At 38.2% G+C, this 121,896-nt stretch overlaps 6 protein-coding genes, 1 long non-coding RNA gene and 2 pseudogenes across 14 annotated transcripts; 6 read left to right on the forward strand and 3 right to left on the reverse strand.

Moving 5' to 3' along the window:
- Positions 1 to 4,949: 4,949 nt before the first annotated feature.
- Positions 4,950 to 8,679, reverse strand: LOC148854032 (protein NRT1/ PTR FAMILY 5.9-like). Its single transcript, XM_088941904.1, has 4 exons — positions 8,125 to 8,679; positions 7,788 to 8,005; positions 7,102 to 7,625; positions 4,950 to 5,888 (listed from the first exon to the last, which is right to left on the reverse strand). The coding sequence occupies exons 1-4, from the start codon at positions 8,177 to 8,179 to the stop codon at positions 5,039 to 5,041; spliced, it is 1,647 nt and encodes a 548-aa protein (XP_088798030.1). The 5' UTR covers positions 8,180 to 8,679; the 3' UTR covers positions 4,950 to 5,038.
- Positions 8,680 to 28,195: 19,516 nt separating this feature from the next.
- Positions 28,196 to 31,572, forward strand: LOC148854033 (zinc transporter-like protein). 2 transcript variants are annotated; one of them, XM_088982589.1, is made up of 2 exons: positions 28,254 to 28,946; positions 29,084 to 31,572. In XM_088982589.1, the coding sequence occupies exons 1-2, from the start codon at positions 28,873 to 28,875 to the stop codon at positions 31,092 to 31,094; spliced, it is 2,085 nt and encodes a 694-aa protein (XP_088838715.1). In that variant the 5' UTR covers positions 28,254 to 28,872; the 3' UTR covers positions 31,095 to 31,572. The 2 variants fall into 2 exon arrangements, with proteins under 2 accessions (XP_088838714.1, XP_088838715.1); XM_088982588.1 differs by having other exon boundaries at positions 28,196 to 31,572.
- Positions 31,573 to 39,445: 7,873 nt separating this feature from the next.
- Positions 39,446 to 56,330, forward strand: LOC148854034 (aminoaldehyde dehydrogenase 2, peroxisomal-like). Its single transcript, XM_088984666.1, has 15 exons — positions 39,446 to 39,676; positions 39,995 to 40,137; positions 41,403 to 41,483; positions 41,566 to 41,714; positions 42,640 to 42,732; positions 42,828 to 42,951; positions 43,095 to 43,160; positions 43,245 to 43,311; positions 43,551 to 43,627; positions 54,267 to 54,380; positions 55,026 to 55,103; positions 55,301 to 55,452; positions 55,553 to 55,613; positions 55,803 to 55,909; positions 55,984 to 56,330. Exons 1-15 carry the CDS (start codon positions 39,568 to 39,570, stop codon positions 56,081 to 56,083), a joined length of 1,521 nt encoding a protein of 506 aa, XP_088840792.1. The 5' UTR covers positions 39,446 to 39,567; the 3' UTR covers positions 56,084 to 56,330.
- LOC148854035 (NADH dehydrogenase [ubiquinone] flavoprotein 1, mitochondrial-like) lies at positions 45,491 to 52,694 on the forward strand (annotated as a pseudogene).
- A 1,871-nt stretch (positions 56,331 to 58,201) lies between the features above and the next one.
- LOC148854036 (protein RADIALIS-like 4 pseudogene) lies at positions 58,202 to 58,585 on the forward strand (annotated as a pseudogene).
- A 1,962-nt stretch (positions 58,586 to 60,547) lies between these two features.
- LOC148854037 (autophagy-related protein 9-like) lies at positions 60,548 to 84,049 on the forward strand. 2 transcript variants are annotated; one of them, XM_088941272.1, is made up of 11 exons: positions 60,548 to 60,947; positions 61,519 to 61,590; positions 63,378 to 64,030; positions 64,189 to 64,509; positions 66,354 to 66,576; positions 76,783 to 76,962; positions 77,059 to 77,265; positions 82,208 to 82,285; positions 82,369 to 82,439; positions 82,588 to 82,698; positions 82,937 to 84,049. In XM_088941272.1, exons 3-11 carry the CDS (start codon positions 63,453 to 63,455, stop codon positions 83,787 to 83,789), a joined length of 2,622 nt encoding a protein of 873 aa, XP_088797398.1. In that variant the 5' UTR covers positions 60,548 to 60,947; positions 61,519 to 61,590; positions 63,378 to 63,452; the 3' UTR covers positions 83,790 to 84,049. The 2 variants fall into 2 exon arrangements, with proteins under 2 accessions (XP_088797398.1, XP_088797399.1); XM_088941273.1 differs by lacking the exon at positions 61,519 to 61,590 and having other exon boundaries at positions 60,648 to 60,947.
- A 1,409-nt stretch (positions 84,050 to 85,458) lies between these two features.
- LOC148854038 (uncharacterized) lies at positions 85,459 to 86,476 on the reverse strand. The gene is made up of 2 exons (XR_016094908.1): positions 86,411 to 86,476; positions 85,459 to 86,113 (listed from the first exon to the last, which is right to left on the reverse strand). It is a non-coding gene; the product is annotated as an uncharacterized LOC148854038 (long non-coding RNA).
- A 283-nt stretch (positions 86,477 to 86,759) lies between these two features.
- On the forward strand, positions 86,760 to 107,909 carry LOC148854039 (uncharacterized). Of its 6 annotated transcripts, none has more exons than XM_088984070.1 (16): positions 86,760 to 87,275; positions 87,400 to 87,604; positions 87,730 to 87,827; positions 87,909 to 88,009; positions 88,135 to 88,213; positions 88,340 to 88,400; positions 88,599 to 88,645; positions 88,883 to 88,975; positions 89,977 to 90,067; positions 91,033 to 91,081; positions 92,529 to 92,645; positions 92,747 to 92,894; positions 106,700 to 106,792; positions 106,880 to 106,948; positions 107,473 to 107,515; positions 107,623 to 107,909. In XM_088984070.1, exons 2-16 carry the CDS (start codon positions 87,547 to 87,549, stop codon positions 107,721 to 107,723), a joined length of 1,248 nt encoding a protein of 415 aa, XP_088840196.1. In that variant the 5' UTR covers positions 86,760 to 87,275; positions 87,400 to 87,546; the 3' UTR covers positions 107,724 to 107,909. The 6 variants fall into 6 exon arrangements, with proteins under 6 accessions (XP_088840196.1, XP_088840197.1, XP_088840195.1 ...); XM_088984071.1 differs by having other exon boundaries at positions 86,887 to 87,275; positions 87,480 to 87,604; XM_088984069.1 differs by having other exon boundaries at positions 87,030 to 87,300.
- Positions 107,910 to 110,231: 2,322 nt separating this feature from the next.
- Positions 110,232 to 121,453, reverse strand: GMII (golgi alpha-mannosidase II). The gene is made up of 4 exons (XM_088940822.1): positions 120,641 to 121,453; positions 119,913 to 120,062; positions 118,165 to 118,197; positions 110,232 to 113,484 (listed from the first exon to the last, which is right to left on the reverse strand). Exons 1-4 carry the CDS (start codon positions 121,196 to 121,198, stop codon positions 110,746 to 110,748), a joined length of 3,480 nt encoding a protein of 1,159 aa, XP_088796948.1. The 5' UTR covers positions 121,199 to 121,453; the 3' UTR covers positions 110,232 to 110,745.
- Between the last annotated feature and the right edge of the window lie 443 nt (positions 121,454 to 121,896).

Here is a 121,896-nt window from a genome sequence, read left to right on the forward strand (position 1 = left end):
AATAGCCAAGGGCCGATCGAGGCCTTCTCGTTCAACAAATTCGTTAATCGCGACTACTCGTTCAACAAATTCATAGCCGAGTTATTTCACTCTTTGGTCAGGAGTCAGGACAGATCGAGGAAGAAAGATATCGTTGTTAGTGCGATTTCTGCAATGGAACGAAGCAACTCGTTAGGGACCTCATGGGCGGATCAGTGGGACTACAGCAATCCAAACCCAGTTCCTCCTCAGCAGCAACATAAGAAGAGCGGAGATGCAGTTGGAAAATACAAGAAGAAGATGGGCGAAGGCTTCGAGAAAAGCAAAGCTGTGGCTTCGACAGGGTTCAAAAAAGTGAAGGAAGGGACCTCTGTAGGCTTCCAATGGATCAAAGACAAGTACCAGAAGAGGACCCGGAAGCATTAAAATCATGGAGAAACGATGGTCTCTCTTCTCTTCTCCAATATGCCTTACTCATGTAATCTAGTTTCTTTGTGGGTTGCTATTCTTTTCCTTTTATTTTTTATTTTTTGGTTGGCTTTCTTCTTCTGATGAGATTCGATATATATATTCACTTCATGTACTGATTCTTTTGTTTATGTAAAAAGAGAATGATGTTCAGTTACATGGGTTGGTAGAAGACTTGATGATCCCTGTTTTCTCCTTATAAGTTCTTTTTCTTGGTATATTCATGAACGATGACGAGCAAATATAAAGAATTAGATATCGCCATTGAAATAACAGCTGGCTCCATGGGCTGAGTTACCCACGTAGAAGCTCCGGTGACGGAGTTGCGCCTAACTTGGGAATTAGGAGGCCGGCGGTCGGCGTGGATGGGGAAAGACAGGAGTTGCTTCCCATTCGCAGTTAGACGAAACCTGAAGGACGGAAATCTTACGAATGTATCTATTAGAATTCTGGTTAAAACCTTGACGACGGAAATCCTTACAAATTCATTAGAAGATCTGTTATTGGGCTTTGAGGCTTAAAACTTGTGCATTTTGATTGAACGTGAACAAAGCATCGTTATCATCTGGTTGAAGAACTTTTCCATTCCATGTAATAAATTAATGCGCGCGGAGTCTTCCTTGTGAGTTGTGGCCTTCCTGGCACCTTCCCCTTTTCAGACATTTGCACCACAAATCTTAGAATAGGAATGATCAGAAAAAATTGTTTCAAGGTATCGGATTTGGAATAGTTGTGTTCACACTAGATAACTTTATGGGAGGTGAACGTGGCCATTTAAATTTAAGCCCCGTTTGGCATCACTCCAGAAGATATCCTCTAGATAAGAAGGGGTGCTCGCGGTTCGGGTAACTGAACCGTGGACCTTTTTTCTGGACCTAACCGGTAACAGGAATCAAACGGAAACCAGTCGGTTAATCGGTTGACCAGTTCGGTTTGTCAGTTTTTCGGTTTTTTGACTTTATAATATTTATTATAAAAGTATATATAAATATAATAAAAAAATTATAAATATATATAAAATATTATATTTTAAATAATAAATAATATATTATAAATATATATTTATATATAATGCGTATTTATTAATTGATAATATATAAAATACATATAATATATATAATATACATAAATATATAAAAAATATATACAAAAACATGTATACCGGTCGGTTCGGTTAACCACTAGTTTTTTAAATTAGTTAACTGAAGCTGAATTGGTACCTTTGGTTTTTTAAAATCACCAAATCAAAATTTGTTGTTAATTAACTAAGGGTATTTGAAGTTATTGTTAATATCTAAAATTTTAATAATTGTATTTTCATTTAATGTTGATCTACAGAAAATAATTATTGTTAATTTAATATGAACAAATATATTTTAATAAATTTAGTTTTATTAATAATTGTTATTATTTTTAAATAAAATTTTGATTAACTTTAAATAAATAAAATAATTACAAAAGCTAACATTTTTATTAATTTAACTAAGAATTAACAATTATATATGAATGACAACGGGGTGGATTCAAGGCGGGGCACCCCATTCCTATCCCTGCCCCATAATCAAGGCACTCTACCCCATCTTCACCCTATCCCTAGTGTCAAGTGGGTTGAAGGCAAGGCAGTCACTCCTCAATGTCGGGTGAGTTCAAGGGCAAGGCACCCCACTCCTCATTAAGGATGGGGAATTTTCGAATTTCCCCATCCCCAGTATTGGGTGGGTTCAAATAAAGGTGTAAATCAGGTCATGTTAGGTTGAACCTTGGGCCAGGTCATGCCAAGCCGTAGACTGAGCCAAGCTATGAGATGTCCATTTTTAAAAAATTAAAAAAGATGTTTAAATTTTTTTTTTCATATATCCAACTGTTTATATATACAATTAAACCTATTCATGGGACAGGAACCCCAAACAGCCCCGGTCTAACCTGTTATTTTCCAAGATTAGAAAATTTTAACTTGGTGGACTCAAACTCGAGTTTTTTCAAATAAGTCCGGCCCGATACTATTACATATATAAAAAAATACTTAATGCTTCTTAAATTATTAATCGAGAACAGGCTCCAACTTCGAACTTTATATAATGGCTGGGCTTGGGTATGTTATCTGTTTTTTGTTAATGGGTTTCAATGAATATGCATCTTGACGTCAAACTCTTCTTCTTCTTCTGTATCTCTACCCAGCCATAGTCCAGAAGCTCATCGGCGACCTCATTGCAAACCGACGTTCGTGAAATTAATCGTAAAATCTATTGGTGACGGTAAGAAATCAATCAGCGTTCGTGAAGTCAGATGTAAAATCTACCAGTAGCATAAAAAAATCAACCAGTAGTCATCTAAAATCATTCAGCAGAACAAGTAATCTGTATCTCGACGTCAAACTCTTCTTCTTTTTCTTCTTATTCTCTTCCTCCTCTCCTTCTTATTTTCCCTTTTTATTTTCTCATTTCTGTCGACTGCTGTGACGAAGCTATTGCCGGCAGATTTCTATCAATATACTTTTCTAGTCTACTCTGTTTTTCTTTAGAAGTTGCTGTATTGCCTGGTGCCGTTGACCATGTCTGAAACTGAAACTCAGGAAGTCGATCCAATCAGGAGAAATATATACTACAAAGAAAGAAGAAAAGAGGAAGAAGAATAGGGAGAGGAGGAGGAAGAGAATAAGAGATAAATTTACCGCTCGCCGCTGGTTGTCGGTCATTGGTTGATTTTTAATGCCAAACATCACTGGTGTTCTGGTCAAGTAACAGAGCAATTTTGTTAGATCTCTGTTAATTCAACGAGGAGACGTGATCAATTCCGGTTGGTGGGTTCACACTTCCCGTGAACCCACGGACTCTAGATGTATTGATGTGGCACCACCGCACCACCTTAAATTGGATGAAATTACGTAAGATGAATCCATAAGGACCATAACAATGCATCCAAGGTCATGATTTCACGGTTTAAGCTCAGCGCTATGCTGGAGTGTTGATCCGCCGACGAATTTGTGCACCATGGTTTAACTGTAATTGAGGGCATTCTTTCATACCCTAAAAGGCCTGGCTTATCTAACTCGGGCTTTTACTAAGGCCCACAATTTTCTAGTCTTCGGTCCAATACTTCTAGGCCTTCGATTGTGGCATACACCATAACTGACACTGGTAAAAAGGATTGCAGAACTCTAGAAACCTGGTAATCGATTCAATTTTTTTGCGGTTCAGCCATGGTTTGACCAAGATCAATGGTTTTATCAACTCCATGTGTCATATTTTGAAATAAAAAAGGGCTGGACCCGGTTCAATAATCCAGTCTAGTCCAGTTCTTAGACCGTTGGGCCTTAGTTTGTGTTCTTTTCCCCTGGTATTGACATAAAAGTCCTTGAGTCATCTGTGGTGGCATAGGGATGGCAACAATATGAGTTTGGGGAGGTTTTTGTAAATTCTAGACCTTATTCATCTCTCTAGACATCCCAACCTGTATTCTCTCCAAAACATGTAGCAGGTTGGATTTTCAACATCCAAACCCTCCCCACATATGTAAAAGCAAAACCCTCCCCGACTCTACAAACCTTCCCACATTTGAGGGTGAGGCAGGTAGGATTGACGAATTGGGTTTAGAATTTGCATCTAATTTTTTATTATTTTCTATTTATAAATCAATAAACAAGTAATGGGAATAAATATCAAAATTTTCAATTATTTGATTAACATATAAAGTATGAATTCCTTTGCATAAATTTAAAATAATATTAAATTCAATGCCTATTTACATGTCTTTCAACAATATGTAGGTTAGGGAGGGTCCGGCTTAGCCTAGTATCATACCCTACCCATACGAGTATGTGTTGTAAAATCCCAAAACAGATCTCCATCTCAAAATTAATCTAATTTTCCAAACAAAAAAAATAAAAATAAAAAAAGCCCTCCCCATTTGAGCAGGTAGAGGCGGATATTATGTTCCAATCTCACTTTAAGAATAAGGACATCCACCCAAAAGATTTGGGATTGCTTTTGTTCTCCCTGGATCAATCCGGTTGCTCACATCTGACCCAGGTCAAGGGTCGAAAGCATCTGGTTGGCTGCCAGTTCTGACTGATATGGTTCCACTCTTCCAGTCTGATCAAAGTTTTTAATACAATTTTTTCAAGTTACTGAAAGCCACGAAACTATTCATTAATACATAATCAGATTTTGTATGATTATACCATCTGGAGCTACTTGCGCAGATGACCAAATTTGTACTTGATTACAACGAGCCGATTTACCGTTTATGTGCTGCGACTGGTTCCTCCTTTAACAAGCTAGGAGTCTGAATGTGTGATTCAAGGAGACAAACCAGTGATGCAGTAAGAATTCAGTGAACTTAATTAGCTATAGAATGATCTATTTCTCTATGACTTGAGCCTCTGCATTATATATATCCAGCTGGTTACATTAGTAGGATTATTAGTTCAGTGGCCTGTTTGATAAATAAGCCTAATGTAGTTAATTAGTAGTTACCCCTCGTTGGTGTCTGGTCTTTAACTCTTTATAGAGGCAAGCATTAAATTATGAGTCTTTTATTTCTTGTACAAAAGCTAAAGAAAGGGTTTCTCCAAGTTAAAACTAGGAGCTGATCATTTACAGTTTTCATTTACAGAGGCATTATCATTCTTATTCCCACTGTCGTAATATTTACTTGAACATGTAAATAGTAGCATACTTATGGTGCCAGAGGAGGCCAGAAGCCAATAGTACTTGTCTAGTCGGGCTTCTCTCATGTCATCTGAGAACCAGCTGTGCCCTCCTCTCGCACTTGTGACTATCTCAATGACGGAGATGAGAAGGGCGCTCAGGAAGCTTCCCACTCCAAAAACACTAAAATACAGACCGACCCCCATGGTTCTGATTCTACTAGGCACTTGGGTGTAAAAGAACTCTTGCATCCCGACCACCGTGAAAACGTCTGAAACGCCCAGGAGTATGTACTGAGGTAGCAACCAGAAGATGCTTAATGGCACTACTACTACTACTGTTTCTGATTCAAGAACCCCCCGCGATCTGCTAATCTCGAGCCTCTTCGCTTCGACAACTGCTGCTGTGACCATTGCGATGACAGAGAGAAACATTCCAATTCCCATCCTTTGCATCACAGTGATGCCTTTGTCATCTCTAGTGACAAACCGCATCATGGGGATGATCATCTTGTCGTATAAAGGCATTAGGAGAATTATAGAGATGGTTATGGCGCTCTGTAGTGTTGCAGGAGGGATTATGAAGCTTTTTCCGATTTTCCTCTTCATTGTCATCCCTTGTTTGGTGAAGAAGGTGGATGGCAGTTGGAATATAACTGCAAACGCTAGGAGCACCACCCATATGGGTAAGAGCCTCACTACTGCTCTTGCATCGTCCATCAAATGCGCCTCTTTTTTATCAAAGCTTCCGGGGCTATCAACCTCTTGGTTGCACAGCGGCTTCCCTTGTAGCCTAAAGACAAGCAAATGTTGGATTAGCTTCCTCCTATAATTTGGAATCTTTTTTATCACTCTACAACTACAAACAGGAGTTAAATGGTGTTAATATAATTAATACACAGTATTGCTCCTAAGAGTGTGGACCGGTTTTGGATTGGACCCCGTCCAGTCCAAAATCAATTTGGACGGATTGGACGGGCCAACAACGCATATTAGATTGGACCAATCCAGCCTAAAATATTTATTAGATTGGATTAGACCCGGTTAGTCCGTAATAAATTTATATTGATTGGATTGGATTAAGCCAATATCTAGTCCATTAATATAAGATAAGAATATAGGTGTCAATGGACTAGGTTTGGATTGAAACCAATCTAAATCAAAACGAATTCCAACAGATTGGATGGTCCAAACATTGAATTGGACCTAATCCATTTATATTGGACTCAAATTGGACTGCATCGGATTGGACCAAATCCAGTCCAATTGACACCCTAATTGATCCTACCTAGCTACATCCCATATGAGTGTATAATATTAGAGACGTGTCCTTCTTTTTTACAATTTTGCTAAAGTTTCTGTATCTTATCTATTTTTATATATTATTATTAAATTAATGATATTATGACTCCTTTGACTTGAACTGTTGAACCTGACTCACCACCTGAATAGGAATGAGGTTTTGTTTAATTCTGGTTGAATAGTACCCACAACCTATCCAAACCCAGCCATTTAACCATATCCAATGGGCCATTCATCCCATCTCCAACGTTAATAGGTCAAGCATGTCATACAAAGCCCTTTTGGATAGGTTGGACACAGACCAATAAAACACATTGAATTGGACCCGTAGAGACTCAATGGTCCTAACTATTTATTTATTTATTTAGATTGGATTGGACCTGGTCCTTCCTTGATGGATTTATATGGGACTGAACCAATCTCCGGTCCATTAATGGAAGATAAGAACGACCAGGTGTAGGTGTGGGTTGGAACCAATCTAAATTAAAACCAATTTGACAGATTAGATTAGATGGATCAGACAATTGGACGGGATTGGATTGGACTCATATCGGAGTGGTCCAGAATATCTGTAATAGACTCATATTGGACGGGATTGGATTGGACCAAATCCGGTCCATAATTGATCACACCCCTACTAGCTAGGTGTACTTGGTGTAGAAAACTGAAAACCTTGATCCAGAAATAGAAGAATTAAAACTTACTCAAGCTCGGCAGAATCAGATTCTTTGCTGGTTAAAGTGATGCTGCCATTCACCATCATTGACACAGTTGCTTTGATGGATTGGATGATAGTTGCAAGTTTGTTCTTGTCTCCGCCATTTGGCTGCTGCTTATATATGTAGAATCGAGTTCCACTAGAGAAACACGCAATGGATAATACCATTGCAACTGTAGGGAGGGCGAATCCCAACCCCCAACCAATTGTGTCCTGAATGTATGACATGAGAGAAACACCCAACATGCTGCCACTACAAATTCCAAAATACCACCATTGGAAGAACGGGCTCTTCTTGCTGTCACAACTCTGGTCGTCGTCGCTTGTACAAGAAAAGTCATCATCATCGTTTTCCGGTTGGTCCGCTGCGAAGGCTTGTAAGCATGGGTTATATCCTCCTTGGCCAACTGAAATCAAATAGAGAGACCAATAGAGCGATGCAGAAGAGCTTGTCTTGCTCCTGGGTATCCATGCTGAAATGAGTGCTGTTGATGTTAAAACCACAAGCCCCTTGATGAGGAAGAGGCAATAAGGAGGGGAAAACATGGTTAATCGGAGCTAGCGATGCAGAAGAGGTCGATCTTGTAGTACTAATTAAATATGGGATTGAGATTACAAAGTAGTACTACTGATCAGTAGATATGAAAAGGGTACAATAATTAAGAAACTCACCACAACATAGAGGAAAGAAGAAACCAGGATGGTGGAATATCGATCCAAATATGAGTCTGCAAGCAGTGCGCCCAAGAGGGGCAGCATGGATGTAACCCCACACCAGCTGTTAATGGTCTTGGCCGCGGACGAGTTGCTCAACTTCACTACTTCTGTTAAGTAAGTTACCAGGTTTGACGCCACCCCCTTGAAGGCGAACCTCTCCAAACCAGCTACCACTGTAATCAATAAAACAATTCTTCAATCCAGCAAAACGAACAGAGTTGTCGACACTGAATATTTATATATATATATATATTAGCAGCAAGAGACTATATAAAATATATATAGTTGTTACCTATGAGAAGAATACACTGTTTTCTGAGTCCTCTGGATCCCACACCTCCGGCCATGAGAAAGAGACCTACGTGCTTAGTTATCGACAAAATTTTTTGGGGGGGACGAAGATCTAAACTAGTATTCAAAATTAAAAGCTAGACACCTCCTTTCATGCTATCGCTATCGCGTCAAGACGATAATTTTCTGAAATTAATCTCTGTCACCTTCATCATGAAAACTCTTTTCTGGGTCTGTGTCTGTCTTTTAAATTAACTGATCGGAAGACACTTTATACCTTTAATTACACCTAGTTAGGAGGGAGGAGACACACATTAAGCTATGTTGATGAGTATGATCACATTATGTGATATGTATATAGTTGCTTGCTCTGATGAACGTGGCAACACAAACCTTTTCCATAATATCTACCCAAAAAAGCCAAAAAGAAGTGGTTTGCTTTATGAGAATATTTGCGATACTTCTGCAAGCAGTGCTCCAAAAAAGATGGGTGCTTCTCTTCAACTGAAACAAATTTGTCATTGGCAACGAAGATTTGCAAAATAGACCGACGTATAATAACTATAGAAAAACTGGATATACATAGACGTAATGAGTGCGGTCTTCTCTTAAATTGACTCTAGTTTTGTCTTAAGTACGTTGAATTTGTAGCGTAGTTATACATAAACAGATAAACTTGACAACATAATGGCATTATCCCAAGTTACTTTTTCCTCTTTTCCTTGATCATTTCATCCACCAGATTGCCAGAAAATGACAAGGGTATCCAGTACTGAAGATTAAATAGTCCTTCCAAGCACGGAAAAAGAAACAGAAAATGTCAGCATATGATCTATGGACCCCGTCTTGATGGTTTGCTGAGGCGGATTTCACTTTGTTTTGCTTTTTTGTTTTCTGATTTTGTTGCTAGCAAAGATGGTTTTGTTGACACGCTAGCAAGGTACACTAAACCAAAACCAGTGCGTTATCTAACTTCTTTTTTATTTTCCAAACGGTGATTCTTGTCTAATTAATTTGTTCTTTCCTTTTTCAAGTAATTGTTTCTAAAAGTGCTTATGGCTTTAAACGGGACTGAGTTGTAAGTGGAGATCTACAGAGCTTAGTGGTTAGTGCGAGATTGTATTTCGTTACAGTTGTACTGCACAGACCTTAGTGCCCAGAAAGCCAGAGCCTCCTGTGTTGAGTGCCTTCCAACCTCGATTCTACGGATTTGCTTTTATAAAGTTTGGATTGTGATTTCAATCGCCCGCCATATTATAATAGAAATTAATACTATAAAGTTACAAGACAAACTCTTGAATTATTTAACAGTTTCATGACCAAGGGTGATGAGGGCGGATTATTCCCTCTAGTTACAGCGCGCCATGTGGCGAATACAGAATTGTTGCATGACACACCGATATCATGTAGACGATGATTTGTTTTAGTCAAAATGATGGAAAATTATTGGAACCAAATTAGATGTGTCTCGCACACGTTGAGAGTGCTTCATCACCACCTCCTCGCCATGGCTGATCTTTAGAGATCTCATCAAGATTGGGATGACCTCCTTAGGACCAAGTTTGAGATCTCGGCATGAAGGGAGACATCCCATTAAAGTCTCACCGACCAGATTGAGGCCCAAGTAGCAACCTGCATGACATGATGGTCAACCTACCTACACCTTTACAGTCGCAACTACCTACACCTATATAAAGGCATCTCCTTCAATCAAAACATGTATGTGTGATTTAGCTCTCATAGTTGTTTAGTTCTCTCAAAACTCTTCGATAACTAAAGCATCGGAATCCCCTCCCAAAGTAAAGCAACCCGAACACTCTGATCTCTTTCTTTACAACTCAATTATGCAACCTACTTAATTCAGCGTCCGAGTTGTCTGTAAATAGGGAACACTAGATCACGCATCATCAAAAGATAAATCTGGAGAGTCATGTACTAACATATCTTTAAAGGAAATTAAAATCAGATAAATCATGCATGTTAGACATACCGAGATTTTAGCCACTAGAATCAAGAATCAGCACTATATAATAAAAATGATTTCAACCAACCATTGTTGGACCTAACTTTATTCTTCTTAATTATCCTACCAAAAGTGAAATTTTACTGATTTGGAGTGTTAAAACTTAAAAGATCTGCCATGCATGTTCCAAAGTAAGGGTCCATTTGGTGTGTCTTTTTTAGAAGATCTTGTGGTAGTTCTGACATGTAAAAGACATATTGAGCTTTTGCATGAAGATCTGAACAGCCCGAAGCATGTTTGGCAGACATGCGTCTTTCCGCATGAGATTAAAACACAAAAGACGCAAGAATCTTCATTTAGAGCTTTCCGAAATCAGTCCAAAATAGACTTCTCACATATTTTTGATATTTTGTCTTTTGACGGCTAGATCTTCCGTGTACCAAATAGAAATAGACCAAAAATCGATTTCCACAACTTGTAAATAATCGAAAAACTGCACGAAAAGACACAGACCCTAAGTCTAGAGATAAAATGGACAAGTCCATAAGCAATGGGTCATGCAGTTTTTTGGTTGTTTGGGAATCTCCTACGATACATAGATTCTGTAATGATTTTAAAACGAAGATACCTGAAAGAAAAGTCCATTGATTGATTAACTACCTCCTCTAGTCGTTGAAACTTAAGCCCAATATTAAGGAGGGAAAGGAATCTCGAATTAATGAATATAGTGTAAGGTCTACGTCGTTGAAAGATGATGGCCAAAAATCTGCAACCACAATAATTAACTAGGAAAACGCTGCTTTATGTTCATAACCTCATATACAAGGAAAGCCAACAGATTCGTGTACTTCCTTTATAGATTCCAAACTTCAACTATTAAAAGAAGGGGGTTCGGGAGGGGCCATCTTGTGTATCTTGCTCCAAATCCATCAATGGTCTAATCCAACTTACTTTGTTTGGGCTGGGTTGAGCATTTGTTAAATTTTCAATGGGCCTAAAACTCTTGTCGAAGCTCCGTGTTTCAAATTAAATTGATGGAACTTTTTCAACACTTGGATTTCTTATTCACTTTCTATCCGGGGTAAATTGGAGTCACATTCATTTTCTATCTGTTGAAAATTGGAGTCATACATCTTTATTATGAATTGAGAGATGTGTAATTGAAATTCACATGGATAGCAGGTAAAGAGTGGATAAGAAAAGTGAATAAAAAATCTGAGCTCCTTCAACCTTAATAAAATTAGTCATAAGTCCTTATTAAAATCAGGACATGAAGACCAAGTAAAACAAGAATGAACAAAACAATTTGGTTGAACAAGAACATGGATCGGGGATTTTGCACTGAAGCCATTCAGCTGCAGTCCACAATGAGAGTGCGGATTCACCAGGAAGGCTCAACACTCAACAGAGCTATTGCTTCAAATCGGACAACCCAGCTTGCAGCAAGTTCTATTATACGGGTGGCATTATCAATTTTCTATCCATTACTTACGACTTCATAACAGACTTCCATGATATATTCAATATGGAAGTTAGCCAGCACAATTAACAGATCTTCAAATCCTTGCCTATGCACTCATTTGTACATTTTTTTTTTTTCACACACTTGCTGTATTTGTATTTGAAGGGCGGGCCTTGGCGCAACAATTGGGTTGCTTCATTGAAATCTATGTGATCAGGTTTAAATCTTGGAAATAGCCTCTCTATATATATGTAGGGGTGAGATTGCATACATCTATCCTTCCTCATATCCCACAGTGTCTAGAGCCACTTACACTGGGCTACCCTTTATTGTATTTGAGATTGTGAATTTCTCGATTCGAACCACTATGGTGATTGACATTGATGATGATTTCATAGAAATCAACGCTACATGGGATCCACATCAGAATTTGAAGGATCAGTGTTTTTTTTTTTCTTGTTTGGTTGTTCGATTATGCCAATTTCTGGGAAATCAGCCAAAAATTGATTATTGAAATCAGCCATTTTTAATGATTTCCTGATTTTAAACTGATTCCGATTTTTTGAGGGTGATATGGCATTGAATAATAACTCTAATACAAAAATAATTGGCCCTTGAAAATCCGTACCAAACAGATTCAAAGTCAATTTCTCAAAAATCAGCTTACATGGCATAAATGATACGAAACAATAACTTTGATGATTTTCTAAAATCACTGATTCTAGAAATTGTCTAAATAATTGGTAAGGAGAAACCATCATCATTGCCAAACATCACCTATGTCTTTTCTAGCTAGGAAAGGATTTATGGATTGGAAATTTATCTCATTGCATGACATATATCATGGTCGCTCACAAAATATCATGGGAAGATGGTGATGATGATAAAATTATGGCTATGCAAATCAAGGTTTTTAAAACCGACCCAGAGAACGAACCAGTCAGGGGTCTAGTTCCCGGGTTGAATGGTCCAACCGTTTGAACTGAATAGTTGGCCCGTTCTGGCAAAAAAAAAAAAAATGGTCAAAACTGTTCGAATGGTTAACCGTCTGGGTCAACGGTTTGCTGACCAAAATCAACGATTTTTGGGAAAAATCCGGCTTTGGGGAAAACGGAACTGGTGACCTGATCGGTTCCCACTTTTTTCAGTCCGGTTTTGAAAACCATGATGCAAATCAACGATTTCAATGGATCTCACTTAATACCATCCAAGAATTAAGGGTTTTATTTGACAGAAAAATATGGTTTATGTGTGGTCTTGTGATATAAGTATGCTTATGAAAGGGTAATTGGAATGAGCCTGAGCCCTGAGGATTACCTTTACCTTGGTATCTTCTTCTCCATCGCCCCGGTATCAGCCCGTCCATCCTTGATTAGCTTAGCTTAGCTATTTTGGATGAAGTCAGATTTCCTACACACAATTCACAGTGGGTAGGAAAAGTGAATAGGAAATTCCGTTTGATTTTGGAAGCCCACTTCCGCATTCAAGGTCATCAAGGATGTCTCCTCCTCCAAGATCCAGCTCTGATAACTAGGAATGGCAACAAGGGGCTTTGTTTTGCATCCCCCAGCCCATCTTTGCCCAAAACCACACTAGGGCTAGAAATCCTAACCTTCCCTATCCCCATGGGGAATGGTGTAATATATATTAGTAGTTATATATATATATATATATATATATATATATATATATATGTGTGTGTGTGTGTGTGTGTGTGTGTGTGTGTGTGTGTGATTGTGATATAATATAGTTGGGATAGATTTTGGGTTGGGATAAGAGTGGGGTGGAAAAATACAATTCTCACCCCGTCCCTAATACCCAAAATCTCAGGTTTTTTCTAAAACCTACCCTTAACCTTGACCAATGGTCCAAAAACCCACCCTGACTATGTGATATCATTAATACAAATCCATTTTTTTTCCTTTTGGTAGACTGGTAATTAAGCACGTGCGTCGCACGTGAGAATTTTTTCTTCATATTAATTACTTGAATTTTAGATATATCATAGTCAAGATATAAATTGAAAATTAACAAAAGTAGCAATATGATTACAAATAAACTTAAATGCTTGTAGCAAACAACAATTATTATTATTATTATTATTATTATTATTATTATTATTATTATTATTATTATTATTATTATTATTATTATTAAATTGTATATTCCATTTATGTCATAAATAAAAATAACTTTTATTTTAACAATTATTTTTATTTAATATAATGAATATATAACATTAGAAATGTTTTCAAATTTTTTTGACAAAATTCTGTACATTTTCATTTTTGGTGTTCTATCTTTTTTTTTTTAATATTTATTATTCAATTATGACATCATGAGTTTCTTTAAAAAGTTGAATCATTGACCTACCATCTAGATAAGAAAACAGTTTTGTTTTTGGATTAGTTTTAAATTAGGGAAATTTATTGTTAAAGCCAATTGAACATTTAAAATTAAGTTACAAGTTGGTCTAGAAACCAACAAAAATCTGAGAACCAGCTCTACATTTCAAATTATAAAAAACCCACCATGTCATTGGAGGCTTATGTGGTTGTTGCCAATATGGGACTCTTAATCCATGTTGTACACAACGAAAAGCTTATACCAAAATTTCCCTTTAATGTTGGGTGATTGAAAAAAAAAAGGTTTTTAGTCTCTCTCTCTCTCTCTCTCTCTCTCTCTCTCACACACACACACACACACACACAAAATCTCCCTTCCACTCTCTCACTCTTACAGTTGTGTTTCTTTGCTCAACAACTGTGTGATTTGAAAATAAATAAAAATGGCTTTTGATTTCCATATTTACATTCTCCATATCAATTTCTCTCATTCTCTCTCTACCTAATGTTCTCCCTCAATTTCTCTCATTCTCTTTCTTGGTCGATTTTTCATTCTCTCTTAGTTTCTCTCCCACTCCCTCTCCGATTCATTTTTTTTCTTACACACTCATGTTGTATTAATCAGATCGCATGATAGAACATGAGACTAACTTGGTATGGTTCAAAAATCATTACACCAATTTGGTAAAATTTTACAAGAAACTCTTGGTTATGATGTTTACACCAACTTGATAGAAACTTATAATTTGATTGTACAAGTGGTTGATCTCTTTATTTCTTTTATATGATTTAATTAATATTGTATAAGTTTGGAAGAAAAATTAAAAAAAAAAAGAACTAGAGAGGGAGTGGGAGAAAGACTAAGAGAGAATGAGATATTGACCAAGAGAGAGAGAGGGAGAAGAATGAGAGAGAGAGAGAGAGAGAGAGAGAGGCTTTGATTTTCAGTATATGCTTTCTGTTGTGTCCAACATGGATTAAGAGTCCCATGTTGGCAACAACCACATAAGCCTCCGATGACATGGCGTGGTTTTTATATAATTTGAAATGTAGAGCCAGTTGTCAAAATTTTGTCGATTTCTAGACCAACCTACAACCTAATTTTAAATGTACAACTGGATTCAACTATAATTTTTCCTTTAAATTATATATTTCGTTTACATTTCATAAAATAATTTTTACTTATCACACTTAATTTTTGTTTGTCTATTGTATCATTTGACCCAAACCACTAGCCAACCATTTAGGAAGAAAAATAGTTTGATTTCTAGGTTGACATTAAATTTTGTATTACATTTTCATCAACGATAAAATTATTTCTTATGTATAATACTTATTTTTACTCAATATAATGAATGCATAATATAAGAGATGTACCCAATATTTTATTTTTAATAAATACATAACATTAGATATGTGCCCAAATTTTTCTCTATCTTTTTTTTCTTTATTTTTGTGATTCGTTGTATTTTCTATTTTTCAAGATTTTAGTATTTAACTATGACATCATTTCATTTCTAGGTAAATTTTAAATTTGGCGTTCCATTTTCATCATCAATAAAAATACTTCTTATATTTCATATTTTTTTATTTTAATTTATTATTATTTAATTATGGCATTATTTATTAATCCATTTAACCCCAAATGGTCAAATTGCTTGCCCACCATTAGAAGAGAAGAAAATGGTTTTGTTTTCAAATTACTTTACAAAATATTTATTTTATAATACTAAAATTAATATTGTGTATTTAACTACAAGAATTTAATGATGAGAAAAATGTATCTTAAATATATAATTTAATGAGAGATGATAGGAAAATATTTTTATTTCCAATTGATTTTAAATTTTACATTAATAAAAACATTTCTTATTTATCATACTTATTATTGTTTAATATGTACGTTAAAATGGTTCCGTTTTATAATTTCTATTTTTTTCATTTTATCTATTTTTGAATTTTATTATTTAATCGTGGCAACACGGATTGACCCATTTGGCCCAAAATGGTTTAATTTCTTACCACCACCTAAATGAAAACACTATGTTTTCTAGGTAGACTTTAAAAGTATAAGCTTTTATGTTATTAGAATTATTAATTTATCAACTATGGATTTAATTAATAGAACTTAATGATGAAAATAAACAAATATCTTAAAATTATCTCTTTTCAGCTCATTTAATATCAATAACGGATTACCGTATTTGCCCTCATTCTTTATCAATAAATTTAAATATAGAGGGGTAAATTTTGTCCTTAGAAAATTCTAGAAATGTTCTTGAGGCCATTCATGCTTTTTAAAGTAGTATAGATTGAAATGTTATATTGTAATTTTCCTATTCTCACTTGTCATCATAATGTTTTGCACATTCAATTGTTTAATTCAAAACCACTCAGGGGGGCATTCTACAACATGAGTGTTTTTTATTTTTCATTTGTTTTTGAAATTGCCAAACTATGTTTTTATTTTCAAAGGAAAAAATAAGTTGGTTTTGTTTCAAAAAACAATTCATGTTTTTGAAACCAACAAAATAATGGTTTTAAAACAAAAAATATTTTTTCTAGTATAGAAATTATATGCTTTATGGAATATATTGTTGAATAATCATATGAAAACATGTTTTTGGTTTCGGTTTTGAAAACAAAAAACATGTTTCACGTGTTTTTTTCTTTAGGCTATGTTTGTTTGAGGTGTAAATTTGGTGTAAAAACAAATTTACATTGAATGTAAAATGAGAACCGATTTGATGAGAGTGTAAAATGGGAACCGGTTGTTGGCCCCATTTACACTCATCATGTTTGGAGGATCAAGTAATTTAATTCACTCCTACCCTGCTTGCCCTTGCATCTTGTCATTGCCTACCCCTGCCTACCTAACTTAAACATTCAGATAGTTTCAAACGTTTGTAATCCAGATAGTTTCAATCTCATTGTAATCCCAGTTTGTAAAAGAACGGTAGGGGAACAGTTGCTTTAAGGATATCTCAGTTTGTAAGAGAACAAACTTATTGGTCTGTATCTTGAGCCCAGTGCCCCTGCCTACCCCTGCCTAGTTAGATGCAGATTAAAAAGTTCCATATCATATCTTGAGCCCATTGCAGAGCTGAGATGGTGGAAACGCCGAATACAAAGCATAGTGATGGTGCAATCCATTCGAGATGGGTAGACATGCTCAGATCTCACAAAGAGCTTGACCCTGCCTACCCCTGCATCTCGTCACTGCGCCGGTGAAGGAGAGAGAAGACAAGAAAAATTAGAGAGACAAAGAAGGGAAGAAAAAGAGCTTGAGCCCAGTGCAAATTTGAGATGGTGGAAACACTGTATACAGAGCATAGTGATGGTGCATTTCGTTCGGGATGGGTAGACATGCTTAGATCCCACAAAGAGCTTGACCCTGCCTACCCCTGCATCTCGTCCTCCGCCATTGATCCTCTGTGCTTTGGGATGGTGGAAACGCCAATGAAACCTAGTTTACCATTATAGTGCTGAGAAGAGATGCGAGCTCCGATTCGTTGTCCTCTGTGCTCTGCAACACCGATGGTGGAGTCTTAACAGAAGTTGAAGACTGATCGGAAGGGGAGAAGGGGGAGGTAGGTATGAACAGAGAGTGAAACCGGGGAGTTTTACATTGATTTTATCGATGGTAACTTTCCACCAATTTTCGATATAAAATTCACTAAAATGGAGTTTTACACTCATCTAAGATGTAAAATAACATCTCATCCAAACGTTAATAAAATTAAACCGAAGTATAAAATTTATCCCAATTCACATTTACACCTTAAACAAACACAGACTTAAGAAATAATCTATTTTTAGACAAGATGGTTTTTATTTATTTTTGAAACCGAAAACAACACGTTGTAGACCACCCTTTTTGGTCCAATGCAACACAACAGAGGTGTTTTTTCAGTCAAAATCAAAGGGAAATTGATTGGCTCAGTGCAAACATAGCAGTGGTGATGTATATACTATTGTATGTCTTAAGCTTTAATAATTCAAGTTATTTATGAAAAACAAATTATAGAAGAAAAATAAAGTTTAATTAAACAAAACAAAAACTATCAAACAGGTAAGAATTAAAATTTGAAGGAAAACATAAAATGACAATGAAAAAAGGTAAAAACATTACCAGTCAAACACGGTAATGATCAGCACATAGCGGAAAAACACCATGGCTAATAATTTCACCATCAATGATGTTTAATATGTAGGTTGTATTCGATACCATGAAACTTTTGTGGTTAATCAATATAAATTGATATTAAAATATGAATTGTTTGTCACATAATCAAAAACGTTTTGACTTGATAAATACAAATTGATGCTGTTGTTAATTGAAACATCAAATTTGATATTGTAATTTTTTACTCTAAACAGCAATGATCAGTCCTTAGAAACATTTTTTCAGTTGGAGTGACACGACAACTCATATTTTTCATCAATTTTTTAATGCGTTTTTTCATGAATAAATTGCAATATTACCAAGCACAACCCTAATCTGAGCCAACTCCATAGTACTCAGCCCAAGTCGGTTGTATGGGTCTCCGATTGTTAATCTTGTCGATGCCAACGATGACGACCTTTATCATTGAAAGCTGCCAACACCGATCCTTCCTTTTACTGCGATGGCCATATTGAAAATCTTTCACGTCTCTCCCAAATTAGATCATCTCTACTGCTTGATCCCCATTTTCTCGCTAGCATAGGAAAGCTGTAGACTGTAGTTCCCTACCAATTTTTGTGCAGTGGGTCAATCGATTCATTTAACTCATCTTCTTCACCCGAAAATTGGTACTAAAAGCAAGCAGAAGCGGAGTTAGGATTTTTTATTGAAGGGGCAGAACCTAGAAAACATAGATTAAAAATGCAAAAGTTAGAAAACATTCATAAGGGGGGAAAAATATAAAAACCTCCCCTGAGTTTTTTTGACAATCATAAAAAAGCAGATAGAAAAGCCAATCTAATGTTTTTGGTTTTTTAAATGTCTATTTTGCCCTTATGTCTGTATATTTAAATACTCTCCAAAATATTGTTTATTTTCTTCCCGATAACTAAGAATCAGAGTCACCGTTTTTCTCTCTCGGATGCATTATATGTGATGAGGGCAGATTTGGCCCTCTAGTGAAATTGCAACACGTGGCACCTCGTGACAACTAGGCAAACACCCAGGCAACAACTTACCAAGTTGGTATCCCACCTGGGCACCGGTTTGGCCGGCCTGGCACGACCTGCACGCGGCCTGCGTGCGACCTGGTGCGACCCGGCGCGGCCTGCACGACCTGGCCGACCTGGATCGGCCTGGCACATGATCCGACCTGGCCGACCTAGCCGCCCATAAGACACCCACCGATAAACTCGGCATGCATACCCCACAAGCTCGATATCTCACCAAGGAGCTCGCCAAGGAGCTCGGTAGCTCACCAAAGAGCTCGCCAAGGAGCCAGGCAGCTCAGTAGAGTTCGCCACAAGCAGCTCGACATAGCTCCCCCGGGAAGCTCGCCACTTGTAGGGTAGCTCGGTACAGAATTAGTTTGGCGTATCGCAAGAAAATCTCATGCCAGACAACCTGGCCTAGACACCGACCCGCCAACTAACACAGGCGTCGACCTGACAACCTAGCCTAGACATCGACCCGCCGACTGACATAGGCGCCGACCTGACAATCTGGCCTAGACACCGACCCGCCGACTGACACAGGCGCCGACCTAACAACCTGACCCAGACACTGACCCGCCAACTGACGCAGGCGCCACCCTGACAACCTGGCCCAAGCGCCGACCTGGTCGCCTGACACAAGCGCCAGCCTGACGACCTCGAGGAGTTCACCACCGCACCCCGGTTCTAACGGGATGTGACGAGTCTTACCGTTTGGAGGCTTTTCACCCACCTAACCCGCGAGGACTCTGGTATATAAAGACCTCACCCCCCAAAGGGGAGGAGGAGGGAAAAAAAGGATGGTAACCCCTGCTCTCTAGCTCTCTCATTTCTCTCCAAGCTCTCTGTAATCAGAATGCTAACTTAGGCATCAGAGAGTCCCCACCGGGAAAATACCCCCGGGTCCTCTGATTCAGTTCTCGCAGGTCCCTCAGCTCCCGCCGCCTACAAAGGAGAGGAAATCACCTCATTCTGAGGGTAGTCGGGTTGCACGACACCAGGGAGCTCCACCATCCTCTGAGTTACAGGCCGCGTAGGAGCAGGTCAAATGACGAGTCCACCAGGTAGTTCGCCACCAGGCAATTCGCCACCAGGGAGCTTGCCACCAGGCAGTTCGCCACCAGGCAGTTCGCCATCAGGCAGTTCATCACCAGGCAGTTCGCCACCAAGTAGCTCTCCACCAGGGAGCTCGCCACTAGGGAGCTCACCACCAAGCAATTTGCCACCGGGCAGCTCTCCACCAGGGAGTTCGCCACCAAGCAGTTCGTCACCAAGTAGCTCTCCACCAGGGAGCTTGCCACCAGGCAGTTCTCCACCAGGGAGTTTGCCACCAAGTAGCTCATCACCGAGGCACGTCATCACCTGGTCAAATAACGAGGTACTTAGACAAAAAAAAATTATACATCACAAAAAATGGTACATGACCAGAAACGGTTACATCAATTGGCACCGTCTGTTCTCATCCTACAAAAGCTAAGTTCTCATCTTGCCAAAGCTAAGTCCTCACTTTTTAGAAATTGAAGCTATCGCTTTATAGTTTAAATTTTTTATGAACTTAAAGACTATGCAGGGAGCTAACAGACTAAGTAGCTCTACCAACCTTACTTTCAATTCAGATAATGCCTCATCAGTCCTCTCCGCAAGGTCCCCCTACCAAGATGAGCTTTTCGTAGCTTTTGCAGGAGTTGGCAGCCAACAGACTACATAGGCGCCCTTACCAGTCGAGCCTTCCAAGGCTCCCGTGTGAGCTAGCGACCTAAAGTTAGTAGTGCTGCCCCCGAAGGTCGAGCTCCTAGTAGCTTCTTGTAGGAGTGGGTGATCGGCATTACGAAGCTGATGCAGCACAATCATAGCTCGACACCTCACAGGCAAGGCCTGCGGGCCACATTACTGCTTAAGACCCGATCGCCTCTCCGACACGGGCAAAGTCAAAAAAGAGTAGACTACGAGTCACTCCCAAAGCCTACGGGCCACATTACTGCTTTAGACCCGGTCGCCTCTCCAGCACGGGCAAAAGTCAAAAAAGAGTAGACTACAAGTCACTCCCAAAGCCTACGGGCCACACTATTGCTAAATATCTAGTCGCTTCCTCAACAGGAGCAAAATCAGCAAAAGTGAACTATAAATCGCCCCAGAGTCCAAGGGCTACACTACTGAACTGGCGGAGACCCCCTCACCTTACTGGCAACTCGCCACATACAGGCAGCTCCCGAAGCCTAAGGAATTGGATCAGCACTTACTATCTCGTCGACTTACGGGCCACAAGAAATCTACTCCCTTCGCTGAGTTACTCTCAGCTCGGGAGTGGGGGGCAATTGATGAGGGCAGATTTGGCCCTCCAGTGAAATTGTGACACGTGGCACCTCGTGACAACTAGGCAAACACCCAGGCAATAACTTACCAAGTTGGTGTCCCACCCGGGCACCGGTCTGGCCGGCCTGGCACGACCTGCACACGGCCTGCGCGCGACCTGGTGCGGCCTGCACGACCTGGCTGACCTGGATCAGCCTGACACATGATCCGACCTGGCCGACCTAGCCGCCCATAAGACGCCCACCAATAAACTCAGCATGCATACCCCACGAGCTCGGTATCTCACCAAGGAGCTCACAAAGGAGCTCGGTAGCTCACCAAAGAGCTCACCAAGGAGCTCGGTAGCTCACCAAAGAGCTCACCAAGGAGCTCGGTAGCTCACCAAAGAGCTCACCAAGGAGCCAGGCAGCTCACAAGAGCTCCCCTGGGCAGCTCGCCACTTGTAGGGTAGCTTGGTACAGGAGTAGTTTGGCGTATCGCAAGAAGATCTCCTGCGTGACAACCTGGCCTAGACACCGACCCGCCGACTGACGCAGGCGCCGACCTGGCCTAGACACCGACCCGCCGACTGACATAGGCACCGACCTGACATCCTAGGCTAGACACCGACCCGCCGACTGACACGGGCGTCAACCTAACAACCTGGCCCAGACACCGACCCGCCGATTGATGCAGGCGCCGCCCTGACAACCCGGCCCAGGCGCCGATCTGGCTGCCTGACACAAGCGCCAACCTAACGACCTCGAGGAGTTCACCACCGTACCCCAGTTCTGACGGGATGTGACGAGTCTTACCGTTTGGAGGCTTTTCACCCACCTAACCCGCGAGGACTCTGGTATATAAAGACCTCACCCCCAAAGGGGAGGAGGAGGGAAAAAAGGATGGTAACCCCTGCTCTCTAGCTCTCTCATTTCTCTCCAAGCTCTCTGTAATCAGAATGCTAACCTAGGCATCGGAGAGTCCCCATCGGGAAAATACCCCCGGGTCCTCTGATTCAGTTCTCACAGGTCCCTCAGCTCTCACCACCTACAAAGGAGAGAAAATCACCTCATTCTGAGGGTGGTCGGGTTGCGCGGCACCAGGGAGCTCCACCATCCTCTGAGTTGCAGTCCGCCTTGGAGCAGGTCAAATGACGAGTCCACCAGGGAGTTCACCACTAGGCAGTTCGCCACCAGGGAGCTCGCCACTAGGCAGTTCACCACCAGGCAGTTTCCACTAGAGAGCTCGCCACCAGGCAGTTCGCCACTAAGTAGCTCTCCACCTGGGAGCTCACCACCAAGCAGTTCGCCACCAGGGAGCTCGCCACCGGGCAGTTCTCCATGAGGGAGTTCGCCACTAAGCAGTTCGTCACCAAGTAGCTATCCACCAGGGACCTCGCCACCAGGGAGTTCGCCACCAAGTAGCTCATCACCAAGGCACGTCATCACCAGGTCAAATAACGAGGTACTTAGCCAAAAAAAATTTATACATCACAAAAAATGGTACGTGACCAGAAATGGTTACATCAATATGAACCCTTCAGTCTACCTACACGCAATCTCCAATAACAATTCACCACGTCATCTTAAAATGTGACTAAAATTTATAGAAAAAAAATTATTTTTTCCTAACATCTTCTTCCACTAATGTGCAAACGGTGGAATAGAGGTTCGAACAAGCACCAAGTGAGATTTTCCATCTCTCAAACATTTTGTTCTCTAAATTTTATCGGTTTTAGCATTTGGATGCAAATGAGGACTAAGGAAAAGCGTTAAGAGAAAAAAGAGATCTCCAATCATGGGTTTCACATACGTACTCCATTGGTCCTGGGTTCCACAAGAAATTCATCGTTGAATATCCTTCAACGTTGAAGAAGAGGAAGAGCTTTTTGCAGCCAAAGCTTGAAGGATTGGCTAAGCAATAGAACTCAATTTCTAAGTCATTTTCTTTACTACACAAAGATTAGTAAGATGATTTCCTCCTGCATGTTTTTGAAATCCACCTTCCGATTCTTCTTCCTTCTGTTTCTCTTTCCATCGTTTCTGGTTTCAGACATCCCTGCTCCCAGTTCCTTCCTTGCTTAAACCTTTTTAGGCAGGTATTGCTCCAATTTTTTACTGTTTTTCTTTTCAGTCTGACCTTTTTCGTGAGAGGTTTGAGCAATTAGATTGAGAGGAGCCACACACTCCTTTTTCTTGAAGGTTTGAGCATGGCTCCTTTTTCGTAAAGCAAGAAACCACCTTCCTTTTTCGTGAGAGGAGGAACCTATATATTTTTTACTCCAATGGGCAATGGCCTTCCTTGTAGTGATCTTTTTCCGCCCTTTTCTTCTGTTGTGACCTGCGAGTGACGACGGTCCTACTTCTTACTATGTTCAATCGTTGGAGTGGAGACAGAGCAAGGTAGATGTGAGGTCAACTGGCTAGTAGCCATCCTACAGAGAGCTTGTAGTTTGGCGGTGAGGCCTCCACCGGCCAACCCATGGAGAGGTTGCAATCTCGTGGGATGATTCCCCTGCTTTCGCTATTCCAGGAGTGATGTGTCATGGATTGACCTTCCCAAATAAATGAGAAGGTTGGTGACTCTAGTTCTTAAGAAAATGAACAGTGTTTTCAAGGATATTTTAATAAATCTATATTTAAACAAATAAATATAAGGGAAAAGAAGGTATTTTGAAAAAACAAATGCATTGGGATGGCTTTTTTGTCTAGAAAGGGAGGTAGTTATATATTTTCTGAAAAATATAGGGGAGGTTTTTGTTAAAGTAAAAATGCAGGGAAGGTTTTTATGATTGTCAGAAAATTCAGGGAAGATTTCTGTATTTTGCCCTAAAATATAAATGAAACTTAAAATAGATTTTATGAGAATTTTAAAGGCATAGGAGGGGCATGGCTTCCCTCCGCCTATTTTTTTGCACCCTATGCCTTCCATGGATACCAGAGATTCCCCAGAACACGTTTTTAGCATAAAAAAGGAAAATCTCTAATATATATGATATGGGCCGTGTGACATGCCTAGAAAACTTGTCATTCCAAAATTTCACCATACTCGACCTATGCCATTCCAGAAGTTCTGCAAGTGCAGCTTCTATCTTAGAATTTCTCCTGCAACTTAATGAAACCTTTTGGAAATGAAATATTCTATATTAATTAGCAACCCTTATGGAATCAAATAAATGAACTCTATTCATTCCCACCTACAAAACATTACCTCCATATATTGGGAACATAATAATATATAAGAAGATGAAATGTTCCTCATATATGGTTGTGATGTCATGCGGATAAGAAATCCGACCCGATTTTGAATTGTTATAGAATGTAAGGCTACTAAATGGGGTGAGAGAGAGATTTTAAAAATGTTTATAGTGAGGAGATGTCTCAATAGGAATGATTTTAGTAAATTTATCACTTATGTTGTTTTTTTATTGGTTTAATAGTCAATTATGTGAAATTAAAAGATAAAAAAATCAAAAATTTATAAAAATAAGAATAGAGATATTGGAGCAAATTTTGAAATGGAGAAATGTGACATGGAATGTAATAATTCACTTTGTATAGATAATATAGATGTCGTTTGTTAGAAGTATCGTGCTATGTATGTTCTTTGTCTTGTTATGAATCATCCTGTTGTTATTTTCCTTCATATAATTTGATTTATAATTCGTGATGATTGATTGAATTAATCTTAAAATTTCCGCTGTATTTGACTAAAGGAAAGTAATGAAAAATAGTACCGTTTTGATTCATAAAAGCTTTTTTCAGATGGCAATTTCATGGACCTCAGGAGAGAATTTCTGGTTTCGCCATTAAGATGAATGTTTGGAATTCCACCGTACACCTTTTTATCGCTTTCCGGTCTATTTGGGATGAATCTGATTGTGTTGAGTCTTTTTTTTCAGTACGGATAGACCTAATGCAGATTTATAATTTTCATGCAAAGCTATAAACAATAAGAAAATCCAAAAGATTTTTCAGCGGCCTAATTAAAATAAGGTGCCGTTTGATAAGTTTTTTTAGAAAGATTTTTCAGCGGCCTTGATGGTCAAAAGATGTATTGAGCTTTTGTCTTTAAAAATAAAGGCTATTTGTCAACTGGCTCAATCTACTTGGCTTTTAAAAACACAATTAGAGGCTATTTATTAGGGTTGTTCACGGGTTGGGTTGGGTCAGTTTATTGAGATTTTTTCAATTGACCTAACCTGGTCGGGTTACCTGAAATTGAAACCGAAATCGACCCCGTGTTAAGCAAAACTGACCTGGTCAGTTTGAGTCGGTTTGGGTCGGTTTCGACTCTAAGTTCAACCATGGTAATAAATTGGTAGATTGGAGAAAGAATATTGAAATTTGATATAAAAAAAAAAAACACTTAGTTCTATTATAGAAAGAAGACTGAAATAGGGGCGGATCAAGTTAGAATAGAAGTTATCAAGAAAATAGAAAGTCAAACTGTATTAGAGAAAGAATATTGAAATTTGTATATTTCAAGAAACCTTCTAATCTAAGTAAAAAAGGACACCTAATTCTAATTGTAATTAGTTGCCTATTTGGTGTAAAAAAACATAAAAACTAGGATCCTTTGATTATTTTCTTTAAACTTTTCCAAAAAAATTCCTTGTTGTCTTACAATACTTGCCATTAATGTCATTCCTAACTAGAAGACTATAAATTAAGTTAGGTTGTACCTAGGATAGAGACAACTTAGTTAAGTAGGAACTAAGTAGGTTGTAAATACTAACTAGGAACTAACTACTAACTACTAAGTCGTTGTGGGTCACCCAAACCATCGGTTTATGATTTTTTACAACCCGAAACCGACCCGTGCTGAAGAAAACCCAGCCGGTTCAGGTTGGTCGGTTTGGTCAGGTTGGGTCTTCTTATGAAAAGCCCTACTATTTATCACACCAAAAACCAGAAAACTTTATTTTACGCTTCCCAAAATTTGACCATTTTTATCTTTTCATGTCTAGACCTGTTCATGGGCCGGGTAGTCCAATGGCCCGACCTGCACCTCGGTCGGGCTTGGTCATGTAATTAGGCCCGCGGGCCTGACCTCGGGCCTAACACAGTAAGTCCGACTATGTTTCGGGCCGGGCTCGGGATTTGTCAAAAAAGCCCGGCCTGGCCTGACTCAATATTATATATTTTATAAAATATATAATATATATTTTATAAAATATATAATATATATTTTATATATTATATAAAATATACAAATAATATAATATTTATTAAAATATATATTTTTAATTTATTATATACATTTTTTACTCTTTTCTTTATATTCCCTCTCTCTCTCTCTCTCTCTCTCTCTCTCTCTCTCTCTCTCTCTCTCTCTATTCAGCCGCTTCAATAGTAGTAATAGTATGGGCTAAATTTTGGGCTTGGGCCCAGGCCCAGGCTTTAGGCTTTTTATGAGGGTCGGGCTCGGGCCCAAGTTGTAGGCCCGATTGTCGGATTGGGCTCGGGCTCGGGCCTTAGAAAAATTTGTTAATACAGAGTGAAAGCCTGGCCCGACCCATGAACAGGTCTATTCATGTCTTTCTATATACATGTCTTCCAATCTTACTAAATTTTAGTTACCAAAGAAGACCGAATTTCTAGACTTGCCAAATGTCACCAACTTTTGGCCATCTAGGTTGTTGGAAAAAATCTTTCAAAAAAATATTTGTCAAACAACACCTAAGATTTTCAGCCGAAACTGAAGGAATAATACCTTAGGTTGTGTTTGTTTTCGGTGTAAATAGGGACAAATGTAAAACTCCACTCTTGATCTGTATTTATCTATATTTGTTTTCAGTGTAAGGTCTGCATCGAACCCATCAGTTGAGTTTCCCCTCGATAGTGGATGTAAATATTATGACAAAAAGTTCTAATGATTCACTAAAATTTTAAATCCACCGACTTTGTACTCCATCCATTGAATTTTACATCGATGGAGTTTACACTAAAAACAAACACAGCCTTATCATTCCCCCCCCCGATCGATGTAAATATTATCACATAAAAAGATATAATTTTTCACTAAAATTTTAAATCCACCAACTTTGTACTCCATCCATTGAATTTTACATCGATGGAGTTTACACTAAAACTAAACACAGCCTTAGCATTCCCCCGAAAGGGTACTCTTACATAACTTGGTTGGATCACTCGGGCAAGAAGGTCCAAACTCATCCTCCCTCCATAAAGCTCCACCACTACCAAACCAAACGGTTTCGCTCATTAAATGTAGGAAAAATTCTCGATTAGTATCCCGTATTTTGGGCCTAATGTCACTTTGGTCCATAAACTTTAAAACACGATAATTTAGTACTGAACTTTTAAAACATATCAATCCATACCTACCGTTAATCAGTCATTAAGTGGCATACAAAAAGGCACAAATACACAAATATCCTTTAGGTGTCATCTAATTTTCTTTATCAATTATCTAAATGCCCAAATCTGATGATGGACGCTAATCTTCCCTTGAACGTCGAGCATTACCAACTTCAAGAGAAAGTTAGGAAGAATTATGTTATTCCTGTAGGTAAGACCACCACCAGACCAATTTTCACCTCTGTTTGATCTTCTTGAGAAAGAAGATGATTAACCGTGATTTATTTTTAAGAGTAATTTTGATATTTTTAAAAATCTTATGTTTCACATGTGTTGAAAGTTTAGATACATAATTTTCATATTTTAAAATTCGGGGATGAAAATAACATTTAGGTCCAAAATACATGTACTAATTGAGAATTAAAGACCCGCCGGGGCCACTTGGCCAGGCCCCCAGCACAATAGACTAGACCCGAAGACGATGTCGCAAAGTCTTCGGCGAGTTCGTCCGCCCCGCAGGCCAAGTCATTTTCTTCTCTTTTTCGAAACGAAAAAATCTAAAATGAGTTGAGGCTAAGCCTAAAACCTTCCCTTCTCTGAAACAGTAAAAACGTAAACTTTCACCCTCCCAGTACCAGATCGCCCCAAACCATGTCGAACTCGGATCACCACCACCGCCATCATCAGATGCATCGACCACAACGTCTCTCACTGCCTTCTCGGATCGCCTCCCCGGTCACCGTTGCCCCCACATCCAGACCTTACCCTCTCTATCCTTATTCTTCCTCCACTCCAACGCCAACCCCATCCAAAAATCGCCTCTCTTCATTCCCTTCCTTCAATAACAGAGCAAATAACAGGAATACTATTTCCTCTCTCTTTCTTCTCCTCTTCTCTCTTCGTTCTCTTTATTCTCTCCTCCCCTTTCTTCGCGCTTCCCCTTCTTTCTCTTTCTTTCCCTTCTCCTTCCTCGTATCTCTCTTGTCTTTTCTTTTCACCTTCGCGTTTTCTCTCCTCTCCCCTTCCGCTAGGGACCCTTTTCAACCACAGCAGAAACAACAACCAATCTTCTCTTTAACCTTAATTACACAATCTCAGCATCGTCTCCTCGTTGCCAAATCCGTTCTTCTGGCTGTCGTCTTCCTCCTCAGATTCCAAGCCCTTCGATATTGCGGTACTGCGGCAACCATTCTTGCTGAATTGTCCGGAAATGTTGCAGCGAGGTTCTTCGCCGGGAGTGGGAATTGGAATTCTGGAGATCGTAATGGCAACTTGGCTTCTAAGGTTCGTGGGTTCTCTACCTTGTTTGCTGGATTGTTTCTTTTGTCGATTAGTTGGGATCGGATTGAGTGTTTTCCTCTGTCTTCTGTGAATATTGGAAATGGGGATTTGTCATTGTTTACTGGTGGCAATTGTGTCAGGGTTTGGCCCATGTTGCTGCCCTTTCTTTCTGGATTTCTGGGCTGTTATGAACGTTTGTCGATGAATTGGGGATCAATCAGGCAGTTGGGTCGGAAACGGGTTCGCTTGATTTCACTGTTTTTCACATCAGTTGTGCTTTTCTTTCCAGCAGCAATTAGCTTTCTTATGTTTGAAGAGGAGGGATATGCTGTTTCTCTTGGAAACCTCGGTTGGCCTCTGGCCAATACCGTTATTTTTGGAGTTCTTTTAAGTGAAAATTATGGTGACGAGAAGTCAACGAATCCCAAAGATTTTCAGAGGGATTTTCTGGTTACGTTCGCTTGCACTCTTGTTTTAGAACTATTCTACTTCCCCGAGCTATCGCTTTGGGGACTGCTGTTTTGTGGCCTTCTGCTGTGGGTCTCGGTTAGGCAGCTAGATCCTGCTGCTTCAAGCTATCCTGAACTAGGTTCAGATTCTTCTGAATCGTTTTCGTCAATGATCACAAAGCCTATTCGCCATATATTGAGTGAGAGGAAATCCCGTAAGATTGCACTTTTCCTTCTTATTAATACGGCCTACATGGTTGTGGAATTCGTTGCTGGGTTCATGAGCAACAGCCTTGGTTTGATATCAGATGCTTGCCACATGCTATTTGATTGTGCTGCTCTAGCAATAGGACTGTATGCTTCGTATATCTCACGGTTGCCTGCAAATAATCAATTCAATTTTGGTCGTGGGAGATTTGAGGTTCTATCTGGTTATGTCAATGCTGTTTTCCTGGTTCTGGTGGGAGCACTAATTGTTTTGGAGTCATTCGAGAGGATTTTGGATCCTCAGGAAATTTCAACTAGTAGTTTGTTAACTGTGTCAATTGGTGGGCTTGTGGTGAATGTAGTGGGTTTGATCTTCTTTCATGAAGAGCACCATCATGCTCATGGTGGAGCTGGATCATGTTCACATTCACACCCACATTCGCACTCCAATCACCATCACCATCATCATTCACATGATCATGTGCTGGAGAATATGTGCCATGATGAGCATCATGAGTGCATCTCAGTCTCCCATGAATCATCTGAAAAATCATCAAGCACTGCCCATAATCACCATGACCATAGCAACAACTGTGGAGACAAAAAAATTGGGAGAAGTACATGCAGCCATGATCACCACTGCTCTGATCATCAACATAATCACCATGACCATGCTTCTGACTACGATCAACACAACCATACTGATCAACATGATCATCATGGCCATCATCATCATTCCGACCATGATCACCACAATGATACTGACAAATTTGATCACTATGGCCATCATCATCATCATGCCAGCCCTCAAGCCTGTGGAAGCAGTACTATAGATTCAAAAAATTTGCAGAATCACTTGCTTTTGGATAATGAACATGGCAAGTCTCAGGTGCACAGAGACAGTTGTAGTCATAGAGAGTGTACATCTTCTCACACGCATGCTCAGAAATCAGACTTTCATAGCCATTCTACATCAGGAAATGATGGGAAGTTAAAGGAATCATCATCCAAGGGAAAAATTGTTGAGGAACCTCAAAAGCACCATCATCACCACATTGACCACAACATGGAAGGAATCTTCCTGCATGTTCTGGCGGACACAATGGGAAGTTTTGGGGTTGTAATCTCAACCCTCTTAATTAAGTACAAGGGATGGCTCATTGCAGACCCTGCTTGCTCAATATTTATTTCACTGATGATTGTATCTTCAGTGGTTCCGTTGCTGAGAAATTCTGCAGAAATTTTGCTTCAAAGAGTTCCAAGGGCTCATGAGCAGGATCTCAAAGTAGCTCTGGACGATATTACAAGGATAAATGGAGTTCAAGGTATCCAGAATTTGCATGTTTGGAGCTTCACAAACACAGATGTTGTAGGAACACTCCATCTCCATATCTCTGCAGAAACTGACAAGGCTTTTACAAAGGCACAGGTGACACACATATTACATGATGCTGGAGTCAAGGACTTGACAATTCAGGTGGAGCATGTTAAGTAAAATTGGTGGAAGCATCATCCATGAAGTTCAATACCAAAATTAGGCCATGTTTTCCAATGGGTGATGGTCTTCATTAATTTTGAGGACTAAAGTCGGTCACTTCATTGAGCTATTAGTGTTACCTCAATTGATGATGCTGTGGATTGTATTCTGTGACTTCTGTCCAGTTCTTTTGTTGCTCTATCATTTCAGTTTTTCAGGGACATATCATTTGAAAGAGGTCAAACTGTCTCCATTGGATATCCTCAGAGGTCTGATGCCTATATTTTGCTGGTTGTAAGATCATCTTGCAGTTCCCACCTTTCGGGGTGACAGTTTTCCCTTGAATTGTTTGGTGACTGTAAAGAAACATGTGGAGGATAGAACCTGCAGGGTTTGCATTGCCCCTGTGCTTACATTTAGTTTAAAGCCATCTTACATTGTCAAGTTTTTAATTTACTGGTTAAATGAAAACAAGAAAATTTCTCTACTTAACTTACAAGCCATGGTTATTCTTTTGCCACCATTACTTTTTCTTGTAGAAAACTTCATCCCACCAGGGAAAGAAGATAGTGGTTTTTTCCCAGTTTCCAAGCTGATCCTGGGGGAGAAGTCATTGTCAATGAGATTGTTTACTGCAGGTACAAGATTTACAAAGAAGTCGAAATTGCTTTCCTCATTTGTTTGTTTTGATGAAGTGAAAAAGTTGTACAAGGACTCAAGGAGAAGAAGGGGTTAAAAAAAAGTCTTGGAAACGATTTCTTCATGTCCGGGCATGATAAGTGAAAAGCCACTGTTGAGTGTCAAGACTAAGGCCATGTTTGGGAATGCTTATGTTAGAAATAAGTGCGTAAAAACAAATGCTTATTCAAATAACACTTATTTGTATTTGGCACCCAGCTTTTTCAAGTGCTTATTTAAAAAAAAAAAACACTTATTTCATATTGGGCGTTTGGTGGTCTTTTTCTCTAGTAAGCACTTAAACAAGCTATTGTGACTCTTGTCCTTCATTTTCTTTCAAATTTTCAAAATATCCAATCCAAAGTGAAAGGATAAAAGTACTTTGATAGAAGTGATTTTATAAAAGTGCTTTTGTAAGTGTTTTTATAAAAGTGTTTTTATAAAAGTATTTATGTAAAAGTGTTTTTATAAATGTACTTTCATAAAAGTGCTTTTGTAAAAGTACTTTATAAGAGTACTCTTATAAAAGTGCTTTTCGTAAAAGTAATTTCATAAAAGTACTTTTATAAAAGTACTTTCGTAAGTGTTTTTATAAAATTACTTTTATAAAAGTGTTATGTAAAAGTATTTTTCTAAAAGTTCTTTTGTAAAAGTACTTTCCTAAAAATTCTTTTGTAAAATTACTTTCTTAAAAGTACTTTTCATAAAATTACTTTTATAAAAGTACTTTTCATAAAATTACTTTTATAAAAGTACTTTTCTAAAAGTTTTTTTGTAAAAGTATTTTTCTAAAAGTTCTTTTGTAAAATTACTTTCATAAAAGTACTTTTCATAAAATTACTTTTATAAAAGTACTTTTGTAAATTTGCTTTTGTAAAAGGATATAATTGGTATTTTAAAAATATCGGGGATAATTTTGAGAGAAAAAAATGATTAAGTGCTTACTATATAAGCACTTAAAAAAACTGGAAATTTGGGTTTAAAAAATAAGCCCTTAGTTTTAAAATAAGCACTTATTTCGAGCTTATATCCCAAACACCAATAAGTGCTTAATGGTGTGGGCTCCCTCCAAATAAGCACTTATTTTTAAGTACTCCCAAAATAACCATGAAACCAATGACTGAAAACATTCCAATCAGCATAAAGGCTTCCAAAACATGTGCTGTCATTTAATCTTTCATCTACATTTACCATCCATAATGAAGCATCAATATTAGTTTAATACCACTACAATCGAATTCAAAATAAGCATACTTTTTTTTTTTTTTTGGGGGGGGGGGGGAGGGGCAACCTGCCACGTCCCCACCCGGGCACCCCTGAGTTCCGTGTAATGTGTAATACATATTAGTGTATTATAATTTTAGGGGTTTTTTTTTTTTTTTTTTGGATTTTGAGAAGGGGGAAGTTGGTCAATGGGATTTTGGTGCCCATTGACCAAAAATCCCATGTTCTTTTTTCAGTTTTATGTGGGGACCAAGGAAAGTTTATTTTCCTGTGTGCTAAACTAGGAAAGTGATACCCACATGGGGGAAAAGTTGCCAACACTTGAATGGGACAAAAATGCCCCTTTCAATAATGAATTTCTATGGCTAAAATGGTCATTGTCTTATTTAACTGAAAAATAAAAAAACATGGGTAAATACACTTAATGTGTTTCCCGGGAAAAACTTACCCAAGTAGTTGCATTTACTTGGGTAAGTAACTTACCGAAAAGTGAATGGGGCCTTAATGTATTATATGTTATTGGTAACAATAGGGGTGGCATGGGTCAATTCAATTTAGTTCCATGGTAGAACCTGAGACCTATCTCGTGGAGGTCTCTTCTAGGGTTAGTTTTGGTCTTGGCAGTTCTAGGGTCGGTTTTGGCCTTGGTAGTTCTAGGGTTGGTTCTAAAGACCTATGAAACCTATTCTTTCTTTATTCTCCCCCTTTCAAAAAAGAAACATGTCCTTTAGAAACTTTGTTTTCAATAATGGTAATTTATAGTTTAAAATTTATATTAGCTTTATTAATTAAATTGAGTAATTTAATATATTTTAAAAATATATTAATATATGGTTCACAATTTGTCATTATAATTTAAATTTTATAAATATTACCTTTAAAATTATTTATTATACACATTCAAATATTAAAACGAAAACAAATTATCAAATCACTTAAGTAATCCAATGGTAAAATGGGACCATGGCTTTTGTAATCATGAGTGTTTGACTTCAAATCTTCACATTCTTAAAAATATTTTGGGATTTATTTTAAGGCATGTTCTTTCAAAACCAGTTCTGCCAAAGCCAATCAAGGTTGGTTTAGGTGGGTAAAGCCCTAGACCTTGGAACTGAGCTGAATGAAGGCCGGTTCTAAGAATTTTGAATCAGACCCTACCTTGTAACAAATTAGATAGGATCAATTCAATTCTGATTGAAGATCGATTCCACTCGATTCCCAGTAAAACCTATCCATTTGGTCACCCCTAATAACATATGATAAATAAATGATCATTCAACTTAATAACATATGATAAATAAATGGTCATTCATAAATTATTTTTATACCAAAAAAAAAAAAAAAGTATAGAATGCAAAAAATGAATTATCAACAGAATGGAGGCTGTGGCTGTGTTCTGTATCATTGAGAACACAATCACAACCATACACAGCAAAATGCCTATCATGGTTCAGTGCACAAGACACAAGAACATCCCCACTTGGATTTCTGCATGCATTGACAAGGATTCAAGGGAAAGATCGTCTCTTTTTTCGTTCTGCCCATCTCTCTGTTATCTCAGAGATAGAGTGACATTTTTCTTTTATACGAATTCGGTGCGAATATAAGCCTCATTTCTATACAGTTCTAACTTTTCAGGTTTCAGCAAAGCATTTCCATCACATTGGTCTCTTGGGAACTCGGCATCCACATTTATCGCCAAATCAAATCTGGTCTCTCCACCGGAAATCTAATGTATGCCGCCGATGATCTTGACTTGCTATTCACCGCCCTTTAATTTCCTCCCCTTCAATTGTCAGAAATCTGACCAATACCACCTCAATCCCCACTTTCAATCACCCCACCGCCTTATCTCTCTGTTTCTCATGGATTCACCATCAATCCCACCTATTGCTGTTGAAGTCAAAGACGCCAAGTGAGAGGACAGAGAAATGGGCAGAGGGGAAGCCCATCACCACCAAACCCGCGACCCACGAGTCCATCACTAGCATCCCACTTCCCACATAGAGTGTTTGATGTGAAGTGAAGTCCATCACTGCCAAGTACCAAACCCGCGACCCACGAGTTGGGAATGGATCTGCTATGAATACATACATCTGTAACCGAATAGCGCGAGTGTTCCGTACACACGGGACTGCACGTGTTCATTCGTGATTGGGTTACATTATACACATATGTATTAAAAGGGAAAAGGGAAGATATGATAATGGAAAGTATTTTGACCTATCAAAATCCAACCATAAATTTTGATAAATGAAATTTGATTCGCTGCCACTTTATGATTCCAATTTATTGGTTAATTGTTTTCCAATATCATAACTTTTTCATACACGTGTATTGCATGAAATATGGAATCGTAGCCCACAAGGCAATTTGTTGCGTTCAAAGATAAATAAGATACCGTCATAACAACGTAAGCTGCCAATTCGCAACTCACACGTGTACCAATCACAAGTTGACACGTATGCCAGTGATATATATATTAGGGAAATTGTCAAAAATTCATCATTAGTTTTCAACATTCTTTTTAAATTCACCACAACTTTTCAAAATATCTAAAATTCACCAAAATTTTTATTTTCCAAAACTCACATTCCATTAATGCACCCATTAAAGCTTTTTAATAGAGGTGTCAGTGTTGGCATAAATAGTAATTTTTATGACCAAATTACCCTTGAATGGTGAGTTAGAGGAAAAATGGTCTTTTCAGTTTTTAATTTTATTGTTTTTTTTTGCATTTTTAGTGCTTTGTTATAATTTTCAAGATTTTTTATAATTTATGTTTTTCTTTACATTTTAAAATTTTCTACAATCTATATTTTTTTTGTATTTTTGTTATTTATTTACAATTTTTATGTTTTTCTATAATTTTTTGTGTTTTTACTACAATTTTATTTTTCATTTTCTATAGTTTCTATAATTTGAAAATACTTTTTTATTTTGTTTGCAATTTCTATAATTTTTTATATTTTTGTAATTTCTGTGTTTTTATGTATTTTATATTTGAAAATATTTTTTGAACTTTTTCCTTTTTTTCATGTCTAAATATTAAAATGATAATATATTAACACCCATTAATCTATTTTATATATATTTTATATTTTTCTATGAAGGTTAAAATGGTAATATACTAACACCCTTAGTATGGTTCACGTCAAGTTAGTGACATAGTGAGTTTTAGACATTTTGAAAATTTGTGGTGAGTTTAAGATAAATACAAAACTCATGGTGAGTTTTAGACAATTTCCCTATATACTAAAACTGGACGTGCTCAGCACATCTCTCCTTTCTCCCCCACTTTCCTCTTCCACAACGTTTATAAGTAAAAACGTTCTAAGTTGAAGATCTGTGCATGAATAGACTACTGGCATTTTCAAAACGTTTTGAAGAGCATTTCCAAGCTTATTCGATCATTGGTCCACTCTGTTCAAAGCATCTCCCGTCTACCAAAAGAGATCTCTGTGCATGAACGAGAGTAGTAGCATTTTCAAAAAGTTGATTTTCTTGGTTGTTTCTCACACTCACTCCAAATTCTAATCTGAGATCGGTGAACACAGAAGAATAAAGCCACATATCAGATTTGTTTTCTTCGCTGGTTTTTTTTTTTTTTTCAAATTCATTTTCGATTTTTGCTTAATGGTTTTCATATGTTGCTTCAGGCATGTTCTCCAGTGAAAATTACAGGGTTCAAGTCTGGAATTAAAGTTACAAGAACAAAGAAAAAAAAAAAAAACAGGTACGATTTCCTCAACCATTAACATTTTGTGTTAAAAAATATATTAAAACTACACATAACATACAAACAGACCCATTACAAGTGAAAGAAATCCGAAAAAAAACGAAAAAAATTGCTATAAAATATTATCCGAGTCGTCGTGGGACTCGTTTTACCGTGTGGGCGGACAAGACAAACTAAGCGGGTCGTCTTCTACCCATTTGCGAAAACACAATTACTCGAACCGTGTAGAACCCGTGTAGAACACGGTTAATCCATGTAGAATACGGTTAGTAATGTATTTTCAAAAAATACAGGATTTTTAAAATAACAATTTTCTAATTAATTAGCAATGTTTACTAAAATATTAATTAATTAATTAATTAATCCGTATTTTTATAATACTGTATTAAGATCACGTTAATATTTTACTGTAATTAACTGAATACAAAAAAACTGCAATTAATTAAATAAATACTGTATTAATTAATACTGTGTTTATTAATTAAATGAAATACAGGATTTTTAAAATGTATACAGCATTAATAAATCCAGTATTTGCAAAAAATACAGGATTTTTAAAATAACAGTTGGTTAATTAATTAATTAATTAATACAGTATTATAAATACGGTTAAAAAAGCATTCTAAGGCAACGGAGCATTAAAATACTGTATTTATTGAGCTTACTGTTAATTAATTTATACTGTATTATTAATTAACAGAATTAACAGTAATGATAATTTCATATAGTATTGAAAAATAATTATTTCATAATTACATTATTATTAATAATTACAGTATTTACTGACAAGCAGTATTAATAAATATATTATTTTTATAAATACTGTATTTATTAATTAGCAGTAACATAATTAACTGCAATTATTTTAAACTGTAATTCACAGTAATTACATTTAACGGTAATTAATAGTAATTAATAATTACATTTAATATATTTTTAATTAACACTAATTATTAATTAACAGTAATATAATTCACAGTATTTATTTACTGAAAAGCAGTATTATTAATTCATAGTATTTTAATAATTACAGTATTTACTGAAAAGCAGTATTAATAAATATATTACAATTTATAAATAATGTACTTATTAATTAACAGTAATATAATTAACTGTAGTTATTTTTAAACTATAATTCACAGTAATTACATTTAACAGTAATTAATGAATACGTTATTTTTTAAAAAGAATATATTTTTAATTAACACTGATTAGTTAATAGTAATTAATAATGTATTTTTTAATTAACAGTAATTAATAGTAATTATTTAATACATTATTTTTTAAAAAATAATATATTTTTAATTAACACTAATTATTTTTAAACTGTAACTAAAATAAACTGCAATTAACAGTATTTTCATAAACTGCAATTAACAAAGTAACAAAAATAAACTGCAATTAACAGTAACGTATTTATTAAATAACAGTATTTAAAAAAAAGAAAGTTAACAGTAATTATTTTTTATAATTAACATTATTCTAAAAAATACTGTATCTATTAATTAACAGTATTGAATACAATATTTAATTTACACTATTTAATTATAATAATGAGTGATTATCACAAAATTAACCGAAATTATTTTGTATAATTAACAATAATTAGTTATTTAATTAAAAAAATCAACATATGGTAATTTAATAATTAACAGTAATTCTAATAAACAGTAATTAGTTTCAAAAAATTACATTTATTTACATATAAATAATTACAGTATTAATAAATACATTGTTTGATTTACACTATTTAATAAACACATTATTTAAAAAAATAGTATATTTTTAATTAAAAATAATTAACAATGATTATTGTAATTAACAGTAGTTATAAGTTAAGCTATAAATTATAATTACCAGAAAATTACATTTAATTAATTAACATTAATTATTATTTAACAGTAGTATAGTTCACAGAATTAAACAGTAATTATAATCTAAGCTATAAATAGCACAAAATTACACATGATTATAGTTGGAAAGATAAGTTCCATTTTTCTTTGTTTTTCGTTTTTGTTTTGAAATGCACCGTTTTTCCATTTTAGGGTGGTTTTTCTTTGTTTTTAGTTTTTCTGTTTTCTTGGATTATGAAATGCAAGTTCGGTATCTCTTCTCCATTTCAGATTGGTTTTCAGGCGTACCACCAAGAAACACTTCGTTCAAATCGGTTATAGCCTTTAAAGCTTAATGTAAAATACATTAGTGATATGTATTATGTTATAAATGGCATAAAATTACAAGTTATAAATGATTTAATTAAAAATATTTACAATTGCATTATTATTCATAATTTTTAATAATTAATATTATTTTAAAAAAGACAGTATTAATTAATTATAATATTTAATTAAAAATATTTATAAATGTATTATTTCACTTTTTTTTACCAAATCTCGTGCATCGAACGGATTCCCGCTAGTAAAGCCAACGGCTACGGCTACGGTGTAATCTTTTATGTACAAAACAGTAGCGTGTTCAATCGTGATTGGTCAGTAGCCAATTCCCTAAAATTGATTTCGCACCAAATCCTGTATGGACTCGTACATCCCTCACAAATTGGAGCTCGGTGAGATGCACAACTCGATTCGGTGAAACTTACTACAGTGTACATTTGAGCTCCCACCCGTAAATCGAGATCTGCACCATTGGAATTGATGCCATCAATTCAAGTATCAATCTAATCTGGATCCGATGAATAAGCTACCTCATGCCGCGCACGCATTAAGATAAAAACGATGCCGATGGTCGGAACTATTGTATATTTTTTTAGTAAAAAGGGGAACTCTTTTATAGTCCTCTCAGTCCTATCATTCTCCACTCATTGTCTCTTTCTTCACTTCTGCAGCAGAAATGGCGATTCATATACCCTCTCGTCAACTTTTCATCAACGGAGAATGGAGGGAACCCATCAAGAAAAAACGATACCCGATCATCAACCCTACCACTGAAGAGATCTTAGGTTCCATGTTCCCTTTGATATTTTATTTTGTTTGATTCTCTTTTGCCATTTCTACCAAATTCTTTTTTTTTCTTTTTTCTGATTGAGTTGACCATGCCAACCAAGAATTTCTGTTAGATTTTTCCGATTTACTTCTTCAGAGTTACTCAATTGCTTACTATGCTGTATTTTTTATGCGGATTCTTATTATTTTTTTTTTCCTTTCCTCGGGCTTCCCTAATTTCTATTATTTTTATTTGTATTATAATAAGTGATCTAAACCGCTAGAAGGTTGGTTTATCACACATCTGATTTTGTTGAGCTTGCGACGTGTTTCAGGGGATATACCTGCGGCGACTGCCGAAGATGTAGAGTTGGCAGTGGATGCTGCTCGGAGGGCCCTCTCCAGGAACGGAGGGAAATATTGGGCATCGGCTTCCGGGGCTTATCGCGCCAAGTATTTACGTGCCATTGCTGCAAAGGTATTTGATGTGTTTGTTTGGCGGATTTTAAAGTTATTGTAGTTCTGCTGCCTTGAATTCGGTGTTTTATCTGTTCCAGAGCTATCCAATTGGCTTGGAATCCCTTTCCGACCATAAGAATACTTAGTTAACTATTAATTATGAATTTATGATCTGCCTTCTGCAATTTTAATTGTATTATTATCTGGGTAAATTATGTTGGAAAATGGGAAATATTTTGCTTGGGAAGACTGTATGGTTGCAGGCTGGATTTCTTTTTGATATGGTACTTGTTGGCTTGCATGCCGAGCATGACAGCTCCTAGAATATAATGGAATAATGTCGAACTAGAATTTTTTTTTTTTTTTTTTTTTGGGTTTTTGGCATCTGCATTGTTCATTGTGATTGATATGTTTAATATTTTTCTCAGGGAGGAGACTAACTTTCAGACTTCATTTTTACAATATAAATGCCTCTTGCATGGAAACTATTACTTTTCCATCTCTTGCATATCTAAATTACAATTAGAACTCATAGTCCCAAAGCTCGGAAGTATCAGGTGCCGCAGTGGCTAAACTGAATGACTCATTGCCTTGTCTTCCGGTGGATAAAATAATTAATTAATAAAACCTTCTAGTTACAGTACTCAACCAAAGCTTCAATTTCAACCATTCGGTTCAGCCATTTTGGCTGTTATCAATAAGCACCTTAATCTACAAATCATTCTAAGGTTCAAAAACACGGAATGTGATGCTTTGTTCTTTAAATTGTTTTTTTTTTCTAATTTACTGCTCACTAGTGTCGGTAGTATAGAACTGTAGATTACAATATTTTTTTCCCTTATCATCCAGATTACACCTTGTATTCCATCCTTAACAAATTTCTGGGTGACCATTAAATAAAACTAGTGTTGTGTACATCAGGTGTGCAAAAGCCTGAAATGGTTTTGGATACAAACTGTGATCCATTTTTTCTTTAGGGACACAGTTTATACTGTAGGAAACCAGTTAGGTAGAGTTCCTTGCAGTTCTCTGCAGAAGTTGTCTTAAAACTTAACACATGCATGCATACGCGCATGCGCGCGCGCACACACACACCCAAAAAAAGAAGCATTCCTCATTAAGGTATAATATAGTGTGAAGTAAATAAGCTGCCTTGTTTTCAAGTGTTTATCGCTGACTTAAGTTTTTCACTTTAGTGAACAGTCTTAAAAAATTATTGTACTTTACTACTTTTCTTTCCTATATTTTGGATATGGAATTTTCAAAATTTTCAATTGCAATCAGATAAAGGACAGAAAGGATGAGCTAGCTAAGCTAGAAACTCTTGATTGTGGAAAGCCACTGGATGAAGCAGCATGGGACATGGTATTTGTTTCTGATGTCTTTTGAAAGTCAAATGCCTTGAATTCCATGCATGTTACCTTATCTGTTCTATCATGCCATGCAGGATGATGTTGCTTCATGTTTTGAGTATTATGCAGAACTTGCAGAAGCTTTAGATACAAAGCAAAAAGCTCCTGTCTCTCTTCCTATGGAGGCATTTAAGTGTCATGTTCTTAAGGAACCCATTGGTGTTGTTGGGTTGATTACTCCTTGGTATCAGATTTCTTCCTCTTCATCATCATTAGTCCTCTCTCTCTTTCTCATTTTTTATTTAACTACCATGTTTTACCTTTTATCTCTTTTTTTCCTTTCCCTATATTTTTGGATTTTCTTTAACATTTAGAAAGATTAACTGTATTCAATTCTATTTATAAGTTTTACAACACAGGATTTGAGGCTAGCCTGTTTTGATGATGATAATATAATGTCATCTATTTGGAAACTCACAGTTATTTGGTACATGTAAACAATGATTTGTATTAGGCACTTGCATCCCCTTTATGTGTTTCAATTAAGTAATCGATTTGGGTATTTGTAACCTTGCAATAGATTTGGCTGTGGGATTTTCTCATTTGATGTTTCTGAGGATATTGATGCGTATTAGCTTGTCTATTACAGTATGGATATCAAATGTTTAAGTATGCAATCGCTTGTTATGACTCACCAAGTTAAGGTTTGAATGATGGATCATGAACTTGGTCCACCATCATCTGCTACTCTGATTCTGTTGGTCTTTGTAGTTCACAGCTTTCCATGGATAACCTGTCATATGAAACAATGCCTTTACAAGCTAGCACTGTGCATTAGAAATTTCATGTATTTAGATGGCAATAGCTGACAAATGGAATGCTACATGCTGGAATGCTTTTTGTGAGCATACAAAGCCCATCCTCTTTCTAAGTTATAAGCTTGCATAAAGCAGTTAGCTTTATGCCTTTATGTATATGCACTCCTACATCTACAAACTACAATGGACACTTATGCTTTTAGAACAACTTCTAGTCCCCAAGTTTTACATTTTTCTTTAAATTCTTTCTTGATCTTAACATAAAGAACTATCATTTTACTCATTATTGGCATCAATGAGCTCAATACTTGATGGCTTTTAACAATCTCTTCTATCCCCTGTTCACTGAAGGAACTATCCTCTTTTGATGGCTACATGGAAGGTTGCTCCTGCCCTTGCTGCTGGTTGTGCAGCTATATTAAAGCCATCTGAGTTGGCATCTGTGTAACTCTCTCTCTCTCTCTCTCACACACACACACACACAAAATCCTTTCATTTACTTGTCCTGAAATGGTATTTTATTATGCTTTCATTTGCAGGACTTGTTTAGAGTTGGGTGAAGTATGTAGAGAAGTAGGCCTTCCTGCTGGTGTGCTAAACATTGTGACTGGATTGGGTGTGGAAGCTGGTGCTCCTTTGGCATCTCATCCTGATGTAAACAAGGTCCAGTGTGTTTTTGGTTGTTTTTATGTTGAGGAAGTAATGTGGAATCTGATCTTATTAGTGTTTCTTTCAATCTGATTATTTTATTATTGTTGTATCTCTTGATACACTATATCATGTATGTTATGCATGGTATATTTCAGGTTGCGTTCACTGGAAGCAGTGCAACTGGAAGCAAGATCATGACTGCTGCTGCTCAAGTTGTTAAGGCATGTTCAAGCCTTATTTTCTAGTTATTCTTCTTGCCAAATCTATTTTCATTTTTTAAGCTGATAATTTGGTTGGCATGGCAGCCTATTACATTGGAACTTGGTGGGAAAAGTCCAATCATTGTCTTTGAAGATGTGGATATTGAGAAAGGTTAGTGCTTGCGAGCAAGTGAGGAGTCTTTTTTAACAGTTTTCCTTGTGGGTGGGGAAATCGTTAATTTGAAATCCCTCTTTAGAGGAAAAGATTGTAACTTATCATGCATGGGGAAAACTGATTGTTGGAGCTTCTTATCTATTATTTTAAGCCTTTAGGCACTCCAACCTGCCACCACATAATTTTACTGCAAAACCTTGTATAGATATTTACTTTTTGTCTATCATTCTGGGCAGCTGTGGAGTGGACCCTTTTTGGTTGTTTTTGGACAAATGGCCAAATCTGCAGTGCCACATCTCGTCTTATTTTGCATGTAAGTATGAGATAAAAACTAGGTAACCACACTACACATAAAAGCATTTTTTCGTGTCTTTGGTAAATCTACATTCTCTCCCAATTTACTCAAGTTTGTCTGCAAAGGAAGCTAGGTATTGAAGAAACTGATAAATAACATGGATTTGCTAAAGTGCTTCAAATTATTGTTGGTTTACCTGTTATCTTTTAGGCAAGTGGACAGTTTCTTACTATCATACATTTTTCTTTCAGTAAAATTACCCAATAATAACCAAATGCTTGGAAAGTAGAACGATATCCATAGTGCAACAAAATATTTGGAGGACTTATTGTAGGTTTTTGTCAAGCAAGGATATCCATTATAAGAAAGCAGCTTTAGACAGGATTCGTTGGCTATGAATTTTCAGGATATTTCCTCTTTCAATTCCTACAAGAGACACAAGAAGAATTGACCAGGGAGTTCCCTGTATCCAAAGACCAAATAGGACTATCCTTCAAGAGATGCTTACATTCACTTGATTAAGTCTTGCTATTAGGCATCTGTTGGTTAAGTTCCCAATTGATGATGCGACTTTTGACTTCCTACTTGTGATTCCACTTCCTCCATCTCTTGTAGCACTTTCCTTCCACTTTTAGCTTCCAAAATGTTGAACAGAAAGCAAAATATAAACATTTAGGCTCATCGCTACACCATTTATCCTGAAATATCCCTCTACCCACTTGAGAAGAATATGAAAATGTTGAGAACTTCTCCCAATGCCTCTGATATTTCCTTTCCACCTGGTAGTTCTCTAACATGGTAATACACCCTTAATCCCAGTCATGTAAATTGAAGCCTGGGGGTGACTGTAGTACTTTATTTTTTGGGACCCAAATCTCCTATGAAACCATTAGGTCCCCAATTAACCTTACGTATGCCAGGAAGGGGAAAGGTCAGCTTTCGGCTAAGGGGGGAAATAATTGAACATGGGGGCAATTATGGCTGGATGGAATAAGGAGAGTCTTGAGGCATTTATAGCTATGTTAGTTAGGAATAAGAAGAGTTTGGGCATTTATAACTTGGCCAGCTGAGCATTTATTGAGGGAGTCAGTTATGCTGTAAGAAGAGTATAAGAAGGGGCTTTGGGGGATGGGGGAGGGAGACTTTTGCTGAGTAAAGAATTCAGTGAATGCTTGGGAGAGCCGGCGGTCTCTCGAAGAACCGACCAACCGTTAATGTTCTTCTTTTCTTCTGAATGAATACCAGTTCCTTTGTTGATGTTCTAGTTGTGTGAATTCTGCTGTGTCTGAGATTTGTGTCAAGTTTTTGGGTCTTATTAGTGGTATCAGAGCGCGCCTTTCCTCGGCCATGGTGACAACTAAGGAAGTGGCATCGCAGGTGGAGGGTTTCGAAGAACGCTTGACTTCTTTGCATTCTGAAGTGGATGGCTTATGTGATGAGATAACAGTTGGACTTTCGAAGATCTCATCTCTGGAAGGAAGCGTTCAAGATCTGGTGAGACGTTTTGATCTGTTGCTTTAGCAACAGGGCTATTCAACTCCTTTGTCTACGACTGACATTGCTTCTCCTTTAGTCGCATCGAGTTGTGCGGCTGACAAAGGGAAGAGTGCGGCATTTTCGACGTCTTCCTCGATGCCGGTGTCGGAACATACTCCTGATTCACTTCCTCGGAAGTTGGAGTTACCTAATTTTGATGGGGAAAATCCAGACGGCTGGCTTTTTCGTGCGGAGCGCTATTTTGAGATTAATGGATTGCTTCCGGCAGAGCATTTGCGAGCTGTAGTTGTCTGTTTAGAGGGTGATGCATTGGCGTGGTATTATTGGGAGGATGGTTGGCGACCTTTTCGTAGTTGGGTAGAATTCAAGGAACTCCTCCTTGAACGTTTTTGATCAACCCAGGAGGGAAACTTGCAGGAGCAACTTCTATCATTACGTCAATCCACTACTGTTAAGGAATATCGTCGCCAATTCAAGGTGCTTTCCGCCCCCTTACGTGACATGCCAGAATCAGTCCTTGAAGCAGCATTTGTTAATGGGTTGCACGACCCTTTCCTGAACGGTGCCATGGAGCGGGATGACCGGTATAGAACCAAAGGCTTGGTAACCAAGGGCTCTGATTGGATTGTCAATGAAATGAAGAAATCTAGTCTTTGAGGCTGTGGTGGAGCTGGTTTTCCATATGGCCTAAAGTGGTCTTTCATGCCAAAAGTATCTAATGGCCGTCCTTATCTTGTTGTCAATGCTGATGAGAGTGAGCCAGGAACATGTAAGGACAGAGAAATTATGCGCCATGACCCACATAAACTACTAGAGGGTTGCCTGATTGCAGGGATTGGTATGCAGACCACTGCTGCTTATATCTACATAAGGGGAGAGTATGTAAATGAGTGGAAAAACCTTGAGAAGGCAAGGAGGGAAGCTTATCAAACTAGACTTTTGGGAAAAAATGCACGTGGAACTGGATATTGTTGACAGATGTATTGTATGTACTGTACACAGGTTTAGTGCACGCAAGGGTATTTTTGTGATTTTGTAGACCTCTTGTGTTGTACGGCCAATATAGTATAAATACAAATGCCTCACTTGCCTGAAGCAATTCTTTTGAGGCCTTAAATCTGTACCCTCTTCTCTTCTCCTTCTTCTTCTTCTTCCTTCCTTTCTTATTCTGCTCAACATGGTATCAGAGTGGAACCGACCAGGCCTGGAAAACCAGCTGAGATCTCTCTCCACTGCTGCTAGAAGCTATAGTCCTGATGCTTGAAGACAAGGAAGAGGAAGCATTCTCTAGTGCTCCGGTTAGTCTCCACTGCTGAGTAGGGTTCTGCTACAAGAAAGCTAGCTGTTCAACTTCCTAGCGCAGAAAAGGGTTCTGCTACAAGTTTTTTCTTCTTTATCCTCCAACCCAAGTGCTGGTGACTGGAGTTGCTCGGTTAAGAAGACTGTAGAAAACCATCCCAGATGTACGACGAAGGGTTCTGGCCTGCAGAGAAGATTGAGTCCATGAGTGTACTACCTATTCACAGTTCAGGTGACCTAGGTACTGAACTGAAGTTTCTCTGTTTATGGTTCTCTTCTTGCACTATTTCGATGGACTGTAAATGTCCTAAAATCTGAGTAGTGACTGTTCGACTGTTTTTTTTCCCTCCTCCGATTGTGTGTTGCTCTATTCAGCTCTCTAAGGGACTGTTGATGAACCCTAAACCCTAAGTGATTGTTCGGCTGCCCTGGAAAGTGGATATCAATCGATTAGGTGTGGTGAACCACCACTTGTATTGCTGTTCCTACTGAGAGAGCTTCATGAAAGTTGTAAAACTGTAGGTCATTCAGACCCGGTTACACTACAAGTGCAGTGTTCGTATATTGTTCTATGGACTCCTACAAAGTGTAGGTCATACAAACTAGTACTGCAGCTACAGTGTTTGTGCTTGGTTCTCTGTGAAATCGAAAATCAGCAAGTGCCTAGTTGTGGACTGTAGCAGCTCTGTAAGGCAGTGTGCCTTTGGTTTTGTGTACTTCTAAACCTAGAATCATGAATAGTGAAGATACAACTACATCCAGAATCTCGACAATGCTGAATGGAATGAGTGGGAGTAGTGACTTATCCTTCCCTATGGCTGTTCTTCCTCTTGATGGGTTAAATTACCTAGAGTGGTCAAGAGGGATCAAGTTATACATAACTGCAAGGGGAAAAATAGGCTACATAAATGGAAAAATCAAAGAACCACCTTCTAAAAATGCAGAACATGATAGATGGGATCAGGAGAATAGTATGGTTATGTCATGGCTTTTGATCTCCATGCAACCGCAAATAAGGAAGAACTTCATGTGGGCTGAAACTGCAAATGAGATCTGGGAACAGGCAAAATCCACATATTCTGAACTTTGACACTATGCCAAGATTTATTAATTGCAAGCAGCCTCATCTACTTGTCAACAGGGGGAGAGAAGTTTATCAATTTATTACTTTGACTTGACCATCGTTTGGAAGGAGTTGGACCATTACCAGAATATTGATTGGAAGTGTGATGAAGATGCAAAGTTGTATAAGAAACTTGTCTCACAACAAAGAGTGTTTGCTTTTTTACATGGTCTCAATCCTATCTATGAATCCATCAGAGTACAAATTTTAAGTTCTAAGGATCTTCCTTCAATTCAGGAGGTCTATGCTCTTGTCCAGTTTGAAGAGAGCAGGAGAAACTTGATGAACAACATCGGAGGAGATGCAATTGTGTTGGCGGCAAAGGGGGGTATCTCTACTAGTGGTGGACCTTCTTCCAAGAGAGGGGATCTCCAGAAGAAAGCAGAAGATAAGGAAAAATTATGGTGCACTAATTGTTAGAAGCCCCGACACACCAAAGATACTTGTTGGGATCTCCATGGGAAACTAAAGTGGGCTCAGGATCTACCTAAGAAGCAAGGCTCAGATGTAATTAGAAGGCTCGGGCAACAAGGTACCAAGAAACACCACATGGCCAACATGGTTACTCGGGAGAATCAACCCTCCACTTCTACTGTGACTCAAACACCACATGGCCAACATAGCTACTCTGGATCTGACCCAAGGGAGGATATTGTAAACTCCGTCCGTGACCATTTGGAGCTTTATGGTAGAGAAATTCGCCAGGTGGATGCTCCTCCCACCACCTCTTTTGCATCCACATCAGGTAATCCTGCCACAACTTTCCATGTTGCTTCTCACATCCTTGACTCTCCATGGATCATTGATTCTGGAGCGTCAAAACACATGACTGGTATGTCCTCTTATTTTCAAACTTATCACCCTCTTTCTGGAAGAGATAAAGTGAGACTAGCTGACTTCCATAGCTGGTCAAGGAACTCTCTCTCTTCCCCTCGGCCTTACTCTTTTTGATGTTCTTCATGTTCCAAAATTCCCTATGAATTTGTTCTTAGTCATTAGTGTTACAAATTCCTTAAATTGTTCTGTGACTTTTTTCCCTTCCTATTGTGTGATTCAGGATTTGGCCTCGGGGAGGACGATTGGTAGGGGACGTATGGTTGATAGACTCTACATGCTGGAGAATACGACTGGCCTTCATGTTACAGAGTGTCAGTTCAGAAAGAGTAAAATATATTTGTGGCATTGTCGTCTGGGTCATTTGTCCTTTGAGTCCTTGAAAGTTGTTTTCCCAGAACTATGTAAGTCAGTGTCTGTTTCTAATTTTTCTTGTCAAGCGTGTCAGTTAAGCAAGCATTGTGGAACTCAATTTCCTCAAAGAAATAGTAAATCAGAGTTTCCTTTTTACATTGTGCATTCTGATGTGTGGGGCCCTGTTACTTTACCTTCTGAGAGTGGCTACAAGTACTTCATTACCTTCATTGACGATTACTCCAAATACACTTGGGTATATCCAATGCGAACCCGTGAGGAAGTACCGAAAATTATCCAAGATTTTCAGCAGATGGTCTTCACCCAATTTCAGACCGAGATTCAAATATTTCAGTCAGACAATGCAAAAGAGTTTTTTCATAGTGACCTCACGGAGTTCTTTGCTTCACATGGCTCACTTCATAGGAGCTCTTGTGCCCGCATGCCACAACAAAATGGTGTGGCTGAACGGAAGAACCGGCACCTCCTTGAAGTGGCACGGGGTCTACTACTCCACATGAATGTTCCCAAACGATTTTGGCTTGAGGCTGTCCTTTGTTCTACATACCTCATTAACCGAATGCCCTCTCGTTGGTTAGAGTACAAAGTCCCACATCAGCTTCTCTTTCCTAAGGCCCCTCTTCTTTCTATCCCTCCTCGTGTTTTTGGTTGTCAGTGCTTTGTCCAAAACCTATCTCCCACCCGAAGGAAACTGGACTCTCGTGCTATCCCGTGCATATTTCTTGGCTACTCATTCTCTCAGAAAGGGTATCGTTGCTTTGATCATGTTTCTTGAAGATTCTATGTCTCCATGGATGTTACCTTCTTTGAAGATGAGCCCATCTTTCCTGTTTCTCCTCAGGGGGAGTGTGGACATGAGGAGAAACTGGTTCAGCTCCTCTTCCTAATCATTTTCCTCTTTCCCCTTCTCCTTCTGATCCTCCACCTTTTTGTGTTTTTCCTCATCATCGTAAAGGCCAATCAGGTTCAAGAGCTGTGGAGAATCCAGAAGCTGTACCTCAAGTGCCATCAAATTCCTCGGGGGAAGATCATGCTCACTCAGGTAACTTGACTCCCAATGATGGTCCTGACCTCTCTGTTGCTAATGATCTTGACCTTCCTATTGCCCATAGGAAATGTGTTAGGTCATGCACCACTAAACACTCAATTTCCAACTTTGTTTCCTATGAGAACATCTCACCTTCATTTCGTGCCTTCCTTACCTCCATTGACAGTATCCCTATTTCTAAGAATGTGGCAGAAGCTCTCTTAGTACCAGAATGGACAAATGCCTTGAAGGAAGAAATTGATGCTCTTCACAAGAATGACACGTGGAAACTTGTTGATCTCCCTAAGGGAAAGGATCTAGTTGGATGTAAATGGGTGTTCATTGTTAAGCATGGGGCTGATGGAACCGTGGAGAGGTATAAAGCTCGTTTAGTGGCAAAGGGTTTTACTCAAGTATATGGAGTTGATTATGCAGAAACCTTTGCCTCTGTTGCCAAAATGAACTCTATTAGAGTACTTTTCTCTCTTGCTGCCAATCTAAATTGGGATCTACATCAGCTCCACATCAAGAATGCCTTCTTGAATGGTGACTTTGAAGAGGAAGTTTATATGGTTCAACCCCCGGTTTTCTGGCTCAAGGAAATGAACAGAAAGTGTGCAAGTTAAAGAAGTCTTTATATGGGTTGAAACAATCACCAAGAGCTTGGTTCAGCAGATTTCATACTACAGTTCAGCAGAGGGGATACAAGCAATGTCAGTCAGATCACACACTGTTTGTAAAAAGGGGAGAAGGTAAAATGGCTGCCCTAATAATATATGTGGATGACATAATTGTTACTGGTGACTGAAAGGATGAAATTCAAAGTTTGAAGGGCTTCCTTGCCACTCAGTTCGAAGTGAAAGATCTAGGACCTGCCAAATACTTCCTTGGAATTGAGGTTGCCCGATCAAAAAAGGGTATCTTCATCTCCCAAAGGAAATATGTCCTAGACTTGCTTAAGGACACTGGAAAGATTGGGGTTAAGCTAGTTGACTCTCCCATTGACCCCAACCATAAGTTAAGTGACAGCCAAGGTGAACCTCTTAAGGATGTGAAGCAATTTCAGAGGCTTGTGGGGAGATTGTTGTACCTCTCTATGACTCGTCCAGACATAGCATATGTTGTTGGTGTCCTCAGCCAGTTCATGCATTCACCTAGGTCCACTCATCTTGAAGTAGTGGAGAGAATACTGCGGTATCTTAAGAAGTTCCCGAGTGCTGGCTTATTATTCCAAAAACATGGACATTTGAGAGTTGAAATTTACACAGATGCGGATTGGGCTGGATCTCAAAGTGATAGAAGGTCTACTAGTGGTTACTGCACCTTTGTAGGAGGGAACCTTGTTACTTGGAGGAGTAAGAAGCAAACCGTGGTAGCTAGATCCAGTGCTGAAGCTGAGTACCGTGCAATGGCACACGGGGAAGCCGAAGGCATGTGGATAAAGAATTTATTGGGAGAGTTGGGTTTTCCAGTGGACAAACCCATGACTCTACTCTGTGACAACAAGGCAGCTATAAGTATTGCTGCTAACCCGGTACTACATGATAGAACAAAGCACATTGAAGTTGACAAGCACTTTATCAGATAGAAAATCATCATAGGAGAAGTATGCACTCCATACATCAGCTCTGAAGACCAACTAGTAGACATCTTTACAAAAGGGCTAAACCATTCCAGACACCAAGATCTCTGTGACAAGTTGGGCATGATTGATATCTATGCCTCAACTTGAGGGGGAGTGTTGACAGATGTATTGTATGTACTATACACAGGTTTAGTGCCTGCAGGGGTATTTTTGCAATTTTGTAGACCTCTTGTGTTGTACGGCTAGTATAGTATAAATACAAATGCTTCACTCGCATGGAGCAGTTCTTTTGAGGCCTTAAGTCTGCAGCCTCTTCTCTTCTCCTTCTTCTTCTTCCTTTCTTCTTCTTCTTCTTCTTCTTCTTCTTCTGCTCAACAGATATGATTTTGATGTTCATATCCACTATGGAGCTGATTCTTACATTTGTGGAGAAGAGACGGCATTGTTGGAAAGCCTTGAAGGAAAACAAGGAAAACCAAGGTTTAAGCCTCCTTTTCCAGCTAATGCAGGACTATATGGATGCCCAACAACTGTTACAAATGTTGAAACTGTGGTTGTTTCCCCCACCATTTTAAGGTGTGGTCCTGAATGGTTTGCTAGTTTTGGCAGGAAGAACAATTCTGGGACAAAACTATTCTGTGTCTCAGGCCACGTGAATAAGCCTTGTACAGTTGAAGGGGAGATGAGTATTCCATTGAAGGAGCCTGATAGAGAGGCACTGTGGAGGAGTTAAAGGTGGATGGGATAATTTTCTTACAGTGATACTAGGGGGTTCTTCTGTTCCACTGATTCCAAAGCACACATGTGATGATGTGTTGATGGATTATGATGCACTCAAAGCTGTCCAAACGGGTTTAGGGACAGCTGCTGTAATTGTGATGGACAAGTCAACTGATATTGTGGAGGCAATTGCTAAGCTCTCTTACTTCTATAAGCATGAAAGTTGTGGACAGTGCACACCATGCAGGGAGGGGACAGGATGGCTGTGGATGATCATGGAGAGGCTGAAGGTTGGAAACGCGAAGCTGGAGGAAATAGACATGCTTCAATAGGTGACAGAGCAGACACACCATCTGTGCATTGGGCGATGCTGCTGCTTGGCCTGTGCAGGGACATATCAGTGCGCGGTGTGCGTCCATCCACTATGCCTGGAGTTACTGGTTTGGAAGTGCTTATTCATTGGCAGGGCCTACCAGATTTTGAAGACTCTTGGGAGCCTTTTGGCTTGCTTCGAGACCAATTTCCTCATTTTAACCTTGAGGACAAGGTTAGACTTTGGGTGGTGGGTAATGATAGGCCCCCAATTAACCTTACGTATGCCAGGAAGGGGAAAGGTCAGCTTTCGGCTAAGGGGGGAAATAATTGAACATGAGGGCAATTATGGCTGGAGGGAATAAGGAGAGTTTTGAGGCATTTATAGCTATGTCAGTTAGGAATAAGAAGAGTGTGGGCATTTATAACTTGGCCAGCTGAGCATTTATTGAGGGAGTCAGTTATGCTGTAAGAAGAGTATAAGAAGGGGCTTTGGGGGATGGGGGAGGGAGACTTTTGCTGAGTAAAGAGTTCAGTGAATGCTTGGGAGAGCTGGCGGTCTCTCGAAGAACCGACCAACCGTTAATGTTCTTCTTTTCTTCTGAATGAATACCAGTTCCTTTGTTGATGTTCTAGTTGTGTGAATTCTGCTGTGTGTCTGAGATTTGTGTGTCAAGTTTCTGGGTCTTATCAGAAACATCTCTGGAAAAAGTTATATGAATGGCCTATCAGGGTCCAAGTGAAGCCCTCTCTTGGAGCACACTTTGTTCCAGTGCAACAGGTGGTGTCTTCCAACTTGGTTCATCTCATGCAAGGTTCAAAATATCATACAGGGCAGTATGCCGGTAGAGCATATCGGCCTGTATCTGTACTGTTTTTTTTTTCCTGAATCTGGTTCAGAGGGGCCAGTCTACCCCCTGAACCACTCACTGACCCGAAACACCCCTGTAGGGGCATATCGGGAAGGCTCCGATACGATACGTATCGGCCCGTATTTTCGAATCTGGTTCAGAGGAGACGGGTTACCCCCTGAACCACTTGCCGACCCGAAACACCCCCTTGTAGGGGCGTATCGTGAAGGCTCTGGTACAATACGTATCGGCCGATACAGGCAGATATGTGACAAAGTTTTGAACCTTGATCTCATGAGAAATTCTTATTTGTGCTCTGCAGTCTTTCCCTTGCAAAATCTATGATAATGAACAAATTGGTAGGTAATGGATCTGAAGCCTTGCTAAGGCTCTTTGTATTAATGTTTGCTTACCACTTCACCTATTATTTTATTCTTTTGAGATTAAAACACATTGGTAACTAGATGAATTCTCTGAAAAATGGTTCCTATCTTATTTGTACCTTAATGGAAACTGGAAATATTTCTTTTTATGCATTACAAAAAATAGGTGCTACTTCTACTCTTTTATCATGCTTTTTGCATTTTATGTGCCCTCAATGAATCAAGGAGTCTGTTTGTTTTTTTACATTTTTCTTGTTTCCTGCAGCCAAATTTGACCATATGGTTTGCCAACCTAAATATAGATGTTTTTAGATGATTTCATAAGTTCTCTGCAGGGAGTGCTGATTATTATTATTATTATTATTATTATTATTATTTAGATGATTTCATTTGTTGCACTTTTGAAGAACAAGGATTTATGTCCATGTCCATTAAATATGTTAATAGACAAATACTGTCATGTACCCCGAATTGATTGTGCATAGATATGTTAATCAAGGCTTTAAGGGTTGAGGTATATTATATATACTCCACCAAACATTCCATGTATACTGGTTATATGAAGAGAGCTGTCCCTTTGTATAATATAAAATTTCAGGAAAGTCTTTTTTTTATCGTATTTTTGTAGTTATATTGTGTATAAAATTTCAGGAAAGCATTGCCAAGGCATTTCTTGAGAGACTTGTTAAATGGACCAAAAACATCAAGATTTCAGATCCCTTGGAAGAAGGCTGCAGACTTGGCCCTGTTGTTAGTGAAGGGCAGGTAAGGAAGCTTTCTCATTAATGCATTACTTGTCCCATACTTTTCTACCTTGAAAATTGTAGAAATCTTTTATGATTGACAAAGATCTGGAATCTATCCTTCTTTGACTTTACTGACTGTTGTGGACCATTGGTTTATTATTGATAAAAAAATTAAATATCCTACTATAATGATAGAAAAATTCTTCTATGTCAATAATTCTTGTACTTCTTTGAGTAGTATGATGATGGTGCAATTTATTTCTAGTGAAGCATCCATAAGATGGATAAATATTCACATAGCCAACAAGTTTTACTTGCATTTTTCTGTGGAAATCTTCATTTTGTTTGTTGTAGGATAATTTTTTACCCAACTTCTGCATGCAGATTTGTAAAAAAAGAAGTCTCTCTTTTGTCTGCTCTTCCTGTTATGAGCTTAAAGCTCAGTTTGGGAGGAGTACAAATACAAATATGTAGAGTGCAAAACTTTATATTCTATTATCTGTACTGTACATATTTGTATTTGTACTCCTTCCAAACTGAGCCTAAGGGAACACAAATATTGCAACTTGAGAAATGAATAACTGTGTCCTTTTGTTTGAGTTTTAATGTCTTCCAATGGAACTGGTATGAGATGAGACCATCTAATTTTCTCTGTTTACATCAGTATGAGAAGATTCAGAAGTTTATTCAAACAGCCAAGAATGAAGGTGCAACAGTTCTATGTGGAGGTTGCCGCCCACAGGTAAATTATTCTGCTAGTAGTATCTAAGGGTGCAACTGTGCCAGTCGGGTACCTAACTTGAATTTACACATATTGGGATTCAAATTTTGGCAAATGCTCAACTCGAGCCTGCCCATGTTGCAGCCTAGTAGTATCTGGACTGTTTTTACTACTGATTTATTGGTGTATGACTGAATGATCTCACAAATGAACGACAGCATCTGAAGAAGGGGTTTTTTGTCGAGCCAACCATCATAACAGACGTAAATACATCTATGCAAATTTGGCGGGAAGAGGTTTTTGGGCCTGTTTTATGTGCTAAAATATTTAGTACCGAAGAAGAAGCAATTGAATTAGCTAATGATTCCCGGTGAGCTAATCTGAGTATTTCTTTGCAAACTTGTTTTGACTTTAACCTTTGGTTTGAGATTTTTGAATTTGATTGAGATGTGCTATTGACCTTTTTACAGTTATGGCCTGGGCGCAGCAGTAATTTCAAATGACCTGGAAAGGTGTGAGCGCGTATCCAAGGTATAATTAAATTCATGCCAAGTAAATAACAGCCATGAAACCTGAAATTGAGTCAAAGTTGAAAAAAAAATTCCATTCCAAACTCTTAAGTAGATCCAATCACCCTTGTGCATGGTATTGACCTCTTTTCAGAGACTTTAAAGGATAAAAAAGAAATGTTCAACAACCCTTTGTATTTCTGGTGCACAGGCTTTTCAGGCAGGAGTTGTTTGGGTGAACTGCTCTCAGCCCTGCTTCTGTCAGGCTCCCTGGGGAGGCAATAAACGGAGTGGTTTTGGGCGTGAACTAGGAGAATGGTGAGAATCCTAAATTTTAAGTCAAATGCATCTGTTAGCGCCACCGGTGTTAACTGAAAGAGTCTGTTTTGCAGGGGGTTGGACAACTACTTGACCGTGAAGCAGGTTACACAGTACACATCAGATGAACCATGGGGATGGTATCAGAGACCTCCCTCTCCTTCAATGTTGTGAAAATTTCCAGAGCGCTCGATAGAAATGTAGAATGCTAAGTATTGAACTTGACCACGGCGATGGTTAGATTGATAATAAAATGGTAAATAAACATTGTAGTTCGTCTAAGAAATTATTGGGTAAGAAACCGGAACTCTTTGTTCACTTGATTGAGTAAAACCTAAAAAAGCTTCTACCGTTGTACGCCCTTGAGAAACAATGTTATGGTTATGAAGAGAATAGATATTGCCATTTAATTGTTATGTTATATGATGAAGGCCTCGTTTGGGGCTTGGGGCCGGGGAACTCTCTTATCGAATGTAATGAGCAAGCGACGGAGAGCATACAGAAACATCTGAAAACAAGTAGTCTGGATTGAAGCCCCTTTTCAGGTATTCCAGACCAATATAGTATAACACTGGAAAAATGAAGTGTTAATATAGTATAACACTTTTATAGACGTGATTCTGAAATCCTCCAATTTGTACTTGTGCGATTCAAACCTCAACTCCGCAAGCTTTTCTGGTTCTACAATTTGGCTCTCCATAGGATATTGCAGTTTGCAGAGCATGAATTTGCGGATTTAAAGATGCACTTTCTACTATTTTGGCAGATTTTGATTTGAAATCCAGTCTGAGCGAGTGTAAGATTGTCCAATCAATTGTTTGTCAGATTTCGTGTTTCAAAATTCAAACCATGCTCTCCTCATCAACTTAGTTGGATCATATTTATCAATTAGTACTTGGTAATTATTGGGGGCAAACGGGATGCTTTTTAAATGAGTGAGAACATTTATCAAACAGGATTACAGCAAAGCATTAGTAAAATTTTTGCGTCACCGATTTGTATTGACGGCATCGACTGAATCCTTTCGTATACGTATTTAGCAAGTTGGAAGTCGGAACACGATAATCATGTTGTAAACTGCAATTGACTATTTCTTCTTATCGTGCAACTATAAAACCATTGTAGTTTACAAAGCTTTTGGGTTCAGTTCAGACCCCCGAGTGATGACGGCAGCGTATGTTTGCTGGAACTTGAATGAGATGCAACGTTTCATTCATACCCTGGGTGCTGGGACAATAATTTAACAATGTTTTGCTTATCTCTCCAGAGATTCAAGCAATGAGTCTAATGACCGACCGAATCTAATCCCACATACCCGAAACAGTTAAAAAAAAAAAAAGGGTAAATTACAAAGACCCCCTTACCATAGGTTTTGTCACAAAGATCCCCTGTAATTTGTTTTGCGATAAAGACCCACCTGTATGACTGTGAGACAAAGACCTCTTTTATTAGTTTGCCGTTGCAATATTTTTTAATCTCCATATTACCATGGTAATAACTATTCTGACAATTGAAAGAAAAGCATTGTTTATTTTTCCCGACCTCACCCTCACAATACCAGTGGCGACGGACTTCCGTTGAAATCCTTTCTCTCTCTCTCTCTCTCTCTCGTTCTCTCTTCTTCCCCTTCCCCTTTCTTCTTTCCTATTTCTTCTGTTTTCCGTTCCTTACAGACGAGATCAGATTTGGCACACCAAAACAAGATTTCTGGGTGAACATCGACACCAGAAGCAGCTTGAGTTGGGTCCGATGCCAACCCTGTACTAACTGCTCCAAAGTTACAGTTCATCTGATGATGCAGACAGTAATGGGGGCCATGGCCTCCTGCGATGTAAACAGGGATTTTAAAAAAGCAGAAGGAAAAGCCAAGAAATTTATAAAAGGTTTGGCTGATTGGCTCATGGCTGTGACTCCAAGCGACGAGCGGTAGTTAGATTTTTGGAAAGATTCTCTGGCTCTTGTCTTCTCCTCACCAATCACCCCTTTACACACTCCATGAACTCCATGATTACTATGTCTAAGTGAAAAAAGAGTCATGAGAGAGAGAGAGAGAAAGAGTATATGTATTGTTTGAACATAATAACTGATCCATCCATTCAATTTCCAAGTGGTCCTTAAAAACTTTATCTCCATTGATACCCATCTCTCTATCCTCCGCACCCACCTTCATTCTTCCCTCCTTGAGTCTCAACATAGCCACTAGCGAAAGAAACCGGATTCTTGTAATTAATCTGTCACCGTCATTGTTTGGTATAGAATGAGCTTGATTGGAATAATACTAGACGAACGAACATGGCTAGTGTAGGAAGATGGAGCAGAGAGGAGGAGAAGGCGTTTGAGACTACAATTGCAATGCACTGGGCTGCTGACGACTCAAAAGACCGATGGGAGAAGATTGCTTCCATGTTTCCAAGTAAGGTTGTAGCTGAACTGAAGAAACACTACGAGGTTTTGGTCGAGGATGTTGATGCAATTGAGTCAGACCGAATCCCGACTCCCACTTACGTCAAGGAGGAGGCTGCCAGCAGCAAAGATCAGCACCTCTTTCCTACTTCTGCTTCTCGGGCTGCTGATAAGAGGTTGAACTATAATTTTGGAACTGGGTTGGACACTGATTCAGGCGGGTTGGCATCAGACCCAAGTCAAGCTGCTTCCGATGTCGATGTTCACCCATAAATCTTGTTTTGGTGTGCCCAGTCCGATTTTGACAATGTAGTTGGATGTTCCGAGAAGGTGGCCTGACTTGATTGGAACTTTGGTCTTGGAGCCTCTCAGACCTAGAGGGGATGGTTTGTTGATAATCGATCGGATAGAGCGAAGATGGAGTTCTTCTTGGAGAAGGATTTCATGGAGATTAAAAAAGTGAGGACTTCAACAGAAAGTCCGCTGCCGATGTTGTTCGTGTATCGTGAGGTCGGAAAGATGAACAGTGTTTTTCTTTTAATCGTTCGGATAATTATTACAAGGATAGTATGAGAATTAAAAAATATTGTAACGATAGATTTCAATGAAAGGCTAATGAAAAGGAGTCTTTGTCTCACGGCCATACTGCAGAAGGGGTCATTGTCGCAAAACAAAATACAGGAGGTCTTTATAATTTATCAAAAAAAACACTGAAGTTGTAACTTGGTATCGCTTCCACGAATTAAAGACGAGTTCAGCACAGAAACTGAAGGGGAAATGCTAGAAAGGAAGCATGGAGGGAGATGACTGATGAGGGTGTTGATTGTTGAATTTGAATGGAGACAGACAAGGAAATGGAGGTTGTACTTCTCTACGCCTAAAACGTTCAGATAGGAAATTTCCGCGGGACCGATACAAGAAACCTTTTGTTACGAACAAGAGCCTGTAGAATGTGGACCTTTCTTTTTTTTTTTTTTTCTTTCTTTTTAATAGAAAAAACTAGTCATAATCATGAGGGTACATAGTAAATTCTCAACTGGCCCATAAATAAACGGTTAACGTATTTGTAGATACTTTTTGTCTGATATCTGCTTGGACTTGCCGCCGCAGTCAGTTGGCTCGGCGGCACATTAGTAAAATTGACTTTGGGCTGGGCTTGCTGGGTTCGAACTTCCAAGTAAGGCTGTAATTTGGGCCGGGTTGGCCTGAACCCAACCCTAACTCAACCCAAAAAAGTTGGGTTGGGTTGGGTCAGGTTAAGATTAGGGTTGAAATTCATTAATCCGATTTTATTTTGGGTTTGGTTAGGGTTGATCTTTTAGGCAACCTGATCCAACCCAAACATGATTCTATATCATATAAATATATGTTATATATAATATATAACACTAATTTGATTAAATGCATGATATTTGTATAGGCCCCGTCACATAGTATCATATATTTCTTTTAAGATAATCATTTCACTTGATCCTAATCTCAGAAAGACTAAAACCTTAATAACATCATTTTATGTTTTTTTGAAAATTTTACTTTTCATCTCCCCTTTGTTGTTTGTCGCCCATAAAAGATTTATCGTAAATCATAACTCATAATAAACTATAGTCATTTCTAACACTTATTTTTCTGAATTTTGTATCAAAAGAACAAAAACAAAATCAACAAACAAATACTAATGAAACATATGATTAATATAATACTGAAAGTTGAGTTAAGATCTAAAATCAATAAATTCTATGAGATTTTAAGAGACAAGAGGAAAGTTGGATTAGGCCTAACCCAAACCCAACCCAACACAAAATCGACTTCGGATTGTGTTAGGTTTGAAGGAATTTAATTAGGATTAAGGTTAGGATTGGGTTGGTCGGGTTGGGTTAAGGTTAGGGTTGGGGGTTTAGATCTTAGGGTTGGCCTCAACCCGACCTAACCCAGTCCGGTTTCCAGCCCTACTTCCAAGGCCATATCCTATCCAGCCCTAACTTCATGTGGGCCCACGAATGTGTTTGGGTCAGTGAAGTGAATCTTCTCTCATTCTTAGCTTGCAAGTTCCCGGTGAGGATTTGTGATGGCCCGGGCCCAAGTAGTGCTAAACGGTAATTAACAGCCCATTCATGGGTCAATCCCCAAAAATATGGGAGTGGGCCCAAAAGGCCCACTGGGCTCATCTTTACCATTATTCATTTTTGTAGCTTCGTTCACTGAGGAGGAAGTAAGGAACTAGGAAGAGAGGTAAGATGTGACTCCCATCTTCACGTCTCCTTTTACGACTGATAGGAGCTGAAACGCCTCCACGGTTAAAATATATAAATTATTGCAGAAAATTTCTCTCTTTTTCCACGCAATCGTCCCTTCCACCTTTTTTTTTTTTTTCTTTTACTTAGTTCTTTCTTCAATCTTTGTTGATTCGATTACCGAATAAACCACTTTTATTTCTGACCCCTCGTCTACCTTCCACCGAAAAATCCCGTCTTTTTCTCAACTCTCTTGTGTTATTCGGTTTAATCACTATTTCTTTTGTTTAAACTCTCTTTTTCTGAACGCCTTTCACTGTCGAAAGTCCTCCCATATCAGTTCTTTTGCGATTGTTTCCGACGGTTTGATCGCTTAATTGCTGGAACTGTTTGCTGGGTCGCAGGTAATTTTGCTTTCTTGGTTCGTATTTCTGTACTTTACGCGAATCGTCCAATTCTTTTTTTCTTTCTTTTTGGGTTTTTCCTTTCGTTAATGTTTGCCCGTTTCTTTTTTCTTTTCCTTTTTGTTGATCTTTTTCTGGTTTCTTCATTGCTCGTTCTCCGAATTGGATACTGGGATTGCCTTTTAGCTGCTGAAACCAGCTCTTTTCTTTCCATCTCTGTGCTTTTGAGTTTTTAGGAATTGCAAATTAGTAATTTGTATGCAATTGTTAAGTCCTTAAAGCGATGAAAGCAAAATATCTTGTCGCCTTAAATTGAAGAATGGCTGAACAATGAAATTCCGTTGCTTCATTTTCTCCAATCTTTTCTTTCATGTACTTCTCGATGTTATTGTAGAATTTTACAACTAGGGCCTTACAGTTTTCAGTAAATGTATGATGGAATAATAAAAATTAGCTGTTTAGTTTTCTGTATCGTGGTCCTTTGGTTGATGAGTTTCTACCAGGCAAGCTCCTATTTTTTATGTTGGTTTCTGGGTTCTAAAATTGGTTAAATGGATGGTGTTATGTACAGAGGTTCTGGCTGCATGTGGAACTTCTGCGACAAATCTGAATTACTGCAGTTTGAAAACCTGCCATTTAAATGGTTAGCTTACAAAAAATCTTTACTTGTTATTAATGTTGAAATTGGATTTCCTTTTTCTTTTTCAAAAGTCCAGCTAGAGTATTAATATGTGTACAACGAATAAACTTAAGTGTAACAGCTCCATTCAACCCTGTTGAACACTCTACACGAAATCTTAACTGTATTTTTACTCATAAATTGCTGAGAATACCACTTTCGACATGGCTCTAGGAAGAAGCCTAGCTGTAATACCCCTTTGTAACATTTAAACTTTTCTTGTAAGATTGCCTTATGAGCACTTCAACCTTAGGGCCAAAATTAAGCAACTCAAGAAAAGGAGCTCCTTTACCTGAATTGGCTAAATAGCCAAAACTGTGTGCTGGTAGCAGTTAGTAAATTGTCATTGGCATAGACCAGTAAAATGGAAATGGTGGATTGAATACTGCAGTGCAAAAAAGTAGGCTTCCAAGTAATTTTAGTGGAAGAAGATCAGGAAACATGATGGCTGGTGTCTGTTCAAGATGAAAGAGAAGTTTGCAACTTTACACAGGTTGTAATGGTCACTGAATATGGTAATATAGCTATATTAATGCGACCTAACAAGGTCATAGGCTTTCAAGGCTGTACGCTAAATTGTCATATGAGAAGAGCTGTTTTTTTTGTTTCTTTTTTTTTTTTTGGGGGGGGGGGTAAGGAGAAGAAAAGTTTGAAAATGCAAGGAATTGTAAGAATGGTTTCATAGGAAGAAAGTAGGTTAAATGAGGTGAGAACAAATCGAGGATATATCTAAAGGCGAAGACCAAGTAAATCCAAAAGTGATTTAGTCCTAGGATGCAAAAGGACAAGAGATAAAGAGGTGACGTATCCTCTTTCAGTCATTCCACTGTTGAATCACAGGATGCATGAAGTGAAGACATTTTGCAATTGATTGGATTGGAATGCTAGTGAATAATCATAGCTACTCAAAGTAGTAACATTCAGGTGGTATTTGGGAATTATGCTGAAGTCTTGAGATTGGGAAGTCTTCCAGGAAAATACCCATATGAGATTTTTTTTTATGTTTATAGTTGGGACAAAGCTTTGTTAAGCATTCCTAGGATTCTACAAGAATTTGTGAGATATGACAAGTGTCATTTATAAAAATGTAAAGTTTTTCTTCATGTATTAGTAAAGTAAACATTAATTTCCTGGTCTCTCCAGTTCCATCTCATTGGTTCTTAAGAGTATACATGTTGTTATCTCTTTGTTTGGCCCTGTTCAGACCCATATAGTTAACTATCTGTGATTTGTTGTATTTTACCTAAATCTGATTGTTTATTCTTTATCTCACTCTCTCTATGCAAAGTGCTATCTTACATACTTTCAATATTCATGTGATTATTTTAATTCACATAATAATCTTGGTCTTGTTACTTTAAACATTTATCAATGTATTTTGCAAACTGTAATCTCTGATGGCCTTATCCACTATGTTACCTGGATATGGAAAGGACATGGCTTGATACAGTATTGGATACAAAATTTACACTAGAAATTGAAGTATCCAACACAATACAACACCCTTGTACAGGTATCCATATATCATATCTTATGCATATATTTTTGTGAACATACTGGATACGGCTTTAACAGAATGGAATTGAAAAACAGGATTCATGTAGCCCACCCCATATAGTTGGGATAAGTTTTGGATGATGATGATGATACTTGAATATAGGTTCCTTACTTTTCTTTCCTAGAAACATCTTTATATAACATAATGGTGAATATTATTGATAAAATGGCGATATTTTGCCTTCTTTTTCCAGCTCCATATATCAATGATTCAAGCAAACAGTTTGGGGAATGGACTGGCCATATTTTCTTGGTCTGAGTGCTTGTGAATGATGTCCAGTGGACAGAAGGGTGCAAATGCTCCTAATATATTCAAGTGGAAATGGAATGGCGAATCATCATTAACCAAAGAACTGCTAAATGATGTTCCTCCTGAGATTGAACTGTCAGACTACGGAAGGCTACCAAGTTCTGGTAGTGAGAGCCCTTCTGGGCTACTCAATGGTGAGGGTTTGAAGGTAGAACCTATTGCTGATTTGGACCTTTTCTTTGAAAGGCTATATAACTACTATTGTGAAAAGGGACTGTGGTGCATAATCATTAAGTGGATTGTTGAACTCTTAAGCCTTGGGTTCACCATATGTTTCTCTGGATTTTTCCTATTATTTGTTGATTGGGACGGACTGCGCAAGGCAAAGTGTGGATTGGATGCAGTGGAATCAGGAATGAAGCCCTGTGATCTGGCTAAGGAGGCTCTTCACCCACACCCATTAACTCCCTTCACACTTTCGAAGGGTATCATTGTTGGGTATCTGGGTATATTTTCTGTCTATTGGATCTTCTGTTTCTTGAGGTTCTTTGCACAATTGAAGGACACATTAGAGATCAGGAACTTCTACCATAATAGGTTAGTTTAGCACAATCTGATTTCTAGTTGGCCTTAATTGTTGTAATGAAGCTAGGTAATTAAATCCTATTTATTTATTTTTGTGATCGATAAGAAAAATTATTAGGAAACAAGATCATTAGGGGAGTATAACTTTATGAACTTCCTGTTTTCTGCAGTCTCCATGTTTCAGATCATGAAGTTCAAACAATGTCATGGGCATCAATTCTTGAAAAGGTTGTTCAGATACAGAGGTCACAGCAACTTTGTGTGGTTAAGGATCTCTCTGCCCATGATGTGGTAATGCGAATAATGCGGAAGGAGAATTACTTGATTGGAATGCTTAACAAAGGTGTTCTTGCTTTTCCAATCTCTCAGTGGTTCCCAGGTGCTGGTCCTGCTGTCAACTCTGGAAAAAATGGAAGGAAAAATCATTTAATACTAACTAAAACTCTTGAATGGACCTTAAACTGGTGCATACTGCAGAGCATGTTTGACAGGTATATTTGTTTTACATATATCTTGTTCTAGATAATGTTTTTACATCTCCCCTAGAAAAAAAAATCATATTGTGAACATGTCTTAAAGAAACTATATGTTAAAGGAAAGAGGGTAAAGTATGATTTATGACCCTTAAAATCAGAACAAGAAAGCAAGTATTGTTTTCCAGCAGCTGTGCCATGGTGTGTATGGAAGGAGATAAACCTAAGGGTCTTCAATGACAAGGGAATCTCAACACAGGAGTTAATAAGAAAGTGTTGGGTGCTTTTCATTCTTGGTTGCTGGTACAGCTGATTTAATACAACACATAATGCACCTTTTTCTCAAAAAAAAGAAAAACTATTATTTGCATAGTTGTTAAGGTGTCACCTAGGTGTCAAAAATGACAAGGCTGGCAGCTTATCATAATATCATTCATATTGCTACATGTTACTAATATGTGTGTTAAACGTTAATACATTCTACTATATCTATATATTATATCATTAATACTTTTTTCTTAAATTTTACTAGTCAAACTTAAAAGATCCAAGGGTTTAGAAAAGAGAATAAGAAAGAGAAAATAGAAGTATAAAGAGATTTCTTTTTTTCCTATTCTCTCTCTTACATGAAGTAAAACAGCAACTCCACCCTTGTTCTTTTCCTCTTTTTGATGACTCATTGCAAAATGTAGGATCACTTGCCAGTAATTGGAGGTTGCAATGTTTGGATTTGGATATGGGAACAATCAGGAATTTTTACAGTGAAATTCTTCTTTAGGCAATTTAAGCTTGCTAGTAGAGTTCCTTTCCTGACAAAAGAAGTTGGAGACTCCAATCCCATCAATGGTTGCTTTCCTGATGTGGATTGCAGTACTGGGAAAATGTCCAACTAGCGATGTGTTAAAAGGAATAGGTATGGTCCTTCCCATATCTTCCTGTACTTTTTCCTATATGATCTGGAGGGCAGATCATCTATTCATTCACTGTCCTCTCAGCGCATGTTTGTGCACTCATTTTCTGCAATTGTTTAACATCAAGTAGTTCTTTCCTCAAAAAATCAAGGAGAGAGTGGCTGAGTTGCACATCAATGGCTTAACCAGGAAAGGAAATTTAGTCAGAGTTCAATTCTGTCTTCTTTATGCTGGTTTCTTTTGAAGGAAAGAAATAGTGGAATTTTTTACAATAAAGTAGCAATGCCAGAGGAGGTGTCAAGGAAAGTGATGACTATTATTCACTCTTGGCTGTTTGTGAAGGAGTAGTTCAACAAGGATACTCTGTTTGCTCAATAGATAACTTGTTTTCGCATGAGGTGTGGGACTCTTTGTTCAATCACTCAATGCATAGGGGTCTGAAGATTTTATATATTCTGGTTGTTTTCTTCAATATAATACAAGGAATACTTTACCTTTTCAAATAAAAAGAATCAAAACATGCATTCATCATAATATTCTTTGAAGTTTGAACTCTGCCTATAAAGTCTTGGGCAGACATCACATGCCTCCCAATTCCACACCACTCATCCTCCCAAAACCTCACACTAGAACCATCTTCCACATTAAAATTAGTAATTGCACAAACAACTGTTTTCTTTATACATAAGCTCAGATTATTTGTCTTCAATTTCCAGAAGCAGTGCCTAATGTTATTGCAACAGAAACTTCAATGAAAGACTAAAACTAAACGATCATTTAGCAAATGGTTTATGATCACCTGTTTGTCCCTAGATGCTTAGGTGCTTGGCCTCATTGTTCTTTCTTCATATTTGGAACCTTCTGTTGGGTGAACCTTTCTTTGATGATGTCAAATTGTTTGCAAGTGTCTGATATATCATGTGCTAATCTGGATATATACCACTTCTGCAGAAACTTTTGCATTAGAAGAGACTTTATTTCGAACCCTTCCTCATTAAAGAAGAGGCTTATGGCAGTTGGGCTTGGGATGCTTCTACTTTCTCCATTTCTGGTCATATTTATGTTGGTTTACCTCTTCTTGAGGCATGCTGAACAGTTTTATAACCATCCAAGCACTGCATCATCTCGAAGGTGGTCAAATCTCTCAAAGTGGATCTTTAGAGAATTTAATGAGGTATTAATAATTTCATTTTTTTTTCTATTTTTTTAAGTGCTGAGCACCTTCCCCCTGGTTATCAGGTAATCTTTGGTCTTATCTATCCTCTTTAACCTTGTAATAGGCAGGGTTGAAATTTCAAGGAAGTTTCAATGCTCCTTTTGATTTAATAAACTGTCATATTTTCATTTCAAACAGGTTTGAAGTTGACACTGAAATCAAAATTTCAGAGCCTTGTAATGAATATTAGAAAATTATCTTGTTAGTGCAGGTGCAATAAGAATCTTTTCTTATTGGAAAGTTCTCTTTTTCAAAGCAATCAAAAAACAATTTATATCCACTTGAGTAGCCTAGAATACTTGTTTGAAGGTTCATGTATCAGATCATCCTGGTGAAACTAACAAGGTATCAGTTGTCTTATTATTATCTCCCGTATTTTAAAAGCACAAGGGTCTTCTACTTCTAGTGCCTGGGGCACAAGGCACAAGGTGAGGACACATCTTCGAAGCAAGGTGCTAATTAAAAAAATACAGTAATACATAAAAATTCAAACTTGAATTTTAAAAAGCCTATTGGCTCAAATCAAAGTACATAAGCACAACATAAAAAATATATATATTCAAGGTGAAAATGTGGAATTGAAAGCAAATATACAAGGATTGTATGTTTTTGGGGAGCTAAGTTATTTTATCTCCCTTTGTATTCTTTTCCCTCTCTTCTCTTAATTTAATGAAGTTGATGTTATTGATATATATATATATATATATATATATACAAGGATTGTACCAAAGTGCTTCAAGCATTCAAATATCTTTTCTTTTTTTTTCCGTGTGGTAAGAAAGCACTAAATAATTCAAGCATATGAAGCTTTCAATCTATTTATTTATCTCTTAGTTGCATTACCTCAAGTAGCTGGTGTGATGTTAAAAATCCTACACTCCTGATCCTAGGAGTTTGGCTCTCCACCTCTGTAAAGGACCCTCTAGGTGAACTCAAACAAGTCCATGCTGGGGTTTGGGGCGGTGCCCCCAACCTGAGTTTTGGCTAGTATGTATAAAAGGGTTGGTTTTGTGATTTTGATCTCAACTTATTCTATTTTAGGATTAGGATTAGAGATTAGTTGTGTTGTTGCTTTTAGGGTGGAAATTTTGCTATTTGAGATCCTAAGTGCAAGAACTAAGGCTACTAGTATTTGAAAGTAGTTGAAAAACAGTCCTAGAAGTAGGGACTGTGTTTGAAACAAAGGAAACTAGCAAGAGAAGATTAGAGAAGAAGAGAGAGCTGCGGCAAGAAGAGTTAGAGGATGAGAGTTTCGAACATAATCTCCCTCTAACTCTCTAATACACTTTTATTAAGTTAATCTTTTAGTAATTACAAGAGAGGTCCTTAGTTGGACAAGAAATTACAAAAAGATGAACATAAAAGAGTATGGGCCCAAATAAGGCCCATTACAGAGAAGAACATAAAGATAACATACAGTAACAGCCTATGGGTCATTCGGCCCATCTTCTCTACACTCCCCCTCAAGCTGAGCATAGATGTCAATCATGCCCAGCTTGCTAGTGTCATGATGAAGTCTTGCCTTGGAGATGCCTTTGGTGAGAAAGTCTGCCAATTGGCCTTCAGAGGTAACGAATGGAAGGCACACTTCTCCAGAGGAGACTCTTTCTCGGATAAAATGTCTATCAACTTCAATATGTTTGGTTCGATCATGTTGTACCGGGTTGTGAGCAATGTTGATGGCAGCCTGATTATCACAGTACAACATCATGGGTCTGTAATGATCAATCCCAAGTTCTTCCATTAAGGACCTTAGCCACAACAATTCCGAGACCCCATGTGCCATGGCCCTATACTCTGCTTCTGCAGAAGATCTGGCCACAACAGATTGTTTCTTACACCTCCAAGAGACAACATTACCAGCCACCAGACTGCAATATCCTGAAGTAGATCTTCTGTCATCCATATTTCCAGCCCAATCAGCATCAGTATAGGCTTCAAGTTTCAAGTGGTCATGCTTGGTAAATAGGATTCTTTTCCCTGGAGAGCCTTTCAGATAGCACAAAATCCGTTCTTCTGCTGCCATATGAGTATCTCTAGGAGCATGCATGAATTGGCTAATGCAACTGACAGCATACGCAATATCTGGTCTAGTCATGCACAGGTACAGGAGCTTCCCAAGAAGTCTCTGAAAAACCCCTTTGTCTTCCAACAGAGTTCCATCTGTAGCTAAAAGTTTGTGACTCATATCAATGGGAGTTGCAACTGGTCTTGCACCCAGTTTTCCAGTTTCAGAAAATAAATCAAGAACATATTTCCTTTGGGAAATAAGGATCCCATCCTTGGATCTGGCAACTTCTATGCCAAGGAAGTATCTCAACTCCCCCAGATCCTTAATCTCAAATTCTGTACGGAGGAAAAACTTAAGGGCCAGAATGCCTGAGGCATCATCACCAGTCACTATAATGTCATCAACATACACAATGAGATACACTGCTAAAGATCTACTTTTCTTCACAAACAGAGTATGATCCGACTGTGTCTGAACATAGCCGAATTTAACAAGTGCAGCTCTAAATCTCTCAAACCAGGCTCTAGGAGATTGTTTGAGACCATAAAGAGATTTCTTCAATCTGCATACCTTTCCTTGCATATCTTTCCCATACATCCTTGGGGGAAGGCACATGTAGACTTCCTCATGTAAGTCACCATTCAGGAATGCATTCTTTACATCCAACTGATAGAGATGCCAATCAAAGTGAGTTGCCAGAGATAAAAGAACCCTCACAGATGTCATCTTGGCAACAGGGGCAAAAGTCTCCAGGTAGTCAATCCCATATGTCTGTGTATACCCTTTTGCAACAAGCCTAGCCTTGTACCTCTCAATAGTTCCATCAGCCATGTATTTAATGGTGAAAACCCACTTGCACCCAATCGGATCATTCCCTTCAGGCAAATCCACCACCTCCCAAGTACCATTTGCATATAGAGCATCCATTTCGGTTTCCATGGCATCTCTCCATTCTGGAATCCCAAGAGCTTCTGAGACAGATCTAGGAATGGGGTTAGAAGCAACAGAAGAGAGATAGGCAAAGTATGAAGGAGAAAGCATGTCATAAGAAAGGTGTTTGGAAATGCAGTGTGTAGTACATTTCCGCTTCCCTTTCCTAACAGCAATGGGGACATCAAGGTCTGAAAAAGATGATTCCAAAGGAGTTGAAGCAGTACCTGTTATCTCATCTGTGATTGGGAATGTATGAGCTTCATCTGTTGTAAGGGAAACCACTTGCTCATTCCTGGATCTCTGCCTTTGATACACTTTGGGATTATGGATAGGGCGAGGGGGTAAAGAAATAGGGTCCCCTGGACAAAAGGTATGAAGTGATTGATCCTCCTTTGACTCATTTGGTGAGGATACAGGTTTGTCAAGAGACTCAACTGGGACAGGAAGAGGAAGAGCAAAAACTTGTGACAGACTTTCCCCCTATGGACAAAGTCCATCCTGAGAGGGACTATAAAAAGGAGAAAGTTCATTAAAGGTAACATCCATAGAGACATGTCGGGTGCCAGTCTTTGGATCAAAACAGCAATAACCCTTTTGTGTGGGGGAGTAACCAAGGAAGATACATTTCTGGGCTTTCGGTTCAAACTTGTGTCTTTGCACACTTGGAATGTGAACATAGCAGGTACAGCCAAACACACGAAGAGGAATTGGGAAGAGATCATTGTCTGGATGAAGAAGACTGAAGGGGGATTTAAACCCTAGAACCCTGGATGGCATACGGTTTATGAGATAGGTAGCAGTAAGTACAACATCACCCCAAAATCTTGTGGGAACATGTGAGGCAAACAAAAGGCTCCTTGCAACTTTAACAATATGTCTATTTTTCCTCTCAGCAATTCCATTTTGTTTAGGGGTTCTAACACAGGAGCTTTGATGAATAACCCCCATGTCTGAAAGATACAAGGATAAACTCTTCTTAAAGTACTCTTTTGCATTGTCAGATCTGAAAACCTTAATTCTGGTACCAAATTGAGTTAGAACAAGCTCATGAAATTGCCTCACAAGTCTTGGGACTTCATCCCGGGATTTCATTAAGTATATCCAGGTGAATCTAGAGAAGTCATCAATGAACAAGATAAAATATCTGTAACCCCCCATAGAGGATAAATGGTATGGCCCCCACACATCAGAGTGCACAATATGAAAAAGAAAAGAGGATCTTTTATTGCTCACAAGGTAATTTTTTCTACAATGCTTTGACAACTGACAGGACTCACAATTGAGACTGGACACACTGACTTCCTTAAACAGTTTTGGAAACAAATGGCTTAAAGCAGAAAAAGGTAAATGACCCAATCGACAATGACTCAACATAATTTGACTAACAAACTCTGAAAAAGTAGAACCAAAAGCAACATTCTTGGGATGATCAAAGCATTGGTCAGGGGTGTCGAGCAAGTATATTCCATTCGCTTCATGGCCACTCCTAATCACCTTCTGAGAATTCAGGTCCTGAAACACACAGTGAGAAGGGAAAAAGGTTACACAACAATTCAATGATTTGGTCAGGCTACTTACAGATAACAAATTGGTATTTAATTTAGGCACATGAAGAGTGGAAGGTAAGAGTAAGGAGTCTGTAGCCTTGACAGTTCCCTTGTCGGAAATAGGGGCAAGAGAACCATCAGCTAAGGTGATTTTGTCACGGCCAGGAAGTAAATCATATGAAACAAATAAAGTGGAAAGGTTGGTCATGTGATCAGAAGCACCTGAGTCTATGATCCAAGGGGTTTTGTGTTTACCTGAGGTGGATGCATGGTTAGCGGAAGCCCTTATACCTGAGTGAGCAAAGGCAATGGTGGCTGAACTTCCAGAAGGAATGGATGATGAAGATGCACCTTCAAGCTGACTGATCATCTTTCCAAACTTCTCATATTCAGCTTTCATGGCTGCCAACTGTGCACTGGTAGATTCAACCTCTGTATCTGTGCCTGTGGCTGCATGTGCACTTCCTGTCTTTCTACTATCATTCTTCTTCTGGAATCTGATAGGTACAAGATTGGGATGCAACTTCCAGCACTTGTCCTTTGAATGTTTCGGCTTCTTACAATATTCACACACCACTTCTTTCCTTCCTAAGCCACTGTGAGCTTCTGTAACCCCTTTGGGTTTAATTCCCATATTTGCAAAATGATCATTAATACCAACTCCTTAAACCTACACTTGCCTTCTACTTTCTTCACTGTTGACCAGAGTATATGCTTGTGACAATGAAACATCTTCCTTGGACAAGATGTTTTGCTTTGTAATATCATATTTAGAATTCAGCCTTGTCAAGAACTCAAACACCCTATTCCGTTCAACCAATTTCCTGTATGTTTCAGCATCCTTAGGGGTATCCCAAGTCACAGCCTCTATCAAATCAATCTCTTGCCATATAGATTTTAAGATTGAGAAATATGCTGCAAGTGACTTCTCCCCCTGTCTTAGATTTTTCACATCACTTCTCAGTTTGTAAGCTCTAGCAACATTCAACTTCTGGGAATAAGTCTCTGCAACACTATCCCAGATCTCTTTAGCTGAATTCATCCACAGATAATGTTGACTGATCTGTGGCTGCATTGAGTTCACAAGCCATCCAATCACAGTGTAGTTTTCTTGTACCCATCTCTCATAAGATGGATCATCCTCTAGAGGAGCTTTCTTGCTCCCAGAAATAAAACCCCATTTTCCTTTGCTACAAATATGGATTTTCACTGATTGTGACCAAGCTAAGTAATTGGTCCCATCAAGCTTGACTGTAGTTACAGCTAGCATAGAATCGGTTGGGGTTCCCAACATCTGCCCATATTCAACAGTATTCTTGTTTTCAAAGTTTGAGAAATCCATCATGCAAAGTTCGGTGATAGTTCTTTTCTTTTCTGTTTCAGCCTCCAAAAGACACCCAACAACCTCCAAACACAAGATATTTCTGATTCTAACAACCAATGTCCCAAGAGGAAGACAAAAGAAATATAGTCCTTGAGAGACCTTCTGTCAAACACTCAGTGTGCAATACTTAACAACCCACTGCTTACTGTTTCAGCCTTCAAAGTATAGGGCACTGTTTACTGTTTCAGCCTTCAAGAAGGGGTTGGAATGAAGATGAGACTAGTACTTCTTAGTTTTAACAGTCTTAGCAACTTCCCAACCCAATAATCAGCCGAATAGGACCTCCAAAAACAACCCAGAAATTTCTGGGTAGGAGCAGTCCAGCAACAGTGGCCGAATGAAGCAGTCTCAGCAGCAGTGATTCCAAGGGTATTTCGGCTACTTGACAGTCCAGAAAAGAGATAAAAACAACCCCTAAATCTCTGGATTAAGTCAGACCAGAGGATAGCCGAATAGTAGCACTGTTTCCAAGGAAACTTCGGCCCTTTTAACAATCCAGAACAGTGAAAAATTAACCCAGAAACAACTGAGCAAAGACTTACAGTAAGAGAGTCTCTGGTTTGTACAATAAACCAAGCTGAACACTTGTCTTCTAGGATGACTTCGAAAAACCCTTTTCTCTGATTTTAAATCAGGCAAAGCAACTTGTTCTCTGATTCTTCCTAGTCATTGAACCCTTCTCCAAGTGTGTAGAAGCTTGGGAACCCTCCAATGACCTCCAAGAATCAGGCGGATGACTGTAAACTCTCAGCCCTAGAACCTCCTCATGTAATTGGCTGGACTAGAACCACATGAGGGACACGCCAAGCAGTGGCCTGCTCTGATACCAAGTTGAAAAACAGTCCTAGAAGTAGGGACTGTGTTTAAAACAAAGGAAACTAGCAAGAGAAGATTAGAGAAAAAGAGAGAGCTGCGGCAAGAAGAGTTAGAGGATGAGAGTTTCGAACATAACCTCTCTCTAACTCTCTAATACACTTTTATTAAGTTAATCTTTTAGTAATTACAATAGAGGTCCTTAGTTGGACAAAAAATTACAAAAAGATGAACATAAAAGAATATGGGCCCAGAATAAGGCTCATTACAGATAAGAACATAAAGATAACATACAGTAACAGCCTATGGGCCGGGCCATTCGGCCCATCTTCTCTACAAAAGTCTTTGCTTTTGTTTACTTTAAAAGTTAATAGACTATTACTAGTGTACAAAGAACAATAAAAAGTAATTTAGAAGTTGATAAACTATCACAAAGGTGTAAAACAAATGAGAATCTACCAAAAAAAAACTAAGAAGGCATATAAAAAAAGGCACAAACCTTCTGAAAGGGACTGCGCCCAGCTTCGGGCAGGGTGCATGCCTTAATATGCACATGCATGTGCCTAGAAGTGTCTAAGGGCATGCCTTATGAAACATTAGTTGTTTCCTTTAAAAGGCATGCCTTTCAATCTGTATTGCACATGAGGAATGCTTTCGAATGAAAAGGCTAGGTAAGTGGAACTTGGATGAAATATCTGCAATGCAAATTGAGTAATAACAAGAGTATAAATGAAGATACCTGAAAGCATTTCTTTTTCCTTGGTACAGTAATACATAGGATGGAGAGATTGAGGGTGTTGCCCCTAGAATTAGATTGACTTTGATGAAGTGGAGAGGTGCATTTTAGTGTTATGTTATCAGGAATACCAATCAGACTAAAAGGGCAAGCTTGTAATGTTGTATTGCCAGGCAATCAAGAAGTAACACATCCATAAAAATGGTTGCAGAAAAGATAAGGATAGTGAGATATATTATAGGTATAGAAACTATAAAACTACTTTGTTAAGAGAGGTCGCAGCTCGCACCTCTCCAAGGGATGCTTGTATCAGCCTGATTCTATGAATTAATAAATTTATCTTTACTTGTAAAAAAAAAAACTATTAAACCAATGGAGAATGAAATGAGAGTAGACAGATGGTTTTCATGTGAACACGAGATCACCTATTGAACCTGTAAGAAGGAATGACCTCTGCAGTTGAGGCTTTGAGGGTTATAAAAACAGCAAGGGGAGGCTAAAACAACTTAGGCTGTGTTTGGTTGCAGTGCACATTTATTTGCACTAGTACAAATGCATGGGAGTGCAAATGTAAAAAATGCAAATTCTTGTTTAATTTTGTTTTGGATTTTACTTTGTTCTGCTTCATGTCTTAATTTACTTCATTTTTACTGCAATCAAACAAAATAAGCTAAAATTTGAAACAAAAATAGGTCTGAATTTACACTCAAATCATTTGCACTGCCATGGTTTTGCATCAGTGCAAATTTATTTGCATTGCAACCAAACACAGCCTTAGGTTCAATGTGAAGGGAAAATAAAACATGCGGTTTATGGTTAGAACAGAAGTCCATGGTCATTATGTTAGCACTATTAAGTTACGAATCTGTCCTGCAATGCATTATGTAGCAGGATCTTTCTCATTATTCAGTTTAACAAACTAGAAGGTATACTTCATTTCTATAGTATATGGTTTCTGCTTTGTATTTTTTTGCACACACGGGGGGACTGACATTTTCTATTAGTATTGTGCCTTATTAGCCATATGCCTCTTGCAATGTCATGTTTGTCCTGTTGATGCTCAATAGAGGATGTTTTGATTGCTAGACATTTCTCCTTGTCAATTATCATGTCCTGGGTTGTTAGCTTCATCCTAGAGTTCAAGTCTTCATGTAGCACTTTTTTTTGTTGGTAAGGGCCTAATGATCGACCACCCAGATCAATGGAGTATTAAGGTTCCAAATAGATGTATCATGTCCTAATTTACTTTGGTGTGGATTATCATTTTCTCTTCTACCAGGACTTGTTTGACCTTTGGAAGTTCTTTTGCTCTCCTTTTCGTATATCCTGATCTTGTACCTCATCAGTTGAGCTTTGCAATTCTCCCTCCACCATTAGTTTCAGTGCATTAAGAGATCATTCTGAGTGATATGATCCCCCATGTGGTCAATTGGAGTTTTTGGAACTCCAGAATATTCACGGGGCATGAAATAGTGAATGGCTTTTTATGCATCTTTTAGCAGATGCTTGTAGAATAATAGATTTTATGGACTGAGCATGGACATTGAAAGAGTTTAATGGCCTCAAAAGAGGGCTTTTGTTTTTGATTTAAATGCTATTTTATACTTTTCCAGGACTTCATTGCCAGTTTGAACATCTCCGTGGTAATGAATATTCCCTATTATTTAATGATAAAAATCTGATTACTTATCGCTACAAAAAGAAAAAGAAAAGAAATCCTTTCCCCACATGCATTAACCCTATTTAATTACCAGTAAATCATAGACTGTTTAGATAGTGTTATCTTAAGGGTGTCAATGGACCAGATTTTTCCAACCCGACTCAATCCAATATGTGTCCACTGATGAACGGCCCAAATCTGATCCAACCCAAATCTAATGGACAGAGGGTCCAATCCAATTCATTTTAATGCATATGGATCGGACTGGACCCCATCCAATCCAAAATGGTTGGAAGTAACCATGAGACCTTGGTAGAGAGTCCCTCCGATGATCTAACCTAATGGGGTACCAACTCTCAAAGTCAAACCAGTTCCAGAACTCATAGACTCCCTTCTCCATCAAGAAAATTGTAGTTTAGTAATTGAAATAAGGATCAACTCATGGATCATGCTCACATAGTGAAGAACACTAAGCATTCTAGTGATGAATGCCAAGATATAAGCAAGGCAAAGAATGCTGACACGAATTGGAAGTTCTTGCTGTTTGATCTTGAGCCTCAGTGCTTTCAGAGAAAAGCAAAAATAGATCTGCTACTGTGCTATTTTGCTTAGGGATTGGAATCTGACTTGATTCAGATTCCACACTGGTTCAATCCACCAAAGAAAGGGAACGAAAAATGGAGAGAATATAAACAGTGGAGTATATACAAAAAAAGAAAAAAAGAAAAAGAAGTTCCAAGTTTTGCCCCAATACAATGGGGAGGCCAGTTCAATAATAACCATGTAACGAGGATGTAATCCTGTGGGGGGGATTTCTCCTCTCTTTGCCATGATTTATTAAATATCAAAAACCATTTTTGAAAATGATATACTTTTGAGTCAGACATGGTTTGTTTTATTTTGACAAGTGGCTTCAATTCTTTGGATGTTCTAGTTTCATATATGAAATATAATAACTGGTAGAAAATTAAATTTATATTCTTCAATGATGTTGCTTTCTTTTTCAGTAATATACCTTATATTTCCTTTTCAAATATTGATTTTGACTTGTACTTGTATATTTTTCATCTTCAAATTCAGGTCGACCATTTGTTCAAACACCGTATCAATAGTAGTGTAGCACATGCAGCTCAGTATCTAAAGCAGTTTCCATCACCTATTGTTGCTATTGTTGCCAAGTTCATCTCTTTTGTCTCTGGTGGCTTCGCTGCTATTCTGATCATCATTGCATTCCTGGAGGAATCTCTATTAGAAGGACATGTAATAATCTTTTACTTTTTGTATATTATGAGTTGTCACTAAAGTTTAAGTGTTTCTTTCTTCTTTATCTTGAATCATCTTTACTGAAGCATGCAGATATTTGGTCGCAACTTGTTCTGGTATGCTGCTGTCTTTGGAACTGTAACAGCTATTAGCCGAGCTGCAGTAACTGATGAACTTCAGGTGCTTGACCCTGAAGGGGCAATGTCTTTGGTAGTCCAATATACACACTATATGCCAAAGAGATGGCGTGGTAAAGAGAATACTGATCTGGTCCGCCTGGAGTTTGAAACCTTGTTTCAGGTGAACATGCTAAATTACTTATTTATTGATGCTAAGAGAACAAAAGCAGTTAAAACAAATTTACCTTTTGGATCAAGAAATGGGAAAAAAAGTCATTGAAGCCAACAAAGAGAATACATTGTCAAGCCTCTAAAAGCAAGGGAAGGATGAGAAGGGCCCAGCAAGTCCAAAGCTAACAGAGCTGTATCTTGCTGTAAATCCAATCAAGAAGTGATTCTTCATCTTCTGGTAGTTTTTTATGAGTAAAAGAATATCATTAAAAGGAAAAGAACAATACAACTTGATTAGGTGTTAAATCAATACCTAGAAACGGCGAAGAACAACAACAAAATAACACAATACAGATCAAAACCAACCTACCAAATTACAAGATTGCAATCCCAGCACCTCCCAAAGTGTGACCCTGGACGCTTCTTTCTTGGCTATTGAAAATTCAGGCATCACCAGGACCCAGACTGAAAAAGACTTGCCAACAACTGCCACCAATCAAACCAAGCGGTAGCAATCTCATTTCCAGCTCCTACCTCCATCACCCCTTCACTCCTTTCTCATTGGAGACCCCTTCACTCTTCCTCCAGCAAATCATCTTCCCTCTCTTCTCCTTCCTCCCATGCCTCACCTCCCTCCACTAGAATTTTTCTTGTTTTGTTCTTCTCTCCTACTCCTTTTGAAAAGCTCAATTTCCCTTCTAACCACTGTCTTCCCGCCTAGAAAAAATAAACCGAGAGATTTTCCCACCAACTGTCTCTCCACCAAATCTTCAATATCCACCTTTCCTTTTCTAGAGCCCTCCTCTCCTGGGACCTCCTTTCCCTCGAGGTCCTCATTCTCCTCTCCTTCCCCTGGTTCCTCTCCTGAACCCTCCTGCCCTCTCACTTCCCCCCTCTCAGTTCTCACCCTCGCTGCTTCATTTTCCAGATAAGTAGCCCTTCTCTTTCTAATATAAATTCTTTTCAAGCTCACTTCTGTCTTCCCCACTAGGAGATTTTCTCTTCACTTCATTCCTCTGCCTTCTCTTCTTCAACTCTGACTCCATTCTCCTCCCCTTCTTTATTGGTGTCATCCAACACAGCTGAAGGAAATACAGTATTTGAGCTTACCTCAGTGTTTAAATGAGCAATGATCTCTATGACTCTCAAGCCAGGTAGGATACTCTCTTGCTTCCCATCATCGCAACATAGTCTTCTTGGTTAACTCTTCCATGCTCCCTGTTTGTAGCTTCTTCACCACTCGAACGTCCCCTTCCAACGTTAATGAGTTTCCAAAAACTGGTTCTTACCTTGGCTGCGGCTCTGGGATGATTGAATTAATCTCGTGAACTTGAACACTTTATGGTATTTAATGCTTTCTTGATAGGAGTCAAGTCAATCATTCTTGGGTTTTGTTCTTTTGTTAATGATTTCTAGAGAGGATTCATATTTTGTATCAGTAACTGGAAAATACTTTATTGATGATGAGGTAATAGTACAACTTACAAGATATAACGTTTTTGTCAATTGAAAGAGTTGAGCAAACCCAAGTTGCTCTTCCTACTTAAATGCTTCTAAGAGACGAAATGGTACATGCATACCTCTCTTATCCTAATCAAATATTTAGCCCTAGTCGGTGACTGTAAATAATTTCTCTAGGTAGAGAGTCAGAAAGGTTATTTTCTGATTGTAGAACCCCAGGTAAATTTTGCTTCCATGATGATGGCCAGATCTGCCTCCTTAATCTGATGCCTTAAATTCCATTGTCCTGTCATCTCATATATGAGCCAGCCCTCAGTTGTTTTTGAGTCCACTTCCACAATCAGACCCCAGTCTCCCAGAAACATTACCAATCTTAGTCCTTGAAGTTGAAGTGTGGTTAGCAATTCCACAATCAGTTTAGAGTGTTGAGTTATTTATTTAGTAAAGTGAGTCAAATGATTCCACTAAAATCATTTTAGTTTTGCATGTATTTCATTTCATTAAAGAAGGAAATCCAGGTTTTCTGCTCACCATTTTCTGAATCTATAGTTGTGTTGCTGAAATTTGTGGTGAAGGTCTCCCAAAAAAAAAAAAAAAATCAAGCAAAGTTCAAAGTTTGCCTAACAAGGGACTGATAAGGGAAACATTTAGCATAACAAGGGAGGCAGGTGTTTGTTTTAAGTGGGTAAGGAGATCAGCAAATGGTTTAGCTGATGTCTTAGCAAAACAAGGGACTGTAAGGGAAAGTCTTTACTGGGCAGTGCGATAATGCATGATTTTTATTGGATCAGCCTCTTCTAATAGGGGCTGACTTCTGTATTTCAGTTTTAATTTATCTTTAATGAAGTTACTGTTTCTGATAAAAAAAGTTCAAAGTTTGCCTAGGCTGAGTAACTCCCCAATTAGAGCCCCAGAGGTGTCTAGTGATTCCATCTTCTTTGATTGACATTTCATAGGTCTATTTTCCCTTATTTTCATAGTTTTCTTTTTTACTTTTTTTTTTGTTGATTGGTAACTGTTCAATTTTATTGACTTGAGGAAAGAATATAACATATACAAGATGCCAAGCATCCCCAATAACAGGCTGGCTACTATTACCTATTCCTCTAAGTTACACTAATAAATGATATTACAAATTGGCCCAATGCAGTGGATCCCTTTCAACCCCTTGTTATCCAATGAACCAGCCAAACTATTAGTTCCCTTAGTTTCATGCATTACCTTCTTGTTCTACATCAAAAGACTATAACTCATAACAGGCCAAGTAATGACACATCGATCAAAAGTAAGATGGAAGACTTCTATTGTTCCGAAAGAGCTAAACTCCAATCATGGTTTGAAATGTCCCTAAATTTCCTAATATTTCCACAACATATTTCCATTTCCATGGGTAGCAACACAAAATTTTACTGGAATTGACATGTTCTGCAGTGAACAATACTAGCACTATGTGGAGTATAAGAGACGACATTATTATAATTTGGTGACAATATTGTAGATATATGGAGTAGCAATGTTAGTACGTGCCTTATGTACATGATTACCACTTTAATCCAGTTCAATATTCATTTCAAACATAAAATTAAATATTACTTTTTGTTTGTGCATTTTCTATGAGTTTAATTTTGCTTGAACTCGTTCTAATCATGTGGTTTTGAATCTTAAGGTTTACATGACAACTTTTTTTTTTTTTTATAGGAAACAGTAACTTTAATTAAGAAATTAAGAAGTTAAACAAGATAATTACAACTCTAGCATTCCAAAGCTGAAATGCTGACCCACATTCAAAACCATTCCCAGGACAACTTCACAACATATTATTTTGTCCATAACCTTAGTTTCTTAGCTTGGTTTAATGATTTGAAATAAGATAATACTTTAAAAAGTGTGCTTCTGCTTCTTTTATCATTTTATAAATTATCATGCTATGTTTTTTACATATTTTGCAATATTTGGACCTTGTATATAGTTTTTACAATATTTCCATATGATACTTCCTGACATTTCCGACATGTTTCTTCTATTTGGACGACCAACATTTCCACCGACACTGACATTTTAAACCTTGACTCCGATACCACTCATTTCTCCCATCCCCGTCCCCACCTTTCTTCACCCTCTAGCCCAAACTATCAACCAAAGAATTGGCTTGATTATAGAATTCATCTGAGCAAGAATTTTCCCTAACCTTTGATAAGTTCCAAAGAGATCAAAGACCTGAAGAAGGGAAAGCATCAAACCAAATAGAACTATGAATCACCTTTCACAGTTCCACCTGCTCAAGTAAAACCCAGACCAAACATTGATCTAGCTTCCTGTAACATTTCCAAAAAGCTCAGCCCTACTTGCACTCCCTGAACCAATGTCCTGAGTTGACCAGGAGTATGTCCTGTAGAGGGTGCCTTGGCACAACGGATGGGTTGCTCCATTGCAACCTGGGTGACCAGGGCTCAAATCTTGGAAACAGCCTTTCTGTATCTGCAGGGGTAAGGCTGTATACATCTATCCCTCCCCAGACCCTGCATCGGCGGAGCTGCCATCTCTCCTTTGTTGTTTCTCTGAAAGATCCCTCCAGTACCCAGAGGCCCCAGATTCTATGAAGAGTAAATTTTATGGTTCAATTTAATTGCTGATTAGGATCCATAGCTGCATGAAATTTTTTTTCCTTCATGATTTCTTTTTGTTTTTTCCTTTTTTGATAGGTGAACACCCAGATCAGACAGGAGTGACCAACTGTATTGCAATATCCCAACCCAGTTGTACCATCCAGACCAGGCACCAAGGTGCTGGCTTAGGGACTGGATCCCAGTGCAACTTTTAGGGGCTTCAGAAATCAAGTCATTCCCTTGCCTCAAGTTGAACTTAAACCCTGCTGCATTGGCATTAATCTATTTGCATGGGACTGGGGACTTGTGTCATAAAAATGTTTTTGTTATCTCTGTTGGCTACGAATTTTACATCAGCCCTCATTTGACTTGCAGTCTTGAGGATTTTGCACCTTCTGTTTAACAAGCAAATAGAGTGGCATAGTTCATGACACGTGACGTTTCTGCATTTTTTCTAGGCAAAGATACATAGAATGGGATTTGGTTTTATTTGGGGTTGATGTCAAAATTGATGGATCACTTGGAATAAACTAGACTGTTCATGTTCAGATTGCTGAGTTTCGCTGTGTATATATGAAGTTGACCTGAAATGAGTTCATTTTCTCTTTTCTGTTCTCACTTTACCTTGGAGACTGAAATTATGAATCCCTACCTTTAAGTTCCGCATTACCTACCGCTGCTGCTAGCCATGTCTTTGATTCAATCCCTTGATTATTATAGAAGGGCATTGTCTGAGTGCAATTTAAATTGTTTAAATTCTTGATAATTTGAACAATCAATTCATCGATGCATAGATGATATCAACCTTATTATCTTTTAGGTTCTATCGTATTTCATCTGAACCTCAAACTGTTGCTAATGTTGTCAAATTTTTGGGTAGTGCAGTACACTGGAATGATGTTGGTTGAGGAGATGGCTTCAATTTTCCTCACCCCCTACTTACTCCTATTCATTGTACCACAGGTACTTTTTTTTCAAGAAACTCATGTAATTCCTTTTCTAGGATAGAACAGCCGCTAACCTGATAAATTCTGTGTACTATGCAGCGTGTGGATGACATTTTGCAGTTCATTTCAGATTTCACAGTGGATATCGAAGGTGTAGGTCACGTTTGCAGGTTCCTGTTGTTCCAATAGTTTTCAAGTTACCCTAAATTGGCATTATTGTCTTCATAGTCTTCTGCATTGAGAAGCATTTGACCTTGCTCTGTTAATTTTGATAAGTTTTAATTATGATAAATAATTATATATTGTTTCCATGTGCAGCTTTAGCGTCTTTGACTTCGAAAGCCATGGAAATAGAAACTTTGGCTCACCATACAGTGCACCTCACACCCAACGGAGCTCCCAGGGGAAAATGGAGAAATCATTCTTGAGGTATTTGTGCATGACTTTTGAGGAGTGATCTACTAAACCTTTGTCTTCATTCTCTGGTATCTGTCTACAATGTTAATTTATCATGAACCCATAATTGATCATAAAATACCTGATCTCTTTTTGTATGTAATTTCATTTTATTCTTTATCTTGCTACATCTTAACATTCTTTATGGTACTCCAGATTGTTTTTATACCCGGTCCTGCTTCTCAATTTTATTCTTCTTATTTTCATGCAGTTTCCAGAGCAGCTATCCAACCTGGGAACCAAATTCTCAGGGGAAGCAATTCTTATCTACTCTTCGCAGTTTCAAAGAGCAGAAATTGCAAGGCCAGGGAATTCCACAGGGACATTCACCTCCCAGAACTTGGCAATATAGCTTAAATCCAAGAGGTCAAGGTGACATGCACAGTATTTTCTCAAAGGATGCACTCTACAATAACATGGGAGGACTTCCCAGAACAGGCTATCAGTTAGGTTCTTTATGGCTGACAGATGTAGAACAGAAAAATCACCCATATTTGCTTGATTGGTATTACATGTCTCGTCCTTCACATACGGCTGATAATTCAAAAACTACTCCAGCTCTACACTGTGAAGTCGATGAAGATCCTAGTAGGAACCTTTTCATGCCATTTCACAATGCCACCGTGCAAATGGAACCAAGGTTGGAAGAGAACTGGAGATACCCCTTGGAGGACAGATTACGAAGTCATCTGGGTGCATCTAGCTCATCAACTCCTTTCCTCCGAGAAAGTGTGTTTCAATACCATGGCTCAGATCATCCAGAACATCCCACTGAGAGCCATTGGTGGGCCCGAACAGGTCCACATTCCAGGGATCCCCAGACAAGTTTTCTTGAGCCTCCTAGTTTTGGCCATCATACCTCAAATCACCCTTATGACAATTTCTCTGATAGAAGTTCAGAGCAAGAGCAACATTTGGACTGGAGGAATTCTCGTTCATTATCTAAAACTGTGTACATGGATGACTATGATCTAGATGGTGAATTCAATCTCCCATTCAATGATATTTATAGTAAGCCATTGGGAACCCTTTCTACAAGACCAGAGTCCCAAAGTAGTGAGTGATTAATTGCAGATGCACAAATTTCTGCTAGTTGAATGGGTTGTGGATTTCCAATGTGGTCTCTTATGTCTGTTCTACTTGAGGGAGGAAGCTTGATTCTTTTTTGTACATAAATTTCATAGCAAACGCTGAATGGGTCTTCTCTCAATGTGCTTCAGGATAGTGGCCTAAGGATCCAAAAAGCCACTATAAACCTGTTGCAGTTGTAAACACATAAGTTAATTCATGATCCCAATTTCATTTAATTTTAGATGTTTGATCAGTTTGGATTTGTTTATGTGTGCCAATGTTGTGCCATGTTTATTTTAGGCATTCAACACAAATCTCTTTTGCGATCTTTGCTTGCTGTTTGAGGGAAATCTAGGAAAAAGAATTATTAGAGCAATGAATACAAAGGGTGGGTAATCTATACAATAAGATGATTGGCAATCTTATTTTAATGGCATAACCAGTTTCCATTAATGCATAAATCATGCTTAAGTGAAGCATAATTTCCACAGGGTCAGTCTCATGGACCTTAGGGCGTTTGTCATGGTCGAAAGGATTTTGCCCTGCAAGATCTGAACTTTTCCAAATCAGCTTTATAGATGGGTAGTGTACACTTTAGACTAGCGGCTAGAGTATTTGTCGTTACAATATTCTTTATTAATGTTTAATTTCAATTTTATAAGAATAGTTCTAAATTCTTAGAAGATAATATAGTGTACAGTTACAAGTTATTTTTTTCAACTTATCTAACTGTAATTTTTACGGATTCAACTATGATGCCGGAAAGATATGATACCAAAAAAATTTACAACCAATCAACTGACATCATAAAAATAGTAACAAATCAGATGGGTTTTTATCAAATTCATTGGGGGTTGTGATTGGTCATAATCTTTCTAGTATTATGTCTTTCCTGCATCATAGATTTTTTCAATTTTTATGCTGCACCATGTCTTTCCTACCAAAGCATTACGAGAGAGGAATTTGATCTAATCATCATTTGATTTCTTAGTGCCTCTTTGATCTAGCGTGTGTTTGGAACTATGGGCATTTATTGAATAAATACTGCCACATAGACCCTACTTCAGCATTTCCCCCATTATGTGAATCCGTTCACATATGGACTTGTAAAATTAGACTTTGATTTATGTGTATGTCTACCATTGGGGGATGCTTTATTTTAATGCTTCCCCCAATGGTTAAGCGTTTATTCACTGCTTTGCTGATGTGGCGTTTAATGGTGCCTAAGTGCCGATAAATGAATTTATCATTGCATTTCTTGATTTTTCAAATAAATCAAGTACAAAATGTTTAATCAATAAATATTCATGATTCCAAACACATATGTAGTCAGCTATAGAATTGTCTGTTTTTCCTCTTGGATCCAGGGAGGGACAAATACAATTTAGTTGAACACGATCACCTTGGTGCTGCTTTTACTTGTTTGATTCTCGGTACGGATAAAAACCAAAGACATTGGAACTTGTAATGTAATTCTTCATTGTTGTCTTCTATTCAATTCAAGTGGAATCTTGGATATTCCATGTGACGTCATAATGAATTTTACTTTTTGGAAAAGAATTAAAAAGGGTAAATTTCTTGAATTATTCCTATAGTTAATTGACTAACTATATTTTTATTGTTTACGTATGTTTTAAAATATTCTAAGTTTTCTGGCAATTGTCTAAAACCTTTTTTTTCGATTAATTTTCTGTAACACTGTTCACATGTAACATTAAGTAACTGATATATTTTTGAAAGTTTCTAAAATACCCTTTTGAAAACTAACACGGTCTCTCTGTTCACAATGAAAATCCACTTCTATTCTATGTCTGTCACCGTCTGCATCTCCAACTCCAACTCTAACTCCGGCCCCATCTCCGTCTCATCACTGTCTCTGATTCCATATCTGTCTTCGTCTCTAACTCTGACTCTGACTCCAACTCTATCTCTGTCTCATTTGAAAGGTTCTCAATGTAATTGTGTTCCCGATCTGGAAATTCTCTAAACTGTAGCGTTTATTTTTTATAATGTATTAGGCAGACAAAACACAAAACCGGAAAGTTGTAATCATTCAAAATTGGACGAAGAAGCTGATGCAACCCAAGCTCACAATATTAAAAACAAATTAACAGAAATAACTACTCAAAAATAATATCTTAGGTTGAAAAATAAAGGAAAAAAATATAGATATGATGAAGAGAGAAACCACTCTTCTTCTTGAATCAACTACCAACTATTGTTTGAGAGAACACCTCTCAAGGCACCATTTCCAAGGCTCTGTTTTAGGCATCTCTGACTTCCTTAGAGATGAACGTGATCTCCATCCAAAGACCCTCTGCTTAATACATTAGAAAAATATGAGTGCAAGTTCAGAGAATTTCCAGATCGGGAATGCAATCGCTCTTTTTTTATGTCTGCTTAATACATTAGAAAAAAAAAAAAAATTCATGAACACGGAGGAACATTCATGAACCCGGGTTGTGATTGTGAAGTGGCGTTGGAAGAAAATTCACAACCCAATAAAGCCATTTCTGAAAAGTCTCAGTGTTATTGCTTACAAAAATAAAAAAATAAAAAAGAAACTCCATGATATGATAAAAAATTCCGATACTCAAGAGAGAACAGAACATACCTCAGACCCATTTGAAAAGGGCAACTTCCTTGACTCCTAACTTCTAAACCTCTTTAGTGGAGCAACTTCCTCGGCTCCTGAAGGCATGGTTTTTAAAAACGAATCGGTCAGGGGTCCGGTTACCGGTTCGAACGGTTTGACTGTTTGATCCGAACGGTTAGTCTATTCTGACAAAAAAATAAAAAAATTGGAAAATAATTAAAACCGTTTGAACTGTTAATCAGCCGATTCAGAGGTTTACTAAATAAAATGACTGGTTCTCGATTTTTCCGATCCGACCGTTCAGTCTGGTCCGATTTTGAAAACCATGCCTGAAATTAAAGACTGGCGAATGCAGCTTCAGGGCATATTTGAAATTGAAGCCAAAGTATATCTGAGAATGACAGGTTAAATGGTCTTTTTCGTCCTTTCGACTTTTCCGTTAACGAATGTTACCGATAATAGGATTTAGTCAAGAATATTTACAATTTACAAACAGGAGGGTGGAGTTAGTCAATTACCAAAAAAATTGCTAGTATACGAATTGCCCTTTTGTTTTCTTGTACGCCATTACATTTTACAAATGCATTGTACGCACACCATACATTTATAATGGCTGTAGGGCCTACTTGAAATGACAGTCCCACACAATCAAAAAACCTCAAACCGGACCAGAAAAGACGATAAGAAGAAGAAGAAAAAAGAAGGGCGACGGAACCTGTGCTTCCGCTTGCAAACTCTCGTCTCTCTCTCTCTCTCTCTCTCTCTCATCTGTGCTTATTGGTTCTGTACCTACAAATTACAATTACATCGCATTGGCTGACACCACCACTCTACTGTCCACTCATTCCTCAACTCATTGTTGTTGGATAGGCTATACACTACAGTTAAGCCGCTACCTTTCTGTGTGTGTGAGTTGCCGCAACGTTTGCAATTTTTATTAGAGCATTGGAACTCTTTTTGAACTGCGAATTTATTCTAATGACATTTTGGCCATGACCGCCTTTCAGTTTTTGTATGTGAAGGTTCTGTGAGTAGTGTAAAGAAAGGAGTTCTCCTCTGATTCGTTTAAATTTTCTGGGTTTGTTAGAGAGCAACTCCAGTTTTAAACGATTCGAGCTAGGGGTTTAGAGATCTAGTATTATTTTTTCTTCAAGATGTGGAGTTCGGAAGAGAGAGTTGTTGCTGTGATCATGCTTGGTGGACCGACTAAAGGTACGAAATTGGTTGGAATTTTACGGACTTGCCTTGTTATTTGAACGTTATGATCTTTGGATTGAACTGTTGGAAATTTTTATTCTTTTTACATGCCTCCTGATAATTATATTCGAATTTCGCAGGTACCCGGTTTCGGCCTCTGTCTTTGAATATCCCAAAGCCGCTTTTTCCATTGGCAGGACAACCAATGGTTCATCACCCAATTTCAGCTTGCAAAAGGGTAACTTCTCAAATCCCTATGGAAATTACAGTTGTAGAATTCACAGTTGTATGTTAATTGAGATCATGAGAACTCTTATAGATCCCAGATTTGGCACAAATTTATCTCATTGGCTTCTATGAAGAGCGGGAATTCGCGTTATATGTCTCTTCAATCTCTAATGAATTGAAAGTCCCTGTAAGGTAAGTTGGATTCTATGTTCTTATGTCTCATGTTATTTTACTTAAGATTAAGATTAAAAAAATTTTGTCTAGATTTTGGGATCTTATACTGTTGGTTGTTATTGTTGTTGCTGCTGCTTCTTCAGATACTTGAGAGAGGACAAACCACATGGTTCAGCTGGTGGACTTTACAATTTTAGAGATCTGATCATGGAAGACAGCCCGGTTTGGATCTTGTACTCCTTGCTTTATTTCATGTATATTCTCTGGTAATTGAACAAAAAAAAAAGGAAAAAGGAGTTTCTGCCAACTTTGTTTTCCCTGTATCAATCTTCTTTATTTTTGTTGCAGTCACACATTTTTTTGCTGAATTGTGATGTTTGCTGCAGTTTTCCACTGCCAGGCATGCTTGGTAACTTTCTTCCTCGCTACTGCTAATTCGATATTTATCATGCTAATATTTCTTCCTATATATATTGTGTAGTTCCATGCATTAATGGCTCATAATGCAGAAAGCAGTAATTGTTTTCGTGCTGCAAGTTCCTCCTTCCAAATTCGTGATTGGCTTTTCTAAATTTTAACTGCTAGCTCTTGGCCTTCACATGTGCAGACGCCCATAGGAGATATGGTGGGATGGGAACAATCTTAGTAACAAAGGTTGGCAATTGCATCCACGAATCCTTCTTATTGAATGCCCTTTTTTATGATTGGTGACAACCAAGAAGTTGTACCAAATTGTTAAGAATAAAAGAATGATATACAAAGGTACTATGCCAAGCACCCCTTTTTTGTAGGTTATACCTCACTACCTACCCTTGTGGGTAAATATAACCCTTTAGTATCTGCATTTCATTGTCTTTCGCCATGCTGAAATTTCATTACTCTTTTATGCAGGTTTCTGCTGAATCAGCCAACCAGTTTGGTGAATTGGTTGCTGATCCCACTACCAATGAGCTGTTGCATTACACGGAGAAACCTGAGACTTTTGTATGTAAAACCAGATATTCAGCTAGTGCTAACATATCTGAATTCATTTGGAATTTAGTTTCTCAAGTTGAGGCCTCAGGCATTCACATTATATATTCATTTATTACTCATCACTTTAATGCATAAAAAAGTGAGTTTCTCATTACAGAGGTATGTGACAGAATACTCAAATGAGTGACTTTCATACATATAATTGTATACTTAATTAGTCAAGTTCATAAATATGACAATGTACTTAGGGAATCTTAAATTTCACGTAGCAAGGTAGCATACAATATTAAACTCAAAAAAAAATTGAAAAGATGCATATTCAATAAACCAATACTTCACTTCTTGCATAGTTTAGCATATACAATGCATATACAATGCTTCTTATATTTATCAAAAAAAAAAAAAGGATGCTTCTTATATGGTACAGTGCAGCCATGGAGTAAGCACTATGCTGTGAACTGCAGGGCTGCAACGTACCAAAAGATTGCAGCTATAGAATGCACTTTCTCTCTACCCCAATAGACAACAATCTTGGAGCACTCACTCTGCACCCAAGGAATATTTTCTTACAGTATAATGTGGTCACTCAAGGAATACCTAGGAAACCACATAGAAAGTAAGGTTGCCTACCAAAAGGTCAGTTCCTATTGGGCCAAGGTTGATCCAGCCCAGGCCCATTTAATTCTACAAGGAAAATGGATTGGGTCTATAAATATGAGACTCAAGTTCCCAATCTTGTAACTAATTGGATAAGGTCTGGTTTTAGAATATCAAGTGTGTCATAGGATAAGGCTTAGTTGAGTTGAGTATTTAGGTTCCATATCAATAGATTTAGTTCATCATGTAATGTTGATCTAAGCCTTGTCCCGACTAAATGGGATTGGCTTACATGAATGCTCTTGAGTTTATCTCATTATACATGCCTTGAGAACTGTGCTTTAAATTGTTAATATTTTGCCATATATCACCCTGTTTCATTGTGGTCACTGTTACCTGACCAATTTTTGCAGGTAAGTGATCTAATAAACTGTGGTGTGTACATATTCACACCAGATATCTTTACCACCATCCAGAATGTCTCCACACAACAGAAAGACAGAGGTTTGTTGTAACTGGGAGTATTTGTCAGTGGGTTGCTGATGAATGGATAAGAAAAAAAGTTATTGCCAGTAAATTTCATATTTTTCTATGTTTTAAACACACTTTTGAGAGCCTAAATCTTTATTAGAAGATATACTGATACCTTTTCAAAAGAAATAGAAGACACCTTTAAAAAATCTTTAATAGCAAGTTTTAAGATGAACCTTAAGACAAAATTTTGCATTATATTTATGTGCTTTATGTTCTTTCTCTCCTTGATTTTCCTTTTTTTGATCAGTAATGTTTTTATACTTCCAAGAACCTGCCCCCATCTTGTAATCCATCTAACGGTTCCTTTCTCTTGTTTTCAGCTATGAACTAACACTTCCATGTAAATGAAATCTGACTTTTTTTTTATATTTGTAATTCAAAGTGGTCAACTTATTATATTTTTTGGTTTTCTCACTTTTCTAAATCACCAAAGGATAGATAGTATAGAAGGCAAGACAACCTCTTCTGTTTTGGCCTCGTATTATATTCTCATTCTTCTTGTTCATCCACTTAAAAAAAAAAACACTCCTCTTTTGGATATCATTTTTCACATTTATTTTCATTTCCTATATAGCAGCAGTATCCAACAGAAATTAGATACACCTATGGAAATTTGAGATGCTCTAACAACATAGCTTAACCTTTTGTGATAAAACTATAGAAAGCAAGGCAAACTCTTATGTTTTGGCCTTCTATTATATTCTCATTCTTCTTACTCATCCTAAAAAAAAATCTCCTCTTTTTGAATATCATTTTTCAAATTTTGTTTTCACTTTCATATATATGGATACTTTATATAGCAGCAGTATCAAACAGAAATTAGATACATCTATGGAAATTTGTGAAGATCTAATGGCATAGTCTAGTCTTTCATGATAAAATAGATATTAAGACTCCAGTCTATAGATATCTGAATTTTTCATTTTTATTTGCAGCTAATCTAAGGCGTATGTCCAATTTTGAAGCCCTCCAGTCAGCAACAAAGTATGGCATTGTGATATCTATACTTTTCAGGCACAAAACTTCTGAGTGTTCTGGAATCACATTACATTAACAGTCACAACTTACAGATTAACATACCTTATACAACTTCCATATTTGTTTTCATTCATTTTACTTGTGGAATCAGACATTCAAGCTTAAATATCTTCAGTCCTTTTATTTGAGGAAACCTCTTTGAAATTGCTTTTGTTAATAAGAATAATATCCTGATACAAGAGAATGACAACAGTGGTGAGGAGCACTACAATGCAGGTTGGAGCCTCTATGAATGAGGTGAAGACCAACAAAGATGTTTACTAATGTAGTGAGAGAACATTTCACAAGCATCTTTTATGGGCTAGAGTATAATTCAATGACAAGCAGCCCATCCAAATAGTTCAAATAAAGATTTATTGAAGTTAGTGATAGAATGAGGTAGAGGCTTACACATTTTCTTATTTCATTAAGAAATCATTAATATTGCATAAAGGATGTAGTTGAGTGGTATCCTATTTTTGAGACAAAAGGGACATGATATCCATTTTATGATTTCAAAATAAGTTTGACATTGCCACCAAACTGACCACTAAGTAAGAAATAGGTGCAATTTAATTAATAGAATATTTCATGCTTTCTCTTCTTGAGCTTTGTCATATGTGACACCAATAAGAATAACTACCTGGATTTTGCCAGGCTGATCCCGAAATATTGTCGCCAACGTGAAAAATTACTGTAACATTGGTATCACATATGATATCACTGGTGGAACAGACCATCTATCACTTGACTTTTGTGATAAGGAGAATCATAACATAATTCTTTCAAGCCATCATGAGTAAAAGGATTGCATACAGTAAGAAAGTTGGATATATTTTTGCCTACAGTTTGCTGAGGCATCAATTTGGTCTAAGGTTTTTTTCATCGGTTAGTTATTTGATATAAACTTCCAAGGCCCATTATTTATTTGGCATATATGGGAAGGGAAGCTTATTGTAATGTTATAGTCGCTAACCCATGTACCTCTTTGCATACAGAAAGAACACTTCCACCCACTTAGGATCACACTCAGGCTATCCAAAATGTCAACATTTTGCACATCCCAAGGGTGTCAGTAAAGCATAGTTACCTGGAAAATACTTAGTTAATTTTTATGGCCTTAAATATTAACGTTGTTGTAGGAAAAAAGGTTTCACTTTTCAGGTCAGTAGGAAGTGTTCCTATTTGAACTTATCTTTTTCTGCCATGTGACAGGTCCTTGTTGTACTTTATTTTTTTCTGAGTAGTATTTACTTTCTCACCTGCACGGTTTAACATATTATTTAAGTTTAGAGTTCAAAATAATCAATAATTTTTCCTCATTTACATTCCTGCTTTGGACCCATTGATATTTGAATGTTGATTGAAGCATAATTTCCTTTCAAGCATTATGCTAAAATAAGATCAATGTCAGGACCATTCCTACAGATTTTGTAAGATTGGATCAAGACATCCTGTCGCCTCTTGCTGGAAAGAAGCAGCTATATATATATAAGAACATGGACTTTTGGGAACAGATCAAGACTCCAGGGTAGAGCAATACTCCTTAATTCTCTATTTTTCCGCTTTTAGTTTTTACTTTCATATTTGTTTCATGGGATGACTTATTTGAATTTATGTTTGTACCTACAGAATGTCTTTGAGATGTTCTGCCTTGTATCTTACACAGTTCCGATTCACCTCTCCCCATCTTCTGGCACAAGGGGACGGTGCCAAGAATGCTACCATTATTGGTAATGTTTATGTTCATCCATCAGCAAAAGTTCATCCAACTGCAAAGGTATTTTAGTTTTTCCCTGTCTTCAGCTAAAGAACAAATGGCATCAGAGCATTACACTTACTCATAGGAACTTGTCTGGTTTGCCATCAGATGATTAAGAATTTCATAACCCCCCAAGAAAAAAAAAGTAAAAAAGAGAAGAAAACCATGAAGGAGCTCTTAAGCCCTCCTGGGAAAACCTGGGACAACGGGAGTCAGGGGAAAGCCTTAAAAAAGACACTCTTTTGGCTTACTCAGGTCCAGTTGGGTTGAGTGGCTTGGTTAGTGCTAAGATAAAGCCTCACTGTAAGATTTTCAGGTTGATGTCATCTATTGACTGAAACCAGTTGGTGGTATAGAGATGAGTTGCGGGTTATTATGGGTGGTGTAATCAGACAGATTTTCAAACTGTGCAAGAGGCAAGAGCCCTGGCATCCAGATTGAACATCTTGTTCAGGTGGACTAGGAAGTAAAATAACTCTTTGGTTAAAAGCCTAGTTAGAGGAAGAGGAGCGGACAGAACTGAATTGTATTGGGGATTGCTCCTAACATGATTTTATTACTTTCTTTTATTTACTTGCTTTTGTCCATGTATAGTTATGGATTTACTTTTTACATCTAAGTTTTTCTGCCCTTCAGGCGTAGAATTGGTTTTTTGCTCTTTTTCTGTGATTAAATAATGTTTCTGCAATATAGAAAGAAAAGAGGGATTGTAATGTGGAAAGCAACAAAGGCAGCAATTTGTTGGGTAATATGGGAAGAGAGGAACAACAGAATTTTCTTGGAAAAAAGTAGAACAGTAGAGGAAGTGATTGATAGTATCAAGGTGAAAGTAGCCCATTGGGTAAAACTCTTGGACTGCTTTCAAGTCTTTTCAGTCGCAGATATTATAAGAACATGGTCCGAAGTAGCACAATCTTCGAGAGTAAGAGAAAGTAAGGCTGGAGTGGAAACCACCTGAAGGCAATAAAGTACAGCTGAATTTTGACAGGTGCTCATATGGAAATCCAGGCATCTCAGGAATAGGAGTATTAGGAAACTCCAACAGGAGGATATTGGGTATATTCTTAGGACCGATTGCCAACGGAAACTCGCTGAAGGCTTAACTATTGGCATTACTACGAGGGTTAAAGTTAGCCAAACAACTAGGATGCAGACATGTTGAAGTGGAAGGGGACTAAAAAGTAGTAATTTCATGGGCAACGAATAACAGCCACACCTCATGGATGTTTAAACATGTGATTAGGGAAGTGGAGAAGATTGCAAAGGAGGTTGAGGCTGAATTTAAATGGGTCCGAAGAAGTGCAAATGGGATAGCTGATGGGTTAGCAAAACAAGGGGCATTGAGACAGCAATTATTTTGGGCTAAACTGTAATGAGGGGTGAATAGAGTGATTAAAGGGGATCAACAGTCCCATCATCAAGTTGTATAAACTGCTTACAATCTGAATTTTAATAAAATACATATTTACTGATAAAAAAAAATAATGTTTCTGCAATATATCTCAACTAAATTCAGCCTTAATCGTAACTATTTGGTTTCAACCAGACAGATCTTGTCCTGCCATTGTGCTCCATCATGTCATGTTTTCTGTCAGTTTCTGAGATATGTTACACACACCCACCTAGGAATGTTTCCTTGGGGGCGTCACCTTGGAGAAACTTCTAAACCTTTGGTGGGGTCTACCTTATACATAGGTCCTAAATTTAGTTCAGTTTTTTGGTTTTTTTTTTCTTCTTTTGGGGGGGGGGGGGGGGTATGGCCCCCAATCATCCCCTTCCCCAGTTCTGTGCATGCACACACACACACAAACAGTACACACACAGAATGCAAGTCTTGGGAGTTACTTCAAAGTTCTAAGAGAAAGATATTTGACTATTTGATCTCTCAAATAATTCATGATAATCTGTCTGCATGCACCAAAATGAAGATCCAGAGCTCATCATCTTCCACCTCTTCCCCAATGTAAAATATGTTTTCTCAATGGTCAAGGGACTTTAGTCTATCCATAGGTATTGGAAGAATATGTCATAACACATTATGATTTCTTTGGATCTTTTTTAAGAAACTCCATCATGAAATTTTTAAATTTGTGGATGATTTTGGAAACAAGAGTTTTTATTTTCCGTTCCTTCTTTTTTAGACTCATTAAAACTGGAAAAGAGCAGAATGTTGGGCAATTAAGAAACATCATGTCCACAAAATGAGTGTGGCAGAAATGTATGCACTTATGGATGAGTGGTAAAACTAGGAAGAGAATGGTTAGAAATTAAGTCATACAAAGAAACCTAGGAGTAGCGGGTAGCCCCAATGGGTGATAAAATGAGACAAAGTAGACTGATATGGTTTGGTTGCATGCATAGAAGACCATCTACAGCACCCGTTAGAAGAAGTGATATGTTACAAGTTGGAGGGGCTAGAAGAGCTAGGAGTATGCCGAAAGGGACTTGGATGGAAGTAGTAAGAAAGAATTTAAGCACCCAAATTTAATGATGGAACTACCTTGGTTTTCCATTGGGAGATAACCCTCAGAAAGGAGAGTTTTGGGATTCGGTTGTGGAGAGGTTTGAGAAAAGGCCCGCCACATGGAAGAAAAATTATCTGTCTATGGGAGGGAGAATCACCCTAATTAGGTCTACATTGGCTAACCTTCTAGTTTTTTTTTTCAATCTTTAAGGTCCCGGTTGGGGTGGCTAACAAGTTGAAAAAACTAATGAAAGACTTCCTTTGGAAGCCAGGGGAGGAGAAGGACCATAGGGTTAGGCGGGAGGTGGTTTGTAGAAGCAAGGAGGGAGGTTTGGGTATTGGGAACATAAGGAATAGGAACTTGGCACTACTAGGGAAATGGTTGTGGAGATTCTCATTGGAGAAAGAAAAGCTTTGGGTTAAGATAGTGGGTAGTATTCATGGGATTGCAGACAATCGATGGGACTCTAGGATTTTGACAATGACTACAAGAGCATGTCCCTAAAAAGCTATTCAAGCTATTTTGCCTTTGTTCTCTCCCTAGATCAGGTATGACTTACACTCAGGCAATCTCATTAAATTTTGAGAACATGTTTAGGTTGGAAAGTCTCCTTTAAAAGACTACTTTCTGGCTCTTTTTGCTATTACTTCCCTTAAAAATGAACTAGTTCTACCTTCCAACTCAACTTCTGGGTTTGGTTGGAACTTGGGTTTGAGAAGAGACATAAGGGACTCAAAGTTAGACTGTACTTTATCGTTACTATCCATCCTTGATAGGGTTTTCCTAGATCCAACAAAGGCAGACAATAGAATCTGGACACTCACTCCCTCAGGTTCCTTCACTTATGCCTCATTCTTTAAAGCCCTATTACAATCATCTTCTGTTGGACTGTCCTTTCTTGTTAAAGAGGTGTGGTGTCAACCTATACCTCCGAAGGTTGGGAGTTTCTGTTAGGAAGCTTTTTTGGAAAGAGTTAATACAAGAGATTTGCATCAAAGGAAAAGACCCTATTGAAGATTAATCTGTTTTATGATTTTTTTTCTGAGTAGATGTTTTATGTTAGTTGTTAAATAGGAGGTGGGGACCATAGTAGTTATGTGAGTCCAAATTTTATTATGTTTCTGAGTGTTATATATGTTGTTTTATGTTTTGCCGCCCTATAAGGGCATAGTTGTCTTTGTACTGTTCTATTATTTTTAGTATAAATAATAAGTGAAGGGGGCGGCCAGATTATTGCTCTCTTTTCTTTTCAATTTCTCTTCTCTTCTCCTTCTCTCTTCCTTCTCTCTTCAAGAAACTACTTTTCTTTCATATTTTTTACTTCAGCAGATTTCTACTTGGTATCAGAGCATCGATTAGGGTTTCTCAAAGCATTCTCATGCAGCCCTAGATCAGCCGACTACATGAAGTAGTAAAGGGCTGATCGATCTACTATAGATTGCCCAGTTCTTGGATTTTTTGGTGGGATCTAGTCATCAGGAAGGTGATCTATTGTTCGACATCAAAATTAGGAAGAATTGGAGTACAGGGAAGAGTCCCAGAAAAGTTGGACTCTTTGTTTTTGATATGGTCTTGGGCGCCCAGGTATTGTTAGTTTTCTTTTGATTTTTTGAAGAGGGCGATTTGGTTTTTGGAATTTTTTGAGCCTCCCGAAGTGGTCGATTCACTCCTCTCTATTGGGAGGCATGGGGAGGAGAGAAATTTCTCTCCAACTAGGGTTTTCTTCTTCCGGAAGGGTTGGTTTCTGTGTGTGATATTAAGTTATTTTTTGAAGGTCTCCAATCTATTTTTTTTCTTACTGTTGAACTGTTTGAAGTAAGATGGAAAGTTGGAATACCGAGATGAAATCTACTGGTACTGTGGGACTGGGTGTTGGAGGTAATAGTGATAATTTTGGGTCTGGGATCATTACTACAGTAAAATTTGATGGTACAAATTATTTAGAGTGGGCACAATCAGCTAAGATGGCTATTGGTGCCCATGGAAAATTAGGTTATCTCACTGGAGAGGAGAAGAAACCTAATACAGACTCTTCCCGATGGGTGTAGGAGAATTACATGGTAATGTCCTGGCAGTGTAATTCTATGTTACCTCATATTGCAAAAAATTTCCTATGGGCTAATACTGTGAAGGAGGTTTGGGATGAAGTGATTGAAACCTACTCTCAGAAGCAAAATGAAGCCAGAGCCTATCAGTTAAGAAATCAGGTGAAAAGTATGAAACAGGGAGAAAAACCTCTTGTGTATTTCTCCATGCTGAAAACCCTATGGCAAGAAATAGATCACTTAGAAACTGTGGTAAGGAAAAGTGTAAATGATGTAGCAACTTATCACAAACCGGTAGAGAGGAATAGGGTTTTTGAGTTCTTAGCAGGGATGAACCTTGAATTTGACATTGCTAGGCAGCATATTCTTTCTAGGGAGGGTGTGACACTCTCTCAGGCCTATGCCTTTGTCTCTGTAGAGGAGAGTAGGAGGAATGTAATGCTGAGACAACCTGGGATTGACCATTTGGCTATGGTTGGTACAACAAAACCTAAGCCGAATGGAGACAAAGGGAATAGTGAGACTAGAAGGGAAGATAAGAAGGACTTGGTGTGTGATTATTGCAAGAAGCCTAAGCATAACAGGGACACTTGTTGGAAGCTTCATCCAAATCTTATGCCTGCACAGATAAGAAACAAGAAGGGAAGTGCAAATGTAGCCACTACAGGAGACTCTTCAACCCCTCTTTCCTAAACTGATTAAAAATACATTGCAATAGCAACAGTGAGAACAGAACCGGGGAGGTTTGGACAGCTTATGAGTAAGAAAGTGTTGGAAAACGTGGGGTTACTGGTTCAGATCTGAAAATAGAATTGTATATATTCCTAGGATTGTGGAAGGATTGATTTAGAAAGTTTTTTTCTTTCTATTTCTTTCTTTCTATTTTTGTACTTTCTATTTTCTCTTCTTTCCATTTTTTCTTCTTTCTGTTTTCTTTTTTTTCTATTTATTACAGCAGCTTACTATATAAATATGCCCATTGGCAATAGAATGAAAAACATCAGTATTCTACCATTCCAAAACATGGTATCAGAGCTCTAGGTTTGTCAACCTTGAGATTTTTTTCGGCCTTCATTGCTAGTTTTTTGTGTTTTTCTCTTCTAACCTTCAGTATTGATCTATAACCAGAAGTGTTCCTTTATTCTCCTTTCCTGATGGCCTTATTTTTCCTCCATTAACAATGTCCGACATGATTGCAACAAGTGCTCCCGTCCAAACCGATGAAGGAGCAACAAATTCTCATCCTCACACTAGTGATTTGCAGAATATTCAAGCAACATATAGACTGAATGGCCAGAATTACTTGAAGTGGTCACAACTAGTGCGTACCTATTTGAAGGGAAAAGGAAAAATTAGTCACCTCCTTGGAACAGGACTAAGGTTGGGTGAGCCAAGTTTTGATGCTTGGGACGAAGAGGACTCCATGATTATGTCATGGTTGTGGAGTTCAATGACAGCCGAGATCAGTGATACTTGTATGTTTCTTCCCTCTGCAAAGGCTATTTGGGATGTTGTCCGACAAACCTATTCCAAAGCCCATGGCGCTGCTTGTGTCTATGAGGTCAAAGTGAAGACTGTGGCGGCCAAACAAGGGAGCAGGAGTGTTACAGAGTATGCAGATCTGCTGCAAAATTTATGGCATGAGCTTGATCATTATCGGGTTCTTGAGGTAGTGCGCAGATGATGCTGTGATCTTGAAGAATTTTATTGAAAGAGATAGGGTGTATGATTTTTTGGTCGGACTGAATGCTGAATTTGATCAGGTCCGAATACAAATTCTTGGCAAAGAAGAAGTGCCTCCATTGAATGAAGTCATAGCCCTTGTCAGAGTTGAGGAAAGCCGTCATGGAATCATGCTTGAGCCTAAAGATCCCGAAGGCTCAGCCATGGTGGCAAGGGGAGGAAGTTACAATGATTCAAAGGGTGAGAACAATCACAACTTGGCTCGTGACACAACCACCCGAGACTCTAACGATAACCTCTGGTGCACCTATTGCAAGAAGCCCAGACACACAAAAGATCGGTGCTGGAAACTTCATGGGAAACATCCCACATCCAGCAAGGAATGGGGAAATTGAGGAGTTTCAAAAGGAGTTCAACAGGCCCATAATGTCTCAACAACCCCGCAGCAAGAACACTCAAGTCAGGGACCATTTAATGATGAAGAAATTGAAAGGCTAAGGTGCTTCCTAAAATTCTTGAAACCAGGAAGTGGTTCTACCTCTCTTGCTCTCTCAGGTGAGTCTTTATCTCTAGGATTACATGCCTCGGCTAGTGTTTTTCCATGGATTCTTGATTCTGGAGCTACTGACCACATGACACCCTCTTCACTACATTTTCTCACCTATACACCCTGTCCTAGTAATAAAAAAATTTCTGTTGCTGATGGTTCTTTCACCACAGTGGCAGGGACTGGGAATATTCAAATTACTCCATCCCTATTACTTAAAAATGTGCTTCATGTTCCTAAGTTGTCCACTAGCCTTATCTCTCTATACATAAACTCACCCAGGATGTGAACTGCAATGTTGTGTTCTTCCCTTCTTACTATGTATTTCAGGACTAGGTTTCGGGGAAGAAGATTGGACTTGCTAAGGAAAGAGATGGACTCTACTACCTTGAAGCAACCAGCAAATCATCTCACACTGTTATGCATGTCACACGAGTCATTCTTATCTACCTCCAATAAAGATATAATTTGGCGTCATCATTTTCGTTTTGGTCATCCTTCATTTCCTATTTTAAAAACAATGCTTCCTTGTTTAAAGGAATTGATGTTGAAACCTTTCATTGTGATGTTTGTGAACTTGCTAAGCACAAAAGGGTTTCTTTCCCAATCAGCAATAAAAGATCTTCAACTCCTTTTTATTTGATTCATTCGGATATATGGGGCCCTTCTCAAATTCCCAATATTACTGGTTCCAGATGGTTCGTCACCTTTATTGATGATTACACTAGGGTCACATGGATTTTTCTTCTTAAGTCTAAATCTGATGTGGGTACGATTCTTCCCAACTTTCATAACATGGTCTAAACTCAGTTTGGTGTGAGAATTAAAAGGTTTCGATCTTACAATGGTACAGATTATTTTAATCAGAATTTGTCCCCATTTTTTCAGAAAGAAGGCATTGTGCATGAATCCTCCTGTGTTAACACTCCCCAACAGAATGGGGTAGCTGAGAGAAAAAATGGCCATCTTTTGCAAACCACCCGAGCCTTTCTCTTTCAAAATCAGGTGCCAAAACAATATTGGGGGGAAGCTGTCCTTACTACTGCCTACACCATAAATAGACTACCATCTAAAGTTCTAAACAACCGAAGCCCAATACAAGTCCTTTCTCAATTTTACCCTGATATCCGAGCCTCAAATAATCTCACACCAAGAATTTTTGGCTGCACTGCCTTTGTTCATGTCCATAATAAGGGAAAATTAGACCCACGAGCAATCAGGTGTGTCTTCTTGGGATATTCCCCAACTCAGAAAGGTTATAAATGTTATCATCCAGCCACCAGAAAATTCTACACCTCCATCGATGTCACATTTGAGGAAGGAAAATCTTTTTTCACTCTATCTTATCTTCAGGAAGAGCCCTCATTAATGGAAGATAAGGCCTCAGATCTACTCTCCCTAGATGTATTACCCTCCTCACATCGTCAAGAATCACATCCCTCTGAGCCCCACATTCCCGAGTCTCAACAAGAGTCAAACAACCCGACCATTGAACCAAATTCGGACATTGTTAACCCCACAAATGATGTGCATGATAATGTGAGATATATGCAGGTTTACTCTAGGAGGAAAAATCTAGATCCTCAACCTGTGCAAGTCCAAGATTCAACTCCTAATCCTAAAACTGAGGGATGTTTAGATCCTGAACCTACACCTTCACAGTCTGAGTATGAGTATGACCTACCTATTGCACTGAGAAAAGAAACCAGAGAATGTACCAAATGCCCATTGTACCCTTTAGCCAAATATGTATCATTCCAAAGATTCTCTAAATCCCATAAAAGTTTTCTAGCCAGCCTTAACACCATTCCAATTCCTAATACTCTAGCCGAGGCACTTTCTAATAAGGAGTGGAGAAAAGCCATGAGAGTGGAAATGGAGGCATTAGAAAAAAACAACACATGGGAAGTTGTGGATCTACCAAGAAACAAGAAGACGGTAGGTTACAAATGGATGTTCACAATCAAGTATAAATCTAATCGGTCATTAGAAAGGTACAAAGCATGCCTGGTAGCCAAGGGATATACACAGACTTATGGAGTAGATTATCAGGAGACTTTTGCCCCAGTAGCTAAAATGAATACAGTAAGGGTGTTACTGTCGTTGGCTGCTAACTATAATTGGGATTTGCAACAGTTCAATGTAAAAAATGCATTTCTGCATGGTGATCTAGAAGAGGAGATATACATGGACATTCCACCAGGTTTTGGAGAAGGCATTAAAGGGAACAAAGTTTGTCGGTTGAAGAAAGCACTATACGGTCTCAAACAATCTCCGAGAGCATGGTTTGGAAGGTTTACGAAGGTAATGCTGAGTACAGGTTACAAGCAAAGTCAAGGTGACCACACATTGTTTATCAAACACACTATTAGTCTATGTGGATGAAATAATCGTTACTAGGAATGATAAAAAGGAGAAGGAAGCATTGAAAAACTGCCTTGCCAAAGAATTTGAGATAAAAGACTTGGGGAGACTAAAGTATTTTCTCGGAATTGAAGTTGCACATTCTAAACAAGGCATCTTTATCTCTCAACAAAAGTATGTTGTTGATCTTTTGAGAGAAACAGGAAATATGGCATGTAAACCAGCTTCCACGCCTATAGATCCCAATCATAAACTTGGAGAAGCCAACGAGAATGCAAGTGTAGACAAGGAGATGTTCCAAAGACTAGTTGGAAAACTCATTTATCTTGCACATACACGACCGGATATTGCATATGCTATAAGTGTAATATGTCAGTTTATGCATAATCCTAAAGAAGTTCATCTTCTGGTTGCTCATCGAATTCTGCACTATTTGAAAGCCAATCCAGGAAAAGGAAGTTTATTCAGAAGAAATGGAGGACTGACTCTTGAAGCATATGCAGATGCCGATTATGCAGGATCTCCAGTAGATAGACGGTCCACTTCTGGTTACTGTACCTTCTTAGGAGGAAACTTAGTCACTTGGAGGAGTAAGAAGCAAAATGTAGTGGCTCGTTCAAGTGCAGAGGCAGAATTCAGGGCTATGGCGCAAGGAGTGTGTGAATTACTCTGGTTGAAGATAATTTTAGAAGACCTGAAGATTCCACGAGAAGAGCCTATGAAACTATATTGTGACAACAAGTCAGCCATCAATATTGCTCACAATCATGTTCAACATGACAAGACGAAGCACATCGAAATTGACCGACACTTTATGAAAGAGAAACTGGACAGCAAGTTGATTTGCACTCCCTATGTGTCTATAGAAGGACAGCTGGCCGATGTACTTACTAAAGGGCTCAATAGTACAAACTTTCAGAGAATTATAGCCAAGCTGGGAATGGAGGATCTCTATTCACCAGCTTGAGGGGGAGTGTTGGAAAACGTGGGGTTACTGGTTCAGATCTGAAAATAGAATTGTATATATTCCTAGGATTGTGGAAGGATTGATTTAGAAAGTTTTTTCTTTCTATTTTTGTACTTTCTATTTTCTCTTCTCTCTTCTTTCTTCTTTCTATTTTCTTTTCTTTCTATTTATTACAGCAGCTTACTGTATAAATATGCCCATTGGCAATAGAATGAAACACATCAGTATTCTACCATTCCAAAACAGAAAGATTCACCTAGCTCTAGCCTTCCAAGTGGCAGCAGAATGCAAGAGCAAACTACACAATTTCCTTTGCACATACAGGTAGTTCATATGCAACTGCAAATCTTGCATCCACTTTAGGTAAGGAGGGACCTCCTTGGATTATAGACTCAGGAGCATCTGAGCACATGACTAATGCCCCTACCCTTTTCAATTCCTGTCAGTTGTGCTCTGGTAGAGACAGAGTCTCTACAGCAGATGGTTCACATATGCCCATTGTTGGGAAGGGAACAGTTAGAGTAACCAAACGATATAACTCTGTGGTGAACTGTCTAAAAGAGGACAACTCTAGGCTTTGGAAGTAAAGCAATGAAAACAGAAGATTTAAGTGGTTGACTAAGGAACTTGAATTTCAATGTACATGGGTAAAGAGAAGGGTAAATTCATTGGCAGATGGTCTAGCTATGCAAGGGATGAACAGAAACTCTATGTTTTTAGTTGTGTTGTAATAAATTACAAAGGCCCCCCTGTACTATGGGGTCTGTGACAAAGACCCCCTTGTACTATGACCGTCAGACAAAGACCCCCTTCCGTTAGTTTTCCGTCTAAAAAGACCGTTACAATATTTTTTAATCCCCATACTACCCTTGTAATAACTATTTGGACAAGAAAAACACTGTTCGTCTTTCCCGACCTCACGATACACTAACAGCAGCGGCAGACCGGCAGTAATCCCCTCTACCTCAGATTCTTTCACATTTCTCTCTCTCCCCCCCAATCTCTCTTCTTCCCATTCCCCTTAACAGCCTCGGGATTGAACCCATTTAATTTAATCCTGCTCCGTTTCACTTATGGTATTCCGATCCGTAAGTGATCAATTCAGATCGATTGAGGGAGAGAGAAAGAGAGAGAGAGAGAGAGAGAGAGAGAGAGAGAGAGAGAGAGGTGTTTCGCTATTTGAGTTAATTTTGAAGTGATCTTCAAATACCTCAAGCCCCAGCTCGTGATTCCAAAGTCGAAACGATGTTTTCTGAAAACAATGTAGTCTCATCCAAAACAATTTTATCCACGGCTGCCTCTCTGGCTGCATCGGTGATGCTCATCCGTTCGATAGTCTACGACTTCTTATCCAACGAAACTCAAGACCACATCTTCTTACCCCTCTGCTACTCCTTTCCAAGCACTGCTTCATTATTTTATATTTCAAATACTAATGGATTGAGCCCAGGAATTAGATTCCCTGTCCCTAGAAATTTTACAGTTTCACTAGAGAGAGAGACAAAGAAAGAATAGTTTTGTAAGGCTGCTGAAGAGAAGGGTTCTCTCTTTTATCCTTATGCCTGAACTGGAAGAAAGTTGCAGGTAGATTCTATAATATTTTGGTTTGTCTGATGATGGATCTTTTATGATGTATTCTTGTTTATCATCTTTGCCTCTGCATCATGGGGATCAAGTAGAGAAACCATTGGTCATTTCTTTGTTCCTTGAACTAGATTTCCGCAAACTTGTGACCTTCATCCTTATGTCAACTTGAGTCTTTGAGATGTGGATGTAGAGGAAGAGTATCGGGTTGGTCATTGGCGTGTGCCCCACTTGGGAAATGTGCTTTGTTTTTGTTTCTCCACTCGGATCTTCTTCCATGGCTGAAAAAGTTTTTGGCTTCGAACTTTTGAATCTGAGAGGCCCACAAGCTATCTGCAGTTCCAACTAAGCCTCTGACCATCAGGACATCAAGTTCCTGCAGCAGCCAATCGAGTAGTAAGAAATCTCTCCCTGTATCTCCTTTCTATTTGCTTTCACCATGCATAAATAGCTCAATTGAATAATCCATCCCCATTGAATTCCCCATCCCTCATCTCCCCACCATCATCAGCATTCGTTTCAGCTTTACAATCGCCTTACATATGTCCAAGGGCCTTGCTTCCACCACCCCCAGAAAACGTGACTCCATCTACTACACCAGAAAACACGACTCCATCTACTATGCCAGAAAACCCAACTCCAGCAACACATCCATCTCCTCTGGTTTCTTACTGTGGCCCTTTATCTGATGACATCCCAAGCTCTTCCTACACCCCTTCACCAGAAAGATTGGATTTCTGTGATGACTCATCTGACCAAAAGCTTAAATTTGTGACCTGTGCTCCAGTTCCTGATACTGCACCTCCCCGAATCTCATTTACCTTCCCTGTCCCTCAGATTTCCTTTGCGAAAACCTCAGTTTCTAACTCTCCTAATGCAAAACTCAGGAGCTGTGATGTTTATATAGGCTTCCATGGCCAGAATTCCAATCTGATACGCTTATGTAAGGTGGCTTAAATCAGAGCTTGAGCTCCAGGGAATAGCTTGTTTTGTTGCAGACAGAGCTAAATATTCAAATACCCAGAGCCATGAGATTGCAGGTAGAATTATTTGCTCAGCCACTTATGGTGTTGTGGTTGTCAGGAGTTCAAGCTTTCTCAATCATCTCTCTCAGTCGATCTGAATTGATCACTTACTGATCGAAACACTGTAAGTGAAACGGAGCAGGATTAAATTAAATAGGTTCAATCCTGATGCTGTTAATGGGAAGGGGAAGAAGGGGGGGGGGGGGGGGGGGGGGGAGAGAAATGTGAAGGAATCTGAGGTAGAGGGGATTACTGCCGGTCCGCCGCTGCTGTTAGTGTATCGTGAGGTTGGGGAAGATGAACAGTGTTTTTCTTGTCCAAATAGTTATTACGAGGGTAGTATGGGGATTAAAAAATATTGTAACAGCCTTTTTAGACGGAAGGCTAACAGAAGGAGGTCTTTGTCTCACAGTCATAGTACAAGGGGTCTTTGTCGCAAAACAAAGTACAGGGGGGTATTTGTCACAAACCCCATAGTATAGGGGGGGTCTTTGTAATTTACCCTTGTTTTTAATTTGGGTGTACCTTGGTTGTCTCTAGGAGTTAAGATTGTTTAGCTCCCTTGGTTTGTAACTTTTTATTCCATTAATAAAATTCACTGTCATTGATCAAAAAATTTTTAATAATGGATATGGCACTGAACAGAAGAATGGAATGGAGAAACAGGATTCAGGTAACTGACCCATATAGTTGGGACAAGACTTAGATGATGATGATGAACAGGAAAGGTACTTCGTTAACAATTTATTACATGTTGTTGAAATCAGTTAGCAACTTCTCTTTAAGTTTTTTATTTGAGTTTTCCTGTTCTTTAGTGCCACAGGGGCACTCTTGTAATTTCTTTTCATTTTATTATTAGTTGGGTCGCCCTAATATATAAGCTAATAGCTGGCGCCACCAGCTACATGTTTGAATCCAATTTTTTCTATCTTCCTTCTCTCCTCTCCTCTGATATCTCTAGCCCGGTATTCATACATAGTACTATATGGGTATCAATATTTCAATTTTCATATTATTAAGCCAGATAGTTTGATGTTACTGAAGGTTTCTGTAGTCCCCATAGTTGTATCCTCTAAACAAACCAATTTTGGATGCCTTGTTTATTTAGTACGATAAACTGACTTGGCTCCTCTGTTTAAACAGATTGGTCCAGATGTTTCAATTTCTGCAAATGCTCGAATAGCATCTGGGGTAAGACTCATCAATTGCATTATCCTGGATGATGTTGAAATTAAGGTATGAGATTGTCTTAAAAGATATGTCAACCATCAACGAATGCTTGCATCAAGACTTACCCATTTGTGGTCTTCTGTTCTCTGACAGGAAAATGCAGTTGTTATACATTCTATTGTGGGGTGGAAATCATCCATTGGTAAATGGTCACGAGTTCAGGCAAGAATACCCCCCTCCCCCAACGTACACATACACGCAACAAACCACCCAACAAGTTATTCTCAGTTTGTTTATTTATAATCAGTGATTTAAAATATACATTCTACTGTAGTTTCATTGTAAGTTGCATGCCAGTGCAAAAACTGGCAGGGATATTAGATATATGGTCAAATTTATTATTGAGCCAGGAAGGTACTGGAAAAAAGTGGCTTATGTGGTCATACTATTTTTACCCTACTCCATTAATTATTAGAAAGATGGCACAGAAAATAGGGGTGCAACTTGGGGGAGCTCATGTTGGAATTTTGTTGAAATTTAAACAGTCAAATCAGGTGCCTGACTTACCCGTAACTGAAATATATATAATTTCCGCTATGAGAGTCTGATCTCAATCTTGCAAAACTAAAGTAGATCTGATTCACATGAATGAAGATATGGTGTAATATGCTCTAGGATCTTTCCTTCTGTCTGCATATTTTCTTTCCACTTCATTGTAATTGACCTGGACTTATCAACTGCTTCAGGGTGAAGGAAATTGCAATTACAAACTTGGGATTACTATCCTAGGTATTTATTCCTGATTTCCTTTGTTCTACCTGTTTCACTGTATCTTAGAAGACTAAATTATACGTGGGATCCTAACTTTATATTAACACTGGTGATTTCAAATTCAGGAGAAGCTGTGACCGTTGAAGATGAAGTTGTGATCATTAACAGCATTGTTCTGCCAAATAAGACACTCAATGTCAGTGTACAAGAGGAGATTATTCTATAATAAGGGAAACTTGGTCCCTTGTTGGGCCTCCTTGTTACGGGGTGGAGTCCAGTTCCCTATTTTATTCCTTACCCAAGTGATTTGTCAACTAGGCTCAATTTGTTTGCAGTGTGAATATCATTCGTATTAATGTAAATGCACGAGTGCAAAGATGCTGAATGCAAATTCTGGTTTGCTTTTGCTTCAGATTTGACTGTGTTGTTTGTTTGTGAGAAGGGAAATAAGAGTAAAACATTGCCCCGGCCTTAGAATAGACGTAAGAGGAGGGTTATTTCCTTGAGAGCGAGGTTGGAATCAAGATGATGTGGTCCCTCTACTTCATAAGAGAATTGAGTTAGGAGAAAGATGGTGCAAAATTTTTCAGATACAAAATTTGCACTGCCAGTGAGTTACAAATTAAACAAAAGGTAACAAGTCTTGTATCAGGTAGGAATATAGAATCATGGGCCGGGTCAGGCCAGGCTTTTACTCTGTATTAATATATTTTTCTAAGGCCCGAGCCTAAGCCCGGCCCAACCATTGGGTTTACAACTTCGGCCCGAGCCTGACCCTCATAAAAAGCCTGGGCTGGAGCCTGAGCCTGAAATTTAGCCCATGCTGTTACTATTGCTGAAGCGGCTGAATAGAGAAAAATTATAAATAAAAAAATAAAAAATATATATATTAAATTATAAATATATATATATATATATATTTCAATAAATATTATATTATTTATATATTTTATATAATATATAAAATACACATTACGTATTTTATAAAATATATAATGCTGAATTGGGCTGGATTTTTTTGACAAATCTCAAGCCCGGCCCGAAACACAATCAGGCTTACTGTGTTAGGCCTGAGGTTATGCCCATGGCCCTAATTACATGACCAAGCCCGACCGGAGTGCGGGCCAGGCCATCAGGCTACCCGGCCCATGAACAGGTCTAGTTACAAACAAACAGATGCAAAATTGAACTGGGTACAAAATTTATATTCACTTCAGATTTGCAATGCAAACAAACGGAACCCTAAGGACAACTTTTTCCCCTGGAGGAGCTAATTTTGAGTTTATTTTTAGTTTTAACTTTATTATCTATATAAAATTTCTATTTTCTTTGGTATGCTTATGCCTTTATAGATCTTAATCCCAAGCATGTGTCATTTCCTAAATGTCTCATATTAGGGGTGTAATCAAGCCAAGTTGAATGAGAATCAAGCTGGAGCCCGACTAAAAAACTTTGAGCTCGAAACTCAACTCAAATTCGATTGAGTTTTTAAGTTTCCAGCTTGAACTCTACTTGAGTCAATACTTGCGAGCTACTCAAGCTCAAATCAAGCTGATTATAAATTAATCAATATTAAACATATTAAAAATAAAAGCATATTAGAAAACTTGAGTTGAGTTAAAGAAAAAAATTATAGATAAATTAGCACTATAAATACTATAAATAAAAACGTATTATGAAAACCAATTACTATTTATTTATTTATTTGTATTATAAATAAGTTAGTGTCAAAACATTAATATCTATTTACATTATAAATACAAATATATTAAAAATCACTTTATTATAAACTTGATTAGGCTCACAAGCCATTTGAGTCGGGTATTGTAAAGCCTGAACTACTCGGCTGGACTAACTGCTTGACTCGAATTGAGCTCAACTCAAGTTTGATTACTCCGAGCTGAGTTCTAGGGCTTAGTGAGATGAGCTAAAATCGCTAACGGAGGGTCTGGGCTTGACCAATTTCAAGCATTGACAGTTAAATGAAGCCTTCTTATACTGGCTTTAGTGTTTGCCACATCAATATAGTAATACAGAAAGTAAAAGATTTCCAGCATGATCACTCTCCTAATCTCCTTTTAGCAGCTGGTGTCAGACTGCCAGTCTATGGCATGGTTTTCAAAACCGGACTGGACTAGATGATCAGACCAGAAAAACCGGGAATCAGTCATCTGACCGGTTCTGTTTTCACCCTAAAACAGTTTTTTTTCTTAAAACCATTGATTTTGGTCAGTAAACCACTGAATCGGTCGGTTAACTGTTCAAATGGTTGACTGTTTTCCGATTTTTTTTTATTTTATGTCAGAATGGACTGACTGTTCAGGTCGAATGGTCGGACCGTTCGAACTGGTAACCGGACCCCTGACCGGTTCCATCACCAGATCATTTTTAAAAACCATGGTCTATGGAGCTGGCACGGAGCAAGATGTTATGAGCTGGGCAGAGCTGACATGGATCTCGTTTGACAATTGGATCGGGTTTAGATTGAGATGAGGTCATTAGCCTTCTACAATTGGTCTAGCCACTCTTTTGTTTACCTCTGCATATATAAAACCCACCACATAACAAGTCGAGACCATAGTATTGAACCGCTGCTGCAAGGTAAAGGTCATATCTCTAGCCTCTTCAACAATACAATCCCCTAGCATTGAACTAATCTGGTTGGGACAAGCACCATCGTTCTTAGGCAAATGCATGCCCTTTCGACAGTTGATCGTTTCCAGGAATAAAATGCTTCAGGAAAAGCATTGATATCACATAACTATCTGTGTAACAAAACACTACTAATTACAGCATATATATTATTCCATGACTTCCTGTTTGAAGTACGCAGGATCAAACAAAATGCTCAACAAAGAAAAAGAAGGGACTAGCAAAAACAGGTCGTCATTTTCCTACTACATTTCCCGCAGGTACGACTGCCGATGTGTCCCAAACCTTTTGCAGCAGCAAAGGCTTCTTACTAGGTCCCCAAAAAAAATTATGCATTTCATAAGAATCGTCTGTTACCAATCTTCTGGGCAAGGCCTCACTATTTATACAATAGACTCGCAGCCTACATCTTCAGACAATCCATGAAAGGGGGGGATAAAGCTGGTAACTCTGAGATCTCCAATTGAACTTAGTACAGCACAAGGAAGAAATAGTGTAACCTTTCTTGCACAAGGTTGGAAAATGGTCTCATTTCAGTCAATCGGCAAGTTACTCCGCCAATGGTGGCAATCAGCAGCAAAAAGGAGACAATCACCTCATTGTTGTTGGGGCCTCAACTCTAGTTTGTAAGCTTGTATTTCCATGGGAGATATGAGAACATGCCCATCTTGTGCAACATCTCCAAACTGCTCAACGTACCCAAGCATTTCTGTATCATCGTGTAAAAGATTTAAGGAAGTTGCCCTTGCATTCAGGACTGCAAAATCCTTGAACATGTAGAACAGATTAACAGGTTCTTCGGCTATATTTGAACACTGGGATCTCCCCTTCCGACAGTAGGCAGAATCCCACTGCCGCCTCTGTAAGGTTAAAACAAATCTCGAGTCCCCAACGTGATGCTGGGAGTATTTTAAGGGCTGTGGTACTTTAAAGCTCACAATGTGCACATCACATGGTAAGGGAGCTGCCAAAGGAGAGACGGATCTTGGTGGCTTCTGGACAGATGCTTTCTGTGGTTTCTTAGCAATGAATGCCTGCATTGGGTAGTTCAGGTGGGCTCCAACACAATGGGAGAGAAGGGAAGGATTGAATGGAAGGAAAGTAGAATTTTTGTTTGAAATAGATGAGATATTAGACTCCCTGAGGATATGAAAGATTACATTCATTGGATGGTTATCCAACACTCCTTGTCCAAGACCACGGCCATCATCTGTGACTAAACGGCGGTCCATCATAATCTCAAGCCAACCATTTTTAAGGCTTGCCACACCCAAAGATTGTCGTGTGTGGACAGAGAACCGTTGACCACTTGAATCCTGCATGAAGGCAAGAGAAGGCATTGGGTAGTAATTTCCTTGCAGAGGGATTTTATCATAAGTCTCTCTCCGGCTCATCTGAAAACCGTTTAAATCAGAATAGAAAACCCGTTTATTGTCAAGATCTGTTCTGAACCTAACTATCAGTTCTTTGTCATTGAAGTTCGAACCAAGGAGCTCAACATGGTATTCCTTCTCTATGACAAATTCCTGAATTGTGCTCTCTCCATCATAGACACGGGTGCTATGGGAGATTGGAGCTTTGTCCCATGTCGTCTTTGGATAAGAGTAAAATTCCTGCATCAGGTGGCCCTCTGATATCACAACCTGTCCTCCAGCTTGACAAATAGGTAGAGACTCACCATTGGGTCTGAATATATAGGCCCCTCCCGAGCTTGAGTACATACCTAATTCTTCTCCCACTACTGTTTGGGACCTATCTGCATAGCTAATTTTCTGCAACAAACCAAGCTTGACATCAAAGGTGAGTATCTGATGTCGGTTCCGGATTTCTGCTGTGTCACCATCTAATTTTGTGCAAGTATATGGAGTAGGGCAAAGTAAGTTTTTAGAATAAGTGAAAATTTTTAGTTTGGCTGGTTTAGCCTTTTCACATCCAACAAACCCATTAGCAATATAATAGGTTTGCAACCCCATAGCAGGAACAGAAGCTTGCCAATGCAATCGATGCCTCCCAGTAAAAATCTTGTCCTCGTTGTGCTCCCACTCTGGAGAGACTTGGCTTTGCACACACGAATAATTTGAATCTAGTACAGTTACACCCGGCCTATCAACAATAACCATCACAATTTCATTCCTTGTTTGCTCCAGTGGATTAAAGAAGACAACCGACTGTGCACTCCCTTCTGGAGCACTGATTGCCCTATGGACTGGCTGGGCATCATATCTTGATCGGACCTGCTCTGACTCAAACAAGGAAGGATTTTGATCTGATTTCTCATGGTGGATCCCTAGTAGTACTTCAACAGCTTTAGACATGAAAACTTGCAGGTCCTGTAGAGAAGCATGCATGCGAGATCCGTAGTCTGTAACTACATGATCTCTAGCAGTACCTGTAACACCATCATGATGCTGAAAAAGAGCTAGATTCCTCCTTGCTGCTGTCAACTTGTAGGAGAAGCTAGTGGGGAACTTTTCACACTGTGACCTCTGACAATATCCTAGCAATAATGCCATCATCATTTCTGATGCACGCAGAGTCTGTTCCAGTACTCGATCAACTGCTTTAAAGAAGGGCCTAGAGACATAGTAGCCACTCCAGTAGTCCTTTCCTCGATCAGCATATGTAAAGAAATCACCAGACAGAGAGGGGAGCCCCCCAATCTGGGCAGAACCAACCTCTCCAGGACGGGAATAATTTATTCTCTCTACCTCCTCACGAAGGGTTTGGAAGTAATCTTCAAGAGTGCCAAATTTTGCTTCAGCATTTAAGCTGGGATTAGAATTGATATAATCAAACAACATCTGGTAATTTCTGAACTGAGCTTCCGCTTCATCAATGCTGATATAACGAAAATCATCCCCAAGAGGAACAAGAAGTGTATTTGTTCTGTATAAAGTCGATTTTTTCTTGTACTGATCTAATAACAGCAGTGCTCTCTCCTGAACATTGCTTTGGTCAGTTTCAACAGGATGGCTCCCCCATGGGCAAAGTTCATAAAGAAAACTACGTGTTCGAGCAAAGTCAAACTGACAACAGATAGCAGGCTCAGGCCCACAAGTGTGTGGGATATCATAAGAATAAAAGGGCATCATATGTACAAATATATCAGTTGTTTCCTCAGCATCCCAGCTCTGTCGCCATATATACTCCAAATTCTGGTGCAGGGCAAGTTCCTTCTTCAGCTCATAGTGAGTCCTCTGTATAAGCATGTTCTCAAAACCCATACGACGTAACAAATATGCCATGGTAGCTGAGTAACCAAATGGATCTATTGCCCAGGCATTCTTGGGAATAACTCCAATGGTGTCATTTAACCACATATTGCCTTCTGTCATCTGACACATAAAAGTATACAGAGAAAACTTAAAGATATATTAAATAGAGGAAGCAATATTAGATCCTTGCAAGGTTCAAAAACAAGGTGCACATTTCCTTAGAGACCAGTACCAGTGAGATCATGCATTATGTGTTTCACCACTTTTCATGGTACATTATCCAAGACATACAGATATCAACAGCTATCTTCAAATTTCAAATCAATTTTGAACTCATACCACCTAAAAGCAACTTCTTAAGCTAGTTGGCTACAGATGGACCGCTCCGGATAATATGTTGGATTGTCTTCAACAGCGACAAGGCAAAGGTCTGAATAGAAGAGGTAAGGTTTATTGGCAAACAGTGCTGCATGCGGTGCTTTGGGGTGTTTGGGAGGAAAAGAATAATCATTTGTTTGATAATAAGGCCAAATCTCAGGATGAGTTAATTTCCCACATTACTTATTATTGTAATTTGTGGGCTTCCAGTTCTGATCTGTTCAAAGACATCTCAGTAAGTGACAATAAGAGTACTTACAATTTCCTGTTCTCTTCCCCAACTCCCCCACCTATTTCCCAAAGCCCAATTGTTAGACGGGAAGAAGGAATGACTCTGAGCTTCGATGGAAGTGATTCAGGAAACTCCAGTGTAGCTGGTATAGGAGACTTAAAGCGATGATAGGAGAAACATCTGCTGGGTTTATAGCGGACCATTGGAACTGCTGACTTTACTAAAGGTGAACTGATGGCTGCCCTCATGGGAATTTGATTAGTTAACAGCTTGGGCATCACCATTTGGAACCTAACCATCCCCCTCCCTTGGGAATGAAATCCCATTTCAGCTGATTCCAATTCCTGTTCGAACCAAACAGACTATGGGAATAGACCATTCCGATTCCAATACCGAGGGATTGGGATTTCGATTCCAGTTCTGATTATGAACCAAAGGGGCCCTAATATGGTTAGGGGAGCAAGAGGCTGGGCCGTGGAGTCTTAAGTCATTTTCTGGAGGAGGAGAGGGATTTATTGGATCTCATGAATGTAAATCTGCATTCCAAGGGACCTAAACTCTGTAGCAGATGGTTTAGCTAAGATTGGTGCTAACTTAGATGTTTAGGCTACCTCCTGTGTAATCTCTTGGGGTTTCCCCTAGACTGTTTATACATCTCCTCATGTACCTCTTTTTTCTTAATGAATTTCAGTTACTTTCTCTCAAAAAAGAACAACTCCAAAGAAATAATTCACAATATTGCAGCAGCTTGACATCATAAATGTGCATAGAAAGGTTTCAGAACATCACATGCCAAGTTTCAACACTGTTTAAAAAATAAAGTGTCAATTAAAACAACTATGAACACTGTGCAACAGTATTATCTAATTCACAATATTCATCCAGCTTCCATTTGGTCATACATAAAATTAAGGATAACAAACTTTATTCTTTTATTTATTAATCAATAAAGTGACTAATTATTGATGAAAAAATGAAAAACAATAAATGATCTGACCAGAATATGCTATTTTACAACATTTGATTGCATTAAAGTGGCACATTTTCCAGAAAGTGAATAGCTTGTAGGAAAATAGCATTCCTTCAAATTTTCCATAAGCCATTTCTCAAACAGACAGTTGGTCATTCAATTCATGGCCATGGATAGAATCTTAATTGCTAATCATTTAAAGCACAGAGGGTTCACTAGTATGTGCTACAAGTGTGAAGAGGCAGAGGAATATCATTTGTTCATTTCATGCAAGGTGGCTGATTTTTGTTGGCGCTTCTTTCAGCTCTCTTTGGGGTTAGATATTGTCAGCCTAGTTCTTCAGGGGAGATTTTCTCAAGTTGGCTGAGTTTCAGGGTAGCAAAAAGAAGATAGGATTAGCTGAACACAATAGCTGTTCGGCAGGCTGTGCAACCAATGGTAACACCCCACGCCAGACATAAAATACATGGGCCCACAATAATTCAACCTTTCACTGTGGGCCCCATGTATTTTATGACTGACGTGGAGTATTATCATTGGTTCCACAGCCATCACATTCAGCTAATCTGAACAAAGCAAAAAGGATACAATTTGCTGGAGTTGCTTTCGGTTTGCAATCTGTTGGGGAATTTGAAAGGAGAGGAATGGAAGATTTTTTTTAAGATAAGTTTTGAAGTATTGAAAGAGTGTTGGCAGATGTTAGCAGAACAGTAGTGGACTGGGTGCTGGTGTTGCCAGAATTTGCTCAGATTTCAGGATCAAAAGTAGGAGAAAATATTTGGCAGTGTTAGAAATGCTAAATGTAGCTCCCTTGAGTGTCTATCAATAGTTGTAATTCTGGGTGCTGCCTCAACACCTAAATTAGATGTACTCAATCTTTTTCTTCTAATAAAATTTCTTTTTATGTTGTTACAAAAAAATCAGATTTCATGATACTCGTATATTTCATTATTTCCCACTTATTCAGGTTGTCCATCAACATCATCTAAGCCTTTCTATATGGGATCAGCTACATGAATCCTGTTCTGTTCAATACCACAGCCAACCACCTCAAGAGCTAACCTATGATACCCAGGTACAGATTTGAACATGAATATTGGAAATGGGGACATGATTCTCAATTTCCTAAAATCCTGAGCATGGATATGATACCCATGCAATATGCTTATAAATGTCATGCTTTTATATCTAGTTTTTTGAATCTCAATGTCATTTATCAAGGATTATGTCCTGCCAAATTTACATTTGCAGATTCTTTAAAAGTATAATTTATTAAAACATACCATTTTTACATATTTTGAAAGTGTTAATACTATAGAGTAAATCTACAAGTGGTCATCCAATATCTGGTTGGTTTCATGTACAAGGATCAAAATTTCGCAACATATCAGCCGATACATATTGTATCAACAGGCTACTGATTCTCCAACTCTAACCAGTTTCAGAGAGTAGGCAGGCCTAAGCCCAACCCCTGAACCCCTTTTTTGGGGGGGTGGGGGGCTAAAAAAGTTACGGTCAGTCAAAACACCCAATATGCAGGTTTATGCGTCTCAGGTATATTGATACTTTGAACCTTGATATCCAACACCAGTACACTAGGCATGCAGGTATCATAGTTGCCAAGGCAATGCCTAGGTGAAAAGGCGCCCTGGGAGGCTCACCTTGCCTAATCGTCAAGCAGTTCTGTACATTTTGTTATAAGTAAAATACTTTTATATTCTTAATTTGTTGAGATTATAATTATAAAATAGACATTTTTTTATAAATAATTATAAAATAGACATTATTAAACTAAAATATTCATTTGTGTATATATACTATTTTTTTTCTTATTTTTTAGGGTTTAATCAACACATACATTGTAAATGCTGTATTGAACCTCAAAGACTTCAAAACCTGAACCAATACTGTATTGAACCTCAAAAACTCCAAAACCTGAACCAATAAGTACAGAAGAACTTAAAATTTTTTCTTCCACCTTTTCTTTTCTTCATTCCTATAACAAAAATAGGGATTCAGCCCCTATATTTTTTAATTTTCTTTTCTTTCTTCTTTTTCTTCTTGTGAATACATTGATTTTCTATACTCTAACATGAAGTTTATACTTTTCTTATGAAAATTATGGATAATTTTTTTTATCAATAAGGTAAGGATAATTATTAAGGAAGTATGGTTATGGAACCTAGGGAACTACCCTAGGATATATGTTTTTTACTTAAAAAATCCATTGCCTAGGTGACACCTTGGTGAATTAAAAACTATGGCAGGTATCATAGCTTCCAATAAGAAAAAGCCTAAGGAAACAGCAAATTCCCCAGTCCGATAAGAAAATGAAAACACATCAGCACAGACTCGAACACAACCCCATAACTTATACTTTGACTGAACACCACCTCTTTCCTTTCCCATTCCTCTAGATTCCCTGGCTCCAACTCCTCAACCCCCTTTTGTTACAGTTTAGCAAAACAGAGATTACATCCTCCAAACCAGCCAGCACATCCTTTCCAGAACAAACCATCTGTCTCCCCAATCTCAGCATCAAATGTCAGAGACTTCTGCTCATTTGTTCAATGACTCCCATGTCTCTCTCAACCATTGTTTTAGCTGCTGCTTGTGTAACACTTTTTTGGGAAAAGGTAAAGTATAATTTCATTATAAAAGAGGGAACAAAAACAACCCCAAGGAATGTGGACTACTCATTGTTTTGCGCTATCTTGTAGGTTCTTATCTTTGTTTGTTATCTTTCGGTGGGTGAGTTAAGAAAGCTTATCTCCCCTAATTCTGTATCGCTGTATCTATTTCTTCTTCAATTAAAAAAAGTTGTGAGTTATTGATCAAAAAGATGAAGGATTACTCGTGTAACATGTTATGATGGCACTGGTCCACGTCCACCTTTGAACCCAAACTGCCCCCTCCCAAAAGGAAAAAAAGAAAGGCATAATAACATCAATACTTATTTTGTATAATATGGATAATTTATTTTTGCATATAATAATTAACTTCTCCGTATGCACTCTATAATTCATTATATTCTATCAGATGCATTCGCACCAATTGCCAAATGTGCCAATTAGAATAGAACTTGCTATCTAAGTCAACACCACAAGCCATCAATAGAGAGGGATCAAAATCCATAGCTTGGCCACTTGAAATGGTCATGTAATGAATTTTGAAACAATTAGCCATTAAAAAAACAGATTGGAAAGCTCTTCAAAGATACCTGCTCAATGATGGCAAAGTAATGTGAATTAGCCTGCAAAAGAGAACACACATATTAAACACGATAAACTTCCTTGAAGAAAATATTTTAGGACACATAATTAACTGCATATCCAAAGGTAGTGAAAACCTACTTTCCTCCTTATATGCAAATACATTTTTAAAGAATACAGATATTATTCCTTAAAAATGCCGATAATATTAAGTTGCACAGTACCATAGCCAGAACAGCCAATTACTAAGTTGGGGTGGTTATATCTAACTGAGTTGGGAAAAGAAAAAACACCTAAGCAATTAGTTGCAAACTTAGAAGAACTTCACCGTAGAGTTCTAACAATTAATGAAAAATGTGCCCAGCTTCATATAATTATATTACTTATCTACAATAGGTTTTCAGCAAAACTCACAAAGCATTGTGATGTTAATTTTAGTACTCTAATGGTGCTGAGAAGAAAAACTGAAGAACTAACCCTTCTGGGTCTGATCCCAGCTTGTATGTTTTTTGAGTTGAATAAAATTACTTTAACTTTTCGAAAAAAAAAAATTTACTATTTCAAAGGTTTGTTACTTTGTTAGTAGATAATCACAGGAAGAAGATCAATAGCACCAAATGGCTCCACTGGTTATGGTTCTGATGGTATTGACTCCACTATGATCCTCCACTGTGATCCTATTAATCGGGACACCAGGATAAGAATTTTAGATAAGGCTGCAGTTTTTTCTATGTAAAGGGAGCAGAAGGAATTAAGTCAAGAAGCATAAGTGACATTTGTTGGATTGGAAATTTTTTGTGTATCTTATGGTGAAACAAATTGGGCCTAAATGTATTGATCCATAAACAGAGGAACCAGGATTTAGTGCAGAAGCCTGCTAGGAAACAAATTTAATTCCTCTTATAAGAATCATGAGTCTTCTACACTAATTATACATCTATGAAGAGGACAATAAGATGAAAGACGCAGTCAATATTTCTTATTGTTTCACAGATCTTCACTAAAGATTGGTCATTGCAAGGCCTATTAAACGGCAATCAGTAACTATTTGGTTCCTCCTTTTGGTCATAGTTCAACTTGCAAAAGTATAGTTGAGGTGACAAACTAAGTTGCAGTTTTAAACTTTAATCCCTTTCTAATTATCAAAAAAAAAAAAAAAAAAAACTCTAACCCCTTTCCCAGTAGATGAGCTCGGACCAGGCCTCCCAACTCATAATTTTAGCATAGCATGCCAGCAACTTGAGTTTTGGGCTTGGTCCAGAGGTGGCAACACCTATGTAGGCACCATTGCTTCTAATCTTCTGAGCAGGGATTAATAATATCAATATAATACACCCAATTGTATCAGTATTGGTGCACCCAAATACACTTCGATACATCAACACAGAAGTATTTTAAAACTTTTAAAACATCCTTGCTCCTGAGGCATTTTTTACATCAGTCCTTGCTTCTGAGTTAGGATTAGGATGCATTGAGATCAAAATATATATGACATCAGCAGGATGCAGAATAGGTTGAACAGTGGCTTTTTTTTTCTTTTGATAATAGAAAAAGAGAATAGAAAATAAAACAGAGTGGCAAAACAGGATTTATGTAGCAGACCCCATATAGTTGGGATAAGGCATGGGTTGAAGAGAAGCAGACTAATTAATCAGAAAATGCAGGGAACTAGTTATGATCTAAACCACCATATGAGAGAGACAAATCTAAGAGCAAAAAATTCTCATATTTAAGTATGATAACATGTATTGGTTACCTCATCGTTCATAACCCAGCCACCTCCAACAATTTCTAACTGTCCATTCTTGACTAAATTGATGAATGCTTCCCTTTTCTCTTGGGAGGCATCCTTCCACCATCTCTCCAAATATGACATCTCTTCCCATATAAATTTCCGGCGGTCATCCTACAAATCCAAATTAAAACAATCTTCAGAAACCTAAAAACTCAGTATACCTTCTTTGAACATGTCATTTATTGAAAAATCAAAAGACACCGACAACATTGATTCCATTTCAACAATCAGTGACTACAAACTATTGCATCAATCCTGCAAAGCATTCCACTTTTATCATATCAATTTCTCTACATTAGAAAACCCCGCAAGGGAGTCGACAGGAAAAAAAATGTAAAAGGAATAAAAAATGATAGCACTTAGATTCACCAATTCCAATCTAATTATTCAAGAAAACACCCAAATTAAAATGTAGTTAAGAGCAATTCCAGGACCACATGAAATGAAAGATCTATATCAAAAATTAGTTGCACGTTACACTAATTATGCTTGATTAATCAGTTATAAGACAATTCATTAAGAGTAGCAGAAATTAGATGGAAAACAGTTGCCCGCTACAGTAATCTAAAGAGTACTTCGATCCGTTATAGAACATTTCATTTCATTTCGATCCAATGATCTGTTATAAGGCAAATCATTGAAAAGGTTTTGCCTGTTACATTAACATATAGAGTTAAATTCGCATTTACCTTGGAAAGAGCGTCAACAATAGTATCCAATATACGGCGCGACTGCAGTTCATAGTACTCCTCGACAGTCATCTTCCAACCGGGATCATTATGAGAATGAGGAACCACAAAAACCTTCAATTTCTCAGAATCCCACTCATTTCCTTTGTAAGTGACCCTCCAGCCTTGCTTCCATGGTCCTCCATCGATATCCAAGAATTGGATCTTATCGTACAGATCCTTCGTCGTAATATCGACCATGGCCCCAGAAGCGAATTCACTTGGGATGTTGGGCAAAGCGGGCTTCCGATAAGCAGGTTTTCTGGGTTTGGGGAAACGATAATTCCTGGGCTTAAAATGAGAAGATAGGGGTCTTGGGATACCATAGCGAAGGACGGCGGCTATGAAGAAGATAAGAGAGATCGAGAGACCGATTGTAAAGAAGTTAGCGAAAATGAGATCTCGGAGAGAGCTTCTTCTCCTTGACTTCCTGGGAAGCTTTGGTTTAGGGCTCGACAGCGGGAGCAAAGAGTTTAACGAACTCCCCCGCCGGTTGCTGCTGGTGTTGAAGAAGGCCATCGAAGTTCAAGTATCAGCACCGGTGCTGGTTCAGCTGCATGTACAGTCTTCTGTCTCTCCAACCTCCTCCACACTGACTTTAAGCTAGTCTTCCTCTCCCTTTCTGGCTTTTCCTTTTATTTTTATTTTTCTATTTTCTTTCCTCTTTTGATTGGAATGGAGCAGCTTCGAAGGAAAGAAAATGAGCATTTATGCTTGAACGGCCTCGTTAGAAAAGTGTACTGGAAATAGATGTTCGAATCCCTCCAATTATCCAATGACAACAATGCCCCTTTCTTTCTTTAAGATATTTTTCTGCAGAGATAGAACGTGAGTGCAGCAGGGTCAGGCAAAATCTTGGTCTCTCAGGACCGTAAGATGAGTTTTACTTGCCACGTAGTCAATTATCAGCTTGTTTACGCGTTTTTACTGAGTCCGGATCACTTGCCAATAAAACATGTCCAACCCTTTATCAACATAATCTCACACCTCACGTCTCCTACGATGCCACTTTTATGATGGGTGTCGATGGAGTGTTAGATCAAATTGGTAGAAGGTTGGAACATATTTTATTGGCAGAAGATATCAATTCTGTTTTTGCTACCATTTGATCATCGAATATTTTCCTATTTATCTCATTGCAAATCATACCGTTCATTTACAAATAAGAAAAGTCCCCCTCTCTTGTTAATTAGTGTCTACGTTACACTGATAAATGT

The sequence above is a fragment of the Nelumbo lutea genome, chromosome 4 (assembly GCF_056320005.1).
Source record: "Nelumbo lutea isolate HS-2025 chromosome 4, American lotus-T2T, whole genome shotgun sequence".
Lineage (NCBI taxonomy): Eukaryota > Viridiplantae > Streptophyta > Magnoliopsida > Proteales > Nelumbonaceae > Nelumbo > Nelumbo lutea.

What these genes read in the sequence shown, in the direction of transcription:
- LOC148854032 (XM_088941904.1), bottom strand. Translation starts at nt 8,179, where the DNA reads ATGGCCGGAGGTGTGGGATCCAGAGGACTCAGAAAACAGTGTATTCTT. An exon ending in CTTCTTTCCTCTATGTTGTG is followed by an intron (nt 7,626 to 7,787) that starts GTGAGTTTCTTA and finishes TTCCTCATCAAG; the next exon opens with GGGCTTGTGGTTTTAACATC. An exon ending in TCTGATTCTGCCGAGCTTGA is followed by an intron (nt 5,889 to 7,101) that starts GTAAGTTTTAAT and finishes GCTTGTCTTTAG; the next exon opens with GCTACAAGGGAAGCCGCTGT.
- LOC148854033 (XM_088982588.1), top strand. Translation starts at nt 28,314, where the DNA reads ATGTCGAACTCGGATCACCACCACCGCCATCATCAGATGCATCGACCA.
- LOC148854034 (XM_088984666.1), top strand. Translation starts at nt 39,568, where the DNA reads ATGGCGATTCATATACCCTCTCGTCAACTTTTCATCAACGGAGAATGG. An exon ending in CTGCTGCTCAAGTTGTTAAG is followed by an intron (nt 43,161 to 43,244) that starts GCATGTTCAAGC and finishes TTGGCATGGCAG; the next exon opens with CCTATTACATTGGAACTTGG. An exon ending in GGGCGTGAACTAGGAGAATG is followed by an intron (nt 55,910 to 55,983) that starts GTGAGAATCCTA and finishes TCTGTTTTGCAG; the next exon opens with GGGGTTGGACAACTACTTGA.
- LOC148854037 (XM_088941272.1), top strand. Translation starts at nt 63,453, where the DNA reads ATGATGTCCAGTGGACAGAAGGGTGCAAATGCTCCTAATATATTCAAG. An exon ending in AGTTTGAAACCTTGTTTCAG is followed by an intron (nt 77,266 to 82,207) that starts GTGAACATGCTA and finishes TGGGTAGTGCAG; the next exon opens with TACACTGGAATGATGTTGGT. An exon ending in ATGGAGAAATCATTCTTGAG is followed by an intron (nt 82,699 to 82,936) that starts GTATTTGTGCAT and finishes ATTTTCATGCAG; the next exon opens with TTTCCAGAGCAGCTATCCAA.
- LOC148854039 (XM_088984070.1), top strand. Translation starts at nt 87,547, where the DNA reads ATGTGGAGTTCGGAAGAGAGAGTTGTTGCTGTGATCATGCTTGGTGGA. An exon ending in GAACAATCTTAGTAACAAAG is followed by an intron (nt 88,646 to 88,882) that starts GTTGGCAATTGC and finishes TCTTTTATGCAG; the next exon opens with GTTTCTGCTGAATCAGCCAA. An exon ending in ACTTGGGATTACTATCCTAG is followed by an intron (nt 107,516 to 107,622) that starts GTATTTATTCCT and finishes TTTCAAATTCAG; the next exon opens with GAGAAGCTGTGACCGTTGAA.
- GMII (XM_088940822.1), bottom strand. Translation starts at nt 121,198, where the DNA reads ATGGCCTTCTTCAACACCAGCAGCAACCGGCGGGGGAGTTCGTTAAAC. An exon ending in GCTGGGTTATGAACGATGAG is followed by an intron (nt 118,198 to 119,912) that starts GTAACCAATACA and finishes TCTCTTTTGCAG; the next exon opens with GCTAATTCACATTACTTTGC. An exon ending in ACTTTGCCATCATTGAGCAG is followed by an intron (nt 113,485 to 118,164) that starts GTATCTTTGAAG and finishes TTTATGTGTCAG; the next exon opens with ATGACAGAAGGCAATATGTG.